The sequence below is a fragment of the Marmota marmota genome, unplaced genomic scaffold (genome assembly GCF_001458135.2).
Source record: "Marmota marmota marmota unplaced genomic scaffold, marMar, whole genome shotgun sequence".
Lineage (NCBI taxonomy): Eukaryota > Metazoa > Chordata > Mammalia > Rodentia > Sciuridae > Marmota > Marmota marmota.
Genome location: NW_026000082.1, coordinates 27,620,012 through 27,764,190, shown reverse-complemented (window position 1 = coordinate 27,764,190; position 144,179 = coordinate 27,620,012). Strand labels below are relative to the sequence as shown.

At 36.1% G+C, this 144,179-nt stretch overlaps 2 protein-coding genes, 1 long non-coding RNA gene and 3 other non-coding genes across 13 annotated transcripts in view; all 6 read left to right on the top strand.

The window, feature by feature from the left end:
• LOC107141957 (argonaute RISC component 1) overlaps positions 1-18,693 on the top strand; it is a 37,462-nt gene extending 18,769 nt beyond the window's left edge. For 2 of the 3 annotated variants that reach the window (XM_048815761.1, XM_015485274.2), the window contains exons 12-19: positions 3,537-3,721; positions 8,682-8,841; positions 9,024-9,114; positions 10,084-10,278; positions 12,175-12,309; positions 12,924-13,025; positions 13,492-13,691; positions 13,938-18,693. In XM_048815761.1, coding sequence (XP_048671718.1) covers positions 3,537-3,721; positions 8,682-8,841; positions 9,024-9,114; positions 10,084-10,278; positions 12,175-12,309; positions 12,924-13,025; positions 13,492-13,691; positions 13,938-14,046 — 1,177 coding nt within the window. In that variant the 3' untranslated portion in view covers positions 14,047-18,693. Of the gene's footprint in view, positions 1-3,536; positions 3,722-8,681; positions 8,842-9,023; positions 9,115-10,083; positions 10,279-12,174; positions 12,310-12,530; positions 12,655-12,923; positions 13,026-13,491; positions 13,692-13,937 lie in introns of those variants that run through there. The other variant, XM_048815763.1, reaches the window with a different exon arrangement.
• Positions 18,694-24,551: 5,858 nt separating this feature from the next.
• Trnaa-agc lies at positions 24,552-24,623 on the top strand. The gene has a single exon. It is a non-coding gene; the product is annotated as a tRNA-Ala (tRNA).
• An 11,554-nt stretch (positions 24,624-36,177) lies between these two features.
• Positions 36,178-127,806, top strand: Ago3 (argonaute RISC catalytic component 3). 6 transcript variants are annotated; one of them, XM_015485273.2, is made up of 19 exons: positions 36,343-36,481; positions 49,462-49,526; positions 56,492-56,612; positions 59,282-59,490; positions 60,537-60,673; positions 91,036-91,170; positions 96,048-96,135; positions 96,254-96,401; positions 96,810-96,929; positions 100,343-100,465; positions 100,799-100,932; positions 103,630-103,814; positions 109,504-109,663; positions 110,674-110,764; positions 113,969-114,163; positions 114,487-114,621; positions 118,377-118,478; positions 123,764-123,963; positions 124,556-126,147. In XM_015485273.2, the coding sequence occupies exons 2-19, from the start codon at positions 49,465-49,467 to the stop codon at positions 124,662-124,664; spliced, it is 2,454 nt and encodes an 817-aa protein (XP_015340759.1). In that variant the 5' UTR covers positions 36,343-36,481; positions 49,462-49,464; the 3' UTR covers positions 124,665-126,147. The 6 variants fall into 6 exon arrangements, with proteins under 6 accessions (XP_048671711.1, XP_015340759.1, XP_048671714.1 ...); XM_048815754.1 differs by lacking the exon at positions 49,462-49,526 and having other exon boundaries at positions 36,178-36,481; positions 124,556-127,806; XM_048815757.1 differs by lacking the exons at positions 36,343-36,481; positions 49,462-49,526; positions 56,492-56,612; positions 59,282-59,490 and adding exons at positions 62,368-62,465; positions 67,319-67,411; positions 68,702-68,784.
• LOC125610440 lies at positions 38,034-38,140 on the top strand. The gene has a single exon (XR_007340459.1). It is a non-coding gene; the product is annotated as a U6 spliceosomal RNA (small nuclear RNA).
• LOC125620435 lies at positions 63,786-69,640 on the top strand. Its single transcript, XR_007352103.1, has 2 exons — positions 63,786-64,463; positions 69,595-69,640. It is a non-coding gene; the product is annotated as an uncharacterized LOC125620435 (long non-coding RNA).
• Positions 94,910-95,036, top strand: LOC125610428. The gene has a single exon (XR_007340448.1). It is a non-coding gene; the product is annotated as a small nucleolar RNA SNORA40 (small nucleolar RNA).
• Positions 127,807-144,179: the final 16,373 nt, after the last annotated feature.

Genomic DNA, 144,179 nt, shown 5'->3' with positions numbered 1-144,179 from the left:
CATAACAAGCAGGTTCGTTAGCTCAGAGGTGAGCTGTCCTCTCCTATCCACAGAATTTGTTCTGTCAGGTCCAAGTGACCTGAATTAGGTGAATGTGACTAGTAAGGATGGCTGAGTGACTTGGAGTAGATGGCAGCTATGGGGAAAGTGAAATAGCTGAATGGCTTAAGGAAACAAGCTAGGGGAATAATGACTTCAGTGAATGAATGAATAAGTGAAGTCACTCACCCTTTCTCTACAATCCTTTGTTTTTAAACAAAAAAAACTTTTATTGAGGTATGTTTTTAAAAAATCCCACAAAACTCATACTTAAGTGTACTGTTCAGAGATTTATGCTATGGTGTGAGTGTGTGTGTGTGTGTGTGTATGTGTGTGTGTGTGTGTATGTATCAGTGAGTGACACAGAGTGAGAGAGAGAGAGATTGAGAAGAGAAGGGGAAATGTATTTATGGTACTGGGGGATTGAACCCAGGGTGTTCTACAGCTGAGCTACATCCCCAACACTTTTTTGTTTTAAATTTTATTTACTTATTTTTGTGATACTGAGAATTGAACCCAGGGGGCTCTACCACTGAACTACAACCCCAGTCCCTTGTATTTTTTTTATTTTGAGACAGGATCTCACTAAGTTGCCAAGGCTGGCCTTGAACTTGCTATCCTCCTGCTTTAGCCTCCTGAATTGCTGGGATTACAGGCATGTGCTACCACCATTATTTTTATTTTTGAGTCCTTCTTAATTTTATTTTTATTTTAAGACCAAGTCTCACTAAGTTGCTGAGACTGGCCTCAAACTTGTGCTGCTCATGCCTCAGCCTCCTGAGTTGCTGGGATTTTGTGTCACCATCCCCACCTTTTGCTATCTTGATGTGGTGGCTCTCTGGATGTGGAATGGGGTCAGTGTACTCTGGGTATGAATTAGAGTCAGTGGAGCTGGTCATTTGGGGTTGTGATGAAGATAATGGAGACATGTGCCCTTGTGGGTTCAGATGGTCTTGGAGTCTTCATAAGAATTAGTTCTAGCAGTTCCCAGTAAATCCACTGACTCTAGACCCTGCCCTTGCTCTTCTGCCCTCTCCTTACCATTTCCAGATAAACAACCACCGCTGTCATATTATGGTTTCTCTTAAATAGATTTTTTTTGGGGGGAGGGTCCCCTTTCTTGGGTTCTTTGGATTTAGCTCCATTTGGGATAAGCTGCTCTTGCACTTGGCCTAGCATTGGAGGGTTGGCCCTTAGCAGTATTAGAAGGGCTCCCAATTTTTTTCCTTTGAGCCTGATCATTTCATTGGTAGCTCTATTCTCTGTATACTTCTCTCTTACTTCCATGTTCTTTCATTGTCTAATTTTTTTTGTTTGTGTGTGTTTGTGTGTGTGTGTGGGGGGGGAGGCAGTCTATTGTTTGGATCATTTTGAGACATCAGGAATTGGTAAAACTACAATCTCAGAGTTGGAAGGAGTCAATTTCATTGGGCATTTTCCTCTCTCAGTGACCCCCTAGGTATAGGGGGTGAGAATGTGATATGTGCATCTGGATCAGTGACACCCCATTATATGTGTGATTCTGAATTAAAGGTAAAGACTTCTGAGTCTTCAGCAATGGCACTGGGTGAGATTGTCCAGGGAAAATGTGCGTACTAAGCAGAGGCTGAAAATAGAGAAAATAGAAAGTAAACAGAACAATGTCTCCAAATGTGGAGGAGGCAGTGGGATTCAGAAGCACAGAGAAAGAGCCCCCTTTTCATTTGAGAATGGGGGAAGAAATGAAGTGAAGTAGGAGAAATTGGTAATTGGAGTGGATAAGGAAGTTCTTTTTTTTTTTTTAATATTTATTTTTTAGTTTTAGGTGGACACAACATCTTTATTATATTTTTATGTGGTGCTGAGAATCGAACCCAATGCCTCATGCATGCTAGGCAAGCACGCTACCACTTGAGCCACATCCTCAGCCCGATAAGGAAGTTCTTTGAACCCTCAGGATTTTTCTTCTGGCTAAGGAGACTCTATTACTGTTGAGTCAATTTCAAAACCTTCCCCCTCCTAGATGTTTCTTAGTACTTTTTGGTCCCTAGCACTGGGTACAGTATCCCAAATGTGGTCTGCTATTTAGAGAAGATTGGGAATACCCCTTCCCTTGAAGTAGGGACTCACTATTAATGAAGTTTGGTAACTCATTGGCATTTTTGTTAGTTACAGCAAGTTGTGTGCAAGGCAGAGAAATGGAAGAAATGATGTTAGTGGACCTATGAGAGCCCTACCTCTTGTTTTCAGGAGACAATGCTTAGGTTATTTTTTTTTTTTATTCTAACATTTCTTTTGAAAAAAAAATTAAATAATAAATGTAGAGGATAATATACCTTTCATATATCCATTATCCAGAGTTTTGTCAGTTACCTTATCCTTTTTTCAAAAGTAAATATAAATAAATTTGGCATTTCTTTATATCCTTCATTCTAGTCCCATTCCTCCCTTCTGATGTGGCATCTAAACAACTATTTTTGTTCTTTATTTGTACATTATTGCATTTTTGTGATGCTGTGGATTAAACCCAAGGCCTTTCACATGCTAGGCAAGCACTCTAACACTGAGTGTGTTTGATTAATTTTTAAAAATTTGTTAGTTTTTTTTTTTTGTTTTTATTTTTTATTTGTAAATGGACACAATAAAGGTTTATTTATTTTTATGTGGTTCTGAGAATTGAACCCAGTGCCTCACACATGCCAGGCAACTGCTCTACCACTGAGCCACAACCCCAGCCTGAGTGTGTTTAAAGATTTTTTTTTTTTAAGAATTTTTAAAAATACATTTATTTATTTGTTTTTTTAGTTGTAGTTGGACACAACTCCTTTATTTGTTTGTATGTGGTGCTGAGGATCAACCTAGGGCCTCGCGCTTCCTAGGCGAGCGTGCTCCCCCTGAGCCACAATGCCAGCCCATGTTTAAAGATTTTTAAAAAATTAAATTCCCTGCTGCCTGTTTCAGTCTATCAGTTTATTTTTGTAGGTTGATTTTTTTTTTTTTAAACTATATTGCATGTGTACCCTGTCTACCAACTTTGTTTTCCTTTCCCAAGGTAAAGCCCTAAACTAAAGGAAAGAAGCTTGTTTAATTAGCTCAAGGTATCAAAGAACCAGTAGGGGAGGAGGAAGCTTGTTTTTACTGAGCATCTCTTGAGCTCCCATCACTTTGGAACCTCATTTATTTTGAGCAAAAGGCCTTACAGTTAGACATCTGCCTATTTCTTTGCATATGTAATGAAGCACAGCTTTCAGCTGCTTGAATCAGGGACAAGGTAGGAGCCCTGGGAATACCTACAGGTCCTTTCTCTGGGGCTTTCTCCACTTCCTTGGTGTTCTCTCTGTTGCACACTTGGCAAGCTCTGTCTTGTCCTATTCAACCATTAATGTATTTTTTTTCCACTATCTGCTCATGTCTCATTCATGTGCCTTAATAAGTGCTTAGCACCTAAGATGGAGACATTCATTTGAGTTTTAAAGTGGGACTTACTGGCTCCTATCACAATCGTGCTTGTGCTACAGGAACTTCACAGACCAGCTGCGGAAGATTTCCAAGGATGCAGGGATGCCCATCCAGGGTCAGCCTTGTTTCTGCAAATACGCACAAGGGGCTGACAGCGTGGAGCCCATGTTCCGGCATCTCAAGAACACCTACTCAGGGCTGCAGCTCATTATCGTCATCCTGCCAGGGAAGACGCCAGTGTATGGTACAGTTCTCTTGGGACAGTGATAATTATGATAGGACACTTCTTGGGATAGCTCCCTGGGGGATTTTTGGTGGAGTTGATGGAGAGTTTTGATTTCTGCCAAAGGTGTCCCATGTTAGTATTCCTCTTATGAGAGAAATATCAGCCTATATGAGCTATTGGGTCATCCTAGATTTTATTTACCTGCCCACAGTCCCTCCCAGTAATACTTTCTGGGGACCTTGTGTGCTGATCTTTCTGCCAGGCTCAGATGGCCAGATACACAGATGGGTCAGTTGAGATTCCTGTCCTTAGGAGTGTGTAGTTTATTAGGACATTGTGCAGCCCAAGCAAAGATATGGTGGTTCTGCTAATGTTCTGTTACCTGATAATGATGTGGACTTTTTAAGAGGTTTCTGTCTTCCCTTTTTTTTCTCTTTTAGAAAAGAAATGACTATGTATGTCTCTGTTAGCACTTTTCTCTTATTCCATTTGCTCAGCAGCTCTGTGCTCTTGCTCCCATCCGGTTCTGTTATCTTTGGTAATTCATATACCTTTCAAGCTTCAAACATTTTTAGATTTCCCCCTCCTGGAATACGTTACTACAATTGTGTGTATGTATGTGTGTGTGTGTGTGTGTGTGTGTGTGTGTTCCTGAGGATTGAATCCAGGGCCTTACGCATGCTAGGCGAGTGCTTTACCACTGAGCTACATTCTAGTTTTCTTCTTCCCTTGACTTCTGGATGTTTTCTCCTATCTCTCATTTCTTTGTCTTATCAGGAATGTCTGGTATTCTCTGGCATTCTGTCCTCTGCCTTTACATTCTGTTGATACTCCCATTCATTCCAATTGCTTAGGTTATCACCTCTTGTTTATAAGTTATAGTACTAAAATCTTGATCCAGCCCTTGAACTCTCTGCAGTTCCTATATTTCCATTTGGCCTCTTTCTTCTGCAAGTTGTTGGTCATCTATTCTAACCTTTATTCACAAGTCTTTCTTGAGTAGGTTACCAGATAAGATTTTGTGACTGTCCTACAAAAAACACCTTCAGGGGCTGGGGTTGTTGCTCAGTGGTAGAGCACTCACCTAGCAGGAGTAAGGCACTGGGTTCAATCTTTAGCACCACATAAAAATAAGATAAAGGTATTGTGTCCACCTACAACTAAAAGTATATAACAAAAACGAAAAAACACCTTCTTTGGTCCCCATTCACTACTATGTTAAGGACTTTGTGGGTCCTGAACTTAGTTTAACCTCTTCAGTTTTATCTTGCACTGCTTACTTGCTATTCATACTAGAAAGATCTGGAATTGGAACTGAATTTAAGTCCTGGATGTACCTAACTTTTCTGAGCCTCATCAATTAATGATATAAAAAGCATCTAGCAGAGTGCCTGGCACATAGTAGATAAATTTTAAATGCACGTTCCTTGTCTGTGCTTTCCACTCTCTGGTTTGGCTCTCATCATTTTGTCTTTGCCTGGCTATCTGACTACTCTTCTTGTTCTTCTCTCTTGCCCTTAAAATTCTTTCCATCCTTTGAGACCCAGTTTAAATGCTGCTTATTCCTTATTCCTGTCATTCCACCTGGAGGATGAACTTGTCTTTCTGGATTCCTCTGATTTATCAGGCCACTGATCAGTTACTACCTTGTTTAATTTTGAGTGTGGAATATATCTGATTCTGCTCTGAAACCTTCTTGCCTCTGCACATATAGAAGATACTATCTTATGTTGTTATGATACTCAATAATTTCTTATGAAGGGAAGTTGGTTGACCTTCAGGTTATTTCTCTCTTAAAGGGCCTTAAATTCATAGTCCTGAAAGAAAGATAAGGATGCTTTTTAGGAGAACTGCTTTGAATAAGTATCCCTGTGTGTGGTTCCCTCTGTTATAGGAAAATCCAGTGTTTTGGCTTACTGCTGGAATCTATCTAGTACAGCTTTCTGGGGAGGCAGTACTTGATTAGAATTTTCCCCTTGCTGGGCTCAGTAATATTACACCTCTCCCCAGCCTTGTGCCTTTATTAGGTCCTTGGGTTTCTTCCATTTACATGGAGTTCCTTGGTTATACTATCTGGACATGAGACTATCTGCCTGAAAATTAAGCCAGCAGATAAGAGAAGCAGTCAGATTCTACTAAAGACCCTTCAGGAGGCTGGGTGAAATGACACTCTCCCTGTGATGGTCAGATCAAGGTCTTGTTGGCTTTGTGGTTTCCCTGAGAGTGTAGACAGTGTCAAATTTGCTCAGTTCTGATGTGGTACTATATATATCCAGTTTTCATTATATTTTATATTTTCTCTCCATTAAATTGATACCATTTACTTTTTAAAAAATGCAGCTTCTTATTAAATTATAATAGATACATAGAAATCTGAAGTGTTTAGCTCAATGAATTTTCACTGTCGTCAGCGTAATCAGTACTTAGCAGAACATTATCACCACTCAGCTATCATTCACTGAGGGAACGACTATTCTGGTTTCTAACACCATAGATTAGTTTTGCATATTTTTAAAATTTCATGTAAATGTAATTACAGTGTATGTATTTTTTGTGTCTGGCTTCTTTCAGGCAATATTAAATTTGTGAGATTTATTTGTGTTGTGTTTAGTTGTAGTTTGTTACAGGTTTTCCATCATGTGAATATAACACATTTTACATGTATCTGTCCATTTTACTGTTAATACACGTTTGTATTGTCTTCAGTTTTTTTAAAAAATATTTTTAGTTGTAGATGGATATAAAATCTTTATTTACTTATTTATGTGGTGCTGAGAATTGAACCCAGTGCTTCACACATACTAGGCAAGTGCTCTACCACTGAGCTGCAACCCCAGCCCTAGTCTTCAGTTTTGACTACTATAAATAATGCTTGTACATGTCCTTTGAACACCTGTGCATATTTCTATTGAGTGTGTATTACCAACTAACACACCAATAGCAGTGTGTGATAGTTCTAGGAGTTTCAAATCCTTATTAAACTTGGTATTCTCTTTTTCATTTTAGCCATTCTTTGGGGTTTTTAATGATATTATTGCATTATGCTTTTAATTTGATTTTCTTGTAACATAAAATTGAATATCTTTATGTCTTGACTAGTCACTAGCCTCTTTTGTTAAGTACCTGATCAAGTCTTTAAAATACTAGTTTTTTTCCTTTGATATCATTAACTCCAAAGGACATTTCTGATCATCATTTTACCACTTTCTTAGATACATTTGACTTTTATTTTTGTTCTTTTTGGTATTGGGGATTGAACTGAGGGGAGCTTAGCCAGTTCCCCAGCCCTGTTTTGTTTTATTTTTTTTTTAAGTTTTAGACAGGGTCTCACTAAGTTGCTTAGGGTCTCACTATGTTGCTGAAGCTGATCCTGAACTTGAGATCCTCCTGCCTCAGCCTCAAGAGTTCCTGGGATTACAGACGTGGGCTGCTACACCTGGTTTGCATTTGACTTTCTTGTTCACTTGCTCCTTCTTGAAATACTGTCTTCCCTTGGTGTTCACCATGCAACACTGTCTTTTTCTTCCTTATAGCTCTTTGGATTTTTGCTCCTTGCAGACCCATCTTCCTGTTCTGCAAATACTTGGAGTTTCTCAAGATTCAGATCTAAGCCCTCTTTTCACTCTATCTTCCTTAGTGATCTCATCAAGATCATGCCTTCAATTACTGCCTGTACTTAAATATTGCAGAAATTTCTTTTGAGCTTCCAACCCGTATGTCCATTTGCCTAGTTGATAACCTTAGTGGGATGACAAAAAGCACTTCAAACTAAACATGTTTCTTAAAGAATTTGTTAGAAAAGCTAGAAACTTAAAATTTATCCATAAAAATATCTTCTTTTTCTCATGCTTCTTGTCTATAACTGAGTTCCTAAAATCAAATATCTTCTGAATCTATTTGTTTCCATCTCAACAACTCAACTTTGATTTTTTTTTTTTTAATTTTAAAAGTTGTTTTTTGTTGAGGGATGGGCAGTGTTGGAGATTGAACCCAGGGCCCAGTGCATGCTAAGCACAAGCTTTACTACTGAACTATGTCTTCAGCTCCTTGACTTTATTCTTAACCCACTCAGTCCCAAATTTTCAATTCTGAGAATATTTCAATGAAATTATCACATGCACATTAAAATAGGTTGGAAAACATAATCTAGTTCTCATATAATTTATTATTTAGTATTAATTACAATAACATTAATGAATATTATCACTAATCATTCATTTACTACTTTTCTCAAAAGAATAGAACTCTAGAAATATTTATTTCAAAGTTACCATGATACATTGTTTGCTCAATATAAGGTTTTTTTTTAAAACATTTATTTATTTACTTCAGTTGTAGGTGGACACAATACCTTTGTTTATTTTTATGTGGTGCTGAGTATCTAACCCAGTGCCTTACGCATGCTAGGCAAGTGCTCTACCTCTGAGCCACAACTTCAGCTTTCAATTTAAGTTTTTCGTTTCATAAATGGGATGATGGGACATAATGGGTTAATCTAAGCCACCCTCATCTTTTCCATAGATTAGCCTAATTACCACATTTTTTTCTGTTACAACATGGTCCCGTGCCTCTCCTTTTTAGCTAATATGGCCTTTCAATTTCTTAAATATATCATACTATCTATCTCCTAGCAGAGTACATGTTTCCTTTGCCTGAAATGCTTCCTTTCAAATCCCTCCTTTAAGCCCTTTGCTGCCTTCAGATTTCATTTTCATCATTTCTTACTCAAGAATATTTTTCTGACTAGTGTATTACCCCCTATTATGTTCTCGCATAGCTCCACGTGGTTTTCTGTTGTAGCATTTACCAGTGTTAGAATTTTCATGGTTTTTAAAATTAGTCACAAAGTAAGCATTGTAAGAGCAGTGTTTATGATATGTTTTCTGGTCACTATTATGTTCCTTAACACTTCATAACACTACCTAGCATTCAGTAAATACTTGTTAAATATGTTAATCACTTCTCTCCCTTCCTGTAGCTGAGGTGAAACGAGTTGGAGATACTCTTTTGGGAATGGCAACACAGTGTGTGCAGGTGAAGAACGTGGTCAAGACCTCACCTCAGACTCTATCCAACCTCTGCCTCAAGATCAATGTCAAACTTGGTGGCATTAACAACATCCTAGTCCCACACCAGCGGTATGAACTCTGTTGACCATTTGATCTTGTAGAGGTACCTTGCTGGGGATTAATGAACAGACAGGCCCTTGGCCAGGCAGACTGAATCAGACTTAAGAGGGAGAAGAACAAAGTGAGTGCTAGATGGTGCTAGGCAGAGAAGATCCAATTCCTCACCATTTTGTTTTCTCTTCTTTGCTCAGCTCTGCTGTCTTTCAACAGCCAGTGATATTCCTAGGAGCAGATGTTACACACCCCCCAGCAGGGGATGGGAAAAAACCTTCTATCACAGCAGTGAGTAATATGCTTCAGCTTCCTCATAAGGTTCTCCTCTTAACTCTGAGCCCTCAAGACTGTGCATGATTTCCTTCCCTCAGCCCAGGCTCTTCTTGACCCTGGGTAAGACCCTGCAGCTCACCATTCCCTTTACCCTTAAAGCTCTGCGTAATCTTTTTTTGGGGAAAGATTAGTGAGAATACAGCCTAAGGACAGAAACTGTAGCCAGTCTCCCATCACACTTACTCTGCATTTGAACTTTTCTCTTTCCACACTTGCTTTTAGGATATGGGGAAGTATATATCTTCTCTGAAATCCCTCTTAAGGGAGTTACTTAGTTCCTGGGATTGTCCTTTCCTCTGCTCCATCCCCACCCTTAATCTGTCTAGTTGATTAGATGTCTCTCCAATGCCTCTTCTGATTTTTTGGCTCCCTGTCTCTTAGGGCCTTCCAAATTGCTAGGGATCAGCAATTACTTCATACTTCTATTTCTTCAGCTTTCTTATTTCCCTAGGTAGATTTGTCTTAATTTGGTAAGGCAGACAAAACCTATAATATGCTTATTCTGATTTGCTTGTGGCCATCCCTCTTAGGCTATGGTCATTCTCCCTTTTGAAATTGACATACTTCCATCAACTACAAGATGGTCATGGTTCCTGGGTGGATTACTAATTAAATGGAGAAAAGGATAAACTTGCCCTGGATGAGTCATTGAGTTAGTAGTGCCAAATCTTCACATGTTCTTCCGCAAGGGATAGTGCCAGGCCTTGTGCACGATGCTTTATAGGTACCACACCACCATTGAAAGCAAGTATTCTTATCAGAAGGATTAAGTAAATTCTGAAAGTACAGTAGAACAGACTTTTTGAATCCAAGACCCTGCTCATTTGGTTGCACAGTTTTTTCGCTAAAAAGCCTTTCCTCAAACCCACATTCTGACAGGGAAGGTGATATATTGGTGGCTGATCCTTTCTTTTTGATTGTCAGGTAGTAGGCAGTATGGATGCCCACCCCAGCCGATACTGTGCTACTGTGCGGGTACAGCGACCACGGCAGGAGATCATTGAAGACTTGTCCTACATGGTGCGTGAGCTGCTCATCCAATTCTACAAGTCCACCCGCTTTAAGCCGACGCGCATCATCTTCTATCGAGATGGGGTCCCAGAAGGCCAGCTTCCCCAGGTAGGGCCCATGTTGAGGCCAGAGGGCTAGGTGCTTTTCTAAGCTGTTGGCTCTGGGAGATGTGCCAGTTCTTCAGGAGCTTCTCTAAATGGGGTAGGCTTATAGGCAAGGATCACAACTGAAAGGTGAGTATTAAGCATCTATAGACTTTTCTTCTTACAACAGAAAGCCCTTGATGCCTGTTTACTGGTTGGTTCATATTGGAGACTGCTTTAGATCAGTCTTTTTCATTCCTCTCCCTCCCTCCCTCAGACCAATGATTCTCAAATATATCAACGTAACCTGGAGGAACTGTTTAAACAGTTTGTGGCTCTACCCTTGCAATTTCTGTTTCAATGAGTCTAGGATGCAATCCTAGAATCTGTCAAACTGACAGGTTCCTGGATTTTGCTACTGGACTAGAGACCACACTTGAGAACCATATTGTTGACCTTTTTTCATAATGTTACTCCTATTTATTCTCACTGCCAACCCTCATATTCTATTGTTTAGACTAGTATACTGTTTTCTTAATTACCTTTGTGTGTGTGCATATGTGTTATTGAGGATCAAACCCAGGGCTTTGTACATGGTATGCAAGTGCTCTACCACTGAATTATATCCCCAGCCCTTAACTACCATTTGATAGTATTATGACTATAGTTTATTGGGCACATCTTATGCTGTGAACTGTGCTGTAGCACTTTAAGTATGTTCTATTTAATGCTTATAGTTGCCAAGGAGAAATAATAATTTTATCATTGCCATTTGACATATGAGGAAACAGGTTTGGAAATGTTAAATGAGTCTTCATTGTCACTCAAGCTGATAAGTAGTATTGGGATTCGGACACATTGTTCTTATTCTGAAGTCCATTCTCTTAAACATTGCACTCAATTTCTCCAAGTCATCCATTATTTCCTAAATGCCAGACAAACTTATCATATCACTTCTGTATTCAGAAATCTCTAGTAGCTTCACAAAGCTATGAGTTAAGATTCAACTGATTAGCAAAATTATCAGCAGTTATTAATCCATACTGCTTTTTAGGCTTTTATTTAACTTCTTAGTCTTCACAATGGCTTTGTAATTCTTATTAGTAACATTAATGGATATAGTGAAAGTGAGATTTAGAAGGGTTATATAACTTGCTGAAGGTGATACAACTATATGAAGCTTGGGTTTAAGCCTAGTTCTAGTTGTTTCCAAGGTCTTTCCTTTTCTACTGTACAGTCATGTGTGTGTAGTGTACATGTATGTGTGTTGGGGGGTTGCTGTTGGGGATTGGATCAAAGACCTTGGGCATACTAAGCTTGTGCTCTACCACTGAGTTATACTCCCAACCCCTTCCATATAGTTTTCACTTCCTATTTCTGACGTCTATGATCACAGGTAACTATTGTCTATGATTTTTACACTGTGATGACTTCATTAGCTCATTCATTTTCTTATAATCTTACATCTTTATGGGATTGGATTCATCTATTCCCCCTGCACCTATTCAGGAACTTGTATGTCTGCTTTTCTCTGGTGGTCCAAACCCTATCTACTCTTGGAGCTCACAGGGGAATTCCCAGTATCTTCTTGATCCTGAAGTTGACCTAACTTTGAACATTGGGATTTTAGTGATTGCTCTGTGAACTTTGATTTTGTGTCTTGATGTTGGGTCTCTTTATGCTTGGGAACCAGGAGGGTACTCTCTTCCTAGTCAAGGTGTTATTGAAACATATCAGGTGAACTGAGTATAAGGCTGATTTTTGGCAGGAAAAGCCTATTATCTCTTAATTGATAAGCATCTGTTTATAAAGGGAGGCTGAGCAAAAAGCCCTATTATAGATGACAGTCTTTTAATTCAGGAAAGCATATGAACTCAAGAGGAGTTGTGTATCTTTGTCTCCCTCCTCACCCTGTGCCTAGATCCTCCACTATGAGCTACTGGCCATTCGCGATGCCTGCATCAAACTGGAAAAGGACTACCAGCCTGGGATCACTTATATTGTGGTGCAGAAACGCCATCACACCCGCCTTTTTTGTGCTGACAAGAATGAGCGAGTGAGTGAGGAATTGAGGAGACCACTCATACCCTTATCCTGTCTCCCTTGTCTTGATAAGGAAGAAGCCCTTGAGATGAAATCTGGGAATTTAGTCCTTGTCCTGTGCATCTCCCTGGCTCATTCCTTCCCCCTGACTCTTGTGGTCCATCTGTACCACCTTTTTCCTTTAGTGTCCTCCTTCTCCCCTCCTTCCCTTATACTTCCTCTCCCTCCTCCTAGCTCCCTGGCCTAGACCCCATATATAGAACAACTCCCAGAGAAAGGAAAGGGAACAACCATTTATTGAACTTCTCCTATGTGCCAGATACTGTACAAGGCGTCTTCCTCACAGCAACCCTGTGAGGTAGGTACTATTATTATCTCCAGTTTAACCTCAGAAAGGTTAAAAATCTTAAAAAGCTAAGATTACACAGGTAATAAATGGCAAAATCAGGACGTGAACACAATTCTGTTTGATTTTAGAAGCCTATTATTTTAAGACCTAGTATCCTCTGGGAACAGTAATTTCTGTCTTGCTTTTGGGGTTCTGGTGGAGTCAGAGTAGAATTCAGCCAAGGCCTTTGTTAGAGCCAAGCAGGTCTTGGGATCTTGGTTGTGTTTCTCTCTACACAGATTGGGAAGAGTGGTAACATCCCAGCTGGGACCACTGTGGACACCAACATCACCCACCCATTTGAGTTTGACTTCTATCTGTGCAGCCATGCAGGCATCCAGGTAGCTGGGTTATGCCCTGGGGTTTCCACTGGGTCAAAGATTAGTTGGTGATTCCTACTGCCTCTAGAATATGTGAGTTATCAACTGAGTGGTATTCAAATCAGGATTTCTTTCTTTTTTTTTTTTTTTTATTTTCTTTTTTCTTTTTGTAGATGGATACAGTAATTTTTTAAAAAATTTTTTATTTATTTTTATGTGGTGCTGAGGATTGAACCCAGTGCCTCACACATGCTAGTCAAGCGTTCTCCCATTGAGCAACAACCGCAGCTCCAGGATTGCCTTCTTAATAAACCCTGAGTATACTTGCAAATTGCCCATAAAAGTTTGCTTTATGACACTGGTGGTTTTCTGTCTCTGTTCATGGGTGGGTCATCCAGCCTAGCCATATTCTTAGTAGTGATTCTGTCTTTATTATCAGCCAACCTCTCTGCCCAACCTAGGACCCCTCACCTTCTTATCTTCCTAGGGTACCAGCCGACCATCCCATTACTATGTCCTTTGGGATGACAACCGTTTCACAGCGGATGAGCTTCAGATATTGACATACCAGCTGTGCCACACTTATGTACGATGCACACGTTCCGTCTCTATCCCAGCACCAGCCTACTATGCCCGCCTAGTGGCTTTCCGGGCACGATACCACCTGGTGGACAAGGAGCATGACAGGTGAGGCCTGGGATCAGCCTGGCTTCCTTTTTGCTTCAGCCTGTTCAGACTCTCCTAACTTTCCTTGGGTAGAAGGAAGTGGATGCTACTCAATTTGGTGTCCTTGAGCCCATCTGCCCAGTGCCGGATTGGGGTTTTCTCTTAATGTTGGCATGGATATTGGCATACCATCACGAGGAATGGGTGAGGGAATTAGCAGTAGCTCAGTTTACCAGAAAGAACTTCTTTCATTTTTTTCCTTTTCAGTGGAGAGGGGAGCCACATATCGGGGCAGAGCAATGGGCGGGACCCCCAGGCCCTGGCCAAAGCCGTGCAGGTTCACCAGGATACTCTGCGCACCATGTACTTCGCTTGAAGGCAGAACGCTGTTACCTCACTGGATAGAAGAAAGCTTTCCAAGCCCCAGGAGCTGTGCCGCCCAAATCCAGAGGAAGCAAGGAGGAGGGAGGTGGGGTAGGGAGGAGTGTAGGAGGCCTTGTTTCTTTCTACAGAGGGGGTGTAACGGTGGGGAATAGGGCCAGCAAGACAGACCACCAGCCAGAATCTCTGATATTAACCTCATGCTCCCCACCCCTCACCTCATCTCGTCACATCTGGCCCTGACCCCACTGGACCAAGAGGGGCAGCACTGGTGCCCACCATACACACAGGTGTCTCATGTGACTCACAGTGCTAACTAAAGACTCATGCTTGACAGCTTGGTAAGGTCAGCTCTGCAGCCCTGCGGACAAAAGCTGGTAGGTTTGGGTTTGCTACTTTAGTTGGAAAAGTAAAGGGCTTGAGAAAGTGGGTGGGAGGAGGGAAGGATTTTTTTTTTTAGGAGCCTTAATCAAAAAAGGTCTAGATTTGTCTAAAAAGAAAAATGAAACCAGACCCAGATCAATATTTTAGGATACTAGATGTTTTCATGGGTTCAGAATCCAGTTTGTAGGAAGATTTTTAATGCTAATAGTTTTGGTTGCTCCTCCCCAGCTGCCACCCCCACCCACCACCCTTATTCCTCTCCACATTTTCTACCCCACCCTACGCCTCCTTCCTGACAGTCATCCAGCCCTCCTAGCAACACTTAAGGCACTATGGCACTTAGCTCTGAAGTGACACGACCCTGTCTTCCTTCCGCCTGCTGGTGGGTAACCAGTGCCTTCCCTGTAATGGTAATGCTGCAGAACTGCAACCTTTTGTACCTTTCTTTGGGGGATGGGGTGGGGGTGGGAGAGGAGGTAGGTGGGGAAGAAATATCCTGAACACAACAAGCCTCCAGCCAGAATGCCAGCTATTTTGCATTTAAAGGAATTGACTTCCACATTCATTGAGCTTTGGAAAAGATTACAACCTCAAGATGGTTAAAATCCATTGACATTTGCACTTTCAGACATGACAAGTCTCGGAGCTGCTGAGATGACTGGCCCTTGGCCTTTCCACTTTTGCCTCTTTTTTCCCCATACCTGCCACCCTGCCCTGGTCTAGAGTTACTTTCATAGCATTTCTCACTCTTGGCTTCTTTTTTTTCCCCCTGATGGTCAAGTTTCTTGTGTTTCAATATTTCTTAAATGGGGTGTCTTATAACAGAAGATCCTTAGGTTTAAAATAAGAAAAAGAAAACTAAATGTTATTTTTATACCACAACTTGAGTCTATTGCCAAAATCTGGAAATCGCTCCCATGCCTGATGAGTTTACATCCCGGAAACATTGAGCCATCAGAAGGAACTGTGTACCTGACTTGTCTTCTGGCCTGGCTAGGTAAGGGGTGGTGGTCTCCCCAAGGTGGAGCTCGGGCTCTATCCTTCCTCTGTGCAGAAAATACCTTTTTCTTGCTGCAGGCTCCCTTCTCTGCACTGTCCTGCACTCTTTCCTGCAAATGCATCTTCCCTTCCTTTGGACTGGACTGTCCTTTGACTCATCCCAGATTCTAGCATGTCCTGTGGACAGGCTGGGAATTTTGCTGCTCCCTAATGCTTCTGTTTACACAAAGGAATTTTTCCTGGTTTCCCACTAGGGCATGTGAGTGGGTGGCATGGTTTTTCCTTTTTCTTTTTCTTTCTCTTTCTTTCTTTTTTTTTTTTTTTGTCTTGAGATATGGGGTGGGGTTTGGCTCTCTTGCAAGACTGGAAACGAAGGGGGTTCTTATGCTGACCTTGAAGCAAGGTCCCCTCTTTCCTTGGCTGCTGCCCCCCCCGTCCGTCCCCCCCCCCGTGTCCTGAGGAGTTTCAACTTCAGTGGGGAAATTCCTCTTTTTGAAGAGCTTGGGCTTGGGTATCCCCCTCTGGTTATGAAGCCATGGTACCTTAGATCTAGCCCAGGCTTGGAGACCAGCTGGGAGAAGGAGGGTCTGAATCCTGGTCTGTGGAGTTAGAGCTACCCTTTTCTTTCCAAGGCAGCCCTTGTGCAGACCCAGATTTGCTATGCAAAACAATTTATCCCAGGTTCTGTTCTGGTTGGCTACATTGTTCAACAACTTCATAAAACGTAGCACAAACATTCATTATGGAGAAAGCAACAGGACTGTTGAGTAACTCCTCCTGTATTTTTTTCCTGCTGGCTACAGTATGGGGTGCCCCATGGGCACAAGCCCAGCTGAAAAACAGAATGGAGGGCTCTGGGAGGAGGCAGCTTACTGGAGAGCCTACATTCCTTACACAAGTGCCTAAAGAGAGTGATGCCAACACTCCATCTGCCCTGTCCATCGCCTTCACATACAGTCTACTTCATGTTCTGTCACCCTTTAGGGAGGGAGCTCTCCTAGGACAGTGGGCTCTGCATGTTCTCTATTTGGGTACATTTTGGGGCTGTGATAAGGGCACTATTCCTGGAGGGTCTAGTCATTCACCAGCATTTGCAAATGTCCATAGGGAACAGGTGGCAGGCCCTACTTGCAGGAGCAAGTTTGTACTCTCTCCTTCTCTATCTCTGCCTCACTCTCTCCAGTTGTGTTTTAAGCTGGGGCTTGAAAGGCATATTTGGTCCTTTGGCATTGCACATGCCTTTGAAGAAATAAAAGCAAGAGAAGCAGTTTGGGCAATGATAAGAAAATTACTTCTTGCCTAATGTAATGGAAAAATATGTTTGAGACTTGAAAAATACCCTTGACAATGTTGATTATTCTTGTTCGAAGGGTGTTACACGCACAGTAAGAAGTGGTGTTGCAAGCAAGCCAAAGCTTGGTTTAAGTAGTGCTTCTTACCAGGCTCCAAGGAAGCACTGAGAGGGCCCTGGTTAGACTCATCCTCTTAGACAGGCCTCTAACTCCCTTTGTTCCACTGTTTTGCCTGCCTTTTCCTATTCTCACTTTCCTTGGCTTCCTCTTCCTTTTTTCTGTTCACTCAGCTTGCTTCCTGGCCAGCCTGCCTGCCTGCCTGCCTATGTGATGATGAATTCTCTGCATGGCTGCAGTGATCCCACTGTTAGTTGACAAAGTTAGGCTTATCCCCTTGTCTGCAGAAGACCAAGAACCTGCTCCCCACACCCAGTGGTATTAACCCTGGGTTGGACTATCCTCAAGCTTACACTAGGGCAGAGCAGTAGGTCTGCCCAACTGGCATGAAATCAGGAGGGTTTCTGTCATTTCCATATTTATCCACTCCTTGGATCTGGTTTCTCTCATATTTTCTGGTTCTGCTTCCTTTTCTCTTTACCTGAGACTTCCCTTTGTTGAGGATATTCCAGGGTTGAGCTATTTGGGTATTCAGGGTTGGAGGGTTAGAAGATAGATACAGAGGAAGAAGGGAGTGTTTGGAAGAGAATGGAGAGAGTTTGGATTAAAGATGAGAAAGGAAAGCAGTGCTCTTTGTCCAGTCCAACACGACCCTTTGGTGTCGAGGTGCTACTGTTGCCTTCTGGGGTTAAACCTGGGGCTATTGTTGCTGGGAACACTTAGAATAAGGCTAAAGAGGGTACCTAGAAGTTTGAAACCTCCCTAAAAAGCTCCTAGTCCCCACCTGTGAGATAGCTCCTCTGTGGTGTCCTCTTTGGCTGAGAAGCAGTGTTTTTGGATAGTTTCTTTTCTTTTCTTTTTTTTTTTTTGTCCAGAATGATGTGAATAAGACTGCACACATGATAAACAGCCAAGAAGACACTGTTTTCTTACCTTGCTGATGTGGTATCTGCAAGGCTAGACCTGGCATTCTGTGTGACAAAAAAGGATGGAAGCTCCTTCCTTTTCAGGGTAGAGAAGTCATCTCAAACTAGCCAAAAGGCAGTTTTGGAAACAATGTTGGGGAAAGTAATTTTTATTTATTTACTGGGTTTGGGCAGATCCAGGATGGTAGCTGGGAAGCCTTTCTTCTTCAAGTCTGATCATGGCAGGGATATGCAGGGCACTCTTCCCTCTAGGCCTTCTAAGCAGACTGGGGAGGAGGGAATTCTCTGGTTTTCTCTTTCCCTCCACTTACTAGGACTTGCCTCCTCCCTTGGCCGGGAGAGAGGCTGGGTTGGTGCTCTCCCCTTACTCTACTCCTGACGTAGAACCTCTGGCTGCTGTTTGGGAGCCCAAGAAAGGGAGTGGAAGGAATGGGCTCAAAACAAAACAATGATGTGGGGAAGGCAGATTTCCTACTTTAAAAAGGAAAATGGGAAACTCTCCAAGAATTGTGCAAGTAAAGACAATGTGTCCAAATGCACTGAGTCCCCTGGTGTAGTAGCAATAAGGAAAAATGAAATGACTTTCCTGTACACACAGTCCAACCTGATTGGTGTGTGATGTTGCACTTAGCAGCCATGTGGTGGGCATGTGTGACTACTCTGGGTTTCACTTTAGTTTCTAAACTTTTTATCCCTCTCAAGTCCAGCATGGATGGGGAAGTGTCCCTGGAGCCCCACAGCTGTGTACTTGTTTGCGTTTGTTTCCCTTTGAGATTTGTGTTTGTGTCCTGCTTTGAGCTGTACCTTGTCCAGTCCATTGTGAAATTATCCCAGCAGCTGTATTGTACAGTTCCTTCAGAAGCAAGCAACAGCAGCAGCACAATTCTGTGTTTTATAAAGACAACAGTGGCTTCTATTTCTAAAGTGCAGTCTCTCTCTCTTTTTTTTCCCTCAACCCCCCCCCCCAAAAAAAAAAACAACTTTGGGATTAATTACATCTCTGATAGTTTTTAGGATGAACTAATAGATTGTTATGCAATCATACTTCACAGGGCCTCCAAGTATTCATTCAGTAAACATGAAAAGCACTGTGACAGCAGTATTGTGGGAGAAAAGGCGGGCACAATTCAAGAACAAGGAAAATGGGCTAGAAATGTAGCTGAGTGGCAGAGCACCTGCCTAGCAAGCACGAGGCCCTGAGATCGATTCCCAGCACTGCACAAAAATTAAAAACACAAAAATGAGTAACAGAGGACTTCCTTAAGGAGCATCAAGTTCAGTAGATGTGATTAGCTACAAAGTCCCCTGGTACAGGAGAAAGAATATTAAGGGACTAGAACAAGGCTGTGTATCAACAGAGATAGAGAAGAAAAGGCAGATTGAAGATAAGAAATAGAATTAGTCAGACTCCCTGGCTGATAAAAGGGGTAGAGGAGTAGAGGCCGGTGCACAGGTTTCTAGTAGGAACATATGAGTATGTTGTGATGTTCTAATAAAAATGGGATGTTGTGATGAAAGATAAGTAGCTTTGAATAAACTGAGTTTTGAGGCACTTGTGAAGCAATGAAGTTCAAGCTTCCAGTAAATATAGTTTTGATGCCAGGTAGAACTACAAAACACAGTTATAGATATTGGAGTCATACGTGTATAAATGGTAGTTAAAACCAAAGGCATGATGATAGCTGAGAAAAAGTTGAGAAAAACAGTGAACCACCCTAGGAAATTCCTTTTAAGGGATAGGAGAAACAGAACCTAAGGTAACAGTCAAATCAAATCACTAGTAGATGTCTCTGGGGGGGTGCGGGGACTGGTTTAACAAGGTTGGAGAAAAGAGAGAAGATGGTCCAAGAAATGATTAACAACATGAACTACAGAAAGGGAGTATTTTTTTTCTCCTTATTTTACTGCCTACTCTTTATCTTGTTTGAGATTTTAACAACAATATTACTTACTTATCATTCTCCAGTAATTCTCAAAAATGAACATTGGGGGAAAAAAGTAAGACTAGGTCTTCTATGTTATTCACCACAACCAACACCACTACCACCTCCAACTTTCTCCTATTAAGGCCTTAGGAGATACTTGTAAAAGAATAAATTTTTGTTTTTGTTTGTTTTCAAGCAGCATCTTAGATGATGTACTGGTGCACTAGATAGCACTTAACTTGCTGTGTTTATTTTCATGACTTTTCTTATCCAGAACCTATGAATTTCTAGGAGTAGAAACTACATTCTGTTAATTTTTGTCATGAGTGTCATAGCATATACCAACATTTGAGAATGGAAGTAAAATGAATTAGTAATCTGTGGTTCATGAATATGGGACTGGGGTCAAGAAGTGATACTGAGTATTGCAGGATGGAGCAGCATTTCTGAGGCAGCATTCCTGAATCTTCAGGTAAGCAGAAACTTCACCAGATTATCATCTTTTCCCACTTTTGCCCCAACTTTGGAGGTTCTGTGGCTTTGTACCTTAAGCTGGAGTACAGTTACCAAGCATGTTAGTTCTGGCATTTCTCCCTGGTACTGCTGGAGCATTGTTATATTTGTACACTGGGGGAAGGAAGTTGGTTCAGGGAAGGATTCTGGCACAAAGCCCTGTAAGAAATCATCACTGGCAGCCGGTATGTGTTTAATGGGCCTAGCATTCCTCTGGAGGCCCAGTGCTGTGACTTTTCAAATTGCAGCGCTAACCTGTGGCTGCCACCTGCCAGATTCCCTTGGGAAAGAGCCAGTAAGACCCATGCTGTTTTAGAAGAGCAAATTGGAACATGAAGTAGATTTTTCCCAGTTGAAATAAAACAAAAGGGGCTGGAGTTGTAGCTCAGTGGAATAGTGCTTGCCTAGTATGTGTGAGGCACTGGGTTCGATTCTCAGCACCACATATATAAAAATAAAGGTCCATCAACAACTAAAAAATATTTTAAAAATAAATAAAATAAATTTATGATCTTAACTGGTAGTATAGCTTAGTGGAAGAGTACTTGCCTAGAATACATGAGGCCTCTAGTGGGATCCCCAGCCCAGGTGGGGTGGGTAGGATGAACATTATGACAAAAGTTTGCTGTAAACATCAGTTTTAGAAATGAGTGATTTTGAAAGGGCTTCCGTGTTTGTCTATTAGTTACTTCTCAAAGAAACTGGGAGCCCAGGGCCTGTACTGTCTGGTCCTAGGGCCTAAGGTTTTGAGTGAAGTCTTGTCCCTGCACCCCTGGACATCCTTTTTCAGCATTGATTGAATAGCCTTACTTCTGCCCTATTAGTTGACAAGATATTATGCAGCTCCATTCTTGTCTAGCAGATGCTTTGGGGCAGAGTGAACCTGGATATTACTGGATGTTTCTTGGCTTGGCTTATGCCCCAGAATCTCATGGCAGTTAGGGCTTGGGGGCTAAAGGAAAGGATTATAGTGCAAGGAGATGTTTAAAGTTCTGAATCTGATCCATCCCCAGGCTAAGGTGTTTACTGCTTTAAATAGAAAGTATTGTTGAATTGGAAAGTTAGCTCTACCTTTTTGCTTCTAGCTTTCCATTTATTGCTCATGTCTATATGCTGAGGAAAGCTTGCTGTCTTCAAAGGTATACTCAGCATGACAGAAGAAGTCTTTCAAAGCAGCAAGGTTGTGGAGGAAGGAGCTGGGAAGATGGAGTTGCTGGGGAATAAGGCGCATTTAGAAATCCCCCACTTATGCATCACACCTGCTTTTTCCAGGACACCATAGCAAGGATTTTTAGGCCTTTGTGGTTTCCCTGCAGGAACATACTGTTCATAGACAAGTCTTCGACAACATTGTCACCACCATCTTCTTATCAATGTCTTTTTGGGCAAAGTAATGTTGAGAGCCCTTTCTAGGATGTAAGCCCTTAGGCTATCATCCCCATCTTCCAGAGGCAGGGAGATTTCCTCTTAAAACGGGGGTAGGGAGTTTGCCTAGCTGGTGTGAGGCACTGGGTTTCATCCTCAGCACCACATAAAAATAAATAAAAGTTAAGATTCTTACCAGAAGGAGGGGGGAGAAGGCGGGGGTGGGGGTGGGGGTGGGGGTGGGGTGGAAGTTCCCAACCAGTTCCCCCCTCCCCAGCAATGGGGATCAAATTTGGGTGCTTTAACCCTGAGGTATGTTTCCCAGCACTTTTCATTTTTTTTTATTTTGAGATTTCAAACTGACCTTGAACTTGTGAACCTCCTGTGTCATCCTTCCCAGTAGCTGGGATTATAGGCGTGCTCTCCTGTGTCTGTCTCTGACCAGGTTTTTGGAAAATGTCTATGAGCTGCTAATGGGAGTGAGCTGCAAAAAAAAAAACGTCTTGATTACTTAGAAGTATTTGTTTAAACAGTATCTGTTATGGAACTGCATCTTCTTAGCAATCAAATAGTTTATCAATTACCTTTAATCACATTACAAAGTTCTGATTAAATTGGTACAGATCAGGAAACCATTTCACATGACAGGAAGTCCTTATTTAAGTCCTCAAAGTTTGGTTAACAAAGTGAGTAATTAACACCATATAACCAGATTGCAGTCTTTTTGCTCTGCAACCTTTTGTGTCGATTTATCCTCATACTTGTGGTCCCAAGATGGCTACTATAATTCCAAGAAGGAACTACTAGCCAAACAGTGTCTACCAGAAGAGGGACAAACTGTCACCAGTGTCGCATTTCCAAAGCAAGAAAAATCTTTCACAGTAATGTCTAGCAGATCAGTCTCCTGTCTTTATTTACTAGAAATCGCTCATCATCTTACTCCTATTCTGTCATTGGCAAAGCAAATAAGATCATCCTTCATGAGTAGCTTAAAGTAATCAGGAGTTACCCTTTGAATCATGTGGAAGGCTAGGAAGACTAATCGTGTCTACTAGCAAGAAAGAAGGGATAAGGTTATTAGGCATCAAGGAGCATCTGCTTTTTATGTTACTCTGCCTTTTATAGATGAGGAACTTGAATCTCTTGAGTGACTTTCTCAAAGTTCATTCACATTGAGTAGAAGAGGGCCTTCAACCTTAGCTGTCTATCTTAAAGCTGTGTTTTATTGTGTGTTTGCTGAAGTACAGAGTTGCTTTCTTTCTGCCTTGCAGAAAATGCTGGTGGATGCTATCTTTATACAGTGATATTTCTTATCAAACACAGGAAGCCTAGGAGTATGAAAATGCTGAGTGGAGTAAAATAATAGTGGTAGCAAGGAAGGAGATGGGCTTGCTGGACTTGGGACCTTGACGCTTGTTAAAGTAGGCAGCTGGGCACACTCTCTCCTCAGTGCCCTGGGTAGCTGATATCTCATGCCTTTCCCTGATGACCACATTTTCTCATGTGCTTATTTGCTATCCTGATCTCTTCGTTAAAATTATTCTCATCTTTTACCCTTTAAAAAATTGGGTTGTCTTATTTAGCTGTATTCTAGATAACTTTTTGTTGTTGGATATATGTTTTGCAAATATTTTCTCCCAATCTGTGGCTTGCCTTTTCATTTTGAAGAGCTGAAGTTTTCACTTTTCATGTCTAGTTTATTAATTTAAAGCTCAGTTTATTGCCTTTTTAAAGTTTTCTGGTTTGTGCTTTTTGTATCATATTGTAAGAAATTTTTGCATTGGGTGACTGCAGAGGCACTCAACATTCAGAGGGCATTGACTTCTCTGCACCTGAGATTTTTGTATCATTTTATAGTTTTTCCTTATGAGAACACATCAGAACCATCAGAATAAGACCAGAATTTTAGCTTGCTTCCTGAGCTCTATCCTTGAAGCCCATTCATTTACTCATCCACCCAACTACAAATATTTACTAAATGCTGTTGTGTGCCAGGCACTGGCACTGTTTTAGGCACTGAGGCAATGGCAGTTAAGAAGAAACTCAAAGATCTTTCTCTGTTCCCTTATGAGCAGACTCAGTTGAGAATGACTTATCCAAAATCAGGGCATAGTGCTGGGGGAGAAACTGTTGAACTTTGCCTTTGGCAGGCTGATCCAAACCTTTTTGTCTTCCCACTTCATGATGTTATAATTCATGAGCCTTTCACATGGACTTACTCTGAAGAGGTGGGATTCTGGAAAGCAGAAGTAGCCTAGGCATCAGAGACATTGAATCAGAATCAAAATTCTGCCCCATCAATGTCCAAAAAAAGGACAAGTACCCCACTTTGAGAGTTCACCACCATGTCTTTTCTGGGAGAAGGTAAATAAGGCAGTATTCATTTAGAGATCTATATGAATCAGGAGTTAAGGGTATGATAGGCCCTTGCACAAGAGTTGGTGTTTACCCTGTTAGATTCTGCTACCAAGATTTGGATTTTGTACAGCCAAGGACTGAAAATGACTTTCAAAATGTGGTGTTTCATGTGGTGACATTTAATTTGATATTTTATAATTGGGGAGCGTATTTTCAGTCTCAGGGATAGGGATGTGAAGGAAGAAGAAAGTGAAACAATCCAAGTCAGATGTGGTTTAGAGTCCCCTCCAATTATTAAGCATTTATTATAGATAGGTGAACCTATTAAGAGCTTTAGGATTGTAACTATATAGTGAATTCTTTTGTTATTCATTAACCTTGAAGGAGGGGTTTCTCTGCTTTATGTACATTCCCTAACCTTATGACTTTGAAAGGGACATGCTGTTCTTTCAGTTTTTCAGGTGAGAAAACTGAAGCCCAAAGAATCAAGTGACTAATCCCAAATCCCACTGTGTGTGTGTGTGTGTGTGTGTGTGCGCGCGCGCATAACTAGGATGATTTTTTTCTCTTTTTCCTTTTTGAGAAATAATTTTGATTTTTTAAAATAAGCTGAAACAGGGCTGGGTTGTGGCTCAGCGGTAGAGCGCTCGCCTAGCATGCGCGAGGCCCTGAGTTCAATCCTCAGCACCACATAAAAATAAAGGTATGGTGTCCAACTACTACTAAAAAAAAAAATATATATATATATATATATATATTTTTTTTTTTTAAAAAGCTTAAACGGTACTGATACTTAGGGGCACAGGAAAAAACATTAAGCATTTTGCTCAGCCTGCAAAGGATCAGGTATCACTAGGGCAACAGATATTTTTTAAGGGTCTGTTATTTGCCTGACAATGTGCTGGACCTAGTTTATTTACAAAGCTTACATTGTACTAGGTAGGGGGATATACAATGGAGTTGTCAGTCAACTGAACAAGCTACAGACTTGGGGGAAAGGGTTACCGAGGAAATATAATAGCAGGGATGCACCCCCGTAGGATAGTGGTCCAGAAAAGGCTCTTCTGAGATGGCTTACAAGAGGCTGGACTTCGGTGTTGAGTAAGGGGAGGGTGGGGAGAAGGGGCTTTCTGGTCTTGGGAGCCAAAAGCAGAGGTTCTGAGTCTGCAAAGTGAAGCCCTTGGCCCGCTGGAGGAATTGGAAGCCGACCAGTCACGAGGAGGAGAAAGGCAAGGGACCCCTTTATGCCAGGCATTTTCACCCTGGAAAGGAGTTTGGTTTTTTCAGTGTAAGGAGCCGCTATTAAAGAGTTTGAAAAGTGGAAATCATTCCATCTGATGTTTGTATAAAGTCATGTTTCCTAATCATCTGTTTTCACCCGATACTGTGCACTACTTCCCCGTGTTGCTAAAGCAACACTATGGAACTGGAGAGACCGCTCGCTGCGGTCACTCGCCAGCCCGAGAAGCGGCCCACCCGGGGCAGGCTTGGCTCGCGGCCTCNTTTTTTACAAGTTTTATTACATGGAATTTTCTATACCCAATTTCAACCATTTCTCTTTTTCTTGCTCCAGTTTTTGCCTTCTGTATATCTTCTTAGAAACAAGTTAGTCTAGACTATGAAGAGTATTAAACTCTCCTTTTTTATTGATTTGTGTATTTACAAAACTGCCCTGTCTTTTCCTTTATTTTTCAGTACTAGATGAGGCAGGGTAGGAATGAGGATTATACCCAGGGACACTCTACCACTGAGCTACATCTCCGTCCTTTTTAGTTTTTATTTTGAGAAAGGGACTCCCCAAGGTGCCCTTAAGTTTGTGATTCTCCTGCCTCAGCCTCCCAATTCACTGGGATTACAGGCATAAGCCACCATGCCTAGTTGCCTCTTTTTTTTTTTTTTTTTTAAATCCTTCCATACTCTTTGTTTTTCGTGTACTGGAAATGTGATGATTTGGAGCTACTGGCAATTTTTACTTAACTGTCCTGTTGTCAAGCCTGAGAAACTAACATTTTACTAATTGAGGATATTTCAAAGGTTTTTCTCTTTTTATCCTTTGGATTTTCATAGTAACATATGCCCAAACATGTGGACAATAACTTAGTAAATACTTCTGAGCTAGTTGCAGTAGCACATGCCTGTAATCTCAGCTACTCTGTCAGCCGAGGCAGGAGGATTGCAAGCTCCAGCTTCAGCAATATAGCATGACCCTGTCTCAAAAGAAAACTTTTATTGAGGGGCTGGGAGTGCAGCTTAGTAATAGAGCTGTTGCCTCACTTGCCTGAGGGCCTGGGTTCAATCCCCAGTACTGCAAACAAAACAAATGAAAATTTATGACATGAAACCACCTTGTCAACTAGTACAACTAGCTAAATATGGCCAGAAAATGAGTTTTACATTTCTTTTTAGATGTTCTGTTGCTGAAATATATATCTATTTACTTGTCTTCACATTGGGGGAACTATAGTTAGATTTATTGACCACACACTTGGCTGTTTTAAATTGTAAAGTTTTTAATTGTAAAGTTCTTTCTTCAGTGCAGTTAGTGTGATTGACTTTAGTCTAATAACAAAGATATTAGTGAAACTGATATTTCAGTTTCACTTAGGATTGTCGCCATTGCAAACAAAATTTTCTTTCTTCTTGAAACTGTATATATACGTACACATATACATATATATATATATATATACATATATATATATACATATATATATATAAAATGCTATTTATATATAATACTGAATGAAGGTTTGAAAGTGAAGTAAAATGTGCAACTAAAATCTAAATCCAGAATTTTCTTCCCCCCTTCTCTCTCTCTCTCTCTCTCTCTCTCATATATATACATACTCTTAAAATTTTTTGATGTTCTCGAATAGTCTTGGGTTAGTATTGAATCTTGGCTCTCTAATTCTGTTAGGTTTTTCATTTGGTTAGAGTCTCAGAAATCATGATGGTTGTTACATGAATAAATAGAAAACTGTTAAATTTATTTGGTATATTAGAAGACTTCAAATGCTTTGTAATTATTTTTTGGTGAATCATTTCTCACTAAATATTGGTATGTTCTTCTCTGTTTTTTTTCCCAGTGGTAGATGGACACAATACCTTTATTTTATTTATTTTTATGTGGTGCTGAGGATCCAACCCAGTGCCTCACACATGCCACGTGAGCACTCTACCAATGAGCCACAACCCCATCTTCTCTTTTATGTGAAATATTTTAAATTGTTTTTAAGTTTGCCCTGTACAATCTACTGATTTAATACCATCTGAACTTTGATTTAAGGTTAAAAAATGGCATAGTTTTTAAATAATAATAATTTAGCATCTGTGCTATGACTGCTTACTTAGGGAAACTTTTGATGAAACCCTGTTTTTGGTTGTATGATTATAGCTAAACTAAGACTGTAGGTTATGTTTTATATTCATATAAAATGGGAATAGGAACAGCAGAAATATTTGTTTATTTTGCAGTACTGGAGATCAAAACCAGGGCCTCACTCAAGGAGCTATGTCCCCAGCCCAGAAATGTTCTTTTAGGTGCTACTTCTCCTGAGGACCTATTTTTTAGAACTGTACTACTCTAGTCTGTATTTTTTAGGTACTCAAACTATTGCTCAGGAAGAATTTATACTCAATAATGGAAGGAAAACATTACTTTTACCATAAATTAGTGATTTACAAATCAGTTTAACATGCTTAATAGTTTTATACAATATTGTAAAAGTGAATAGACTGTTTCTTTTTTTTTTTTTTTTTTTTTAAAGTACTTGTCTTTCAGGTTTGTTTTTTTTTTTTTAATATTTATTTTTTAATTATCAGTGGACACAACATCTTTGTTTGTACGTGGTGCTGAGGATCGAACCGGGGCCGCACGCATGCCAGGCGAGCGCACTACCGCTTGAGCCACATCCCCAGCCCCGAATAGACTGTTTCTTTCGTAAACTTTTAAATTTATTTCTGAATATAGTTGTCTTGGAATTTTTAAAAAGTCATTTGGGGTTAAGTTTCAAAGGAGCCAAAGTTACATGAATAGAAGCTAAAAGTATACCAAGAATGAGGATTACATGAGAATGATAAAAGTTGTGGAATCAGAATACCAAAACAAATAACATTATCAGGCTCTCAGTATAGTATTTAGTATTTTTGTTTGTTTTTTGCTTGTTTTGCAGGATTGAACCTGGGACCTATGCATGCTGGGCAAGCTCTCTACCACTAAGCCACATCCCTAACCCCTTAGCTTAGTGCTTAAAACAAACAATCTATCACTTTGGAAGTCTTTTTGCTTGAAGGAAAAAATGTCAAATTGCTGTTCTGTTTGGTGGGCATGAATTTTGAAAGCAGTAAAGGTTTTTCTACTGGGTTTTCCCTTAAATTTTGGCTTATGGTGCCCTAAAGTAGCCATTGTAATTTTTTTCCTTTGGTATATGTTTAGAAGTGGGACTTATAGAAATGTGCAAAATTATTTTGATTTTTATTTTAGAATTTAATTTCTGTCAGCAATGGTATGCTCTGAGGGAAAGCTGAAAAGGAGATAAGAAACATTTTTTTTCTTTCAAACAAAGACCTTAAAGAAAAGGAAAAAATAATATATAAAATTTGGTTAACATGAAGACATTTTAAAAATGTCCAGTGAGCCCGTCACCCTGCTAGAACCATTTTTAAACCAAATTCCAAATTAATCTAATATTTTCTTTTAATTAAGGAATAAAGTTATTTTGGAAAGCAGTTAGAATGAATGAAAAGATCATTCATTTCCTTCCACTCTTTTGGATAATTTTATGTAATAAGTTGGTAATTTAGAATTAATATGTATTTATTTGTATTTTTCATTGGGAATAATGCATTTGTTTGGTTCTATAAGCCTAGCCTGACAGTATGTGAAGAGGCCTGGGGCCCTACAAAGGGGATATTTCCTGGAAGAGCGCTCTATTGTATGTGGAAAAAAATCTAGGTTAGAGAAGAATTCTTGCCAAGTTGTCTTAAGCTGTTGGATTCTGGTTGAATACTGATTTCTATATTCTTAAAATTATTGAGGGTCTACCTGAAAGGTACTTAATACTGGAACCTTAAAAAATAAGTTGTGCTGGGCAAGATAGTGCACACTTGTAATCCCAGCAACTCTGGAGACTGAGGCATGAGGATCATAAATTGGAGGCCAATCTAGCCAACTTAGTGAGACCATATCTTTAAAAAAAAAAAAATATATATATATATATATTTTAGTTGTATGTGAACACAATGCCTTTATTTTAGTTTTATGTGGTGCTGAGGATCGAATCTGGTGCCTCCTGCGTGCTAGGTGAGCGCTCTAGCATTGAGCCACAACCCCAGCCCTATCTTAAATAATATAGAGACCCTATCTTAAAATAAAAAGGGCTGGGGACGTAGCTTGGTGGCAGAGTGCCCCTGAGTTCATCCCCACTACCACATGTATAACAAATAATGACTGGGAGAAAAAAAGCTAAAATGATACTTGTTTTCAGGAAGATAAAACTAAAAAGATAATTTATTTAAGAACAGTATCTTTTCCAGACCTGTTTAGTCTCATAATGTTTGGATAAACATCATTTACCAGACATTTCTACTTTTTAAATTCAGTTGTCTAGGATACTCAATAGACCTTCATTCTTGGCTCATTAACAAAACAGATGTGAGAAAGAATATTGTGTGATTTTTCCACCATAATGGTTATTCTATTAGGATATATAAACAGCCTTTCTGTATTTGGAATTTGTGGTTTTCTGCCACTATCTATGTTAATATTAATGACTTTGTTTGGCTATCCACTGCTTTAAAAAAGAAAAAAAGACTATTGAGATTCAGAAAAACTTTGTCACACAACTAATGCTTTCTCTTATAAGTGTTATAAAATGTTTTATTTTAAAAATTGTGTGCATTTGTCTAGAATATCAGTTTAATAAAATAATCTGGAAAATTTTTTTGTATTCTATCAGCCATTTATTTTATACATTATTTCCAAATTGTCAAGTTCTTGGGAAATCAGACAGTATCTATGTAATATAGACAGGAAATATTTTTAGGTATTTCATATGCAGAAAATGTTCATAATTGTAGATGTACATAATAGTATTTTTGAGTCATTATTAATACTGTTACTCTAATTGATTTCTAAATATTCTAATATTTCTCTGAATTTTAAAAATGGTTAAAGAATGGATTGCAAAATGGGTCACTTAGATAATGTCCTCTATTATTTTCAAGGGGAGAAATGCGTTTTTAAAAAATTCTTACCTATGGTGGAATGAGATGGACCAGAGAAATGGAAAGTTGTACTGCAGTTGTGTACAATGAATCAAAATGCATTCTGCTGTGGAATAATAAATTAATTAATTAAAAAAAAATTCTTACCTAGCTAGTGCACACCCACAAACCTAGAAGCTTGGAGGGCTGAGGCAGGAGGATTATAAATTCAAAGCCAGTCTCAGCAATTTAGCAAGGCCTTAAACAATTTGAGACCCTGTCTCAAAATATAAAGAACTAATAATGTGGCTCAGTAGTTAAACACCCTGGTTTCAATCCCTGGTATTCCTCTCAAAAAAGAAATAAAAATAAAAATAAATTGTTCCCATACTTCCTTTTTTGAGGGGGAGGGGGAGAGGGTACCAGGGATTAAACCCAGGAGTGCTTAACCACTGAACCACATCCCCAGCCCTTTTTATTTTTTATTTTGAGACAGGATCTCCCTAAGTTGCTTAGAGCCTTGCTAATGTGTCCAGATTAGCCTCAAACTTGTGCTCCTCCTGCCTTAGCCTCCTGAATCACTGGAATTACAGACTATGCCTACGCCATAGTACTGGGCCCCATCCTGCCTTTTGAGGAATTTAACTCTCAACAGGCTGAAAGTTCTCCAAGTGATTATTTAACTGTAGTGACTAGTAAATATAAGTATGATAATAAGTGTAATATGTTTGGACTGATTTACTGAATGAATAAATGGAATTTGAAATTAGCAGGTAGGAGCATAATAAAGTTGCTAATATTTACTAGTTGGCCTTGTGGGCTTAAAATGTATAAAATCAGAGGCATTTTATTATATCAGGTTTAAAGACTAACAATATATTTTTCTAAAACAAAAATAATTTTTCTGATTATAAAATAATGTTTATTATTTTAAAAAGCAAACAATTCACAGGGAAGCCTAAAATATTTAGTGAAGATAGTACGGTCCTGTCCTCCAGGTAAAACCATTATTAATTTTTTTCTTGTGTATCTTCCCAGACATCTATCTATCATATTATTATTATTCTCATTATTTTTTTTTTGGTTGTGGGAAGGTACCAGGGATTGAACTCAGGGGCACTCTACCACTGAGCCACATCCCCACCCCTGTTTTGTGTTTTTATTTAGAGACAGGGTCTCACTGAGTTGCTTAGCACCTTCTTTTGTTGAGGCTAGCTTTGAACTCATGATCCTCCTGCCTCAGCCTCCCTAGCAGGCGTGCGCCATGGAGCCCGGCTTTCTTATACACACACACACACACACATATATTTTATATATATTTAGTTGTAGATGGTCACAATACTTTTATTTTATTTTTTACTTTTTAAAAATATTTATTTTTTAGTTGTAGTTGGACACAATACCTTTATTTATTTTTACATGGTGCTGAGGATTGAATCCAGGGCCTCTCACTTGCTAGGCAAGTGCTCTACTACCAAGTAATGCTGAGAGGATTGAACCCAGTGCCTCAGGTGAATTCTCTACCACTGAACTCTACCCCAGCCCCTAGGCTTTATTTTTAAAATGTTTTTTCTACTCAGTCATTATCATGAAAAATTTCCCATATCCTTATTTATATCTATGTAGCAATATAATACATTTACTAATATTATTTAATTTTATTTATTATTTAATCAGTCTCATTGGTGGTATTTATATCCTTTTCCAGATTTTAATTATTATGAATAAAACTTTTGTAATTATCCTAGCACATAGGTCTTTGTATACTGGTCCAGTAGATACTTTTGGATAAATTCTTAGAAGTAGAATTGTTGAAACAGGTATTCTATGAATACTAAAAACAAAAGTTCCGAGTGAAAATCCAATTTGTTAATCGGCTATAGTTGAAAATGATTTATTCACTGCTTATTTTTCATTATTCATATTTGCTCTAAGCTGTTATTGACTTCAGACTTACAACTAATTTGTTAGGTCTGTGAACAACATAGACCATGCATATGGTTTGAAATTAAATGGTTTTGTACTTGAAATTTAGTTTGGTTAATTGACATTGCTTACTATAGTTACTGAAAGGAAAGTTTGAGGTAGAGAAAAATTCCAGATACTGCTTTGTATTTCTCTGTAATTACATTTTCAACTCTAGTGGGTAAAATAGGTATTTGTTAAATAACTGAAGTGTACTTCATTGAAAGTATAATGCTTATATTGACAGTGTTTCCTCTATTAGTAACTGAAGAGTTCTGTTCATTGCTTATTTGTGAAACAGAATATTGGTTTTTGTCAGTTTGTACAAAAAATACCAAGCAAGATGCAAATAATAGAGAAAAAATTAGCAAAAAAGTGTAATATAGTAATCCAGTGGTTTTAAATATTACTTATGTGCCAAAGATACCCGCCATTTACATGGCCAGCCTGGATCTCTGTCCTGAAGTCCACATTTATATCTGCTGGACACCTGCTTGTATAGATACCTTGAACTTAACATGTCCTGAAACTCTTCTTGATTTATTATCCAAAATTACTGCTATCTCTTGAGTCTTCTCTCAGTAAATGACACTTTTCTTTCAGTTACTAAGATCAAAAAACCTAAAGAGTGCTTTTTTCTCTTATCCCACATCTAATCTACTAGCAATTCTTGTCAGGCCTACCTTCTAAATATTTTTCTACCACCACATCACTCCTAGTTGCTGCTGCTTTAGTCCTAGTAAACATTAGCCTTTGCCCAGACTATTAAATAGCTTGCTAACTGGTGTCCTTGCTTGTACTCCTACATATAATTTTTTCATAGAACAGCTAAAATTTTAAATCAGATCGTAACACTTCTTGGCATAGAACTAAAGAACTCAGAAGACTGAAATGATGTGACTTCAAGACTTACTACAGTGGTAGAATAAGCGAGAGATTTTGGTGTTGGTGAAGAATAGATAGATTAGTGGAACACAAAGGAGTGGAACACAAAACATTTTCCATGTTTTGCTAATAACTAGCTATATTGCTTTAGGCATATCGTTTGTTTACCTTAATCTGTAAATGATTCTTCCTTTGTAGGGTTGGTTTAAAGATTAAATGAAGTCTCCCAGCAATGCAGGAGGCTGAGACAGGAAGGGATGGCAAGTTTGAGGCCAGCCTCAACAGTTTATTGAGAACCTGTCTCAAAATAAAAATAAAAAGGGTAGGGTATGTTGCTCAGTGATAGAGTACCCCTGGGTTCAATTGAATGAGATGAGATAATGTATGTAATTAAATGAGATAATAAGATAATATATATAAAGCACTTAGCACATAACTAAGAGCTAAATTTTAGCTGTTATACATTATCCAATTTGGTCCTGTCAAGACTCATAAGATAAAGGAAGGTCAGTTATTCCGTATTCCCACTCTTTCTGCCCCCCCCCCATTTTTGGTACTGGGAATTGAACACTGGGCCCTCTATCGCTGAGCTACATCCCCAGCCTTGTCTGTAGCATAGGTAGAATCTTCTGTAACACAGCAGGAAAGATTATGTTCTTGGAGATTTTTAAAAATACATGAAAGTAAATTTTAAAACAAATGATTTGGGCAGCCCTTTATGTGTTTTTATTCACATTGAATAAACATTTATTATTAACTTTTTATTCCTAATATAAATTCATCCTTTTTGTTTTATACATTGCTCCTTTTAATTTGTTACCATTTTGTTCAGATTTTTGCATATGTGTTCATGAATAAGATTGGCCCATAGTTTTACTTTTTCATGTTTTTGTCAGGTTTTAGTATCAAAGTTTTAGCATCATAAATTGAATTGCGGTATATTTACTTTTTTCCTATTCTTGGGAAGAGTTTATATAAGATAGGTGTTATTCTTTTCCTTAAATGTTTAATGTAATTATCCAAAGAAACCATCTGGATCTTCAGTCTTTTTGTATGTATAAAAATAGTTATAATTGGGTAGGGTTGTGGCTCAGTGGTAGAGCCCTTGCCTCACATATGTGAGACCCTGGGTTCGATCCTCAGCACCACATAAAAATAAATAAGTGAAATGAAGGTATTGTGTCCAACTACAACTAAAAAATAAATATTAAAAAATAGTTATAATTGTAAATTTAACTTTTTCAGATAGTTATAGGACTTTTTAATTTTTAATTTATTCTTAACAGTTATTTATTAATTGAATTTGTTTGAATTTTGATTAACAAAGCTACAATATTTTGAGCTCTAAAAATTTAATATCATGCAAAATGCATTGTTAAAGTTTTTTTTAGAAAATTTTAAAAATTTGCTGCAGTCTGGCTGGGCACAAAATCACGAGCCACTCACAGCCTTGTAGATTCAAACAGCAATTCTTTATTCCCGAACTCACACCGGCACTCTACAAACACGAAAACTCAAGGAGAACTCAAGGAGAACTCAAGGAGAACTCAACTAAACCCGGATCCGCCCTGGTCCTTGAGCAAGGTCACCTTACATGCAATGACACTGCAAATGACCTGGGTCATGCCATGTGTCATTCTTACTTAGCAATGGCCCTCAGCAAAAATTAATAATAGACATTTTTAAAAATTGGGGCAAAATACACAAAATTTACTATCTTAACATTTTCGAATGTACAATTGGATATGCTTAAATATATTTCATATCATTGGCCAACAATCTTTGGAACTCTTTTATCTTTCAAAACTGAAACTGTACCCATTATACAACTCCCCATTAGCTCCTGCCATAACCCTAGAGACCACTTTTTTTTTTTTGTTCTGAGATTATTGAACCCAGAAGCACTTTATTATTGAGATATATCCCCATTCACTTTTTTTTTTTTTCAGTTGTTGGACCTTTTATTTTATTTATTTATATGTGGTGCTGAGAATCAAACTCAGTGCCTTACCCATACAAGGCAAGCGCTCTTCCACTGAGCCACAACTCCAGCACCCCCATTTGCTTTTTTTTTTTTTAATATTTTTTTAGTTGTTTATAGAACTTTATTTTAATCGTTAATTTATATGCAATGCTGAGAATCAAACCCAGTGCCTCACGTAAGCAAGGCAAGTGCTCTACCACTGAGCTGCAACTCCAGCTCTCCCCAGTTGTGTTTTTTATTTCAAGACATGGACTTGCTGCCTCAGCCTCCTGAATAGCAGGGATTATAGGTGTGCACTACTGTGTCTGGCTCTATCAACCACACGTGTGCTTTCTTTCTTCTATGAAATTGTATTCTAAGTACTTCATATAAGGGGAATGACAGTTTTTGTCTTTTTTTTTTTTTAACTATTTCACTTAGCATTATGTCCTCAGTGTTAATCTGTGTTGTAGCATTTGTCAGAATTTCTTCCTTTTTAAGGTTGAATAATTTTTTATTGTGTATATATACCACATTTAGTTTATGATTCATGCATCTGTGGGCACTTCAGTTACTTCTACCTTTTGAGTGTTGTCAGTCATGCTCCTGTGAATGTGTATACCAATATCTTTTTCAATTCTTTCTGCTTTTAATTAATTTGAGTATATGTATACCCCAAAATAGAATTACTTGATAATATGGTAATTCTACTTTTAGGGTTTTTTTGTTTGGGGACTGGTATTGAACCCAAGGATGCTTTACTACTGAGCTGCACCTCTAGTCCTTTTTTTTTTTTTTTCCCATTTTGAGACAGGGTCTTGTACTAAAATACTGAGGCTGGTCTTGAATTTGTCATCTTCCTGCCTCAGCCTTCCATGTTGCTGGGATTACAGGCATGCACTACCACACCTGGCTTACTTTTAGTTTTTGAGGAACCACATACTCCATTTTACATTCCTAAACAGGACTTTTTGGATTTTTATATACTTTTATGTGTCATTGGATTTCTCTAGGAATTTGTTTCATCAAACTGTAAAATTTATTGGCATAGTATTTATAATGTCCTCAGAATTTGTAGTGAGTATCAATTTTTTCATTTCTAACATTGGTTACATAAGTCCTTTTCTTCCTCTTAAAAAATATCAGTATTGCCTAGAACTTACCAATTTTATTTTTTCAAATGTATTTTGTGCTTTTCTAACATTTTATTATACTTTGTTTCTAGTTTGTTAATATTTGCCTTTTTTCTTCTTATTTACTTTGCTTTTGTTCTCACACACATTTTGTAACATCCTCCAGTTGACAGGGTTATCAAATGCAGATTGTGATAGTATAACTCTTTTTTTTTTCCCCTCCTGACAGGACCTGTTGGGGCCCAGCCCCTACTCATGGTGCCCAGAAGACCTGGCTATGGCACCATGGGCAAACCCATTAAACTGCTGGCTAACTGTTTTCAAGTTGAGATTCCAAAGATTGATGTCTACCTCTATGAAGTAGATATTAAACCAGACAAATGTCCTAGGAGAGTGAACAGGTAAGAGTCATTAAGTTGTAGAGATTTTTTGCTATTTCTGTTTTGCTTTAGTAATTATTTATGTTTATCTTGAATAACTGAATAACAATGGTAATATGTAACAACAGTTTGACCAAGAACACACGGTAATTTGTTTTGAAATTGTTTGTACTTCAAAAGTGTGAAGTTGAGAAAAATCTCAACACTCCTGAGATTATTCTATTATAAATGATCTCACATATTTTCCATGTGATAGTAGAAAAGTTCTAAGTTATTTTTACATGCTTTTGAAATCAGGCTGAGTTTCCTGAGCATGTCAATTTGTTGCTGTTAGATAACATTGTGTGTTTTCTTTGTCTTCCCCACCCTACTTCACTGCTTTCATGAGTTCCCTGTAAGATGATGATGAAAATGAGGATGGTGATGGTGATGGTGATGGTATCAGTGATGGGTAGAAATGGTGATTGTAATGATTTTTTGCTTTCTGTTCTTATGTCCTCAGCCCTTGACTATTCCTTATTCTTACATAGAAATGCAGAGGGCATGTAAAGATTGTATCAGTCTGCTTTCAGTAAGCTTCCTCAGCCCTCCCCCAAATGTTTTATATATATATATATATATTTTTTTTTTTTTTTCCTGGTTGTGGTTTAGGTAATACAGGAAATGTAAAAGGAATTTATGATGTGGGCGGTGGTTACCAAGTGTATTCTAATTTTAAAAAATGACAACATATTTATGAAACAGTGACATTTAATCTGGCCTTTGATTTCTCATGCCTTTTAATAAGTATTATTAAGAGCGTTCATTTACTAAGGTATAGATGTAAAGAAATCTGAAATTTTAAAAATAAATTAATAGAATAAAAAATTAGGGCTGGATTGTAGCTCAGTGGTAGAACTCTTGCCTAGCAATGTGAGGCCCTGGGTTTGATTCTCAGCACCACATATAAAATAAAGGTCCATTGACAGCTAAAAAAAAAAAATTAATAAAATAAAATAAAAAATTAAAATTAAAATAAATTTGTAGTTTTAGTAGAGGTAATAAACACATAAGAAATACAAAAGTCTAAGCCAGGCATGGTAGCACATGCCTGTATCCCAGCGGCTTGGGAGGCTGAGGCAGGAAGATCATGAGTTCACAGCCAGCCTCAGCAATTTATCAAGGCATTAAGCAACTAGTGAGTCCCTGTCTCTAAATAAAATATTAAAAAAGGCTGGGGTGCTGGGATTGTGGCTCAGTGGTAGAACGCTCCCTCCACCACTTAATTAAACCCAGAATTAGGTACTGGGTTTAATCCTCAGTACCACATAAGAAGTGAATGAATGAAATAGAGATATTATGTCCATCTACAACTAAGAATATTTCAAAAGGAGCAGGGCTGGAGATGAAGCTTAGTGGTTAAAACATGCCCCTGGTTTCAATCTCTAGTACTAGGATGGGAAAAAAAAGGGGGGGAACTATGAACGTCTAGCTGGGTATAGTGTATACCTGTAATCCCAGCCACTCAGAAACCGGTGGAAGAGGATTGCAAGTTCATGATTTAGGGAAACCTGTCTTAAAATAAAATAAAAAGGTGCTCACTTTGGCAGCACATATACAAAAATTGGAAGGATACAGAGAAGATTAACATGGCCCCTGCACAAGGATGACATGCAAATTCATGAAGGGTTCCTTATTTTTGGCATTTATCCTAAAGAATTAAAGTCATCATCACTGTAGTGATACATGCAGACCCATGTTCATAGCAGTACAGTAGTCAAACTATGGAACCAGCCTAGGTATCCATTAATGGATGAGTGGATAAAGAAAATGTGATATATATATATATATATATATATATATATATACACACACACACACACACACACACACACACACATACATACACATACATATACATACACACACACACAGTGGAGTTTTATTCAGTCAAAAAGAAAAATGAAACTATGTCATTTGCAGGAAAAAGACACCATTATATTAAGTGAAATATGCCAAATTCAGAACGTTAATGGTCGTATGTTTTCTCTCATGTGAAAGCTAGAGAGGAAAAAAGGGGAAGAAAGGAGTGAGGGAGGGCTTATCTCATGAAAGGGACCACAAGGTGGGAGGTGGGGAGGGAGGGGGAAAGTGCTAGGGAATGATATTGGCCAAATAATATTATTATATTTTGTGCAGATATGAATATGTAACAATAAATCCCATCATTATATGCAACATAATGTATCAAGAAAAAAATGGAAAGAGAAATATTTTTCAAATATGAATAAAAATTTTCAGTAAGGAAAAAATAATAATAAATTAAAAAGGGTTCAGGATGTAACTAAGTGATGGAGTGCCCCTGAGTTCAATACCTTGTACTACCAAATTAAAAAAAAAATAAAAATCCCTTTTTTCTTGTTTCTTAAAACTGCATTGCATTTTCTTTGGTAGTAATGGGGATTGGATTTAGGGATGCTCTCTCAGCCCCCCGACCTTTTTTTGGCAGTACTGAGGGTAAAACCCAGGGGTGCTTCACTATTAAGCTACCTCCCCAGCCCTTTTAATTTTGAGACAGTCTCTCTAAATTGCCTAGGCTGTCCTTGATCTTGCAGTCCTCCTGCCTCAACCCCTTGAGTTGCTGGGATTATAGGTATGTGCTACCACACCTGACTTAATGTGTAAATTTGAGTGAAGAGTAATCCTGACCCTTGTGGTAGATGTTTGCATTTTAAAAAAGCATTTATTAATCCAAGTAAATCTCTTAACTGATAGAATGTCTAGGGCAGAACTTCCTAGTGCCTCTTCAACTTGTCTGGACCGAAAGAATCACCTCTGACATTAAATATATATATTTATATTAATATATATATATATATATATATAGAGAGAGAGAGAGAGAAATAATTATATAGAAGAGAATTATTATAGGTTGTTGAATAGAAGAATTACATGATGAAAATGTTAGGAAAACATTTACTCGAAGACAAAATGTATTAGAAATGAGGGAATGGTGGGGGATTGAGGCTTAGGGCTCATCAGTTAAGGTGTTCTTAGTATTCCTGGTGCAAAGGCAACAATATTAGGATAAAGAACAGAACTATTTATTATTTTTGTTCCTTCTACATCATGTTTTTGTTTTGTGAGTATTAGAGAAGCTTTTTATTATATATGTGTGTATGAAGTTGCATAGCATAGAGTTTCACATATAAATGCTCAATGTATTGGTTAAGTTTGGGAGAAATATATAATAAATTGGCATGGTACATTCTGACTTAACATATGATCCTGTTGACATTGTTAATTATATTTTTGTTTCTAGTTTGGTTTGCTTTGCTGTATTACTTGCCAATATGCGTGATTTGATCTGTAATTTTGATGTTTCAAAATTTTTATCATGTATCTTTTATCTGAGAGTTTTTGTTGCTAATTATTTGAGTTTTTTTTTTTAATTGTAGATGGACACAATACTTTCATTTTATTTATCTATTTATTTTTATGTTGTGCTGGGGATCAAACCCAGTGCCCCACACATGCCAGACAAGTGCGCTACCACTGAGCAGCTACCACTGAGCCACAACCCCAGCCCCTAATTATTTGAGTTTTGATAGAAACTATAGACTTCTTTGGGACTCTAAAAATAGCATAAGTAGGCTTTAAGCAGTGGTCCCTTACTTGATATACTTGGTGTTTTGTTTCAGGACCCCCCCACTGATACCCAAATCTTCAGATGTTCATGTCCCTTATATAAGATAATGTAGTGTCAGTGTCAAATAACCTTCACATATCCTCCCATGTACTTTAAATCACTAGATTACTTAAATGACTATAGTGGACATAACTGTATAAAATACTTGTTAGACTACATTGTTTAAGGGAAATGACAAGGAAAAAAGTCTGTACTTTTTCAAACACAAGTGCTTTTTTTTCAAATATTTTCAATCTGAGGCTGGTTGAGTTTGCAGAAGCGGAACTGATAGATTTGGGAGGGCCAAATGTGCTTTGTTGATATTTCTTGATTCAGTGTCAACATCTCCATTTATTTTCTTCAAAAGACCTGCTTTTGTCTTAAGTTATCCTGGTATTATTACATGACTAGTCAGTTAACACTGGTGTTGGTTCACACTTATAATCCCTGCAACTCCAGAGGATGAGCCAGGAAGGATCACATGTTCAAGGCAATTTAGCTAGACCCTGCCTCAAAATACTAAACTAGAAAGGACTGGGGATGTCCCTTAGCAGGTAGAGCACTTTGGGTCAATATGTAACCCCCCCGAAAAAAAACAACCAAACAAAAATTGTTGGTAGCTTTCTGAAACTGTTAATTCAGTTGCAACAGTTCAACAACTGAAATTCTAGAAATTAGAAGGAACGGTATACAACTTTGCAGTTCCTTTTCATTAGCAAAACAGTTAAGGGTCAAAATGCAGCAGTTTATTACATCTAATTTAACTTTACCAAAATGGTTAAAACTACAACAAATTGTTTTATTTTTAGTGTAAAATTTTTTTATTCTAATTTGTTGTATATCTCTGGTTGTATACAAAGTATATTCACACCATTCATGTCTTCATACATGTACTTAGGGTAATGATGTCCATCTCGTTCCATTGTCTTTCCTACCCCCATCCCGGCTCCCTTACCTTCCCAACCCTTTGCCCTATCTAGAGATCATCTAATCCTCCCATGCTCCCCGTCCCAACCCTGCTATGAATCAGCCTCCTTCTAACAGAGAAAACATTTGGCATTTTTGTTTTGGGATTGGCTAACTTCATTTAGCATTATATTCTCCAATTCCATTCATTTACCTGCAAATGCCATGATTCTATTCTCTTTTATTGTGGAGCAATATTTCATTGTTTATATATATCAAATTTTCTTTATTTATCTACTGAAGGGGATCTAGGTTGGTTCCACAGTTTAGCTATTGTGGTGTAGTGTAAGATGTTTTTATTGTTGCCTTCCATAATGTCATATTGATTCTTTTCTAAGTGACTTAAGTTTTTAAATACTTAAACTAATGCATATGAGATTTATCTTGTCCATATGCCACATGAACAAATATTTGGCACTGAGGCATTAATCATAATAATAGAATGAGGTATTGTGGCCAAACAAATTTCCACCTTAGTCAGAGGAGTTTTCTTGGACAAAATATCCAGGAAGTGCTTGTGAATCATTTTGTGAGTCAACCTTTCTACAAATTTATTCTTAGCTTTTCTTTCTGTTGTTTCCACCCCCCCCCACCTTTCTGCAAGAAATTGGATTTTCTCCTTCTTTCTTTTCCCTATTAAGTGCTTTTGATTGAAAATAATTATTTGGTAAAATAACAAGTTTTTTCAATGAAAGAATAGAGTTTTTCGTTTGTTTGAAAACAAAGAATAGGTTTGTTAAGCAGATTTCAAATGCTGCTAGTTTGGGGGGGTATGTTGTTATTTTAACAGGTGATAGTCACAATAACTAAAAGCCAGCTATTTTTAGAAATACTATGGTATACATTCTCTAACTTGAGATTTTATGCTAGTTTTTCCAACTACTAAATATGCATGGGGATAAGCTCTGATTAGGTACGTATTTAAAATCACTAGATGGTGGAATTACAAACATTTTCAAAAGTTGTATAGGCAACATGATTATAACTGTAAGATGTATTTTAAACATTAATAAAAATTTGAAGGACTCTTGAAATGGTAGTAGGTTGTCATTGAATTTCTTGGTTCAGTTTTACAAATTGAATATTTATGGTCATTGTACTATTATTGATATTACTCTTGTGATATGATTAAAAACAATGGCAAATATTTGTGCATATTGCACATGGAGGTAATATAATACCACCCATTGAATTTTAGCAGGAAAAAATAAATCTACTGATACCATTTTGACGTTTAAATAGAAATTTCAGATCAGCAGAAGGAACTCTAATGTTATTAAGAATATTGTTAGCATAGTGTTAGAGTTGGATAGTATGCTAACAGAAAGACAATATTTTTAATAACTTTCTTGATGTATAATTCACATACTTTAAAGTTCACCCAAGTATACAACTCAGTGGTTTTTAGTGTATTCACAGAGATGATGTACACTGCCATCTAATTGTAGAACATACCATCCTCCCCAAAAGAAAATCTTTCCTCATTTGTAGTCACTCACCCTTGCCTCCATCCTCACGTCCCTGCCAACCACTATTCTACTCTCTGTCTCAGTAGATTTGTCTCTTGTAGACATCTAATGTACATGGAGTCATACAATATGTGTGTTTTTTTGTGATGAGCTTCTTTGTCTTTGTATAATGTTTTCGGGTTTTACTCATGTTATAGCATGTGCCAGTATTATACTTCATTTATTTTTACTGCTGAGTGATATTCCACTAATTGATACATTATGCTTATTCACTCATCAGTCAATGTTTTAGGTTGTTTCCATTTTTTGACTGCTATGAATAAAGTTGTTATAAACATTCATGTGCAGGATTCTGTGTGGGACATATATTTTCAATTCTCTTGGTTATGTACTTAAGAGTGAAATTGTGATGATTCTGTGTTTACTCTTGGAGATACGTTCAGACTCTTTTCTAAAGTGGCTGTACCATTTTATTTTATTTTTCAATTTATGTATTTTGCACTGGGGATTGAACCCAGGAAAGCTTTACTATCTAGCTACATCCTCAATCCTTCTTAAATTTTTACTTTGAGATAGGGTCTTGCTAAGTTGCTGAGACTGAACTTGCACTTGGCAATTCTCCTGTCTCAGCCTCTTGAGTTGCTGTGATTATAGGCATGCACCATTGTGCCTGGTCACTATACCATTTAATATTACTACTAATAGTGAACAAGGATTCCATTTTCTCCACATTCTCACCAATATTTGTTATTATCTCTTTTTATTTTATTAATATTTTTTAGTTGTTCATTGCCCTATATTTTATTTATTTACATATGATGCTGAGGATCGAACCCAGTGCCTCACACATGCCAGGCAAGCACTCTACCACTAAGCTGCAACTCCAGCCCTCTTTTTTTTATTTTCGTCATCCTAATGAGTATGAAGTAGTATCTCCTTGTCATTTTGATAACAGAATTTTCCCAGTGGCTAATGATATTGCACATCTTTTCATATATTTACTGACTATTTGCATATTTTCTTTGGAGAAATATCTTTTTAGGTCTCTTGCCCATTTTTTAAATTGGGTCATTTGACTTTAGAGTGTAGGTTGTAGGATTTCATTATACATGCTAGATGAAAACTTTCTTATCAGATATATGATTCACAAATTGTTCTCCCTTTCTACATGTTGTCTTTTTGCTTTCTTGATTTTCAATTTTGTTATTTTGTGTCACTTGTGCCTTTGTGGTCATATCTATAGATGGATGTACTTCTGATTAAAGTGATTTAGAGGACATATCTCTGAAAATACCACACTGAAAATCAGGTTGTTTAGTTTTTAGTGTTAAATATCTTGGGGAAACTATACTATGCAAAATATATCAGCTACTAAAACAGTTTTATTTTTTTATTAGTCGCTTGGAAGGTAGGAAAGCTAACAGATGGTAATTATTTCACATTTCAAAATTATTTTAAAGTAGTATCTAAATACCCTAGAAATTTTGGCTTATATTCCTATGGTATATTTGGAATTTGAAGGTACTTTTATAAATAAACATGTCTAAACAGCAGGGACTGGCTAATAGGTATTATTAATAATACTCATTTTTATAGATTTAAATTATAATAACAGCTATATTGCATTGAATGTACTTGATTTTTTACTTTTAGACTGTTCCAGTTTTTTTTTTCCCTTAGGTTAAAGTAAATCAATTTAAGCCAGTTCTCTTAATTTTCCATATGAATATCCATACCAAGGTAAAATGCTATTGGTACTAAATTTAAAGGATATATAGACCTATTAGAATTATAATTCTAAACCCTGGAGTAATGAATCATTTTTGGACCTTCTGTATGATTTAATTAACTGTTAATTTATTGTGCCCTGTTTTATGTATTGACACTGTGGTAGGTTCTGGAGCTAACAAGATAGATACAACATGACTCCTAAAGATTTTGTAATCTGTATGGAGTGACTAGTTAATTCTATGAGATGCACATTATGCACTGTGATGTGCTCCCTTTACCTAACAAGGAGGATGGGACATATGCCATGGTGTTTGAGGAGAATAGTTAAACAGTAGTGGACAAGAAGAAAGAAGAATCCATATAGCAAGAGCTTGAGCAAAGGCTTGAAATGTTTGTGCAACAGAAATAGGCCAACATAAATAGAATAGCTAGAGATGAGTCTGAAAAGTTAGCCAGAGAGTAGGTTAAGAGGGATATTTAGTCTATGCTAAAGCTTATAAATCCAGAAACGGGAGAGCTCTTGGAGGCTTCTAAGCATAAGTGGTGGCAATGTGGAGAATGAAGAGAAAGACTGGAAGCTAGAGAACATTTGGAAAGCTATTGTAGTCTACAGCAATGGTCTTCAAACCATTGATCACATATTTTTAATAAGTGAAATTTATTTGACCTTGTACTCATCTGTAAATAGATAAATATACATGTACACATTTTTAAATTATGTAGACATGTACTACTATTTTAATATATAACTATAGAAAAATTAAAAGTGAGAAATTTTGAAATAAATTATTAAAACTATATTTAAATAATTTGAAATTTTCAGGTTAATGGTAGCATGCATGTGCTAATTGGTGGCACCACTGTAACTCTCTCTCTTTTTTTTAAATGATATTGGAAATAGAACCCAAGTCCTTGCATATTACTAGCAAGTGCTCTACCACTGAATGATATCCTACCCTGGCTGTTAACTCTTGTATGTTGCAGAAGTCTTATTTTCTCAAGATTCCTGGTGTATTATGTGTGACATATGACCATCTGACATGGACTAAGTGAGAACACTCATGACAATCCATATTCATGAATATTTGCAAACCTTAATTTCCCTTTTTCTTTCTTTCCTCCCTCGCTTCCTTTCTAACTAAATTAAATCTATTAAACCCAAAGGCATTCTACCACTGAGCTATTGTCGGGGTTTTTAGCCCCCCATCTCCTCCTGACTATCAGGAGAAGTGGGGAAAGCACACCCTGACCAGGATGAGCCAAGAAAGGTAAAGGTCGACTGGCGGCCTGCTCCCCCAGCGGAAGAGTCCTAGACTTATCCTGGAGGTGGTCTGTTTTTTCCTTCACCACCGACAGCACTGCCTCCTGGCTGATCACCAGGCGCCATCCCAACCACACATGCGGCTCCAAGACTGGAAAGCGGGCAGCAAGTCATGTCCTATAAGCTATATCTTTGAGACAGTCTATTTTTAAAATTTTCTTCTTTTTTAGATATACATGACAATAGAGTGTATTTTGACATCTTATACATACATGAAGTATAACTTATTCTAATTAAGATCCCATTCTTGTGGTTGTACATGATTGGAGTTTCACTGGTAGTGTATTCATGTATTAACATAGGAAGGTTAGATCTAATTCATTCTACTGCCTTTTCTATCCCCATCCTCCCTACCCTTCCCTTCATTCCCCTTTGTCTAATCCACCATCCCCCCACCTTCTGGGTTAGCATCCACACATCAGAGAGAACATTTGACCTTTTGGAGTTTTTTTTTTTTTGGGGGGGTGGTATACTAGGGATTGAATTTAGGGGCACTCAACCACTGAACCACACCCCCAGCCCTATTTTGTATTTTATTTAGAGACAGGGTCTCACTGAGTTGCTTAGCATCTCGAAGTTGCTGAGGCTGGCTTTGAACTTGCGATCCTCCTGCCTCAGCCTCCCGAGCTATTGGGATTACAGGCGTGTGCCACCGCACTCCGCTGACTTTGTTTTTTTTTGGGATTGGCTTATTTCACTTAGCATGATAGTCTCCAGATCCATCCATTTACCAGCAAGAGTCATAAAGTCACTCTTTTTATGAGTAAGATTCAAATGTGTATATATACCACATTTTCTTTATCCATTCATCTGGCAAAGGGCATCTAGATTGGTTCCATAACTTAGCTATTGTGAATTGAGCTGCTATAAACATTGATGTAGCTGCATCATTGTAGTGTGCTGATTTTAAGTCCTTTGTGTATATACCAAGGAGTGGAATAACTGGATCAAATGGTACTTCCATTCCAAGTTTCTGAGGAATCTCCATACTGCTTTCCAGCGTGGTTACATCAATTTTCAGTCCCATCAGCAACATATAAGTGCACCCTTTTCCCCACATCCTCTCCAATATTTACTATTGCTTGTATTCTTTTTTTTAAAAAAATATTTTTTAATTGTAGATGGATAAAAAATCTTTATTTCGTTTTTATGTGGTGCTGAGCATCGAACCCAGTGCCTCATTTGTGCGAGGAGAACACGCTATCACTGGACCACAACCCCAGTCCATATTGCTTGTATTCTTGATAATTGCCATTCTGATTGGAGTGAGATGGAATCTCAGTGTAGTTTTAATTTGCATTTCTCTAATTGCTATTTGTTGACTGATCATATATCTTCTATCAAGCACCTGTTTGGTTCCTTTGCCAATTTATTGACTGGGTTATTTGTGGTTTTGGTGTTAAGTTTTTTGAGTTCTTTGTATATACTAGAGATTAATGCTCTATCTGAGGTGCAGGTGGTAAAGATTTTCTCCTGAAGCTCTTGATTGTTTCCTTTGCTATGAAGATGCTTTTTAGTTTGATACCATCCCATTTATTGATTCTGCATTTTTACTTCTTATGCGTTAAGAGTCTTGCTGAGGAAATCATTTCCTAAGATGACATGATGGAAAATTGGGCCTACATTTTCTTCTTGTAGGGACAGGATCTCTGGTCTAATGCCTAGGTCCTTGATCTACTTTGAGTTTTTTCAGGGTGAGAGGGGTTAAATTTCATTCTGCTACATATGGATTTCCAGTTTTCCCAGCATCATTTGTTGAAGAGGCTGTCTTTTCTTCAGTGTATGTTTATAGTGCTTTTTTGTCTTTTATGAGATAACTGTATTTATGTGGGTGAGACAGGGTCTTGCCAAGTTGCTCAGAATGGCCTGGAACTTATGATCTTTCTGCCTTAACTTCCCATGGAGCAGGGATTCCCACCATGCTGGGCTACAAATCTTTATTTCTAATTGTTAGATGAAAATTAAACAAATATTTCATGGGGTACGTCTGGTACGTACTTTAAATTTTTCTGGATTGGCAGTAATGAGTTCTAAGATAGTGGCAACAGTGGGGTAAAAGGATGGCATAGATGCTTTTTTAGGGCGGTGCTGGGGATGCAATCCAGGATTGTACACACATTAGGCAAATGCTCTACTACTGACCATATTCCTAGCCCTAGCTGCAATATTTAGAAAAAGAAAGAATGATTTAAGTCCATGGAGAAAGGGAAGAAATACGAATGGCTTCGTAATTCCTAGCTTGTGCAGTGGTGATAGCTTTAACAGAAATACAGATTGTGAAAGGAACAGGTTTTTTAATATTTTGCTTTGGATATTTAGAGGTTGAATTGCACAATGAACATTAAAATGGAGCAGTTCACTTGGAACTAAGTGCCAAGAGCTCAGAAGACAAGTCAAAGTGGAGATTGAGATTTGAGGCTTGTCAGCATGAGGTGATAGTTAAAAGCTAGGGAAATGTGTAAAGTCGAGATAAGAAGACTGAGAATAGATTTCTGGTGATACCTTTCTCTTTGGAAGACATAAAGTGGAAAGGTAGGAGACTAGGGACAGGATAGAAGCTATTTCAAAGAAGGCAAAACACAGATGGTCATTTTCAGGGAATAATATTTGATCACAATGGCAAATGCCAAAGAAGCCAAGAATATTAAGGCTGAAAAGAGGCCATTAGTGTTGGCTATTAAGACATCCATGGCCTGAAGGAGAAGTATTCTAGAGGAGAGTTGTTGGTGTAAACCAAAATAAATTAAAATTTTTTTCTCAATCTGAAGTAATCTATTAGTACGTGTGAGTACAGTACTAAAATGTTTACCACACTAGTGGGTTATTATTAAAAAATTCAAATGAGCAATGACTACAAATATTTGTCTTAAAATGCTCCAGTTTGGGGGCTGGGATTCTGGCTCCGAGGAGAGCGTTCGCCTCACATTCGTGAAATGCTGGGTTCAATCCTCAGCACCACATAAAAATTTAAAAAATAAAGATATTGTGTCCACCTATAACTAAAAAAAATAAAAATTAAAAAAATGCTCCAGTTTGCCATAGATTTTATTGCAAAGTTAAACATTTGATCTGGGGCTGAAGGTATAGCTCAGTGGTAAGGCTCATGCTTAACATGTGCAAGACTCTGGGTTCACTCTCCAGCAACACCCCCCGACACTTCCCACAAAACAGAAGTGATCTAAAGTATAGCCCCTTTCTTCTCTGTACTGCATCTCTTAAACTTCATTTTTTTAAAAAATATGTATTTTTTTCTAGTTTCTGGACACAGGACCTTTATTTTATTTATTTTATTTTTATGTGGTACAGAGGATTGAACCCAGTGATTCAAATTTGCTAGGCAAGTGCTCCACCATTGAGCTACAACTCCGATCCCTTAAACATTATCTTGATAACAAAATTGTTCATTAGTTACCTTCTATGCTACTTACAACAGTTTTGAACATAAATTATAGATTGGAATGATACAAGGAGAGACTGCCAGCAGTTTTATAAACCTCCGGATGATTTTAGCATTTGTTATAGCTTAGCAAAAGTCCGTGCTATAGTGACAGATTAACTTATTGCTGGGATGCTAAATTAATATAAATAGACCTATAGGGGAAATACTCTTTCATGTCCTCTTCAATAGACCAGAATAATATTTCCCATTTTAACTTTGGGGAACAGAGAATTAAAAGATATCTAAAAATGAGATGAAGGTGGATCTCTGAGCTTATAGTAAAAACAGAAAAATAATTTCTTCTTTTCCTTTTTACGTTGAAATTTCCCTTTCCTACCATTTTGCTGCTGTATGAGTCAGGTGGTAAATTGGAACTTACTGAAATCACTATTAAATTTTACTTTACAGTCTATGCACGAGAGCATGATGGAGTCAAAAGACTTGGTACCAGAATGTAGGAAGTGGTGGTTGAGGTAAGAGTGGGAAGGTCGGCTGTAGCTCTTTATAAGACCTAACATACTCAGATAAGTTCCATTTTTGGAGTAATTAGCAGATGAATCCTTAAGGATCCTTAATGTCTAAAAGAATGCATTATATTATATTCTGCAAGAATTCTTCCTTCCATAGATTAAAGCTGTTAAAAAAAAGAGACTAAAGAGTGATTAAAAGTTCTCATCCCCGTTTACTTAAATTTTCTTTTCCAAATTGCTTTCCTAAATTACTGTTTTAGAAACAAAACTATTTTAGGACTGGGGGTATAGCTCAATGTTAGAGTGCCTGCCTAATATTAATTAAGCCCTGGGTTAAACCCCAGTACTGGAAATGAAATAAAACAGAAGTTAAAATATTTTAGCCAGGTACAGTTATGCACACTTTTTTTGTTCTACCTTGCCTATGTTAATAATAAAAATTATTATTATTATTAAAAGACTAGTCTTTCATAACTACAGTGTACAGAAAACTCATTTAACAGTTTCTGTTAATTATTAGAATTAATTCTTAGTGTTAATTTATTACAACTGATGCTAATACATGTGGTGTACCCATTTGTTACTGGGAAAACTTTTTTTTTTTCCAGGTCTGAGGACCAAGTTTAGGGCCTTGCACATTCTAGGCAAGCTCTCTGCCAGAGAGCAGCCCCCCTTGTTACTGGGAAAACTTTGATATAATTCTTGAAGTATATTTGTGAGATAATCATGCTTAAATTTTTATGAAAAAGTAGTATCATAGATATTCGCTTCTTACCACATCCCGTCTCGGAAATTAGTTCACTAATATCCCCTTTGTTTCCTGAGACTAGTGTCCCATTTTTATTTTATTTATTTATTGGTACTAGGAATTTTAACTCAGGGAGGCTCTACCATGCAGTCATATTCCCAGCCCCTTTTGAATTTTTATTTTGATACAGGTCTCACTAAGTTGCTTAGAGCCTTGCTAAATTGCTGAGGCTGGCCTTAACATTGTGATCTTCCTGCTTCCTGTGTTCCTGGGATTATAGACATGCACCACTGCCCGGAGCATTTTTATATATAAAGAAATTCAAGTCCAATTGAGTAACTCATATCAATTGAGTGGCAAAGTGGGACTAAAAACTGATGTCTGTTTATTGCTTCTCTGGTACTTACATTACCACATATTTTAAAGTTTTCTCAAGTGGGCAGTTTCCCAATTCAAACTTTCTTCACAATCAATAGTAATTCTGCTGTTGTAGTTTACTGGGCAGCTGGATACATGACTATTGTAGAGAGGGTTTTCCTCTTGTTCCCTATGCCTGCCTGATGAACATTTCAATAACAGTATCTTTTAAGTTTAGGATTAAGAATTTTAAATTCCTGGTTTTGTCATTTTATTGACTTGCCTACTAAAATTTCACTAAAATTCTAAATATGTCAGTTAATTATATCACACTAATAGGGAGTTAAAAGTGGAGATACATAGTAATGGTTGGTCCTCATGAAAACTGATTGATTCCCTTTGTAGCATAGGTTTTGCCAGTTACTAACTTTTACCTATTTAGTTTTTTTTTTTTTTTGATACTGGAGAGTAAATCTAGGGCTGCACATGTTCTATCACTGAACTATACCCTAATTTCTGTGGGAACTTAAAAGTTGTTTAGTGTTAAAATTGCCAAGTATGTGCTGGGGTTATGGCTCAGTGCTAGAGCGCCCACCTAGCAAGTGTGGAGCCCTGGGTTCAATCCTTGGCACCACATAAAAATAAATAAATAAAGGTATTGTGTCCAACTACAACTAAAAAATATTTTTTAAAAATTGCCAAGTATACTATAGAATTTAGGCTCTGTAGTAAATTATCAAATGTCAATGTAATTATTCATAGAAGAGTTTCTATATCTGATCTTGTAATGAAACCTATCATGTTTCATTATTTGGTATTCTTATAATTAAATTTTGCTATCAGAGAAGATTATGAAAATTATTGTGATCTTTATATATCTTCCCCAACAATTGATTATATAGATGGTTTTTGAATGGTTCTAGCAAGGACGAACTAAGGTATTTCATAAGGTAATATAATCTACTTTTGAATAACTATGATGGTTAGAAAACTGGAAATTTTTGTTCCAAAATTTAGCTTCCTAAATTTTTTCAACAACTTCCTAACCCTGTCCTCTCATACAAAATAGATTTCTGCCTAGTTTTGCATCTCCTATTTCATTGAAATAGCCAAACTTCATAATTTTGTCTTTCCTATTCCAGACTAAAAGTTCCTAATTTGATTTATTTTTAATCATATCATATGATCTTCTATCAGGATTGCCACCTTCTAGCTATGTTTGAATGTTTAGGGTTTAAAAAATTTCCCAGATTGAACTGAGTACTCCAAAATATAAAATGATTATGTAATATTTGTCTTATTATCTGGGTACTTTAAATATATGCAACCTGGTTTCTTTAAGTTTGAGGAGGCCACATTACACTATTCGCTCATTTTGGACTTGTAGTCATCTAAATCCTCTTTTCTCAAGAGCATTAGGTAAATTAGATCTAATTTGTTCTTATTGCAATCGAAGTTTTCAAACATAAAAGTGTTTCGATAGTATAGTTGCTCTTACTGTGTTTCTTCATTTAGTTCATTGATGTAGCTTGTCAGAACCTTATAACACACTAATTTATGTTTTTAGCATGTTATTCATGTCTCTCAAGGAAGTCATTTGGGGGTATCTTAGCCAACAGATATTTGATTATTTGCTTTATGTAGGGCACTAGATATGTTTTCATTCAGTATTGACAGTTTTCAAGGGTAGAAAATTATTGCAAAATAAATATATTCATGAAAGTTTAAGTTAACTTAGAACAAATAAAGGAACTTGCTCTGCCCAACCAGACAACATGATAAAGCACCCTAGTAAAAGGGAAAACTTATGGTATTGGCACAAGAACAGACAAATAGACCACTGGAACAATACAGCCACTCACATGAAAATTTAGTAAGATAAAAATGCCATCACAGCCTGGCACTGTGGTGGCTGGGGAGGCTGAGGCAGGAGGATCGCAAGTTCAAAACCAGCCTCAACAACTTAGTGAGGCGCTTAGCCAACTCAGTGAGACCCTATCTCTAAACAAAATATAAAATGGGCTGGGAATGTGATGTGGCTCAGTGGATGAGCACTCCTGTGTTCAGTCCTTAGTACCAAAAAAATATTGGTGAAGTATTAACTGTTTAGTAGATGGTATGGGAAAACTGGCTCACTCTATGGAGAAAAGTAAAATTGGCTAATTACTCTTTATAAAGAAGAACCTCACATGGATTAATGGCAAAATAGTATAGATAAAACTATAAAGTTAATAAAACATAAGTTATCTTGTAACTTAATACAGGTTTAGCATCCCTAGTCTAAAAATCCAGAATGTGTCCAAATTTGGAGCTTTTTAAGTACCAACATGATGCCACAAATAGAAAATGCCAAACCAAGGAACTTAGTTGTATGCACAAAATTATTAATAGTAATATGTGAATTACCTTCAGTCTATGTGTATAAGGTATACATGAAATGTAAATGAATTTTATGTTTAGCTTTGGATCCCACCTCCAATATATCTTGTTATGTATTTGTAAAGATTCCAAAATCTGAAATCTGAAGTACTTATGGTTCTAGGCATTTCAGATAAGTGGTGTTCAGCCTTTAGGAAAGCAGTTCTTTAATCAGTAGTACCTCAATATCATGAAACCATAAGATGAAAAAAATGATTAATATGATGATACAGAATTACAGGTTCCAGTTCACAGATACATGGATATTGTTAATGGATAGTTTAAATTATGGGTGAAGATATATTTACAAATAACTAAAACTGTCTATGAATTAATATTTAAAATATAAATAGAACTCCTTCAATCCAACAAGACAGAAACCCCAACAGAAACATAGGCAAAGGAAACAGATAATTTGTACAAGACACATGAAGGATGCTGCAATTCATCAGTAATAAGAAAAATCTAAATTAAAACAATGTTTTAATTGATGTCCATTAGGCTAGAACACATGTTAGAAATCAAAGCTGGATAATGCCAAATCTTGGCTGGGACACAGGAAATGGTAACATCAAAGGTGTGTATATTAGTGTAGCGATCTGGAGAGCAGTTTAACACTTCATCATTTATTTGATAAACTTCATTTTGACCCACAGTCTGTTTTCTGAATATGCAAATAGAGATTAGTTCTCTGTTCTCACACAGGTTCATGAGGTATATGTAAGAAAGTAATGCATTGCAGCATTGTTTGGGTGCCTGCAGTTAAAGGTACTCTGAGTCTACTTGCTAGAGGAGTGGATAGATCATATGTGTATTACTTCACATCAATCAAAAACGGTGAATTAAGTGACATTTAAATTGTTTACAACTGTTTTTCACTGATAAAGCTTTTGATTTTGCGGGGAGTGGTGTTGCTGGGGATCAAACCCAGGGCATTGGGTATGCTAGACAACCTCCTTACCACAGAGCTACATCATCAGTCCAAATAATAAATAATTTTTTAAAAAAGAATGAACAAAACATGCTGCAGCAACATTAATGGATTTTTAAAATCTATTGCTGAAGGTAAAGATTAGAATACATACAAACAGGGCAGTGTTCATCAAGCACATTAGAAGGAGTAACTTGTTAGGAAGAAGAATGGGAATAGGAAATGGAGATTGAAGGAAAGAAATCAATTAATTGTAAAAGGGATCTTGTTAGACATGGTGGTGCATACTTGTAATCCCAGCTCCTCTGGAGGCTGAGGCAGGAGGATTGCAAATTCAGAGCCAGCCTGCGTAACTTTGCTTCACCCTGTCTCAAAATTTAAAAACTTAAAAGGGTTGGGGATATAGTTCAGTGGGGGAGTGAGTACCCCTGGTTTCAATTCCCGTTCCTTAAACAAAAAAGGGGGGTTCTTATATAAATGATTTTAATGTGCCACAAACTGAGAAATATGATTAATCGGCCTCTTGTACATAGGATGTAGGACTTTTTAGTCAGTGATGTGTAAATTGGGTTGGAGAAGAAAAAGCTAAACACATAAAAACCAAGAAACTTAAAATAATCCAAGTACTAGGACCCAAGTTCTTAATTGGGAATGGAAGATAAAGGACTGGTATAAGAAATATTGCAAGAGGTGAAATCATCAACTAATTGGGTAAACAGATGAGCCAGGTTTTGAATGTGGGTAACTAGGAAGATGGAGGCATCATTAAGTAAACAGTATAACAAAACATAACCAAATTTAACTTGTGGGAGATATGTTAGATTTAGCTTTAGATATATTCCACTGAAAGTTCTGGCAGCTCATTCAAGTATATTATCCACCGTTAGGACATTTATTTAGGACATACTATGTGCTCGGCATCAAAGCAAGGTATTTTTTAACCCCTGAAATGTTTTAGCCCTACCGTTTCAGTTTCCTCTACCATTTTGATCCTTAGATGGTTTGACTGAGTTGCCAGGAGTTGATAAGCTTACAACTTTTAATGGTGAGTAAAAAAAAAAAAATGTCAAAATAGTGAAGACATCCTGGCAAATTACATCTGTATAATTTCACCTGAAAAAACTGGACTTAGTTATAATGGCCACAGAAGAAAACAAAATGGAAGAAAATCATTGAAATTTGTTTTGAATCTAAAACCAGTCAAGTCTGTTGTCAGACTTACCCTAGAAAGACTTGATCTTGATTTAAATAGTTTCAGTAAAACAAAATTAGAAAAGGAGGGAAATAGAAATTTCAGTAAACAAAATTGAAAAGGAGGGGAATAGAAATTTTGTGTGGGGAGAAAATTGTTCTTGATATTAAGTCGGATTGATTTTTCTTTTCCTGGAAAATGCTGATTTCTGTCTCTTCTCCCTTGCTTGGGTTAGATTTGAATCTTCGTTTGTGTTTTGCCATGCTAGTGGTAGAACCCTGTGCCTTGTGCATGGTGAGGCAAGTACTCTACTACCAAGTCACACCCCCAGCTCTTTAATTTTATTTATTTTATTTTATTTTTTTTAAAGAGAGAGGGAGAGAGAGAGAGAGAATTTTAATATTTATTTTTTAGTTATCGGCGGACACAACATCTTTGTTTGTATGTGGTGCTGAGGATCGAACCCGGGCCGCTTGAGCCACATCCCCAGCCCCCTTTAATTTTATTTTAAATCATATTCTGCAAGTGTACTTTCACTGTAATATATGTAGATTATGTACATAAAATAAGTCACCCTGTGACCCTGTCATTTCCCTTGCCAGAGGTAACCACTGAATGAATATCTTTGGTACTTATCTTCCTAGATATATTTTCACTGCTCTTATGAATATGTATATACAAAAATAAATATTGATTTATGGATATTTGGTATCATTCTCAGTGGTCTGTAATTTTTTAAAAAAATGTAAGCCTTGAATATCTTTCTATGTCAGTATATTGATTCAAAATTGCTGTGTAAAAATAGAGGTTTCATAGTATCCTTACTGATCGGATATTATTGTAAGCATGGGGGAGGAATACAAATGTGGTTGTGTGTTTTTTTGTTGTTGTTGTTTTGTTTTGACCTTCAAAATTCTTGAGTGTTCTAATAAAAGTATGTACAAGGTGCTATTTTAATCCAGTAGAAAGAGCATTTTACTCTTTAGAAAGAGAGGTAAACATGTCAGGGAGTACTTACAGATGATGAAAGAGAATTTGAGTTAGTTTCTAAGGAGAATATTTTGCAGTTCAGCTGTTTCCTGGAATGATTAAGTAGTTTACTGGATTCATTCTTTTCTGTCTTTGAGAAATGCATGTCATCCTTTGCCAGCAATCAATCTTTTTGCTATCCTAAGCCATGGTTCTGAAGGTAAAATTTTTATCATATATGAATGACTTTTAGAATTGCGACAGCTTTAAACAGTGCCAGCAATTATTTCAGTTAATATTTTTGTATTCCATCATGCAGAGGATTTATGTGAATGTATTTTTCCCTTCTTTAGGGAAGTAGTTGACTCAATGGTTCAGCATTTTAAAGTAACTATATTTGGAGACCGTAGACCAGTTTATGATGGAAAAAGAAGCCTTTACACAGCCAATCCACTTCCTGTGGCAACTACTGGGGTAAGACATACATTACTTTATTGTAATGCTATACTTAGCTGTCTGTCTGTCTGTCTCTCCCTCTCTTCCCCCCACCCCATGGACAGAAGAATACCTTTATTTTATTTATTTTTGTGTAGCACTGATGATCGAACCCAGTGCGTCACATGTGCTAGTTAGGCAAGTATTGTACCACTGAGCCATATCCCCAGTCCTTTTTTTTTTTTTAAACTGTTGAGCTACAACCCCAGTTCTGTCTCCTTTTGCTTTTATTACTACCTTAAAATTAGAATTCACATAAATGTAAATTTGTATATCTTTTTTAACTTTTCATGTTGAAGTAATATCAGCTTTACAAAAAAGTTTTGCTTAAGGCCTGCTAAATTGCTGATGCTGGCTTTAAACTCTTGATCCTCTTGCCTCAGCCTCCCAAGCCACTGGGATTAAGTGGATTCACACTGTTATATAATCATCACCACCATCCATCTGCAAAACCCTCTTTATCTTGCTAAACTGAAAGTTTGTCTATTAAACCATAACTTTTCATTGCCCCTGGAAATCACCATTCTCCTATCTCTATAAATTTGACTACTCTTACTTCATGTAAGTGGAAACATGCAGTATTTGCCATTTTGAAACTTGCTTATTTCAATTAGCATGTTGTTCTCAAGGTTTATTCATGTTATAGTATATGTTGGAATTTCCTTCCTTTTCAAGGCTGAATAATATCCTATTATACATATATAACACATTTTACTCATGCTTTTTATCTGTTATAAATACTTTTTGGCTATTGAAAATAATCCTCCCCTGAACATGGGTATATATATGTCACTTTGAAATTCTGCTTTTAATTTTTTTGGGCATATAACCACAAGTAAAATTGCTAGATTATATGGTAATTATTATTTCAAAAAAAATTTAAATATCAACCTCACTGTGGTTTTGATTTGTGTCCTTTGCCCATTTTTTTAACTTGGGTTGTTTTTTACTAAAATTATAGGAGTTTATAGGAATTATAGGAGTACTGGGTATTGAACCCAGGGCCACTCTACCACTGAGCTACATTCCCAGTCCTTCTATTTTTTATTTTTCGTTGCTTTTTTTTTTTCTTTTGGCAATTCTGGGGATTGAACACAGGGCCTTGTACTTGTTAGGCAAGTATTATACCACTGAGCCATATCCCCAGTCCTTATTTTTTTTCCCCTAATTTTGAGGCAGTGTCTCACTAAGTTGCTGAGCTGGCCTCAAACTGGCAATTCTTCTGCCTCAGCTTCCTGAGTTGCTGGGATCACAGGTATGTTCTACATACCCTAATACAGAAATTCGTGTTGGGGGGGGTGGGTACTGGGAATTGAATTTAGGGGCATTCGGACACTGAGCCACATACCCACCCCTATTTTGTATTTTATTTAGAGATATTTTATTTAGAGATGCATTGGTTAGTGCCTCACTTTTGCTGAGGCTGGCTTTCAACTCATGATCCTCCTGTCTCAGCCTCCCAAGCCGCTGGGATTACAGGCGTGTGCCACTGCAGCCAGCTTGAGGAATTCTTTATATGTTCTGGATATTAATTCCTTATCAGATGTTTGATTTACAAATATTTTCTCACATTCTATGGGCTGCCTTTTTACCCTATTGATTGTATCCTTTGATGCTCAGAAGTTTTAAATTTTGATATAGGAGTTACTGTTAAGGATACTATTTCTTTTACACTTTTTAGCAGTTGATGATTCTTGCTTGAAAGGATATTGCTTAATAATAACAGTGGTTTTCTAACCTGTCATTTCATAAACATTTATTAGTGTAAGAAAGAACATTTTCTTCTACTCTATTGATTGATCTATCCTTTGTCCCAAATCTGGCCAGTAGAAAACCCCCTTCATCCAATTTATTTGTTTCTAGCTCATGTTTCCTATGTTTCCTTTTGAAAAAGTAAGCAGATATGTGAATATTTTCTCATTTCTCCCTTCTCATACCAAATATATCATATTTTTGTGATTTTTTTTTGTACTTTGGTTAATGTTATAGCTTAGAAATTATTCCGTGGCAGTTACAAGAGATTTTTTTTTAAAACAGCTTTATTTTATTTATTTATTTTTATGTGGTTATGTGGTGCTGAGGATTGAACCCATGGCCTCACACGTGCTAGGCAAGCGCCCTGTCGCTGAGCCACAACCCAGCCCAAGAGATCTTCATTCTTTCATTTTTAGTTTCTGAGGCTGACCTTGAACTTGTAATCTTTCTGCCTCAGCTTCCTTAATGGCTGGGATTCCAGGCTGTGCCACTGTACCTAGCTTCATTCATTCTTTTATAGCTGCCTTTATAAATGTGAGTACATTTAAGTAGTTTTCAGTATTTTGCAATATTGAATTAATGCTGGCATGAATCTCTGTTATTTAAGTTTTAGTATATTGATTTGATTTGAGATTGATTTTTTTATGTTAGCCTGTTTTTTTTTTTTAAGTTGCCAGTGGATCTTTTATTTATTTATTTATTTATTTATTTATTTATTTATTTATTTATATGTGGTGCTGAGGATTGAACCCAGGGCCTCACACATGTCAGTCAAGTGCTCTACCAGTGAGCCCCAACACCAACCCTGTTTTTTTTTAAAGATATTTTTATAAGTTAAATAATTATAATTATCTTTTAAAATATTTACCACTTGACTTTTATCCCATGAACAGGTGGATTTAGATGTTACTTTACCTGGGGAAGGTGGAAAAGATCGACCTTTCAAGGTGTCAATCAAATTTGTTTCTCGGGTGAGTTGGCACCTACTCCATGAAGTACTGACAGGACGGACCTTGCCTGAGCCACTGGAATTAGACAAGCCAATCAGCACTAACCCTGTTCATGCCGTTGATGTGGTGCTACGACATCTGCCCTCCATGAAGTGGGTGCTTCTGGCTTTTTTCCTCTTTAGATTTTAAATGTGAAGTTTTTCCTCCTAAGAGTTGTACAGACCTTCCTTAGATAACTCTCATATGTTGTACATTTTTAGTATTTCATTTGAATAAGAATACCATGCATAATACCATGCATAAAATATCATGCATAAAAATTTGACAAAAGTGTTACAGAAAATTCTCTGACTTTTGCAAATAAATATACAATCATTCACTTAGATCGTAAATTGTTTTATAGAAAAATGTCCAACCCTCCCTCTATAAGTCTTGGATAAATGATATATTTTCAGACATATTCCTATTGTTAAGTCACTTTGTTTTAAAAGTAATTCCACCATTTAAAGAATAGAATCAGATTGTATTGAGATTCCTACTATTTTAATCACGTATGTGGACATATGCATATATTGGTCATATATGTCTTTTTATAGAAATAGTGTGTCTTGAAACACATAGGCATAGCTTTTTGATCAATTATTATTTTTACTCTACATTTTAAGTTTGGAACTGTTGAGTTTTTTTTTTTTTTTTCTTTTTCTGTGGGGGAAAAGGGGGTCCCGGGGATTGAACTCCAGGGCACTCAACCACTGAGCCACATCCCCAGCCCTATTTTGTATTTTATTTAGAGACAGGGTCTCACTGAGTTGCTTAGTGCTTCACATTTGCTGAGGCTGGCTTTGAACTCGACATCCTCCTGCCTCAGTGGAACTGTTTACTTTTTTAACCTGTTTTTAAGAAAGTATTTTAAATAAAATGTGTTACATAAACTAGTGATTATGAAAATGGAGAATTTCAGTGAAGGATGCAGATGGATTTGGCTACTTTTTGCTTTCACAAACTTGCAAAATGTTTGTTTTCACAAACTTGGAAAACGTTTGCTTTCATAAACTTGAAAAATGTTTAGTTTAATATAGTCATAATTTTAAGCATCATTATGATAAATTAATTGTGTGTGCTTTAGTTTCCCCTGTTCTGCAGATTTAAATACTTGCATGGAAAGGAAAGTATTGAACACACCATTTTAATTTTTTAGATATACGCCTGTGGGGCGTTCCTTTTTCTCAGCTCCAGAAGGATATGACCACCCTCTGGGAGGGGGCAGGGAAGTATGGTTTGGATTCCATCAATCTGTTCGACCTGCCATGTGGAAAATGATGCTTAATATCGATGGTAAGGGAACTAAAACCATATTCTGAATTGGATAGTTGATTTCTATATGGCATGTGTGTATAAATTTTATGTATATAATTACATGTACTGGTGTCTTGAAGTAATATTCAGGCATGTATTATGACAAACTGGGAAAACTTTTTATTTTGTTGCATTTTATTTCAAATGTTTTTATGCAGAACTTGACCTGGAATGCTACTTAACATTAAGCAAATGCATGAAAACAAGCATAAAAGCCCTGATACGATCATCTGACAAGTCTTCTCTTAAAACTAATTCACCTTTGTCCTCTTAACTCTTTGATAACATTTTATTATAAAATACATATATTAAAGAAAATCTGTTGGTTTTGGTGACCCTAGGTGTGGTACATAATGTGTTTCTAATTGCATTCTCATTTTTAAGGTGTTCTCTTACAAATCTTTTCTTTTCATTTGAGGGGGTACTGGGGATAGAACCCACAGACAGTGTTCCACTGAGCTACATCCCCAGTCCTTTTTTAACTTTTTATTTTGAGATAGGATCTTACTAAGTTGCCCAGGCTGGCCTTGAACTCATCCTCCTGAGTTTACTGGGATTACAGATGTGTACTTCTATGCCCAACTCTTAGAAACATTTTCAAGTTTATATAAAAGTCAAGTGAACATCATGATAAACTGCTATATATATGTAACTATTATTCAGATTGTCAGGATTTTTCTATTTTTGCTTATCTATCTCCATTTCTTCCTATACTGTGAAGTTTTAAATCAGATTCTGAACAGCATATTATTTTGCCTACACTAAATACCTCTGCAAATTTGAATATTATATAGCAAAAAATGTTATTTTCATATATGAAAAATAATCATTGTTTTGTACTCTCTAATATCATGTCTTAGATCAAATTTCCCTAATTGTCTCAAATACATCTTTTTCTAGTTAGTCGATCTTTTTTCTTTTTCTTTTTCTAATTTGATACTGGGGATTGAACCCAGCATCATTTAACCACTGAGCCACATCTCCAGCCCTTTTTATAATTTATTTATAGACAGGGCCTTGCTAAGTTGCTGAGATTGGCTTTGAACTTTCAATCCTCCTGCCTCATCCTCCCAAGCTGCTGCGATTACAGGTGTGTGGCATGGTGCCCGGCTTAGTTAGTTGATTCTAATCAGAATTCAAACAAGATCCACACATCACTTTTGCTTATTATGCATTTTTTATAGTCCCATTTCCTTCTCTTTTGTGTTTGGGTTTTTTTCTTTTTCTTTTTTAATGTCATGGACTTGTTGCAGAAACTTGATCACTTGTCCTGTAGACTATCCCCAAATCTGAGTTTGTCTTTTTGTTTTCTTGAGTAATTAATTACCTTGTTCCTCTATCCCCCATATTTCCTGAAAATAAAAGACATGAAAGTTTAATTCAATTTTGGTTCATAATATTTCAAAAATGCTTCATAATATGTCATGCTTGAAGACCTACAGTACTAGTGATCCTAATTTAGTGATGCTAAGATTAATCACATTAATCAGTAGGTTCAGAGATCTAGCCACTGTAAATTTCCCAAAGAGCCTCTCAGTTACTTTTTATTCATTGATGGTAGTTCCCCAAATCATTTATTTCACTAGATATTATTAACTGTTAATTTTTCTAATTTTGTTATTCTTATGTGGAAAAGTATGGTGTCCTATTGATAATTGATTTGTGTTTATTAGCTTTGTGGCACAGCAGAATCTTCCAGGCTCATCTTGTGTTTCCTGCCCAGTCCCTGGACTTAGCCATTCCTCCAAGGATTCTTGATCTTTCCAGATGGGTAGAGTTTCCTAATTTATTTCAGTATTGTCTGCCATTATAAAAATAATGAGAAAGGAAATGTTTAACCAGTCTCCTTTAGATGTATAATAGGACTGTTTTTAATCATTTGCCATTTCAGAACATCTTTTCATATATATTTAGATGTATCTTAAGATAAATTTCTAGTGGTAAGATTGAAGGGTCAAGGGTAAATGTATTTGTAATTTCAATTGTTATTGCCAGATTGCCCTCCAGAGGTTGTAAATATTTTGCATCAGTGAGTGAGAGTACCTGCTTTCTTATACTTTGCCACTAGATAAATTTTGTCAAATTTGTAAGAAATAATTTCCTTTTGTACTTTTCATTTGTATTTGATCACCTTTTCACTTATATAAGGCCACTTGTGTTTCTTTTCTTCGCTTTTCTTTTTTTTTTTTAGTGCTGGTAATTGAACCCAGGGCTTTGTTCATGCTAGGTAAATGCTGTAACGCTGATCTTATGTTTCTTTTTATTTATCTAGTTTTATGTGGTGCTGAGGATCAAACCCAGGGTCTGTCATGTGCTAGGCTAGCGCTCTACCACTGAGCCACAGCCCCAGCCCTTATATTTCTTTTTTAATGAACTGATTATTGGTCTTTTACCCTTCTTTTCTGTTGGACTTTTTCTTCTCATTTACTGAGAGTGCTTTATAAATCAAGCAGATTAACTCTTTGTAATACAAGTTGCATATATTGTAGCTAGCTTGTCTTTGGTGTGGTGGTGGGTTTTTTTTTTTTATTATTTTAGTTATACATGGGCACAATATCTTTATTTTTTGTTTATTTATTTTTATGTGGTGCTGAGGATCGAACCCAGGGTCTCACATGTGAGAGGTGAGTGCTCTACCGCTGAGCCACAACCCCAGCCCCATGGTGGAGTTTTTTGTTGTTGTTTTTTCCCTTTTGGTACACATGTGCACACCAATACTTACTGATCAATCATGTCTCTTAAAATAGTTCTTCCCCTAGTCCTGGAGAGTGAATTCACGGCCTCAAACATGCTGGGCTAGTACTCTACCATTGAGCTATATCCATAGTCCATTTTTATGACTTTGAATATCTGATAGAGCCGGTCTCATTTTCTCTTTTCAGGGTTTTCAAGACCATTTTTACCTATTTTACCACACAGCCTTTATAAATATGTTGTATAAGCTGGGCACAGTGGTGCATTCCTGTAATCCAAGTGGCTTGGGAGGCTGAGACAAGAGAATTGTGAGTTCAAAGTGAGCCTCAGCAATGGCAAGGCGCTAAGCAACTCAGTGAGACCAAATAAAATACAAAAATAGGGCTGGGGATGTGGCTCAGTGGTTGAGTGCCCCCTGAGTTTAATCCCCAGTACCAATCAATCAATCAATCAATGCCTTGTATAGATGAGGAAAGCACAGTTGTTATTTTTATTGAGATTTCATTATTTTATTAATTAAGTTAGTCTAAATTGGCATCTTTAAGATGTTGAGTCCTTGTGTTCAAGAACATATATCTTTCTATTTCCTTCAGGAGAGTTTTAAAGATTTCCTCAGTTAAATTTTGTACATTTCTTATTATCTCTCGATATTTTTTGTCTTTATTGCTATTAAATAGGTTTATAGATTGTAACTTATGATTTATATACATGAAGTCTTATTAATTTCTGTGTACTTTTTAATCTTCATCTTATTGAATTCCATTGTATAGTATTTTTTTCCAAGTGATTTTCTTTGAATTTCTAGATTATAGTTATTATCTGCAACTAGTGATAGGTTTATCTCTTCTTTCAGGAATTTATACCTCTGATATTTTTCTTATCAGATTATATTGAGGAATTTAAGCAAGACATATCTTTTTAGGCAGTTGTGTGTGTGTGTGTGTGTGTGTGTGTGTGTGTTTTAACCTTACTTTGCAGTGGTGGGAATCAAAACCAGCAGTGGCTGGGCAAATGCTCTACCACTAAGCTGTGTCCCAATCCATAGATTTATATTGATGACAACAGAATAGTTTTGGTTTATGGTATCTTAAAGCTTTAAAGCTGCTGCTTCTTCTTTTTTTTTTTTTTTTTTTTTTTTATTTAATGGACAAAGGAAGCCAGATAAATAAAAAGGTCTTGATTTTGTCAAATTGTTTTATGTCATTTTTTTCTAATTGTATATGTTTTTTAATCTCTATATGGTATATTTTCTGTGCTTTTTAGATGATAGTTCTAATACTAGAAGTTTCCCCCCACCTTACGGTTACCTTTGTGCCCTTATGGGATACTTACCTTCTTTTCTTTTTTTAAAATAGTCTTTTGTTTCCCTTAACGAATAACATTATTTCTCTTTATTAACTAGTTTTAGGCTAGTTATTAGCTTGTTTATTTACCCCTTGGGATTTAATTCTTTAATTTTGCTTAAATTTATAGTATTTGGTTTTCAACTTTGAATCCTGTTACACATAAGGTACAGTTGTTGAATTTATTCTACTTTATTTTCTACTTCTATCAGTCATTTATTTTGTATATATTATCTCATTCTTAGAGTACATAATAGTTGCATTCCATTCTGTCATCAGTACATATATTTGTTTTCATCTTAAATCTACAATTAATGTATTGGTGCTCACTATCAGTCCTTTTGCTGAAATTTTTCCTGTTGTTCAGTGGTTTCAGTTTGTCCTCAAGTTGTTTCTTTAAGAAGGTTTCATATGGATAAATGCTGAGATTTTGCAGGGTCAGTAGCCTTATTTATGAAAGACTGTTTGGCTAAATACAAAATTACTGACTCACACTTTCTTTCCTTGAGTGTCTTTTGGAAAATTATCCACTGTCTTCTGACATTGAATGCCCAGTTAGAGAAGAATGATGCTGGTGTACTTTTTTTTTCTTAGAAGAGTTCAGCTTTAAGTAATCCCAGTAACTCAGGAGGCTGAGGCAGGAGGATCTCAAGTTCAAAGCCAGTCTCGGCAACTTTGCAAGGCCCTAAGCAATTTCATGAGACCCTGTCTCAAAATAAAAAATAAAAAGGGCTAGGGATATAACCCAGTGGTTAAGCTCCCCTGTGTTCAGTTCCTAGTACCAAAGAAAAGGGATCTGTTTGTTTGTTTTGTTTTGTTTTATTTTCCCTTTTTAAGACAGTGTCTTGCTGAGTTGCACCCAGGGATGGTCTTGAACTCATGATCTTCCTGCCTTAGTGGATTTCAGGCACATGCCGCAGAGCTTGACTTTAGGGATTTGTTTTTTGTCTGGTTGCTAAAAGTATTTTTTCCGACTCTTTTATTAGATATTTTTTACTTAGTTGGCCATGTGGAGTCAATTTTATTTAGAATATGAGATTCCCTTTGAAAATATAGGTAGGTACAAGTCATATCTTTTTTAAAAAAATAAATATCAGCTTATTTTCACTTTAAAAATTTCCATCCAATGTGTATACTTTACCAAGTGTTTGTGGCAGTTTAATTTCTATTTTTGAATTAAAAAAACTTTTTCTTCCATTTCTTTGCTGAGTTTTGCTGTGCATTTTAACTGCATTATGCATTTTTGAACACATGTTAAAAAGTAGGGTTGTATTTTCATCTATTTTGTGATATCGTCTGTTGATTTTTTGTTGTTGTTGTTAAAGATGTTACACTGCCCTTTCCCCCACACACACAATTTTTACCTGGTATCTTTGTGTAGATACATACTGGGTTTTTGTTGTTCATATTTGATCAAGATGCATTCTTTCAAACTACCTATTAAGAGGGAAATTACAGGTATGCCAAGAACATTAGTTGCATCTTAGGTGCAAGATAGTTTTCCTGGTTTCTCTGCTCAAAACTTCTGTCCTCTTTTGTGCCAGTGGATTCATTCTTCAAAGTATAGCCACATCTTCTGGGCCTCTCTAACTTAAGTGATTTAAATAGTGTGAACTATCAGCCTTGAGTTCCCACAGGTTCTTATAGCTTCTACTACCAAAAGATATGACTTCTGCCTTCTAAATTTCTTGCTTTGTATGTTAACAATTCGAGAATTTGGGAAATTATATACAAGTTTTTATACAACTTTCCTGTAAGTTTGAAAGAAAAATGCATGCCTCACTTTTAGAAGAGTAGTTTTTTCTGAGACTGAAACTTTTCCCTCCACTTACTCTCATGACACTTTCTATATCTCCTTCTCTAGTTGCTTCTGAGATTTCCCTGATCCAGTCTCAATTATAAATGTTGCAATTCTGACTTAAGAGAGGAACCTTTTTTGGGGGGAGTGAAAATTTGCTATTCCCCCACTATTTTATACTTTTTGTCATTCTCCCATGCTCAGATGTGGCTTCTTGCATAGGTTCTAGTAGTCCCGGGTACTTTGGGCCATGTTTACTTATGATTTGGTATTTTCTGCTTTTTATTATCTTCTAGTTTTACTGAAGATATATGGGTTTGTTTTGTTTTGTTCTTTTTCTTAACTTTCTCTTTGTTGCTCTACACAGGTCCTAGGAGAAAGATGGGGAAATTTGGAAATTGCTATTATGTTCCTACTGGAACATGAAGTCTAGCTTTGGAAATTTTTAAAGAATAATTTCTAAATAATCTATCAAAGAAATCACAAAAGAAATTTGAATTTCAAATTGAGTGATTAACAGTACACATCAGAACTGGCATAATTGACTAAAGCAATGCTTAGAGAGAATTTAGAACTTTAAATGCCTATTACAAAAAAAGAAAAGCATCAGTGACCTGAGTATTCATCTCAACAGTTAGAAAAATAACAGAAAATTAAATTCAAACAGAATAGAAGAAAATAAAAGCTAAAAATAGAAACCAATGAGGGGGGTAAAACTTATTTCCTTTAAGTCGGGAGACTTCAAAGATTCTTAAGAAGGATAGTGACATGATCATATTTGTTTTCCAGAAAGAGACCTCTGGCAGCAGTGTGGAGAATAGATAGAGGAGAAAAAAACTAATCTGAGAAGCCAGTTAGGAGGCTTTTCAATCACTAGTTCAGGTAAGAGATGGTGATGGTCTGATGTGGGATGGAGAGGAAGGAGAAAATTCCAAGGATTAAGCTAAAAGCAAAACAAAAAATAGATTTAAGAACCATGTCCAGAAAAAAATCTTTGGGTATAATTACTGGTACATGGAAATAATGAGAAACAAGGATTAGAAATTTTACTAGGTTTTTGAAGGAATTCCCTTTGCAAGTAGACTACAAACTTGGTATACTAATCAAGATTCGACTGGAGAAGCAGAACCAGTAGTAGATTTGTAGAGATTTGGTTTCTGTAGTTGTAGGGGCCAGTAAAACCAGTCTGAAGTCTTAGGGCAGGCTGTCAGGAAAGACAGGCTAGAAATCTTGGACACAGTCTGAAGCTATTTTCTATAGGTGATTTTTGTTCTCTATTTTGGGGAAGCCCCAACCCTGCTTTTAATTCATTTCAACTAATTGAATCAGGCCCATCCACATTATCCAGAATAATCTCCCTTACTTAAGTCAATTGATGATGGACTTTAATTACATCTACAAAGTAGGCTTCATACAACACATTAGTATTTTATTGAATAAATGGCAAATAGTAGCCTAGCCAAATGTGACACATTAAAAAAAAAAGCAACAATACTTGGCCTAAAAATTTCTGTGATTATTTAATCCTTGAAACAACCTTTGAATGCAGTGACTGTGCTCTATCATAAACTGATTTCCAAGAAGGGGATACCCTCTAACACACATTCAGATTAATGACTCTAAAGGCATGAATGCCAGTGCTGTCCACTGAATATGGGAGGTAGATCTGCTGGTGCTGGTTAGTTGGCAGTATACACCATATGTAGATAGATTGCATGTTAACATGTTAATAGCATAATAATTCTATGGAACATATGGATAGAGACATGTAGTATGTAGTTATAAATTTAGGTCAGAAAATCTGTAGTGGTAGGAGCTAAAATTAAGAAAATATCTTGAGTCCTCTGAATCTAAATTTATATTTAAAACAGAAGTGGGAAAAGTCTCTAGGGATAGTGATTTGATTAAATCTAAACAGGAAAGAGAAGGGTGAGACCATGGGGGATAGCAATATTTAAGGAGTGAATTAGAACCACTAAACAAGTAATGATTATTACAGAGTGTATGAGAGCCAAAAATAGTACTAAGAAGCCAAGAAATAGAATATGTTCAAAAATAGATGATTTAAAGTTAAACAATGAGAGCTTTTTCAGTAAAGTCAAGAGCAAGACAAGGATATCATTACTATGATTTAGTTACTGTCATGTTTTCTAATTTCTGTTCTTCTTACAGGTTTCAATCTACATGTTACTTCCTTGAGAAGCGTTGTTTGACAGACACCCTTCTCCCCCCATCCAGCCATCCCCCAAGTCTGAGTTAGGTATTTCTCTTATGTATTCCCATAGCACAGTATACTTCCCCTGTACTGGCATGTGTCACCCTGAATTGAAAGTGTTTATTTTTCTGTGTCTCCAGTTAGAATGAGAGCCCCTTTAACTAGGCACTGTCCATCTTATTCCCCAGTGTACCTTCCATGCCTAGTGTAACTCTTGGTCACATTCAGAAAAAAAAAGAATAAATAAATCCATGAGCATGAAGGAGGAGCATTCCAATGAGTCTGAAAAGTCAGAAGTATTTGTAGAAGTAAGTGATGTCTTAGCTGAGATTTAACAGTGTTATGAGATCAAGAATTTGGAATGAAAAGCAGATGTCCAGGAATAAATGTTAAAAGACAAGAGAAAAATCTAAATAAATGAAATCGATTGAGCCTTTTGAGAAATCCTAAAATGTTAGTTCTCCCAAAATTAAATGCAATTTTAATTAAAATCCCAATAGGATATGAGGTTTGATTGAATTGATATTAAAATTTATAAGAAAGAGTAATATGGGGCTGGGATTATAGCTCAGTGGTAGAGCACTTGCCTAGCATTGTGAGGCACTGGGTTCGATTCTCAGCAACATATACAAATAAATAAAAATAAAGTCCTATCAACAACTAAAAATAAAAATAAATAAATTAAATAAATAAATAAATACACACACACGCACACACACATATATATAAACAAGTATAAATATTTTTTTAAAAGAATAAATGACCAAGAATAGCCAGTACTATTTTAAAGAAAAACAAAGGATTGCCCTACTTGTTAGAAAATTCTAACAGTATGTCACAGTGATTTAAGTGTAGGGACAGACAGGTTAATAAAGCAAAAAAGTACCTAGAAGCAATGCAGATGTGTGTGTTTGTGAAATTTTTGTAAGTGGTGTTTTACATAAATGGGAAAGAGCAAAATATTCATTAAATTGTGTTTATATAATTGTTAACCATTTTAAAAAATAGTTGGATCTATCTCACACTTTATATAAAATTTATTTCTAGGGATCCTAAATATGAAAAGCAAAACTTTGGAATTATTTGGAATAAAAATAAGAGAATAGTTCTAACACTGAGCAAGTTACAAAGTGTAAAACATAAACTTGACTATGTCAAAATTTAAACTTCTGTAATACAAATGATAACATGAACAACTTTAAAATACCAAAATATTTGTAGCTCATTTAATTAAGAGCTTTATAAAATATAAGGACAGATGAAATAGAAAAATGGATAGTTATCAAAAGAGGAAACCTAGTTGGACAAGGTAATGCATAGTTGTAATTCTAGCAACTCAGGATGATTGCAAGTTCAAGGACAGCCTGGGCAATTTATTGAGAGCCTGTCTTGAAACAAAAAAAGAGGAAACCCAAATGGCCAATAAACACATAGAAAAAAAATTCATTGATAAATAGGAAATTACAAATGAAATCAACAAAGTATCATTTCACACCCATCAGATTTATAAAATTAAAAAGTCTTATAAAATACCAAATGTTAGTGGTGGTAATGTAAAAGGAATATTCACACACTGTTGGTAGAAGTGTGATTTGGTACAACTACTTGGGAGAACAGTTTTCATTATCTAGAAAATACAAAGTAAGCTGGTAATCCCAGAGGCTTGGGAGGCTGAGGCAGGAGGATGGCAAGTTCAAAGCCAGCCTCAGCAAAAAGCAAGTCGCTAAACAACTCAGGGAGACCCTGTCTCTAAATAAAATACAAAATAGAGCTGGGGATGTGGCTTAGTGGTTGAGTGTCCCTGAGTTCAATCCCCAGTACGGCCTCCCCCGCCCCCCAAAAAAAGAAAATACAAAGTAAAAATGAAATTGAACTTACTTTAAACCAAGAGATATCTTGCACATGTGACTGACACATTACATGTAATAGCAGAAATTTGAAACAGCCTAAATTCCTGCCAACAGTAGGATGAATAAATAGTATATATAAATTGTTACTCTGATGTATTACATAACAGTCAAGGGAATGAACAGATCTGGATGTATTAGTATAGATCTTCAAAACAACATTGGAAGGGCAGGTAAATAGCAAAAGGATGTGTTATTTATATAAATTTAAAACCAAACAAAAGTATATAGTGGTTATATACAAATTCAGAAAAATTATAAAAACAGATGAGACAAATACATACCAACTTTAGGATTGTGGTTCCCTTTAGAAAGAAAGAAAGAAGAAAAATGGAATAGTCTGCCTGTAGGAAGAATTCACCCAAGGCTGCATGTTTTAAGAAAAATATGAGTATGTTTATTTATGTGAATGAAATGTAACTTGTGCTTTTGTGAAGCAAAGAAAATCTTAACCTTTTTTTAAAAAAAAGATTATAATATCATAATGAAATGAAAATAACACTTAAACATGTTAATGGTTTTGTCCCCCCACCAGCTTTATTGAAGTGGGATTGACAAAAATTTTATTTTTAAGGCACACATGATTTTTGATAATACATATGCATGTGAACCACAGTCCAGTTCATTAACATATCCATCACCTCACAAGTTATGTGTGTGTGTGTGTGTGTGTGCGCGTGCCCATTTGTGTGTGTGAGACAGAAGATTTGAAACTTTCTCTGTAAATTTCAGGTGTACAACACATTATTACCTTTATTCACCATACTGTTTCTAGAACATACTTTTATATTGAAAGTGTGAATCTTTTGACCAACATTTCCCCATTTCTTTCTCCGCCCATCCCATTAGAATGGTAACCATTCCAGTAGTAGTTACCATTAGAATGATAACTACCATTCTAATCTCTGTTTCTATGAGTTTGGCATTTTCAGATTCCATGCAGTATATGTCTTTCTGTGTCTGGCTTATTTTACTTAACAAGTCCTCCAGGTTCATCCATGTTGTCACAAGTGATAGGACTTCATTCTTTTCATTCTTTTTCAAAGCTGAATAATACTTGCTTACACATACACACACACACACACACACACACATATTTTCTTTATTCATTGATCTTTCATGGGCACTTAGGTTATTTCTTATCTTGGCCTTTGTGAATAATGCTGCAGCGAACATGAGAGTACAAATCTCTCTTCAGTATGGCGATTTTATTTCCTTTGGATACAAACCCAGTAAGATTGCTGGATCATATGGTAGTTCTATTATATTTAATTTTTTGAGTAATTTCCATTGTTCTCCATAATGGCTATACCAAAGGTTTATTTATTAACTGCCAATAAAATGTAATGCTGCTATGGAACATGAAAAGTATTGCAGTCACCCCCTTACTTGCCAAATTTCCTCCTTTTTTTTTTTTTGGTAATATTGGGAACTGGAGCACTCTACCATTGAGCTATATATCAACTCTTTTTTTTTTTTTTTTTTCCATTTTTCATTTTGAGGCAAGGTCTCTCTAAGTTGTCTAGGCTGTTATTGAACTTAAATTCTCCTGTCTCAGCCTTCAGAGTTACCGGGATTACAGGCTACATGCTCAGCTTAAATTTTGTTTCTCTCACATGAGTACACTCTTTTATTTTTTCTATGTAATTTTGATTTGTAATCCTTGCGGCTGGTGTGCTACACTATATAAAATAGCGCTTATTCTACTTGAAATTACCTGAAGAAAACTGGGATTGAATACTACAAAGGAGAATACCTTGTGCAGTAGAAACATAACAGAAGATCCATTCTGGTCTCATTGTTTAAGGAATATTCCCAAGGCAATGACAGGAACCACATGAAATTGACGGAGATAAACATAGACAATTACTCTTTAAGAAAGAAAGCATTGGGGCTGGGATTGTGGCTCAGTGGTAGAATGCTCACCTAGCACTTGTGAGGCACTGGGTTTGATCCTCAGCACCACATAAAAATAAATAGATAGATAGATAAAGGTATTGTGTTCAACTACAACTAAAAACTGAATACTAAAAATAATTTTTTAAAAAGAAAGCATTTTAGTTCTTTCTAATTGTATGATAAACTTGTCTTGAAAATAATTGTCAATGATATTTAATGACTTCTCATCTATGTAATTAAACTGTTTTACTAATCTAAAATTTAAAAATTTCTTTTTCTCGCTTTTCAGTATCAAATTGGGAGATATCTTATAATTGATGATTTAATCACAGTTTAATTTTATTTTTAATGTTTTGTTTTTATTTTTAATGTTTAAAGAAAATTTTTGGTACCTGGGACTGAAGCCAAGAGTGCTTACCCATTGAGCCACACCCAACCCTTTTTAGTTTTTGTGATAGGATCTGGCTATGTTTCCTAGGACCTTGCTAAGTTGCTGAGGCTGGTCTTGAATTGCAGTCTTCCTACCTTGGCCTCTCAAGGCATTGAAATTACTATGTGCACCACCATATCTGACTATCGGGTTTCTTTTTAAAGATACATAATAGCATTAATGGCATCTTAGATTTTAATGAAATGCAGAATTTTTATTTATTTAGCCTTCCTTGAGCCCAAAATCATTTGCAATTTGGATTTTATTATTAAAATTCATAAATTTGAAGAGCATCATAGTAAATCTAAATCTGATGTTGTTAGTTGTATATCCCTTAAAATGTTTTTTTTTTTTTTTCATTTTTGAAATTTTTATTTTTTGATTCATTTTGAACCTGGGGCTTTGCACATGCTAAGAACATACTCTACTACTAAATTACACGCCCCCCCAACCCTCTCTCTTAAAATATTTTTTCTTTACCACTTTTTGTGTGCCAGATAGAATGCTAAGCATTTTAAAATTATCTCATATAAACTCCACCACAGAGCCAGGTGAGGTGAAACACTCCTGTAGTCCCAGCCACTTGTGAAGCTGAGATGAGAGGATCATTGGAATCCACAAGTTTAAGACCAGCCTGGGCAACATAGCAAGACTTCATCTCAAAAGAACAGAACAAAACAAAACAAAAACTCCACCACAGTTATATGAGTTAGTTGATTCCCCAGCTGAAGTTTCGAAACAGTCATTTTATTTGCCCAAGAACATATACTTTTCATTTAAATGGTAGAGATCAACTCTTCTGACTCCAAAGTTTGTACCTTTAACATTCACAAGTTTTGTAGTCCCTTAAGAAACAAGGTTATTGGCAGGCAAAACTCTCTTTTTAAATTTCAGTTAAATTTTTTTTTTCTTTTAGAGCTGGAGGGTAGATCTGTGATAAGAGTACTTTCTAGCACACATAAAACCCTGTATTTGATCCACAGCACCACACAGTTTTTATTTTGCCTTTTTATTTTTTAAAAAATATTGCTAGTTGTAGATGGACACAATACCTTTATTTTATTTTATTTTATTTTATTTTATTTTATTTTATGCTTAGGATCAAACCCAGTACCTCACACATGCTAGGTGAGTGCTCTACCACTGAGCCATAGTCTCAGTCCTGCCTTCTTATTCTTTTTAGTAAAAAGTAGCTTGCTCTAAAGCATTCAAGGTAAAAAGTAGTCAGCATGGGGCTGGGGTTGTGGCTTAGCAGTAGAGCACTTGCCTAGCTCGTGTGAAGCCCTAGGTTCAATCCTTAGCACCACATAAAAATAAATAAATAAAATAAAGGTATTGTGTTTAACTATAACTAAAAAAATTTTTTAAAGAGGTCAGCATTTATAAATGTAGAATTTAATCCTTGTAATTTGATTTTGCTTACACTTCAGAAGTTTACATTGCATATGCTTCCTTAGCATGGCAGACAGATTTATCGTAATCACAATAGTAGTGTTGCTTCCTTCATTTATTTGTCTTGAGTTCAGGTTTAAGATTGCTGGGCATAGTGGCACATACCTATAACCCCAGCTAATGGGAGTCTGAGCTATAAAGATTCCAAGTTTGAGGCCACACTGTCTCAATTTTTAAAAATAAATACATAAAAAGGGCTGGGCATCTACAACTAAAAGAAATAAATAGGTTGTGGCTCAGTGGTAGAGTGCTCACCTAGCACATGTGAGGTGCTAGTTTTGATCCTCAGTACTACATAAAAATGAAGATGATGTATCCAACAACAAGTAAAAAGAAAAAAAATTTTTTAAAAGGACTGGGATGTAGAGCATACCTGGTTTCAATTTCTAGTATCCTATACCCATTAAAAAAAAAAAAAAAGAACAAGAGCTAAGATTAAGAAATAATTTTATAATACTCAAATTAGTACTTTCAGAAGTAAATCAAAACAGAACATTTCTTTGGGGTATAATGCAAGTTTTTCAGCTGATTCAGGTAGCAGAACAGGAATTTTTATCAAGGTGAGGTCAAGTAAGGCCAACTAAAGATATCTAGGTCAGATTTAACCAGGCAGTCTGTCCTCATGTAGCAGGAATCTTAGTGGTGCCCTTTGTCAGATTTTTTTTTCTTGATTCTTAATACAACCTTGATTCAAATCTGTTTCTTGATTTATACTGTTTGAATCTGGTTGGATGTGCCCTTCATATTTGGTGCACTGCCCTCTTTAGATCACACTTTTCATTATCTTGGAAATTCTTTGGTGAATTATTTTTGTGTTGCTCCTATGTTAATCTCATATCCTTTTTGTGTGTGTGTGTGTGTGTGTGTGTGTGTGTGTGTGTGCGTGATGCTGGGAATTGAACCCAGGTTCTTGTGTATGCAAGGCAAGCACTCTACCAACTGAGTTATATCCCCAGCCCCCATCTCACATCCTTTCCTTCCTCTTCCCAGGAGTTTCATAAAAAAAAGTACATTTTTTTTTTGACATCTTACTTGTTAGAAACTGTACTTTATCAACAAACCTCAGGAGACTGAGACAGGAGGATGGCGTGAGCCAGGAGAACACAGCAACCCTACCTCAGAAATAAATGGTAGTTTCTTTCTTGGAAATAGTTTTTCTTTAGAAGTTTGAAAGCATTGCTCCATAAAAAAAAAAAATAATAACAGTTAGTTTGTATTCTTTTTGCAGTACTGGGGATTGCTTGAACCCAGGGTCTTTCACATTATATCCCCAGCCCTACTCCTTTTTTTTTTTTTTTNTTGCTCCTATGTTAATCTCATATCCTTTTTGTGTGTGTGTGTGTGTGTGTGTGTGTGTGTGTGTGTGTGTGTTACTGGGGATTGAACCCAGGGACAGACACTCTATCACTGAGCCACTTCCCAGCCCTATTTTGTATTTTATTTAGAGCCAGGGTCTCACTGAGTTGCTTAGTGCCTTGCTGTTGCTGAGGCTGGCTTTGAACTTGTGATTCTCCTGCCTCAGCCTCCTGAGCTGCTGGGATTACAGGCGTGTGCTACCACACCCGGCCCTGCTTCATTTTTTTTTTCTTTTTTAATGTTTTTTTAGTCGTAGATGAACATAATACCTTTATTTATTTTTATGTGGTGCTGAGGATCGAACCCCACTCCTTGCACGTGCTAGGTGAGTTCTCTACCACTGAACCACAACCCCAGCCCCCTGCTTCACTTTTAAAAATAACTATATTGAGGTTTAATTTATATAGTATAGAATTCACCCATTTTAAGTGTATATCTTTATATGTCTTTATTCCCCAATTTTCCTTTACTTTCTAAAAATTTCCTCAACTTCATCTTCCAATTTTTCTTTTTCATTAATTTTATTATATTTTTTTATTTCTAACTGTTCATTTTTTATTTCATGAATATTATTTTTGAATATCATGCTGTTTCTGTTTTACAGATGCCATATCCTTTCTTAGCTTTCTGAACATACTAGCTAATTTTGGATTTATTCCTGGTATGTACTTATGCTTTCCCCAAATTCCTCTTTGTTTGTTTTGTTCTCAGTCTTTCATTCTGGAAGATGTTCCCAGATGTCTAGTATCCTTGATTATCTACTCATGATTCAGTGGGAGTCTAAAACCGTGGCTGGAAAAACAGAATACAGGGAGCAGACTTTTTTTTTTTTTAATTAACTTATTTTACAGTCAAATGCATTTTGACACATAGTACACAAATGGAGCACAACTTCTCATTCCTCTGGCCGTACATGGTTCAGAATCTCTCCAGTAGTGTAATCATACATGTATACAGGCTAATAATGGCTGTCTCTTTCTACTGTCCTTCCCATCCCCAGAGCCCCACTCCACCCCTCATTCCTCTCTATACAAACCAAAGTTCCTTCATTCTTCCCTATCCCCCCACCCCATTATAGATCAGCATCCTCTTATCAGAGAAAATATTCAGCTTTTGGTTTTTTGAGATTGGCTTATTTCACTTAGCATGATATTCTCTAATTCCATCCATTTTCCTGCAAATACCATAATTTTATTCTTCTTTAAGGCTGGTAATATTTCAGTGTGTATATGTACTATATTTTCTTTATCCATTCATCTGTTGAAGGGCATCTAGGTTGGTTCCATACTTTAGCTATTGTGAATTGAGGTGCTATAAACATTGATGTGGCTACATCACTGTAGTATGTTGATTTTAAGTCCTTTGGGTATAAACCAAGGAATAGGATAGCTGGATCAAATGGTGGTTCCATTCCAAGTTTTCTAAGGTATTTCCATACTGCTTGCACCAATTTGCAGTCTCACCAACAATGTATGAGTGTTCCTTTTTCCCCACATCCTCACCAACGCTTATTATTGCTTGTATTCTTGAAAATTACCATTCTGACTGGAATGAGATGAAATCTTAGAGTAGTTTTGATTTGCATTTCTCTAATTTCTAGAGGTAATGAACATTTTTTCATGTTTGTTGATTGATTGTATTTCTTCTTCTATAAAGTGTCTGTTCAGGCTGGGGGCTGTGGCTCAGCTGTAAAGTGCTTACCTAGCACGTGCGAGGCCTGGGTTTGATCCTCAGCACCACATATAAATAAATAAAATACAGGTATTGTGTCCAACTGTAACTAAAAAATAAATATTTTTAAAAATAGATAAAGTGTTCAGTTCCTTAGCCCATTTATTGATTGGGTTATTTGTTTTTCTGTTAAGTTTTTTGAGTTCTTTATATATCCTAAAGATTAGTGCTCCGTCTGAGGTGTGTGTAGTAAAGATTTTTTTTTCCCATTCTGTAGGCTCTCTCATCACGTTATTGATTATATCCTTTGCTGAGAAGAAGCTTTTTAGTTTGAATCCATCCCATTTATTGATTCTTGATTTTATTCTTGTGCTTTAGGAGTCTTGTTCAGGAAGTCAGATCAAAAGCCAAAATGATGAAGATTTGGGCCTACTTTTTCTTCCGTTAGGTGTGCAGGATCTCTGTTCTAGTGTCTAAGTCTTTGATCCACTTTTGAGTTGACTTTTTGCAGGGTGAGAGAGATTCAGTTTCATTCAGGAGAGATTTGTTGACTCTGAGCTTCATCATGAGGTGATTTCAGTGGATTGAGGTTGGAGAATCTTTAAATTTCTTCTCTTGGCAGGTCAAGTTACCCAAAGATGAGTCTTCCAAACTCCAGTCTGGTTACCTACATTCTGGAAGTCAAGATGGGGATTCTGGCTGAGGAAATCCTTCATTCAGCATTTAATGTTTATAGTCATTTAATCCTTTGTTTATAGTACAGTCTTGTCCTTCAACTATGCCTGGCATCTTTCTTCCTAAGAGTCTTTGTTTTGCATCTGTAAACTGATGCAAAAAGGAAGAAGGGGCAGCTGTTCAGGATCTAGATAGAGGATCTAGGACTTCACCTTCTCAAACTGATTTCCTCTTTATTTTTCTGCATCATCCACATCCTTTTATCACCAGTTTCAGAGTTACCTTGTACAGCCTCTTCTGCATTTTGAGGACTTGGTAGTGTAAATGCAGTTGGTTCTTAACCTTTACCAAAACAGCTGGCTGTGATTTCATTTTCTTGGGTCTACTATATCAGTTACAACTTGCCTACTCACTTTTCATCTTCCAAAATGTTGATGTAGTTTCTCTTCTGTTCTCTCCTTCTAGGTTTGTGTCTTTTTTTTTTTTTTTTTCTTACCATATTTATAGTGGAGTTTGAAAAGAGAATGAAATGAGATACTCCTGCTGCCTTAACCCAGGCTCCGTGTTTAAGGACAGGGACTTTGATTCATCTCTTTGATTTCCAAACCATAAAGGAGATACTTAATAAATGTTTGAGTGGATTATTAAGTCCTATTTTACATCTATATTATCTATCACTGCTTATCAAACTGATACAAAACTAAATGACTCAGACAACAATAAATATTATCATATACTTTCTATCAGGAATTAAGGGATGGCTTAACTGGTTGGTTCAGGTTCAGGGACTCTCATGAAGCTGCAATCAGTGTTAAGACTTTACTGGAACTGGGGAATCCAGTTCAAGATGACTCACTCAATTGATGATGACTTATTTCTGAAGACCTCATGAGTTCCTTGCCATGTGGACCTCTCCTTAAGTCTGGGTAAGTGTCCTCACAGCACTATAACTGGCTTACTCTAGAGTGAGTAATCCATGAGAAAGCAAGACAGAAGCTCTAAAACATTAATACCTAGCATGGAAAGTTACATTCTATCATTTCCATAACATCCTATTGGTTACACAGATCATTTATATTCAATGTAGGAAAGATTACACAAAGCTTTGAATCCCATAAATCAGGACTCACTGGGGACCACCTCGCACACAGGCTATAACAGTTTACATGAACTAGAAAAAGAAGAGCAAATTAAACCCAAAGTAAGTAGAAGGTAAAATATAATAAAGATAAGAGAAAAAATTGAAAAAATTAAATAGAGAATTAAGGAAGCCAACTTTTGGTTCTTTAAAAATTTTAATAAAATTAGCGGGGCACAGTGCTATACACCTGTGATCCCAGACAAGTTTCAGGCCAGCTTGGGCAACTTAGAAAGACCCTGTCTCGAAATTTTATAAGGCCTGCAGAGGGGAATGGGAGGTGTTAGGGATGTAACTCAGTGGTAGAATACCCAGGATTCGATCCCATGTACCAAGGGGAAAATTTGATAAAATTAATAAACTAATCATAGGACTAATCAAGAAAAATAGCAAAAATATTACCAGTATCAGAAATGAAAAGGAGTACTACTAAAGAGCTTTTAGAATTTAATGTTGTGTTAAAAGGGAATGTCATGAACAACTTTATGCCAATTCGGTAACTTAGTTAAAACAAATTCCTTGACAGACACAGCTTTACCAAAATTGGAATAACCCTGTATCAAATAAGTTGAATTTATAATCACTTCTCACAAGAAAAACACCAGTCTTAAATAATTTCACTGGTGAATTTTACCTAATATTAAGGAAAAAATAATTCTAGTCTTTCATATATTCTTTCAGAAAAACAGAAGAAGAAAAAAGGCTTTGTAACTCAATTTTTGAGGCTACTATACCTAATACACCTGACAAAGGTAACATATACTCTCAACACAACAAACTACAATAAAAGAAAACTTATAAAAGCATTTAGAAAAACATGTAGGCATCATCATACATTTATGATGAAAAGATCGAACACTTTTGCCCTAAGATCAAGAACAAAGCAAGGATGCTTAGGTCCCAGCCAATGGTAAATCAAAAAAAAAAAAAAAAAAAANCTCCTTGGTTCAATCCCCAGTACAAAAAAAAAAAAAAAAAAAAAATAGAAGAAGAAAAGAAATAAAACTGTTTCAGGAAACAATAGTCTACACTAAAAATTTTAAGTAATCTATCAAAAAAAAATCCCTACTCTAATTAATAGATGAATTTATCAAGATTACAGGATACTAGTTGCAGTTATAAAACAACAGTGAATACTAGCAATATAACAGCATTCAACAATTGGAAAAATGAAAACATTTTACCATTCGTAACATCAAAAGAACATGCAATATTTTGGAATAAATTGAAAGCTGCAACAGATTATTAAGAAAGTTAACAAAGTGGCCTGGTGTGGTGGCGCACACCTGTAATCCCAGCGGCTCAGGAGGCTGATACAGTAGGATCGTGAGTTCAAAGCAGCTTCAGCAACCATGAGGCGCAAAGCAACTCAATAAGATCCTGTCTCTAAATAAAATACAAAACAGAGCTGTGGATGTGACTCAGTGGTTGAGTGCCCCCTTAGTTCAATTCCCTGGTACCAGAAAAAAAAATTATAAAAATAGGTACAGGAGTGGACCTACTCAGGATTGATTGATTTTTGCCAAACAGCCAATATAATTCAACAGGTAAAAGGGTAGTCTTTTCAATAAATAATATAGGAATAACTGAATTATTTGTATATTTTAAAAATTAACACTGACTTTATAACTAAAAATTTAATTCAAAGTGTATTTATTATAGGCCAAAACAAAAAACTAATACTGGGAAATATTTAAGAAAAAAACAGGGGCTGGGTTTGTGAGCTCAGTGGTAGAGCTCTTGCCTAGCATGCACGAGGCCCTGGGTTCGATCCCCAGCACTACATAAAAAAATTAAACAAAAGTATTGTGTCCATGTACAACTAAAAATATTTTTTAAAAGAAAAAGGAAAAATATTCACAACCATGGAATAAGCAAAGATTTCTTAATAAATGGGAAACCATCTAAGTTAAACTCTTTTAAGAACACTCTTAAGAAAATGAAAAGGCAAGCTGTAGCTGGAAGAACACTTGCAAAACATACCTGAATAAAAGCCTTGTGTCTGAGATGTATGAAAAGCTTAACTCATAAGACAACAGATCAAAATGTAGTCAAAAGCATATACTTGGGGCTGGACTATACCTGGCAGTATTATAGTGTGTGCATAGCATGCACAAGGCCTGGGTTTGATCACCAGCACCAAAAAAAAAAAAAAAAAAAGAAAACAACTTCACAAAAGATGTATGGCTGGGGTTGTAGCTCAGTGGCAGAGCGTTTGCCTAGCACAAATGAGGCACTGGGTTTGATCCTTAGCACTACATAAAAATAAACAAATACAATAAAGGTATGCTGTTCATCTACAACTACAAAAAAAGGTTTTCTAAAAAGATGTGAATAAATCCTTGAAAAGATTCTAAACATCATTGGTTATCCAGGATATACAAATAAGTACCACAACAATATACTTCATAACCTGTAAATTGGCTAAATTTAAAAGACTGACAATACCAAGTTTTAACACAGATGTGGAACATATACTAATGGGGATATAAAATAGTACAACTACTTTAAAAAATAGTTTGGCAGTTTTTTAAAGTTAAATGTTCTCGGGATGGATGCAGTGGTGCATACCTGTAACCCAGCAAATCAGGATGCTGAGGCAGGAGGATCTCAGATTCAAAGCCAGCCTGGGCAACTTGGACCCTGTCTCGGGGTCTAAGAGTTAGGGATATAACTCAGTGGTAGAACACTCCTGGTTTCAATCCCCAGCACTGCAAAAAAAAATTAAAATTAAAAAAATAAAGTTAAAGCTGGGCATGTGCCTATAAACCCAGTGACTTGGGAGGCTGAGACAGGAGGGTTTCAAGTTTGAAGTCAACCTCAGCAATTTAGGGAGGCCCTAAGCAACTTAGAAAGACCCTGTTTCAAAACAAAAAGGGCTGGGGATGAGGTTCAGTGCCACTGGATTACATCCCTAGTACCAAAATAAATGCCTGAGGTCCTAAGCTGTGTCCTCAGCATCTTAAAAAAAAAAAAAAAGTAAACATTCTCTTGCCATATGGCTTCTATATCTTTGCCCAAGAAAAACAAAATTATATGCCTGTGCAAAGATTTGTTAGTTTGTTCATCTATGTTTGTTCATTCATAATAACTTGAAACTGGAAACAACCCAAATGGCCAATGAGAAGTAAATGGAAGCTGGGCATGTGGTGCACACTGGTAATCCTAATAGCTCAGGAGGCTGAGACAGGAGGATTACCAGTTCAAAGCCAGCCTCAGCAAAATCAAGGCACTAAGCAACTCAGTGAGATCCTGTCTCTAAATAAAATACAAAAAAATAGGACTGTGGATGTGGCTCAGTGGTTGAGTGCCCCTGAGTTCAATCTCCAGTACCCACCCCCCAAAAAAAAGTAGTGAATGGAGGAAAGAAATTGTGATCTATTTGTTCTAATGAAGTACTACCCAGTGATTAAAGCAAATGTAATTCATAAAACAGTATGAATAAATCTCAATTAAGATGTACAACAGAAGCCAAATGCAAAATAACCTGTAGAGTATATGGAATTCTTTATTTTAATTTATTCATTTATATGTGGTGCTGAGAATTGAACCCAGTGCCTCACACATGCCCGACCAGCATTCTACCACTGAGCTCCAACCACAGCCACCATTTATATGGAATTCTGAACCAATTGTTTATGAAAGAAATCAGATGAGTTGTTGCATGAGACAGATAGGAAAGACCTTTTTACAAAGGGGAGTGTTCTCTGGGGGTGATGGAAACGTTCTTTCTTAATTGGAGAGGAGGTAACAGCATAGATGTATATATTTATTGAGATCATTGAAGTTTGCACTTTATGGTATATAAGTTTATTGTATATAAGGTATATTTCAAAATTTTTTTTTCAAAAATGAGATATCACTAACCTATCAAAATAGTTAAAATTCAAGTCTGACAGTGCTAACAGTTGAAGAGAATTTGGCACAGCAGTGACTATTACAAACTGTGACAGGGTCAGTTGTTAACACCACTGTGAAAATTAGTCATTGTCTAAGAAATTTAGACACACATCCCTCTTACCCCAGCAGTTTACTCCTGGGTATAGCCTATTGTAGAGGAATTTGTGTATAACATACAAAGATGTTCTATCATCGTTCATAGTAGCCAAAGAAAGTTACCAACACAAATGTCTACCAGCAGAGTGGATAAATTGTATATTTCTTCAATAGAGTTATGCACCAGTGAAAATGAAGAAACTAATTACATTGAATTAATATGGCAAACTTAGAAACAATCTTAAGTGAAAGTCTCAAAAAGGTCACATGCATTATGTTTCCATAAAATTCAAAAACAAGGAAAACTAAAATAGTATTTAGGGATATGTATTTATTTTATAAATCCATAAAGATTGGAAATCACTACTGTAGAAGACAGAATTTCGATTACCTTTAGCGGAGAGAAAGGTTAGGGAAGGGATTAGAGAAGAGATTTCTGGGATACTGGTAATAGTTCTTAATCTAAATGGTGGTTACATGGATATTTACTTTATAAAATTTGCTAAGAGACACATTTATGTTTTAGGCCCTTAGGTAAATAGGTGGTATTTTACATTAAAAAAAATAGAGCAGGGCTGGGAATAAAGCTTAGTTGGTAGAGTACTTGCCTAGCATGCACAAGGCGTGGGTTCAATCCCTAGTACCAAAATAGATAGATAGGTAGGTAGATAGATAGATAGATATATAGATAAAGCAATCTTTAACCTATCAATGAATAAATATTCCTGAGCATCCATATATTTTGCTAGATGATATAGGAAATATAGAGATGTTTAACATATGCGCTGCTGAGAATTGAACCCAGTGCCTCACACATACTAGGCAAGCACTCTACTACTGAGCCACAACCCTAGCCCCCTACTACTATTCATTTTAAACATGGCAAATATTTATTATTTCTTTTTTCACATGTTATCTCCTGTTGTATCTTAAGAGAGAAAATTTTAGTTTTGACATTGTGAAAAGTAATCCTAATCTCATTTTGATGGAACATTTTTTTATACAGCCTCTTCAAGGAGTTAGCTTATATTGCCAGTATGGTTCTGCCTGGAATTAAGATGTCAGTGGACTGGTGAACCTATGACATGAGTAAAGAGTTCTTCAAAAATGAGAAAAGGAGCTGGGGTTGTGGCTCAGTGGAAGAGCACTTACCTAGCACATGTAAGACACTGGGTTTGATCCTCAACACCATATAAAAATAAATAAATAAAAATATTATATTTATATACAACTAAAAAAACATTTTAAAAAAATGAGAAAAGAGCCAGCACAGTAGTGCACACTAATAATCCCAGCTATTTGGGAGGCTGAGGGAGGAGGATCACAAGTTCAAGGCCACCCTGGGAAAACTTTTTTTTTTTTTTTAATAGAAAGCAGCTCTATAAACTTGCTATCATTTCTGGCACAAGTAGGTACCTTGCATTGATTCATCCCAATGCTCTGAGAAATAGGGTTTTTTTTTTTTCCTTTTTGTACCCTCCACAACAGATGAATAAAGTCTAATAAGTATTGATAAGTCTTTTTGATTTCCAAATCTATCCTTTTTCATTATTCTAACACTGATACCCATCAAAATAGAAACTTAGTTAAAAAATAAACAAAGGCTAGAGATATACCTCAGTGATGTAGAGCATGTGCTTAATATGTATGAGGCCCTGGGTTTAATCCCCAGCACCAAAATGAATAAATAAATATAAAGAAAGAACAAACATGCAATAGTTGATAAATGAAAAATAAATAGGTTTCCAACAGAACAAAGTTTTCGTGATTATTTATGAGTAAATTCAAGAAAAGACACATGACTTTTAGATTATAAAACCTTAATAAAATGAAAATGTCCTTAAATTTGGAGAAACTCTACATTCATGAATTAAACAACTATGAAAGTAGCATTCTGGATATCTAGTCCATTTTGGTGAATTTTCTTTCCCAGGTTTTTTATTTTATTTATCTCAAGACTGGCAATCTAATAATTTCTCATTTTCCCCCAACTCCTCTCAATATTTGTACTTTCTCAACTTTTATTTATCTAATGCCTTCTCACTAACTTATACTACATACATATAAATTTATAATACAATTTATTTATGGTGTTGATGGATATTTGAATTTATTCTTTTTACTCTCACCATGCTATATAATAACTTTTTTTTTTTTTTTGGCACTGGGAATTGAACCCAGAAATGCTTTACCACTGAACTATACCCCAGCCCTTTTTATGTTTTATTTTGAAATAGGTTCTCCCCATGTTACTGAGTCTGGCCTCAAACTTTTGATCTTCCTGCCTCAGTTTCCTGAGTTGCTTGGACTACAGGCATGCCCTACTGTGCCCAGCTTTATGCCTCTTTTGTAGATTGAAATTTCTCGAGCGTATATATATACCAATAGAATGGAATTTCTAGAGTGAAAATTTATTCACATTTTCCAATTTTTATATATTATCATTAGCTCTCCTAAGTGTTTGTAGCAGTTTATATTCTACAGTCTAAGAGTTTTCATTCTTCAATTGACTTTTCAGCTTATATTACCAGCCTTGAAATTTTTTATAAATCTTTATTGGTATGAAATCAGTCTTGCTAATTTGCTTGACACTTTTTACTCACCTTGGTTGGTAGCTTGTTGTTGTTCTTATCTGCATTTCCTTAATTGCAAATCAGATAATTAGTGATACTTTATGGGTTTTGCCAGTTAGATTTTTCCCTTCTATGAAATGTCTAGTAATATCCTTTGCCATTTTTATTCTTGTGTTTTGATTTATAGGAACTCTTTATGTAGTCTAGATTGTAATAATTTGTTATACATATTCTCTACTAATCTCTTTGTTTTTCTAAGTTTTGTTTATTGGTGTCTTTTTTCTTACAGTTTTCATGGTTTGTCATTTTGGGGTTTTATTTGTTTGTTTGTCTTGTATTGTTTTGGTACTGGGGAATGAACCAAGGGATCCTATATACCACTGAGCTACATCCCCAGCCCTTTTATTTATTTTAGGTCAGTATCTCACTAAATTGACCAGACGGGCCTTGAACTTAAAAATCCTTCTGCTTCAGCCTTCTAAATTGCTGGGATTAAATAGACACGTCAACATGCCTAGCTTGTTTCTTAATCTTGTTTAAGAAATTATTCTTTACTTCCAAGATCATAAAGTTTTTTTGTTGTTGTTTTTTGGGGTTTTTTGTTTTGTTTTGTTTATTTTTGTTGTTGTTGTTTTTGTTTTTTTGTACCAGGGATTGAACCCAGGGGCACTTAACCACTGAGCCACATCCCCAGCCCTATTTTGTATTTTATTTAGAGACAGGGTCTCACTGAGTTGCTTAGCACCTTTCCATTGCTGAGGTTGGCTTTGAACTCCTGATCCTCCTGTCTCAGCCTCCTGAGCTGGATTATAGGCATGCGCCACTGCACCTGGCAAGATCATAAAGCTACATTTTCAACAAATATTTGTTTTCCTCTTCATATTTAGTTCTTTGAATGTATGTTTGGTTTTGCATATAGTATGTGGTAGGCTTTTAAGTCTCTTCTGCTAGTCTCTGTGTGTATCCTCACAATTTCTTGATTGGAAGAATTATAACAAATCTTGATGAATGGTGGGCAGAAGGGGTTGCATCCTATTGCATATGTTCAGTCCTATTAGAATTAAATTCCTATGAATTTGCCCATCAATTTGGAGATAATTTACATGAATAAGCTATATTACTCTATTTATTTAGATCATCTATAAAATCTTCCAAAAATAAGATACCTTCTACAGGTCTTACACATCTTTTGCTTTAGACTTTATTCCAAAAACACCTTTTAAAATTTTTTGTTGTGATTATAAGTAGTATCTTTTTAAAACTGCATGTTAAATTAGTTGCTAAGGTATATAAATATAATTTAACTTTGTATGTTAATCATAAATAGAGCAACATTTCTGAACTATCGGTAATTCTGTAATTTATCTGTAGACTTGTGTTTTTCTATATAGGCAGTCATATTATGAAGTATAATGGTTTTGTTTTTCCCTTTCCAAAACCTTTGTACCTTTTATTTCTCTTAATTTGCTTTACTGTGCTATCCAAGATTTTCTATTAAATGAAGTTGAGTTTACCATAAAGTTTTGGTAGATAAGTTTGATCAGATTAAGGGAAGTTCCCTTCTGGTCTTAGTATAGTAAGAATATTTGCTCCAGTGCTGGATTTTATCAAATGCTTTCTTAGGAACATTATCATCAACATTTTCTTTAATATGTTAATATGGTATAATGAATATATTTTTAAAAATCTAAACAGATTTTTAATTTTCAGTAAAAATTAACTAATGTGGGGAAGCAAAAGAAGGAATATAATGCATATATGTGTAGCTTTATTAAATGTTAAAATTCAACCAAGCAGAACAGAAACAGACCTTTGTTTATTGAAATTCACTCCTAATTCAAAAGTGTATTCACTAATTTCAGTCCATCCTTTTATAAAGAGCAATTGCTGAGTCTTACCTGAAATTTATAATCCTCCTGCCTCTGTCTCCCAAATTGCTGGGATTACAGGTGTGAGCCACCGTGCCTGGCTCAGATACTCTGCAGGCTGAGGCAGGAGGATCATAAATTTGAGGCCAGCTTCTGCAACTTAATGAGACCCAAAAAGGCTGAGGATGTAGCTCGGTGGTAGAGTGTCCCTAAGTTCAATCCTCAGTACCAAAAAAACAACAACAAAATACTGACATAAAAAGGTCTCTAAGACATATTATTGTAAACTTTTTAATGAAATAATGAGCTTAGAGAATTTATCACCTGATATCACCTAAAAATTGTATTTACATTTTTATCTTTATAAGTGTATATCAAAAGGAGAAAATGTATACATATCTAATAAATTAGATTCTTACAGGAAGAAGGTTCAGTCTGGGGAGAGTCTTAACTATGTACATCTCTATATTGATTAAAGTTTTTATGATGAAACCATATATTTCTGTGGTAAAGAAAGGAAAAATAGCCAGGTGTGGTGGCACACACCTGTAATCCCAGTGGCTCTGGAGGCTGAGGCAGGAGGATTGCAAGTTCAAAGCCACCCTCAACAAAAGCAAGTTATTAAGCAACTCAGTGTGACCCTGTCTCTAAATAGAGTACAAAATAGGACTGAGAAATGTGGCTCAGTGGTCAAGTATTCCTGAGTTCAATACCCAGTACCAAAAAAAGAAGAAAAAGAAAAGGAAAAATAATATGTGCATACTATAAAAAAATAATATTTAAAGATAAAAATTTCTTGATAAAATTAAAAAATAACCACAACCTCACCAACCTACAAATAGCCTGAGAAAATTACTGTTTTATAAATATGCTTCCAAAGGTAAGGGACATTTTATAGAAGACATTTAATCTTAAACTAGGGAGAGGAAGAAAAGAGCACTACATAAAAAGTACTCACTTATCTCAACAAACCATGGGGATGTTATTTTATTTTTTATTTTTTGGTTATAGATGAATACAATACCTTTATTTTATTTATTTTTATGTGGATTGAACCCAATGCCTCACACATGCTAGGTAAACGCTATACCACTGGGCCACACTGCAGCCCTGGGCATATTTGTTTGTTTGTTTGTTTGTTTTTTACAGTACTGGGGATTGAATCCAGGGCCTTGTGCATGCTAGGCAAGCGCTCTGCCATGGAGCTACATCCCCAGCTCTTTTGAGCATGTTTGTATTTGTTTTGTTTTATTTTGTTTTTGTTTTTGGAGACAGGATCCCACTAAGGTGCTAAAACTGGCCTCAAAATTGCAATCCTCCTGCCTCGGTCTCATGAATAGCTGGGATTACAGACATGCACTGCCACACCCAGCATGGGCATGTTTTTTTTTAATGTGTGTGTGTGTGTGTGTGTTATAGTTGGACATAAAACCTTTATTTTTAAAAAATACATACATATATTTTAAAGTGTATTCACTGATTTCAGTCCATCCTTTTAAGTCCATCCTTTTAAGTATAATTTATATAAATGACTGTTTTTTTAGTTGTAGATGGACATAGTATCTTTATTTATTTATTTTTATGTGGTGCTGAGAATCAGACCACTGTCTCACATGTGCTAGGCAAGCACTCTACTGCTGAGCCACAACCCCAGCCCTATGAGCGTGTTTTTTGAGTAATATGTATCATGGTAGCATGTAGCTTATTGTCTCTTTCAGTTTTACTTTTCATTGTATTCCTAGTGCCTTTATAGCATCATAAAAATCATCAGTATTTAAGAAATGAGTGATGGTGGTCTAACCATTGGTGAAGCTGTTCTAGTTTCAAAACCCAAGGTTAAGAAATCATGTTGGTTGAATGTTGTAATAATATCAGGCAGATACCCCTTTGTGTCTATAGCTTGAATTTAAGGCCACTGTCTTCTTTAATCATTATAAAATGGGAAATTCACTAGAATAAACAGTGTAGGATGGCATAGAAATTTTTTGTCTAAGAAATACCATGATAGAGCTGAGGTGGTGACTGAATGATAGAGTGCTTGCCTAGCATATGCAAAGCACTGGGTTTGATTCTCAGCACCACATAAAAAAGAAAAGAAAGAAAGAAAGCATGGTATGGTAGCACACACTTGTAATCAATTGTAACTCAGGAGGTTGGGGCAGTAATAATATCACAAATTTAAGACCAGCCTGGGCAACTTAGCGAGTCTGTTTCAAAATTAAAAGGACTAAAGGTAATAACTCAGTGGCAGAGCACCCCTGGATTCACTCAGTACTACCAGAAAAAAAGAAAGAATAAACTACCTTGTTTATGCCAAAGAACATAAAGACCTTTGTTCAATACAGATTTTGCCTCAATATAGACTTTGTCTCATGCCTTACACACTTCTCTGTACATGAATTAAAGAATGGAATGATTCAGTGATCTATGATGAAATAATAGTTTATAAAAGCTATAGTATATGGCCTTTTTGTTCTCGTGCCATAGAGGTCAAACTGAAGCTGCTTATTTGCAGAAATTTTTATATGTAAAATAGTTTACCTTTTATTTCTATTAACTTGCTTTACTATGCTAGCCAGGACTTCCTATTAAGTGAAATTGAATTTACATAAATGACTTTGTTCAGATTCAGGAAGCTTTATATCTGGTAAAATTCACCAAAGAGATAAAAGGTGAATTTATTAGCATTTAGAACAACTTAACTATAAAATACATGGATAGATCAACCTTTTATTGAAATGTTTTTATAATTAAAATCTATGTAACATCAGTAAAAATAATGATCAGTTATAAACTATTATGTGTATGTATATATAAAGTTTACACTTAGTTCAACCAACAGCATGTTTGTTTGTTTGTTTGTTTTGTACTAGGTATTGAACTCAGGGGCACTTGGCCACTGAGCCACATCCACAGCCCTGTTTTGTATTTTATTTAGAGACAGGTTCTCACTGAGTTGCTTAGCACCTCACTTTTGCTGAGACTGGCTTTGAACTCACTATGGATCCTCCTCCTGCCTTAGCCTCCTGAGACAGTGGGATTACAGACGTGAACCACTATGCCCAGCTAACATCATGTTTTTTGAATAGGAAATAACGTGATAATATGTAGCTCATATGTTTCATCATATCTCTAGTGCCTTTATAGCATGTAATAACCGTATATCTACATATTTATATACACATTCATATACACACAAATATATGTGCAAAAGTGATCATTTTTAACTCTGCAGATAGTTAATTAGCCTAGAGCTTAAGGTAAAGTTTCTGAATTTTTTAGGGAAACATTAATTTGTACTATTTGTGTTTTTTTTTTTCCCTTAGTTTCTGCCACTGCCTTCTACAAAGCACAACCTGTAATTCAGTTCATGTGTGAAGTTCTTGATATTCACAATATTGATGAACAACCAAGACCTCTGACTGATTCTCACCGGGTAAAATTCACCAAAGAGATAAAAGGTGAATTCATTAGCACTTAGAACAACTTGACTATAAAATGTATGGTTATGCCAGCCTTTATTGAAATGTTTTTTTATAATTAAAATCTATTTACATAACAGCAGTAAAAATATACATAAATTATACAATGTTGAATTAAGTTTATCTTAGGTAGTGTTTGAATGAAAAATATTCCAAGTAATGCAACTAGTATAGATACCAGCTAATTTGTTAATACTTAGCCTTACTATCTGAAAGGGATAATACTGTCTCATGAGAAAGTGCTTCTATAATATTGCTAAAATCATTATTTGAACATATTCTAATATATTGACTTCCTTATTTTTTTAATAATTTTAATTTCATTCCTTTGAAAATTTATGAATAAGGGGCTAGCCTATTTCATGTGTTGTTCTACAGTTGTAACTTAGCTATTTAATGTACATTACAGAGCTAACTGTTGCTTGCCTATTTTACTGAGTAGCTAAAATTTATACAGTGGCGTTATATTGTATATACATTTAACTTACATAAATTTATCTCTATTTGATCTCACAAGAAGAAAAAAAATATATAACTTTAATGATAATCTAAGATTTATATATAAATCTTAGATTATCATTAAAGTTATATATTTGCTCTTCATATGTGTACCGTTCTAAATATGTTTAGATATGTGTATACATTTTGTGTTCAAACCCATATATGCTGTACTTTATCAGAAATTTAAGGGGTTTTTAAGAATAATTTTGATTATGTACAATTCTTGCCTTGCTCATAACTTTAGAACCAAATCCTTATGTAAGATATGACTCCACTGTATTTAGTTTATTATTTAGACATGAAGAAAAATTATTTTATAATCAGAATGAGTAGCATAAATTCTATTTATATTAAATGTGCATCTTAAATAGCCAGAAATAATGATATTGTTTTTAAGATTGTACCTATTTGTTGCAGATAATTTTCAGCTTGTGGTTTGAATGAAGCATTCAAGTTTATTCACTGAACATCTTTCAGTTCCCCAAATCAATTAGAGTAGCTGAATACATCCTGCTTGCTCCAGTAATCATTCATTCTTTGCCATTCAGTAACCAGGAAAAAGATAGTCATTGCAATAAAACATTAAAAGGAAAATTCTTCCTGCTTTGAAAATAAGCATCCATTTTTCTCAAATTATTTAAGTGCTGAAATAAGAAACTGTTAAATATAACTGTTTTGTAACCATACCATTGTCCTTTCATAATCTGTATTAACTGCAGTTAGCCTTGTCAGGAGGTTAGTGCATTACCTGCCATTATATATGTGATCATCTAAATGCCATGGTTTCCAGTGGAGTTGCTGCTTAGTTACCACCTCTGATATCATGAAGTCACTTACATTATTTTGCGGTAACTATGCAATCAACTCATATCACCACTCTATCACAGAAAATACAAGATCTGTACAGAACAAGGATTCAACTGCTGCCCGGAGAGCATGGACTCGATCTTAACTTCAACTGCTCAGGGGCCCAAAGAAATGACTGAAAAAATGACTAGAAAGCATTATAAAGTTGATGTTATAGTGAAGGTAAAGCCAAGTTTATAGGTTAAATATTTATTAAAGCCAAAAGAATTTTTTTTGTTGGATGGAGGGTTTGGGGGGGGGCCTGGGCAGAGAATTATCTAGTCCATTTTTTTAAATTGCACCTTTTTGCTAGCCCTCTGGATTTTGTTCTAATTCTTAGGTACCTATGATCCTAGATCTGGGGTAAAAACAGTCTGGGCTGAATCTGACTGACAAACCAATGATTTTTTTTTCTCCAAAATGAAGAAGGCTTTTTTTTTTTATAAGGCTCTTTTAAGTATATGACGTATTGTTACCCTACTAAGTCAAGAGTCAAGAGTTTTATGTTCTCTGCTATTTGGATTTAATTTTTAGTTGGCATGAGGATTTGATGGTAGCTGTTAAATATTGATACAAACTGTACTATAATGAATATTTTTAGCATATTCATTTTATTCCTGTTGAATTTCTCCCCAAATGTTTGATAATAACTTAGGGGGTTTTTTTGTTTGTTTGTTTGGTTTTTGCCCAATAATTCATAGTAAACAGTAGAAATATTGAGAAAAATGTATGGTAAAACTGCCATATGTATTTGAAAGTACCATTTTACTTTTGGTAAAAGCTTTTATGGTAGGTATGTAGAATGTTATTAATATTTTTTTTAATTCAGGGGAAAGACAAAAACAAATTGCTATGCAGTGAAAATAACTGAAATTTGTTTTAAACTTTTCTGGTGTTTTTCCCCTAAATATATTGTTATATCTTGCTTAGTTTGTTGTATTGATATTTCCTTCTCATAAGGCTTTCCCTTGTATTTTGTAGTCTCCTTTATAACATAATGCCTAGGAAATTCTGTAACTGATCAGAACTTTTAGTTTTGTAAAGGTAGCTATAATGAAAAAGTACTTCTCACAGATACATTTAGGAGTATTTTTCAAGAAAAATCCATACCAATCTGGTACAGGAACACTGTGTCCATTTAACATATTAATTTGTGTTCCTGTCAGAAGAAAATATTACTTAATATGAGTGAACTTTATATTTGGTGCTATAGTTAGTAAGAAAATAAATTATATTGTAGCAGGGTTTCTCAAACTTGTCTCTATTGACATTGTGGGCTGGATAATTCTTTTTTGGGATGGGAGGTGGTGTTCTGTACATTGTAAGATATTTAGGAGTATCCCAAATATCAAACTACTCACTAGTTGCCAATAGCACTTCCAGTTTATACTAGTCAAAAATGTCTCCTTTAGCTGGGCATGGTAGCATATACCTGTAATCAGGAGGCTGAGGCAGGAGGATCAAAGTCAGACTCAGCAACTTGGCAAAGGACCTAAAAACGTTAGTGAGACCCTGGCTCAAAATAAAAGATAAGAAGGGCTGGGATGTAGCTCAGTGGTAAGTACCCCTGGGTTAAATCCCAAAATATCCCCCCTAAATTTTTTTTACGTCTCCCTAGGGAATGAATGTGACTCAGTAGTAGAATGCTTGCCAAGTTGCATCTTTTGGTCCCCATCGCACCCTGCCCCCCCAAAAAAAGTCTCCAGACATTGCCAAATGTTCTTTGGGGATGGGGGGCAAAATCGCCTTCAGTTAAGAACCACTGCACTATAGGAACTACAAATATAAAAGAGAAATAATACAAAAAGGAATAACCAAGAATTCTGTCTGGAATCTAAAAATTGTCCTCCATCTACCCCTTTTTAGATTTTGTCCCTGGAATCTAAGCCAAACTTTAGAAATGGAGTTGCTTATCTGTAACCAATGGCCACTACATGTCTTGTTTGTTAACTTTCCTCTTTTTTTTTTTTTTTTTAAAGAGAGAGGGGGAGAGAGAGAGGGGGAGAGAGAGAGAGAGAGAATTTTTAATATTTATTTTTTAGTTTTTGGCGGACACAACATCTTTGTTTGTATGTGGTGCTGAGGATCGAACCCGGGCCGCACGCATGCCAGGCGAGCGCGCCACCGCTTGAGCCACATCCCCAGCCCCTAACTTTCCTCTTGATGGCTCCAGAACTTGACTGGCCAATATGGTAGCCACTAGTGAGGTATATCTATTTAAATTTAAATTAATTATAATTAAATAAAATTAAAATTGCAGTTTTTCAGGCAACACAAGCCACATTTTATGTGGTTAGTAACACGTTACTAATGATTACCATATTAAGCACAGATGTAAAATATTGCATCATCTCAGAAAATTCTAATTGACAGCACTAGTTAAGAACATTCATCTCAAAGAAACAAAGACTTATAGACAGATGCAAAAAATAAATCTTCTTTTGAGACTCAGAACTCGTTGTTCAGTATGAGTTTTGATAGATGCAGGAAGAAATATTAAGATACGTAAAAAATAAAATTTGGGGCTGCGGTTGTAGCTCAGTGGTAGAGCTCTTGCCTAGCATGCGTGAGGCACTGGATTCAATCCTCAGCACTACATAAAAATAAATAAATAAAATAAAGATATTGTGTTCATCTACAACTAAAAAATTTTTTTTTAAATTCACCGCAAAGACTTTCAGCTGATGAGTTTAAAGCCCATTTCTTTACTTTCTAGAGTTGGCCTTGGATCCTTGAATACCCCCCAACCCCCACCCAGTTGTAGGTAGACTGCAGGGATCCAGGAATGCCTAAAATCATTGCTAAATTTTGTGTATGTACATTTTTCTGAAAGTTTATTGCTTTCATCAGATACTCTAAGGGGTCATTGATTCTATAAGAAGGTAGGAATCACCTGGTTTCAGAATTATTTTTGTTGCATTTGATTGCTACTAGTCAAATATGGTAAAAGTACTGTGTCACTATATTATACTTCAATAAAATGATCGTTACATTTCTTTTTAAAGGGCCTGGCATTTTTTCTTTCTTGCTTTATACATCTTTAAAGGGCTTCTTTCTTGAGCTTTAGGAAATCTGATCTTCAATCAGTATGTTAAGATTGGGCAATTTAAATATCACATACTTTGAAGGTTATAAACTATCTTGAGAATTACTGCACCTCCTCTTTCATTCCTCCTTCTCTTTCCTAGCATAATTATCCGAATTTATTATAAATGGGGCTTTTATTAATGGAGAACTTTGTCCCTTGATCTTTGGGCTTTGAAATTTTTATGATTCTATTTATTATGAGTGGAGCTTGATAGGGTAGAGAAAAGGTTTGAAATTAGGTCTACCATGGTAGTATCCATTATTAGCAATGTTATATATAAAATTATGTTAATATCACATTGTATATATATCACAGATTTTGTTTGCTCAGAATTAAGTTTTTATAGTAGTGAACAGGCTTTATAAATGTAAATATTTTACAGTGACAATTCTGTAACCTGCATTTTTCTTGTTGGGAACAGGTCTGAAGGTTGAAGTGACTCATTGTGGAACAATGAGACGGAAATACCGTGTTTGTAATGTAACAAGAAGGCCTGCCAGTCATCAAACGTAAGAAAAGCAGTGGTGATAAGAGGCAGCTCACTCTAGGTAGTAGGTTGGAAGTTTTGCTGGCTTGTAGTGGGATAAGAGTCTCATATCTCCTTTTTTTCCCTCCCCTCCCCACCAGCTTTCCCTTACAGCTAGAAAATGGCCAAACTGTGGAGAGAACAGTAGCTCAGTATTTCAGAGAAAAGTACACTCTTCAGTTGAAGTACCCACACCTTCCCTGTCTGCAAGTGGGGCAGGAGCAGAAACATACCTACCTGCCGCTGGAAGTAATGTCTCTTTGCTGCTCATGAATATCTTCTTCTTCATCATTCTTTTGGGGTCTTTTATGTCCTGTAACTTACCTCATACTCTGCTATCTATTTTGGAACTTAAACTCTTCTTAAATTTTATTTTAGGTTTTTATTAAATGAAAGAATATAGAAAAGGGAACTATAATTCTACCACTCTAGTCTAACCAATACTTCTTTCAATCTTTTTATCCTGTGTACATTTTACCAAATTATAATAATATTGTAAAGTAGTTTTGTTTGCTACTTTTTTATTTAACATGATATTAAAAATAAGCAATTTAATTATGAAGATTTAAAATTTTTATTTTACATGTAATTGGCACTGAGAACTAACAAAAAGATATTTATACATCTATCTAATATAATACTTTTTTCTATTTGTAGGTCTGTAATATTGTGGCAGGACAACGATGTATTAAGAAACTAACAGACAATCAGACTTCAACTATGATCAAGGCAACAGCAAGATCTGCACCAGATAGACAAGAGGAAATTAGCAGATTGGTTAGTTCTTAACCCTAGAAAATGGGAATTTAAAACATGTTAGGATTAGCTTCTAAAAAAGCATACTCTTACCAGCCCATATCTTATTGCCATCAGAATTAAAAGGTATCATGAAATAACCTAGGAGTATGTTTTGGGTGGTGGTAAACTTTAGTAGGTCCTTCTTATTTAACCCTAGACTCTTTAACTAGATGCAGGAAACAAGTTCTGCCAAAACTAATATTTTAATTTAATGAACTGGAAACCACCTAAAAGAGTGGGGGAAAGAAATACTTAACACTCATTCTAGGATTGTTTCACTTCCAGTATCAGACTGGCAACTATACAGTCTAATAAAAGCTTCAAGCATGTGGTATCTCCACATGTCTCATTGTGGAGGAGGAGAGAGGAGTTACCACTACCATTTGATAAAACTGATGGTACCACAATGTATGTGTGTATGTGTTTGTGTGTATCAAGCTATCATTTTATACACAATAAAAACATGACCTGTTAGGGGCTGGGGTTGTTCTTGTTGGGAACAGGTCTGAAGGTAGAGTGCTCGCCTTAGCACATGTGAGTCACTGGGTTCAACACTCACTCAGCACCACATAAAAATAAATAAATAAAATAAAGGTATATTAAAAAATGCCCTATTATCTGTCCTTATTTGCAGGAGGGGATAGCTGGGGTTGAACCCAGGATCTTCCACATGCTAGGCACAAGCTCTGCCACTGAACTACATCCTCAGCCCTCTTCCAGGCTTTTTTATTTTATTCACTAAGTTGCCCAGGCTTGCTTCAAACTTAAAAGTCCTCCTGCTCAAGTCTCCTAAGTAGCTGAAATTATAGGTATGCATGACAATGCCCAGTTTATCTGTGTGTGTGTGTCCAGTTGTTAGGCCTTGGGATTGAACACAGGGCCTCACACATGCTAGGCAAGTACTTTACCACTAAGCTACATCCCTGGCCCTGTCTATTTTTTAAAAAAATAAATAAAGCTAATAGAATAGGCAAAATTTAAAATAAAAGGCCAGCTGGACCTTAACTCACTCTACCCTTAAGTACCATTTAAACTGTTTAGGCAAAGAAAAAAATCTGGAAATACGAATATTCCTCAGAACAACTCAGTAACATTTTCAAAAACAATGTTAAAGATTATTAGAAAAGTGATTCAGAACTGGCTCTTTTATTTTGTAAGCCAATTTTAAAAAAGACCATTTTTTTCCTTATAATTTTGTAAAGAGTGCATAAAAGTTATTATGTGACATTTAATTAGGAAAATGCATGCTGGTTCTCATCCTAGAATTTTCTCTAATTCTATAATAAGATTTTAAAAGCTTTCTTAAAACCATTAAGAGACATTTCTATAAAGTCTCAATAACTAGCAATTCTAAATTATTTATTACAGCTTAACTGTTCAGAAAGACAATATTGTGTAGTGCTTAACAGAACAGACTTTGGCTAGGCACGGTGGCACATGCCTGTAATCCCAGCACCTTGGGAGGCTGAGGCAGGAGGATCACAAGTCCAAAGCCAGCCTCAGCAAAAGTGAGGCACTAAGCAACTCAGTGAGACCCTGTCTCTAAATAAAATACAAATAGAGCTGGGGATGTGGCTCAGTGCCGAATACCTCTGAGATTAATCCCCAGTATCCAAAAAGAAAAAAAGAGAGAGAGAGAGAAAACTTTGGAGCCTAACAGCCATGTGTTTGAAGTTTTGCTTTTTCCACTTACTTAAATTTTTATTTTACTTACTATTATATTATGATTTTATCATCTAGTCGTTTAACTTTACTCACTTATTTAACTTTACTAAGCTATAGTTTTAATCCTCTGTAAAATACAGATTATAAAAGACCTACTTTAAAGCCATAAGATAATTGTGAAAATTAATTATTAAGAACTTAGCTATCGGGCTGGGCATGTGGCTCAAGCGGTAGTGCGCTCTCCTGGCACGCATATGACCCGGGTTCAATCCTCAGCACCACATACAAACAAAGATGTTGTGTCCACCGAAAACTAAAAAATAAATATTAAAAAATTCTCTCCCTCTTAAAAAAAAAAAAAGAACTTAGCTATAAACAAGTTATAGTAAGTCTTGGTAAATAGTAGTTGTTATTTTTTTATGACCTCACTGTGGAGATAAACCAACACACAACAGAAATAAATGGCAGTTAGGTTTGAAGAAAAAGATACATTATTGACTATTTTAGAAAATTACTTTTCCTTCTTTTTTAAAATATTTTTATACCTTTATTTTAGTTATTTTATTATTATTTTTTTAGTTTTTAGGTGGACACAATATCTTTATTTTTTATTTTTATGTGGTGCTGTGGATTGAACCCAGTGCCTCATGCATGCTAGGTGTGCACTCTACTACATCCCCAGCCACATCCCCAGCCCTAGTTATTTTATTTTTATGTGGTGCGGAGGATTGAACCCAGCGCCTTGCATGTGCTAGGTGAGCGCTCTACTGCTGAGCCACAACCCCAGCCTGCTTTTCCTTCTTATTATATGGAAATTCTGTTCACATGTTTAGATTATATAGTTCTTTAATAGATTTCTACTTGAAGTTGAACACCATCTTTTTTTTGTAACTTTGACCTTCACTCTGAGAACAAGTGAATATGTTTTGAAAAACACCTAATATAGTATGCTGTAAGCATGAATTATGGTGAAATCTAATACTGAATTCTCTCTTTGTATATAAAGATATATTGTGAAAAATTTATAACCTATAACTCATTCTGGCTTTCTTACCTGTCTCCAATGTACTCCATTAAATAAACTTTATGATATAGAACTGTTTATCTGAAAATTCTGAAGTAAACTTATATAAATCATAAAGTAGTTTTTAAAAGTCTTAAAATTTTAAATATTTCTATCAAACTTTATAGGAAATAAATTTTAGTAATATGTGTCTGGGTTCCCTGTAATCAGAGGATCTTAACTAAAGGTGAAGTATTTCTCCCTCTCAAAACATATTAGGTTCAATCATTAAAAATTTTTAGGGATCAGGGGCTAGGGTTGTGGCTCAGTGGTGGAGTGCTCACCTAGCATGCACGAGGCACTGGGTTCGATCCTCAGCACCACATAAATGTAAAATAAAGATATTGTGTCTACCTAAAACTTAAGAATAAATATTTTTTTTAATTTCATGGATCAATAATAGTTAAAATCTTATTATTCAATCTAATATATACATTTAAATTTTGTATGAATTACCAAGGACTTCACAGACTTCCTACAATCCATTCATGACCATAATCCCCAAGCTAAGATTCTCCATTCTCCAGTTAGGGCACCATTGATGAGACCTATTGCAAAACATAGATGACAAAGAGAAAGAAAAAGAAAAAAAAAGGGCTTTAATGAGTAAAATACAGGATCTAGGGGAATTTTGAGAGTAACTACAAACTTTTCCTGTTGTTAGGTAAGAAGTGCAAATTATGAAACAGATCCATTTGTTCAGGAGTTTCAATTTAAAGTTCGAGATGAAATGGCCCATGTAACCGGACGTGTACTTCCAGCACCTATGCTCCAGTATGGAGGACGGGTAAAGCCTCTTGGTTTTTTAATGAAATATAGGTACTTTGTAAGAATGGAGAGAAGGGTATCATAGCTAAGTCTGGAATTTTAGAAAGTTTTTCGTTATTCCAACAATATATTTTTTTTAATTTCAAAGTAAATGTCCTTGCTTGAATTTAGTGGAATTTGGGGGGTTTTTTAATATTAAAATTATAAACAATATTGATTTAAAATAGCCAGTTTCTTATAAAATATCAGATTTATATTAATTCAGCAATTTGAAATACTTATTTTTGACTCATCAGAATACACCATAAAGTTTTTGTTCTTTTTTGCCAAGTTATTTCTCTTTCTCCTATAGAATCGGACAGTGGCAACACCAAGCCACGGAGTATGGGATATGCGAGGAAAACAGTTCCACACAGGAGTTGAAATCAAAATGTGGGCTATAGCTTGTTTTGCCACACAGAGGCAGTGCAGAGAAGAAATTTTAAAGTAAGGAATGTCATTACTTTGGTTTCAGGGCCTATTTGTATTTGGATTTTAAATTACTCGTGTCTTGTTCTAACAAATGTTCCTTCAACATGGACTTTTTTTCATTCTTCTTTGGTGGTAGTGGAGATTGAACCCAAGGCTTCACACATATCACTGAACTTTTTTAAATGTTTCTTCTTGATACTTTGAAGATTCCTAAATGTGTTAGTCTTAGTAAGTCTTTGATTCATGCTTGTGGACATCCTAAAAGACTAGATTATATGGTATAGTAGCAGCATCATTGTCTTTTAATGGCAGATAGAATAGGTTCAGTTCCCAGCTTTGCCACTTTATTACCATGAATAATTTATTTAATCTGTCTCTGGAGGATTGCAAGTTCAAATCCAGCCTCAGCAACTTAGTGAGGCCCTGAGCAACTGAGTGACACCCTGTCTCAAAATTTGGAAAATAATAATAAAATGGGCTGGGGATGTGGTTCATTTGTTAAGTGCCCCTGGGTTCATTCCCTGTCACCAAAAACTAACTAACAAAACAAATGAGGTTCATTGCTCCTCCCATCATTACTCATTTATGTTAAATACAGAATTTTCTTTAAATATGATATTGTCGGGGCTGGGGATGTGGCTCAAGCGGTAGCACGCTTGCCTGGCATGCGTGCAGTCCGGGTTCGATCCTCAGCACCACATACAAACAAAGATGTTGTGTCCGCCGATAACTAAAAAATAAAATATTAAAATTCTCTCTCTCTCTCTCTCTCTCTCTCTCTCTCTCTCTTTAAAAAAAAATATTAAAAGTTCTCTCTCTCTCTCTCTCTTTTAAAAAAAAAAAAAGAAAGAAAGACCAAGGTATCTTCTCAAGGAATCAGGATTTTCCTTTAAAATAAATAAATAAATAAGATATTGTCCTTTTTTTATGTAGGTGAAAATACATTAAAATGCCTTCTTTGTTTGTTTTTAAATTTCCTTCTCATGTTTTTCATCTCCTCTCAGGGCAAAAATCTTTCCTGCTCTCTTGGTCTGATAGGTCATACTGTGGAAGTTCTGGACTATATTGTAATTATGGTTCTACTATTTAGCTAACATTTAACCTTTGCCAAACACTTATTTCCCTGAAACTGTTTTCTAATCTATGAAATAAAAATAATACCTGACCTGTGTCTCTCAATGGATTTTGTCAAGATCACATTAGAAAACATGTATTAGCTGAAATTTTCAAACTTTTACCAATGGTCTTGGGTAATGTGCTAAGTATTTTACATGTATTATCTCAATTAGTCTTCTTGCCAATCCTATAATGTAAGTAATTGTTTTACAAATATAAAGGGGTAAATGTGTCTGAAATTTCATAACTAGTAAGTAGCAGAACTACAATTGAAATTCTCCATGCTGACTCTAGAGCTGAGCTCTTAACCAGTACACTCTGTTCCTAATGCCCCTTGTAAACTACTAAATACCATATAATGGTATAGTATGCTTTTAGTTTATAAAATACAAGAGTCCCCATTTACGCATTGTTTCACTTTCTATGGTTTCAGTTTCCTACCATCAAATGTAGTCCAAATATATTAGATAGAAAATTTCAGAAATTAGTAGTTCAGCACATAAGTTTTAAAGATATACTTTTTTTCTGAGTAGTATAATAAAATCTTGCACTGTTCTGCACCTTTCTGTCATACCTCACCTGGGATATGAAACATCCCTTTGTCCAGTGAACCCTGCTGTACATGGTTAGTTACTTAGTAGCCATCTAGGTTATCAGATTGACTGCTCTGGTACTGTAGTTCTTGTGTTTAGGTAACCATATTTTATGCTATAGTATTTAAAATCATGTATTATCTTGAACTCATTAGGGATTGGATTCAAGGACTCTACCAATGAGCTACGTCCCCAGCTCTGTTTATTTTTATTTTGCGACAGGATCTCACTAAGTTACCAAAACTGGCCTTCAACTTGTGATTCCCCCTGCCTTAGCCTCCTGAGTGGCTGTGATTAGAGACATGTGCCACTGTGCCCACCAAATAACCTTGTTTTTCATAATAATGCCCCCAAAGTGTAAGAATACTGATGCCGGCAATTTGGATATGCCAAAGAAAAGCTATAGCCAGGTGTAGTGGCACATGCCTATAATTTCAGCTACTCAGGAGGCTAAGGCAGGAGGATCAAAAGTTTGAGGCCAGCCTCAGCAATTTAGCAAGACCCTATCTCAAAGTAAAAAATAAAATGTGGTATTGATGTAGCTCAGAAGTAAAGTGCCCCTGGGTTCTATCCCCAGTACAAAAAAAAAAAACTAAGTGATCCCTTTAAGTGAAAAAGTGAAATTTATCAATAAGGAGAGAAAAAAATCATATGCAGTAAAATTTTTTTTTCGTAAATGTTAAGAAAGAAAAAAACTGCAGAAATTACATCCTCAGTGCATAAGTGCTTAGTTAAGATAAAAAGGCATTAAATTATAAGGTCTGTACTATCCATAGAATCATATATTCACTGGAGGCCTTGGAACATATTCCCTGAGAATAGAGGAAGATTTCTATACGTTATTGACCTGATGTTGCCCTTAACATCAGTAATCCGATGATTATGTGTATATGGAACACACAAATCTTCACTTCATCCTCCATTCATTTTCTATACTTTTCATTACTATTTCGTAGGTATTAATGACTAGACAAGTTTTATATTTAATGGTTTCTTCTTCCAGGGGTTTCACAGACCAACTGCGTAAGATTTCCAAGGATGCAGGGATGCCCATCCAGGGCCAGCCATGCTTCTGCAAATACGCACAGGGCGCAGACAGCGTAGAGCCCATGTTCCGGCACCTCAAGAATACATACTCTGGGTTACAGCTCATTATTGTCATCCTGCCAGGAAAGACACCAGTGTATGGTAAGGATATATTAAAACTGCATTTTCAGGTGGTAGAGTGTTGCCTGGCATGCATAAGATCCTGGATTTGACCCAAAGTACCATAAAAGAAAAAAATCTGCATTTTTCTTCAGGTACTTGATATTCATTTTAGGCTTATGTATCCTGTAGCTTTCAAATACTAAAACATATTTTATGGTACAGTAAGTCGTGCATGTTACTTTTAAATCAGTAAACTAAATTGTTCAAGAAGAGACCTGAGAAAATAATTTTGTAGCTAAGCAGGACATGGTGACACACACCTATAGGCCCAGCTGCTTGGGAGGTTGAGGCAAGAGGATCACTTGAACTCATGAATTCAAGACCAGACTGATCAACATACCAAGAACCTGTCTTAGAGGAAGATAGAAAGGGAGGGAGGGAATAAGGAAGCAAGGAAGGAAAAAAGGAAGAATAGTATATGTTCTCATACAGTTTTTTTCTCTCAGTACTGAGGATTGAACCCAGGGGCACTTTGCCACTAAGCTACATTCCCAGTCCTTTTTATTTTTAATTTTGAGACTGGTCTTGATAAATTGCCCAGACTGACCTCAAACTTGCAGTCCTTCTGCCTCCGCCTCCCAAGTCACTGGGATTACAGGTGTGTGTCACCATACAGGATTTCTCATACACTATGACTGGGAAGCAAAGTATTTCCATAGCTCCTAATTTGTCTTCTTGCCTGTGGGGGTGGTTTACAAGCTAAGCAGGACATAGTGACAACACCTGTAGGCCCAGCTGCTTAGGAGGTTGAGGCAAGAGGATCACTTGAACTCATGAATTCAAGACCAGACTGATCAACATACCAAGAACCTGTCTTAGAGGAAGAGAACAGATTCCTGCTTGGTAGAATAGATTCCTGCTTGGTGGTGTGAGCCTCCTGAGAAGATAAAAAGTCTGAAATATTCAGTAAGGAACAAAACACAAAGTCAGAAATTAGATTTAAAAGGGCAGTGTCTGATGGGTCTTCCAGCCCTGATAGGAACTGGAACTGAACAACTGAAAAAGACCCCAATCCTTTATTTAAGGGGAAATAGATCAAAGGTGGCAGGGATCTTGAAGTAAACAGGTTGTTTGGTGCTTGAAAGGTTACACCCATCTCTCAGTGGCTATGTTTGATCCTAGGGTTGTGAGCTAAAGCAGGGTACCAGCGTGATCTGGGCTTTCTTTCCTAGAAAAGCAGCTTCCCTGCCTTAATGGCTCAAATAATATCCATAATTTATACACAGCTTCCAACACTTGCTTACATTCCATGTAGTCTCTTCCTGAGCAGATAATATAGAGAATTCCTATATACCACCCTGTTCCCTGCAGTTTTTCCTACACAGATATTATTAACTTCTTCCCTTAAAGGGAACATTAAATAAACCAACAGTTTTACATTATGATTCACTTTTTGTATTGTATAATTCTTTGGGTTCTGACAAATGCATTATAATCACAGTATCATACAGAATAGAGTCACTGTGCTAAAAATCCTGTTCATCCTGCCTCTGCCCTGAATTCCTGAAGCTGCTGATCTTTTTGTATCTCTACAGTTTTATTTTTTCTATAATATGATGCAGTTGAAGTATGGAGCCTTTTCAGATTTGTTTCTTTCACTTAGCAGTATGCATTTAGGTTTCCTCCATCTCTTAGGACTTGATAGCTCATTCTTTTGTTGAATTAATACTTCTTTATGGGGGCTGGGGTTGTGGCTCAGTGGTAGAATGCTTGCCTCGTATGTGTGAGGCAGTGGGTTTGATTCTTAGCACTGCAAATAAAGAAATGAATAAAATAAAAAGTCCACCAACAACTAAAAAAATAATTAAAAAAAAAAGTCTTTAGGGCTGAGGCTGTGGCTCAGTGGTAGAGTGCTTGCCTAGCATGTGTGAGGCACTGGGTTCGATTCTCAGCACCACATATAAGTAAATGAATAAAATAAAGGTCTAAACATCTAAAAAAATATTTTTTAAAAAAAGTCTTTATATGGATGTACCACTGTTTATCCACTCACCTATTGAAAGACATCTTGATTGATTCCTGATCAATAAAAGATAAAGAAAAGAAAGTATAAACAGAATGGAAATGTCCATAAAACAAAAGTTGGATAACAACCACTTGGTATGCATCTCATGCCTCTGAGTACAGTGTAATTAGTCTGATTGTTTAGGTATTTCTGTCATTCAATCAAAAGGTAGAGATGAGGGCTGGAGTTGTAACTCAGTGATAGAGCACTTGCCTGTCAAGTGTGAGGCACTGGGTTCAATCCTAGCCCACATAAAAACAAATAAAGGCATTGAACCCATGTACAACTAAAAAAAAATTAAAAAAAAAAAAAAAAGGTGGCGGTGACCAAAATTCATACTCTAAGCAGCAGCTGGAATTGTTTGTAAGTCCTATTTTCTATGTGGTCTCCCAATCCATTTTGAGATGCTTTTTTAATGTTGCTTTCATTGTAATTTTCCTTTTATTTTCAGACCCTCACAGGGACTCTGTATATCGTCTTCTTTCTACTGTGTTATTTTTCATACCTCACTTTCCAACCTTTACCAAGAAAATGAATGTACATTCTTCCTGTTTTGTTGTTGTTGTTGTTGTAAATGAACACAATACCTTTATTTTGTTTAGTTTTTTTTTCCTATGTGGTGCTGGGGATTGAAGCCAGTGCCTCATGCATGCTAGTCAAGCACTCTACCACTAAACAACACCCCAACCCCACATTCTTCCTTCAAATTTCAGTTTAGAAGTTTCTTCTGAGGGGAGAATTTGCCTGACCTTCACAAATCAAATTCTTTCTCTTTTATCGTCAGCACCTTGTACCTCTCCTTAATATTATTTTCACAATTGTATTGTTAAATTTGAGCAGTTATTTAATTAAAAGCGTGTTTATATAACTAGACTATGAATTCTTTGGGGGCAGGAACAATGTCTGCATTGATTCATATACAGATCTTTGTACAGTACCAGTATTAGGTGCTCATTAAAAATTTGTTGGATGAATAATACTGTTTGAAAGGTAATTTGCTCCTATTATAAAAATGTTTTATAAAAATAACAAACACATATACATATATGTGTGTAGGAAGATAATAGAAATTTATCCTGAAGAAAATTATTTATTTGTTTGTTTATTTGTACTGAGGATTGAACCCAGGGGTGCTTAACCACTGAGCCACATCCTCAGCCTTTTTTTATATTGTATTTAGAGACAGGGTCTTGCTGAGTTGCTAAGGGCCTTGCTAAGTTTCTGAGGCTAGCTTTGAATTGCGATCCTCCTGCCTTAGTCTCCAGAGCTGCTGGGGTTACAGGCCTGAGCCACTGCACCGCACCTAGCTCCTCAAGAAATTTATAATAAAGTAAAGATGAAGAAGTTACATATTTTGTTTGAAATAGTGAAAATCTGGAACAACCTAATATATTAGTATAAGTCTGATTAGATCCATTGTGGCATTGGAAAACAGAATAACTGCTACTATATTAATAATAAGAGCAATCTATATATGGAGATTGAAAACCATATTCTTAAGTGAAAATGACAGATTGTAAGACAATGTGTAGTATGTTCTCAGTTTTAATTTTAAAATGTTTTCCACATTACGGTACTGGGTGTGGTGATACTATTACAGGGCTGGAGCCTTCCAGGAAATAGGTAATGCAGTGGACCCCTGTTCAAACCCTGATTCTTGCGATCAAGTCAGGAAGATTTTAGACACATCACTGAGAGTGACAACATGAGTTTATTAGAAAGGATAGGAAAGGAGAAATGGGGAACTTCTTATCGGAGAAAGTGGGTCCTCTCAGAGAAGAGAGCAACAACACTTCTCCCTGCCTTCAGTTTTATTGGAGGTTTCAGGGCAGTTTCAGAGAGTCCCTCCCAGGTCCACCTCTTGACTTTTTTTTTTTTTTTAAGTTGTTGATGGATTTTATTTTATTTATTGATATGCGGTGCTCAGAATCGAACCCAGTGTCTCACACATGCTAGGCAAGTGCTCTACCACTGAGCCACAACCCCAGCCCTACCTCTTGATTTTGACAGCAGGATGACATCACACTTTCAGATCCCCACTGCCATGAAACTCTAAGTCACTTTGGCTCTTGCTGACCACCTCTAATTGGAACCTGTTCTTATAGATTTTATGGTTAGGGAAAATTATCTTTAGCTCCCTGATGTTTAGGATCTGGTCCGTGTAAGGGTCACAGAAATAACCCCCCTTCAGAGTAACTTGTGTTCTTCTTATCCACATTTCCAGCATGCTTTTCTCCTGTAGATAATAGGTATTTTGCTGAGGAATGTAACATATTCTGTGGACTTACACCAGGAAGGGCTACAGGTAAATTGCTTTTTAAAAGTGAAAGTTGTGGGGGTCAGCACAGTAGGCCTATGTTATAGACTTATTCATTTGACCTCATGTTCCCACAACTCAGATCTCTCTGTGTGCTCCATCTGCACATGGTTACTCAGAAGGCTGAGTCAGGAGGATCCCAAATTCAAGGACATCCTGGGCAGTTTAGCAAGATTCTAACTCAAAAATTTTAAAAGGCTGGGGATGTAACTCAGTGGTAAAGCACTTACCTAGCATGTTTGAGGCTCTGGGTTCAATTCCCTAATACTGAGGAGGAAAAAAAAAAAAAAAGTTATGTAAACTGAAATCCTTAGGGTAAAGATTTAGACTTAGATTTCCTTTATGGAAGAGGCAAAGAACAGGAATCTTTTATTATTTACACTGTAATGCCTCAGCACTTTCAAACTAAAGGCTGGAGATTAAAATTGATAGACATAAACATACTTTGACTATAAGTACATTAGTATAAATGAGAAAATTACTGGAAAAGAGTACAATAAAAGATAAAGGATTATGTGTTTTTTGTTTTATAGTTTTTTTTTTAGTTATTGTAGTGATACTATTTTTATGATGAAGGGAGGAAAATTATTTTCCTCAACCTCTTAAGAAGTTCATAGTTGAAACAGACTACTCTAACAAAAGGAAGATTAATGGAGAAAACCATGCAAGTTTATTAAAATATATAGTGCGTATCACATGGGATAAAATTAGTTCACGGTAGTGTTTATGGAGTTTGGCTTAAATAGAATATCTAACAAAGAACATTAATTTTAGAGAACTGACAAAAATAAATAAATTAAAAAGGAAAGCAGTCCCAGGCTTCCAGAAGTGGGAAACTGTGGGGAAAGACGTATATGGAAAACACAAGTGGAGTAAACTCCCCTCACATATTCCTCAGGCACTGTCTTTTGAGATTCCAAGGGTTGTAAATAAAAATTTACATCCTGTCTTTAGGCAAGAAAAGTGAGGGCGGATAAACCAATGGTATTTGTAAATCTCTGACTTGCTATCAGAGAGGGAAGGCAGGGAGCTCCTCTGCATCTTAATTGTATCCACCTCAACAATTTTTTGTATTTGGAAGAGATATGGGTTTTTTTTTCCCAATCTAAAAACATACTTTTTTTTACACAAAGAAGAAAACAATCAGAAAAATTACCACTAAATACTTAACCTAATCTTCAAGATAGTGTACTTCACGTTTTATTAGCATTGTTTTAGTTTTGGTGTAATTTGGAGTATCCTGTAGTACAAGGATGTATTGCAGGGGGGAATGCATAATAACTTTATTTTTCAGTAAGTGGATTTAAGTCCTTGTTCTAACTTGAGGTATTTTATTTATTCCATAGCGGAGGTGAAACGTGTAGGAGATACACTTTTGGGTATGGCTACACAGTGTGTTCAAGTGAAGAATGTAATAAAAACATCTCCTCAAACTCTCTCAAATTTGTGCCTAAAGATTAATGTTAAACTCGGCGGGATAAATAATATTCTTGTACCTCATCAAAGGTAAGCTAATCACTTATAAAAATTCTCATTATTTTTCCTGTCTTTATTTTTCTATATATGGCCACATATAATTACTGTAAGCTCTGACTTAGAGATAACCTTGATGATTTCTACCATGGGATATGTAGACATTTTGGCAAAAAAATTAAAATAGTTTGAATTGGCCCACTCTGGCCCCTATTTTCATTTAGTATGCAAACTACCTCTTGCCTTGTCAGAAAATATTGAGAACTTTATTTCTCACTGGAGAGCCTAGCTTAAAAAGAGCTTTTCCTTTATTTAATAATCATCTTCATCCTGATTTCATGAGGTTAACTGTCTTGACTTATATACATACGTAAGCATTAGAACAAGTTTGGTCCATGTGTATTTGGAAAATAAAAAAAGCTCCTTTTTTCCCTGCCACCCTCTACCACCTTATCCCTATTAAATATGAAACGAGATTCATAAATAAGAGGGATGTGTTGAGTTTTTTCAACAAGTTTAATAACTAAAAAACAGTCTTTTGAATTTTAAAGGATATAATTTTAAAATAAAAGGAAAGGCTCACTACTTTGTGACTATTATATGTTACTCAAATTTATACATTTGGCAAGAGGATGGGGAGTAGTCAACTCCCATAATCTTTCCCATATAAAGTCTAATGATTCTTTTTCTCCTTGATGTATAAGCAGATTTTTTAAATTTGAGAAAAATTGGTGGATTAATATTTATAATTACTCTGATTACAGAGAACATTCGCATCAATTGCCCTTTGCAGCCACCAGCACTTACTGCTTAAGACAAAAATTGTTCTCACAAAAATGCTAGGCAGCTCTGTTGTGACAGTTTCTACTTTATTGACTAGGGATTCTTGAATTAAGAGGATAAAGCACTTGGTAGTCGAGGCCTATGAAGCTGTCTATTCAGGACTTCCTCTGTGCTGACAGTGGCTTGCAGTTATGTTGCAATCATGTGAAACAGATAAATGGATGATGAATTATCTAACCCCTTTAAAAAATGTGTTTAAGACCTTCTGTGTTCCAGCAACCAGTGATCTTTTTGGGAGCAGATGTCACTCATCCACCTGCTGGTGATGGGAAAAAACCTTCTATTGCTGCTGTGAGTATCATTAGGCAGGTCTTTCCCTCCCTCCCTCACCTCCCCCTCCTCTCTCTTTGGTCCAGGATTGAATCTAAGGATACTTAACCACTGAGCAACATCCCCAACCATTTTTATTTTTTATTTTGAGTCAAGGTCTCACTAGGTTGCTTACAGCCTCATTAATTTGCTGAGGATGGCTTTAAACCTATGATACTACTTAGGCAGGTTTCTTTTATCTAAAGTTTAGACCAATATCAACATTTTAGTTTCAGCTTTTTGAGTTTTAATGATATTTTCTTTGTAGCTAACTTTCATAAATGTTCCTTCAGGTTTTTTTTTAATTTTTTTAGATGTTGATGGACCTTTACTTTATTCTTTTATTTATATGCAATTCTGAGAATTGAACCCAGTGCCTAATACATGCTAGGCAAGTGCTCTACCACTGAGCCACAACCCCAGCCCCTCCTTGACTTTTTGAGCATGGAGTTTTTGTTTGTTTGTTTTGTTTTTGTTTTGTTTTGTTTTGTTGGTGGTACTGAGGATTGAACCCAGGGCCTTTTGCATGGGAGGCAAGTTCTCTACCAGCTGAGCTATATCCCCAGCCCACTTCCTTGAGTTTTTGAAAAGAATGATTATTCTGGTTTGAAAACTACAAGTTCTATATATATATTAAGTCAAGTTTGTTAATTATGTTACTCAGCCCGGTATGGTGGCACACACCTATAATCTCAGTGGTTTGGGAGCCTGAGGCAGGAGGATTATTAGTTCCAAACCAACCTCATTACCTTAGAGAGGCCCTAAGTAACTCAACAAGACACTATCTCAAAAAATAAAAAGGGCTAAGGATGTGGCTCAGTGGTTAAGTGCCCTTGGATTCAATCCCTGGTACCCACTCAAGAAAAATTATCCTGTTTTAATTTGTCTGTGTGATCTCTCTGTGATTGTGCATTTTCAGTTACTTCTATGGTTCAAAGAGTTTGTTTATATATTTCAGTATTGTCTTTGTTAGGGATAAGGATGAAGGGAATGAAATGGTTTAAGTTTTATTTTTGAAGCATGAATTTGATATAGACTATCCTGGAAGAAAGAATAGGGAGGCCCAGTAACTAGCTTGAGGCTATGATCTGAATAACGTTTTAAGTTCATACTTTGATGTCTCCTTTGCTTCAAACACGTAACAATATGAAACAGGACATAGAAGGGGACAATTGAGATAGCCAGTTTGAAAACCAAGATTAACATCTCTGAAGACCTAATACACAACACAATTGCAGCCCAAGAAGACTGACTACAGATTCAGGATGTCAGATCTAGGAGTTTGCAGTAAAAGAACTCCTCATTTTTTCTAATTTGTTCTTTTTAGATATACATGATAGTAGAGTGTATTTTGACATATTATACATACATGGAGTATAACTTCCCAATCTCACGATTGTACATGATGTGGAGTTCACTGGTCTTGTATTCATATATGAACGTAGGAAATTTATGTTTGATTGATTTCTACTGTCTTTGCTTTCCCATACCCTCTCCTTTCCCTTCATTCCCTTTTGTCTTATCCAGTTAACTTCTATTCTTCCCTCCTACCCACCCCTTATTGTGTGTTAGTATCTGCATATCAGAGAGAATATCCAGCCTTTGGTTTTTTGGGATTGGCTTATTTCACTTAGCATGATATATTCTTATATACTGGCAAATGCCATAACTTCATTCTTATTTATGACTGATTAATATTTCACTGTGAAAAAGAACACATCTTCTTTATTCATTTATCTATTGACGGGCATCTAGATTAGTTTCATAGCTTAGCTATTGTGATTGAGCTGCTGTGAACATTGATGTGACCACATCACTATAATATGCTAATTTTAAGTCCTTTGGGTATACACCAAGGAGTGGAATAACTGGGTCAAATGGTGGTTCCATTCCAAGTTTTTTGAGGACTCTCCTACTGCTTTCCAGAGTGGTTACACCAGTTGCAGTCCCATCAGCAATGTATGAGCATACCTTTTTCTCCACATCCTCACCAACATTTATTGTTACTTGTATTTTTTTTTTTTTTTTGTAGCAGAGATAGAACCCAGGGGAACTTAACCACTGAGCCACTGACCGGCCCTTTTTGTGTTTTATTTAGAAACAGGGTCTCGCTAAGTTGCTGAGGGCTAAGTTGTCTCGCTAAGTTGCTGGCTTTGAACTCGCAATCCTTCTGTCTCAGCTTCCTGAGCACAGTGACATACACACTCAGCTGTTACTTGTATTCTTGATGATTGCCATTCTGACTGGAGTGAGATGGAATTTCAGTGTAGTTTTAATTTGCATTTCTCTAATTGCTAGAGGTGTTGAACATTTTTTCATATATCTCTTGGCTGATATTTCTTCTTCTGTGAAGCGCCTATTCAGTTCCTTTGCCCATTTATTGATTGAGTTATTTGGGTTTTTTTTAGTGTTAAGTTTTTTTAGAAACTCATGATTTTAAAATTTATGGATCCTAACAGTTCTAAGATAATGCTAAAATATTAAGTCTGACTTCTAGGGCTGGGGTTGTAGCTTAATGGTGGGGCGCTTGTATAAGGTGCTGGGTTTGATCCTCAGCACCACATAAAAATAAATAAAATAAAGGTATTGTGTCTATCTACAACTAAAAATATTTTTTTAAAAAAAGTCTGACTTCTATAATGGGTTGTTAAAGTAGAAGAGATACAAAAAGAAGTCAGTGGTTTGAATTGGTCCCCCTTTTTACTTATTTTCTTTTTCTTACTCTCTTATGCATGTCTTTTTGTCCTTTTCTTTCTTGGCTAATCTTTACCAAAAACAGTTAGAATCTAATTGTTAGACCAGGCATAGTTGTGCACACCTGTCTTCCTAGTAACTTGGGAGGCTGGGGTAGGAGAATTGCAAGTTCAAGGCCAACCTCAGCAATTTAGGAAGAACCAGTTACAAAATAAAAGTCTAGTGGTGTGGCTCAATGGCACAAACCCTCTGTGTTTAATCCCCAGTACTACAAAATAAATAAACAATCTAATTGTTAAATACAAAGTGCAGCCTACTTATAGGAAAACAGGTTTTGACATTGTAGTAGGTCTTTTATTAACCAAGAATTATCTATTTGTATTATTCTTAAAGAAAATAGTGATGCATAGTAAGGTTATAGTAAAATGTAAATGAAATCCACATAGTTTTCATTATTTTAATTTCTATTTTTCTTTACTTTTTCCAACCTAGGTTGTAGGTAGTATGGATGCCCACCCAAGCAGATACTGTGCCACAGTAAGAGTTCAGAGACCCAGGCAGGAGATCATCCAGGACTTGGCATCCATGGTCCGAGAACTTCTCATTCAATTTTATAAGTCAACTCGGTTCAAACCTACTCGTATCATCTTTTATCGGGATGGTGTTTCAGAGGGACAGTTTAGACAGGTTGGTTGTCTGGGATCTCCTCAAACTATGGTGTAATCAAATGCTATACTTACCATATGGTATCTGGTTCTGAAGTTGAAATCTTTCAACTGAGAGTTCCTAAATTCAAAATTTGATTCTTCATAGACTTTCCTTTTTAATATGTTCACTACGGATGTGTAATCTTTGATTATTCTGCTAATAATTAAAATGGATAATTAAAATGGAATAGGAAGTATCTTAGCTATAAGGTGATAAAATTAAGAAATCCTCAATCTAAATCTTTATTTTACTTTGAAGAATGTAAAAAAGAACAGTTGACTCTTTCCATCACATTTCTCTAGGTGTTATATTATGAGCTACTAGCAATTCGAGAAGCCTGCATCAGTTTGGAGAAAGACTATCAACCTGGAATAACCTATATCGTAGTACAGAAGAGACATCACACTCGACTATTTTGTGCTGATAGGACAGAAAGGGTAATCTTATTTAATTTTATATTTTTTAATGTGGTACTGAGGATCTAACCCAGTACCTCACACATGCTAGGCAAATGCTCTAGCACTGAGCTACAACCTCAGCCCCACAAAGGGTAATCTGTCATAATGTTGTTATAAGCCAAACTTATCTAACAGAGTTCACAAAGCACTTATTTAGGGCCTTCTGCCAGTAGTGGGGTTCAGCCATTAAATTTTGAATAAAGAAATATCAAAATAGGTTAATTATTACTTAACTTTCTAGAATTTCTAGTAACTCCAAATGTTTGAAATATCATTTTACTTTGTTGTTATGAAGAAACTTTTAGAAAAAATAGGTATATTTATTTATCTGTTAATTTTGCAGTACTAGGGATTGAACCTAGGACCTTGCATATGCTAGGTAGAGCATTCTGCCCACATCCACAGCACTCATCCCCAGCCTTTTTATTTTTGAGACAGGGTATGCTTAAATTGCACATGCTGGTATTGAACTTGAAATTCTCATGCTTCAACCTCCTGAATATCTGGGATTATAGGCATGTACCATCTTCTTTTCTTTTTCTTTTGGTGCTGGGGATCAAACCAGGGCCACTTGCATGCTAGGCAAGTGCTCTGTCATTGAGCTATACATCCCAAGCCCCCTCTTTTTAAAATAACCTGTAAAAGTTAGCTTTTTTAAGAAGTAAAAATTAATATTAACTAACTTTTGAACAATGTTTCCTTTAAAGTTCACAGGATAATCTTGTGTATTTTATAAAGTGTGATATGTATTTTTATAATTAGAAGGAAAGGAAAGTGTACACACCCAGGGAAATGTGTCTTCTTATCTATATGCAATGTAGGCAAATAGCAATCTTGCTGCCCTCATCCCATCTTCTCCCATCCTCAAACATTGGAGCAAGAGAAATCTGAGGGGGCAAATATCATGTACCTTTGGAAAAGGAACTCAATAGAAAAAACTAAGAGAAGTATCTTGTCTTGTGTATGTATAACAATTGTGTATTTTGGAAAAGTGCTCAACACTTTTATGCCTATTTTCTTTCCCAAAAGGTTGAATAATATTAATTTTTATCTTTTATTGGTTGTTGAGAAGATTAAATAAAATGCACTTAGAACAGCATTTGGCATATACTGAGTACTCAGTGAAGTGTTAGCTAGCTGTACAGTGGTAGTGATGGTGGTAGTAAGAGAGAAGAAGAAATAATAATAGCTATAACAGTCATTGTTTTAAGCTTTTTCATTCATTCTGATTGGTTGATTGATTGATTATAGTGCTGGGGATCAAACCCAGGGCCTTGCACATGTTAGGCAACTATCCTACCACTGAGCTATATCCCTAGCCTAAATATTTTTTATAAATTTAACTGATTTAATCCTAACAAACACTAGAAGATAATAACTATCATCCCTCATCTTGTATAAGAGAAAACTATAACACATAGAAAGAAGTTAAATAATTTCCCATAGTTATAAAGCCAGTAATTGGTAGAGGTCGCACTTAAATCAAGGCAATCTGGTTATAGAGTACTCTTTTTTTTTTTGGTGGGGGGGCGGGTACCAGGGATTGAACTCAGGGGCACTCAACCACTGAACCACATCCCCAACCCTATTTTGTATTTATTTAGAGACAGGGTCTCACTGAGTTGCTTAGCGCCTCACTTTTGCTGAGGCTGGCTTTGAACTTATAATCCTCCTGCCTTAGCTGCTGGTATTACAGGTATGCACCACTGTTCTGGCTCCAGAATACTCTTAACCACTGTACTATATACCACGTCTCTAATAGCAGTAGTAATAGTTTTATTAGGGCCTCCAAATTGTTAAAGACCTTTGTTAAGTATATTTCTATACCTAGAAATTTAAATTAAATTGAATGTTTATGAATATCTGATGTTTCGTCATGCCATTCATTTATTTGCTTTTCTTTGCTCTAAATAATACTACTAGTAACAGCTGAGAGTTAATTACAGTTTAGGAAATAGGTACAGAAAAGTAAAATACCATGCCCTAGATCATCTAGAAACTGATAGAACAATGATATAAACCAGACATTCTGCTTTCTCTCTAAATAGAATACCACTTTTTATATATTATGTGTAGCTAATTTATTAGATTTAATTTTGGGTTTTGTTGTTTTTTAGGTTTGGGTTGTTATGGTTGTTTTCTTCCCAGTACTGGGGATTGAACCCAAGGGTGTTCTACCATTGAGCTACATTACCAGCCCTTTTTTATAAATGTTGAGATAGAGTCTCACTAAGTTGCTGAGGCTGGCCTTGAGCAACCATCCTCCTGCCTCAGCCTCCCAAGTAGCTGGGATTATAGGAATGTCCTATCCCAGCCAGCTAATTTTTTTTCAGTATTAGGCATAACTGAGTAGATTAAAACTGTTTTCTTTCTTTTATGCTTGATAAAGACTAACTGGTTGATCATACAGCAGTAATTCAAACCACCACCTGATAACAGTCCTTCACATTTGCAGAAATAATATCTGAGTCAGTAGAGTAGTTTCTGATTTCCTAGCCATGTAATCCTAGACTTATAGTTCATGATTTTAAATGTGTTGAAGATAAGGAGATTTAAGTGGATATAATATGCATTTAAAATGTTTTATTAAGAGCTTTTCATTATCGGGAATTTTGAAAAATTTTAGTCACATCAAAACCACTTAGAGAAAATGATGGTATCCCTTCTGTAAGAAAATTTAGTATGTAAGAAAACTGATAGTATGAAATTTTGAAAATTGGGCCTTTGCAGTTTTTACATGTTTTAATCCCAATTCGGCTCTTTATTATATGCTCTTGGGCATTATTTTATATCCCTGAACCTTAGTTTCTCCAAATGGTAAAACACTTAACTTGCATCAGGTTTTAGAAATAATGTATTTAAAGTACCTAAAAATGGGCTGGAGATGTGGCTCAAGCGGTAACGTGCTCGCCTGGCATGCGCGGGGCGCTGGGTTCGATCCTCAGCACCACATAAAAATAAAAAAAAATAAAAGATGTTGTGTTCACCGAAAACTGAAAAATAAATTTAAATAAATAAAATAAATAAAGTACCTGATAAATACATGGTTAACAATTGGTGACTATTGTTGATGTTATTGTTAGTATGTTTTCCTCTAAATATTTAGTGTTCTCCAAGGAAAATGCTTACTTAAATTACGTGCTTAAGAGTACCCATTGTATTGTAGGGGGCTGGAGATGTGGCTCAAGTGGTAGCGTGCTCGCCTAGCATGCGTGAGGCGCTGGGTTCGATTTTCAGCACCACATAAAAACAAAATAAAGATATTGTGTCCACTAAAACTAAAAAATAAATACTTTTTTTTAAAAAAGAGTACCCACTGTGTACAGGTACCATAAATTGGAGCACTAAAAGTTAACTTAAATTTTTTTTAAAATGTCTTCCATCCCTGTTGGAATCAACTCCAAGGTAAGTAGTAATAGACTATGTAACTCTCTGTTGTTTATCAGCACTTACTTTTAATAACATTTAAGAATAGAAACTGAGGGGAATATAGCTTAGTGGTAGAATGTGCACCTAGCATGCACAAGGCACTGGGTTCCATCCCCAGTCCTGGAGAAAAAAACAACTAGGAACCACATATAAGGTCTGCCCTATGACTGCTTAAATAATATTTCAAGCTGAAAGTAGTGAAACATGAAATCAGCATATGTACACATATACCCATTTTTAAAGGTGCTTTTAAATACATTTTTTACCTTTGTCTTGTGTGTTTGCACTTTGACAAAAAAATCTAGGTCGGAAGAAGTGGCAATATCCCAGCTGGAACAACAGTTGATACAGACATTACACACCCGTATGAGTTTGATTTTTACCTCTGTAGCCATGCTGGAATACAGGTAAGCCTACATATATCTTGGGTAAAATGATCTAATTCAAAACTTCAATTCTTATATGTATTTCTTATTTCTTATATCTTAGCAAAAAGAGAAAGAAATACTCTGTATTTGAATTTGTTTCCACATGAAATTAGATGGAACTTTCAGTAAATAAATTTCTTCCTTTCCCTTATTTTGAGACTTACTTTTGTGAAAATACCAGAAGATAATTATTTTGATAGAGTGAACTTCCCTAAAGTAGGCTCTTAATTTAACCTAAAAACTTAAAACAAATTTTAAAGTACCTGATTGTTCCAATGACATATGCCTCTTTTTGATGATCATATTTCATAGAAAAAATTCTCTGGTAGATATTGAGCATGTAAGAAAGTTTAATGGTAGATACTTTAAGTTTCATGTAGATCATTTTAAATCTTTTTTTCTCTTCAGAAAATCTTTTCATTAATTTGTTCACTTTTTTTAGTAGAACATAATCTTTAATTAACTGCTTCTCAAAATTAACAGCAGAGAGTAAACCCACATTACCAGGATATTTGAGCAAACATAGCCCAAAACTATTTCAGTTTCTTCCCATTTATTAAATGGAAATTTCAAGACGTGGGGCTACAATTGTAGCTCAGCGGTAGAGCACTTGCATAGCATGTGTGAGGCACTGGATTCAATCCTCAGCACCACAGAAGAATGAATGAATAAATAAATAAATAAAGGTATTTGTTTTAAAATGAGAGTTTGTTGGGGAGGTGGGGCTTTGCTTTCAGATAGTAAGAATGATTTTTAAAAAAGAAACAAAGAAAAGGAGAAAGAAATTTTAAGATGTACCTTACTGTGCAGCTGCATCTCACAGCCTTATATGTCCTATATATTAACCTATTTCAGACTCCAGGCTTTAAATTATTGTCCTACTCATTTACCTGTGTTCTTTTTTTTCTTTTTTTTTTTTTTTTTTATGGTACTTGAATTAAATCCTGGGCCTCATGCATACCAGGCAAGCACTCTACCACTGAGGAATAGCCCCAGCCCTTTTTAAAATTTTATTTGGACACAGGGTCTTGCTATGTACTTAGCCCTGGAAGACTTTACACTAGTGAGCCTCCTGCTCAACTTCCGAAGTAACTGGGATTACAGATGTGTGCCACTAAGCTCAGTTTATCCGTGTTCTTATATCTCCTCCTCTTTATGTAATCTTGTATACTTTCAGGCTGAGTGGTAACAGTCAATAAGCAAAAAATTAATACCTTCTAGGGATAAAACTTTTGTCTCTAGAATACGTATTTTAGCCTAATGTTTGACTTTATATTAACTACTTTATTTCTTTTTTTTTTTTTCTTTTTTGATACTGGAGATTAAACTCAGGAGCACTCAACCACTGAGCCACATGTCCAGGCCTATTTTTGTATTTTATTTAGGCCCTTATCCTTAGCTCCCCTGTTTAGTTTCATTTCCTATTATTACTTTCATGTACAGTTTCAAAGTGATCCTAAATGCCCTCATCTTCTCCATCAGATTAATTACATCGTAGATAACAGGCTTCTTATACCAGTGATCTGTATGCATTGAAGGTGAAATCTCATCTCAGGGCAACATGAAGACTCGATTCCTGATGTATTCTTCTCTGTTCACATCTATACCCTCAGTCTCTATCACTGTTTCCTCTTATCTTCCTTCTTTCTATTTTTTCTTCTCCTCTAACTAACTGGTTTCTTCTCTCTTTTATACACATATACACATACATAACATAATTGCAGCCATTCTGAAATGCTTCTAGCTAGTTCTCATAACCATGTCTTGCCAATGCTCTTCCCTAACTTATTCCTACTTGTGCTGTAAGACTTATCTAAATATTTCATCAACTCCTCTCAGAAGCCTTCGTGACTGCTTCTCCCAGACAGTGCCTCCTCTGCACTGTTTCAGTACCCTAGCCTCCCTCTTTGTCAGACTTATTAAATAACATTGTAACCATGTTTTTGTTACCTACACCCCTGCAGTCTATAAAGTCCCAAAGGCAGAGGCTTTTCAAGCAATAGATATTTATTGCATATATCCTGAGTTAGGTGTTGATACTGGGTATAATGAGTGAACAAATAAACCCAATTCCTTCCTCTTTTAGTTTAGGGGGATGTATTAATTGGTGAATCTCACAAATATGAATTTACAAATTGGAATAAATGCAAAACAGAAAAATGAAGAATAGGAAGAAAGATTTTAGTGGGGACGTGATTTAGTTTGAGAAATGACATAAGGTTTCCCTAGGAATGACATTTAAGGTAAAATCATGAGGAATGAATGAGTTACCCAAGCCAAGAACAGGAGGAAGAATTCCCATCAGAGGCACATATACAGGGCCTTTTGGTGGAACACAGTTATCTGTTGAAGGAAGCAAAAGGACACTAATACTATTGTTGCGTGTGAGTAGGTCAGAGGTAGGCTGGGCTGGACTGTATAGGCTCTGTTGGACAAAAATAAGGTGTTATGATTTAGACATGAGGTATCCCCCAAAAGCTCATGTGTGACAATTCAAGAAAGTTTAGAGGCAATATGATTGGGTTATGGGAGCCTTAATCTAATCTGTGCATTGATCCACTGATGAATTAACTGGGCAATAACTGTTGTCCCTGGTGAGCAGAGCTCTCTCTGCTTCCTGGTGGCCATGTTCTGAGCTGCTTTCCTCCACCCTGCCCTTCTGGCATGGTGTTCTGCCTCACTTTGGACCCAGAGCAATGGAGTCGGTCATCTGAGACCTCTGAAACTGTGAGCCCCAAATAAACTTCCTCCTCTACGTTGTTCTTGTCAGGTCTTTTGGTCATAGTGACAAAAAAGCAACTACAACATAAGGATTTGGATTCTATTCCCCAATTGCATTAAAAACAGAAAATTAGCATAGTTAGGTTTTTAAAATTATTGTTGTTGTTATTTTTTAATTACTCTTACTGAAGTACTAGTAGTATTGGGAACATTAGTTAGAAGTCAGTGACCATAATCCATGCAAAAGATGATGGTGTTTGGGACTAGAATGGGGATGGGAGAGAACTGAATGACTTCCATGTACTGTAGCTAGAGCTTTGCCCTTCCTTTTCCATATACCTAAAATGCTCTTCTCCCGATCTCACAAGCCCTCCTTAATCATTCAAAGCTCACTTTTATGTTTCCTCAGAGACAGTATTCCCTGATCACCTAGTCTAAAGTTCCTTCAGATAGTCTTTCATACCAGCCTACATTTTATTCTCTTTATAGACCAATTTCTGATGGTTTAATTTATGATTATATGTCTCTCATCACTTTAATGTGTGTCTCATTCATTACTGTGTGCTCACTACCTGCTATAGGATGTGGCAGTGTTCAGTAAATATTGAATATATGAATATATGATATATATTATAAGCATATCATTTGAAGGAAGTAGGATTTGTTAATTTTTTAAATTTTATCCCCCCAAAAAATCTTGCATATTGTGTAACAAATGGTACTCACATATTTTTGTTGAAATGTGGTCTAGCTTTTCTCTTTTGCCCCATGGCCAACACCATTTCCATATTTTATACCTTCATCGTCTCACACCAGAACTAATACAACAGCATTCTGTCTGCTCACTGTGCTTTCAGCCTCTTCTTATTTCTAATCTTTCCTCCATATTATTGCTATTGTTATTTTAAAAAGAAAAACAAGCCCATCTCATTATACCTAAAAACTCTCCTAACTGCAGTACTTTCCCTGCCACTCATTGGTGAAATTCCAAATTTCTTAGCTTGTCATTCAGCTGGATTCTAAATTTGAAACTTCATCTTTTTTCCCTTATCCCCTGTGCTCTGCTCATACCAGTCTATTAGCTATTCTATAAATATGCCATGAAATGTTATGCCCCTTGTACTTTTTTTCCCCTCCAGTATTGGGGATTGAAGCCAGTGGTGCTCCAACACTTTTTTTTTTTTTTTTATTTCGAGACAGAGTCTCACTAAATTGCTGAGACTGGCCTTGAATTCGAAATCCTACTGCCTCAGCCTCCTGAGTAGCTATGATTATAGACATGTACCACCATACCCAGCTTTTTTTAAGGCTGTTTATTCTTCGATGTCTCATCTCCCTAACTGCTTAAAAAAAGCTGGGGGTGGGGGACGGGGAGTGTCAAATCTCACACATTCCCACCTAGTGAAGCATCCCCATGTTTACCCCTATATTTACTTTCTTTGGTATTCCTATAAAGGACTACATATGACCAGTAGTACTATAACCATTTATTAGTTGTTTTATAATTGTTTATACTCTATCTCCTACTCTAATAAGTAATGTTTTCCAAAAGAAAAGAAATTGTTTACTTTGTTGACTTGTTTTTCTTTGAATACATAGTAACTGGAACACAGGAGCTCAACTAAATGGTTTGTGTGTGTGTGTGAATGTTAAAATGTACCTAAACTTAGCCAGGCACCAGTGGCACATACCTGTAATCCCAGCTGCAAGGGAGGCTGAGGCCAGAGGATCATGAGTTCAAAGCCAGCCTCAGCAACTTATTAGCAAGGCACTAAGCAACTCAGTAAGACCCTGTCTCTAAATAAAATAGGAAAAAGTGCTGGGGATGTGCCTCAATGGTTGAGTGCCCATGAGTTCAATCCTCAGTAACAAAAAAAAAAAAAAAAAAAAAAAAAGGACCTAAACTTAGATTTACCATTTTGGCCATTTGTAAGCCTGCAGTTCTCTGGCATTATGTATATTCACATTGTTGGATAACCATCATCATCATCATTTATCTGCAGAAAGTTTTCACTTTCTCTGTCACATTACACTCACTAAATCCCTCATTTTTTCCTCCCCCTAGCTTTCAGCAAATACATTCTACTCTCTCTGTTAATTTTACTAATTTAGGTACCACATATAAATGAATCATACAATATTTCTGTTTTTATGACTGGTTTATTTCATTGAACATGTCTTCAAGTCTATCCATGTTGTATTATGTGTTGAATTTTCTTCCTTTTTCAAGTTAAATAATGTTATGTTGTATCTATGTAATACATTTTATTTACCCATTCCTCCACTGATGGACACTTGAGTAGCTTCCCCTTTTTGGTTATTGTGCATAATGTACTATGAACATAGATATACAAACATCCATTTGAGTCCTTGCTTTCACTCCTTTTCAGTATATATCCAAAATCAACTAAAATTTTTAGTTGATTATTAAATTATAATACATTTTACTAATTAATGTGCCAATCATTATTATATAACATAGTCTCTGCTGAAGATTTATTTAAAAGGTTAGAAATCAAAATATGCCCTTGTCTTCTTCAAAGGGTACCAGCCGTCCTTCACACTACCATGTTTTATGGGATGATAACTGCTTTACTGCAGATGAACTTCAGCTGCTAACTTACCAGCTCTGCCACACTTACGTACGCTGTACACGATCTGTTTCTATACCTGCACCAGCGTATTATGCTCACCTGGTAGCATTCAGAGCCAGATATCATCTTGTGGACAAAGAACATGACAGGTAACATAAAACCATAGTAAATATACATTCTAACCCAAATCCAAATTTGGTCTGATTTACTTAGGAAATGTCTTTAAGTGCTTCCATGTATAAGTATCTCTGTTTATAATAAGGTACTGCCATTTAGAATTGAAGTTCCATAAGCCATCAGAGAAGAGTCAGTGAGCCATGTGAAAAGTGATAATCCAATTGATTGCCCAAGATAAGATTTTATATTGAAATATGCTATCTACACAGTGATTTAGTTGATTTACCGTGTTAATCCATTATTATTAGTAATAATAAAAGTGATATGTATATATAAAGGTGGTAGTGAGGGGAGAATAAAAGGGAAAGAAAGTGATACACATACACAGAGAGAGAGAGAGAGAGAAAATGAAATGATGTCTAGGATTTGCTTTTAACTAATTCTGGGGAAATAAGAGAAGTAAAGCAAAATTATGCTTGAGCTTAATTACTGAAACTAGGTGATGGACACAGCATTTATTATTTTTTACAGATAGTCTTTAGTTTTTAGTATTTCTGAAATTTTTCTAAAAAGTAATATATCAGAATAGGTTTGTTTTTATGTTCATTGCCACTTCTCTTATAGTGCTGAAGGAAGCCACGTTTCAGGACAGAGCAATGGGCGAGATCCACAAGCTCTTGCCAAGGCTGTACAGATTCACCAAGATACCTTACGCACAATGTACTTTGCTTAAGTCCAAGGAAGAACTGAAAGATGCGTCGACACAACGTATGTTTTGAGTGAGTTGATTGAGTAGGGACACCTCCAACCATACAGAAGCCAGTGCTGTGTGGATGTCTGCTTCTTATGTTGATAGAAGGAAATTGTTTACTTCATCGAGGAACGCAGCACCATTATGCAATATGAAACCAGCCAGCTGCTTTTTGTGCGGTCTCCTGTAGGAAGTATCGCAATTGTTTTGTTTTCACTTCTTATAGTCTAACCCTTTTAATGCCTTTACCTCAAGTTGCTTGGCAGCACAACTATCTTTGCAAAAAAAAAGTAAAGAAAAAGTAAATGATGGTTTAAAAACACATACCTATACGAATAATCAAAGTGATTGTTCACAACTATGTGTGCAAAAAAATTAATGTGTGTTCATATATTCTTGTAAAAGGAGTCTGTGTATTTTTAAAATATATACATGTATACTTCATATGCATATATATCTGAATCTAGATAATAGATATATATGTGTCTATGTATATATTTTGTAGTTCATTCCAATGGGGAGCTTTCTTTCCCTTTTATTCTCCCCTCACTACCACCTTTATTTTCCTCTCTACCTTCCTTGCCTTCGTCTACATTTTTTTCATTAATGCTATCAGTGACATTCAGATGTTCATATGTATGATTCATTTGAATGTGAAGCATGGCAAACTATAGATTTCTATTTTATTTTGCACACCTTATACCTGTCTTCTATCTCATACACAGTTCTGAGTCCTCAACTCTTGATACTGCGTTTTGTATGAGCGTGTGTCTCTCCCTCCTGCTCTGAACTTATATTTGCCATTTGTGCAATGTGTACATAAGCAGTAGCAACCCAAATGATTCCTTTTCTTTAGTGAGTTTGTTGAAGCTGCTATAAATATAAAACCTTGTCAGAAGTTGTCACTTTTTCTCTCTGATATGCGTTATGTAATTCTAAAACCTTCTGTTTCTATGAGTTACACATGAAAATCCCTTAAATCTTTTATAAATGGTAAATATTTTGAAAGATTGGAACTCTGTAGGGTTGAGGCCTCTGAAATTGTGTGTGGGGGGGGACAGAGAGAGAAAGAGAGAGAGAAGGGATTGTTGTGGAGGGGTGCATTTTGTTTTTTGCTAGTTTACTTGCTGCCTCTCATACCTTAATGTGATTTTCATATATATATATTTTTATATATATGTATGTGTGTATATATAAACATATATGTATGTGTTTTGAAGTACAGCTTCCTTTTCTTTTATATTTATTAGAATAGTGCTTTAATAATTATAGAACTGTATTGGCAACATCTTTTATAGAAATATAATCATGCTTATTTTAAGAACCGACAACATGTTTTTGCTATTTTTAGTGCAATAAGCAGTTTTAAAGGACAGTTGTGTCTGTTTGACATCTTTACAATGGATAGTAGGGAAAACAGGCACCTCCATTATTTTAAAAGGGCAAAGTAATCCAGCCTTAATTGCAGAAGGAAAGTTTCGTAATTTTCAATTTTAATGCATGTCTTTTAAAATTTATAATGAAAACGAAGGAAGTAAAATTATTTAAATGAGTCTGACCTTGAATATCAGAAATAAAGTTGAACTTTGATTTAGTGAAGAGCTTAAGATTTAAAAGATTTTTAAATTATTTGAAAATAGATCATGTTTGTTGAAGAATCATATGGGCAAAGTACCCATTTTATTTACTAAAATGAATCAGGAATATACAGAATGGTATTTTTAAAAGATTTTTCTGCTGATTTATCACTAATGTAACTTTCTTTTCAAAATTAAGGTGATGGTGACAAAGGAATTTAAGACATTGATCATTTTAAATGAGTTAAAATACTGAAATGTGAGGAAAACTTTTTACGGAACTTTTGTTTTATTGATTTCACTTTAAAATACTTAAAAAGTACTATTAATCTTTCAAAACCAAGTTTATCAGTACCATTGGAGTCAGGGGAGCTTTGCACTTTGTAACTCATAAAAATTGCATTTGAGGGGTTTTTGTTTTGTTTTGTTTTTTAACACTGGTTCAAAGTATAAGTATTACAGATCGTTTCCAGTGGGCATTGGTGTTAGCCTTTCAGAATTCCATCTGCACATGAAAACTAATGGATTTAGACCTTTAGTTTTTCTCACACCTGTAATCCACTATTATTGCCTATTTACTGTATTTTGAGCCTAAAATCTGAGCCCATGTCCTCCAACAGGTATGAAGTCTTTTGTCCCTTTGCCAGAAAACTAAAAAAGTACTGTATTTTGTATGATTATTATTTTGAAGTATCTGAAATGCAATTTACAACACTGTTTCAAAGCACTTTACATAAGATAATATTTGTATAGTATATACATTTTGTTTCTTCAAGCCTTCTCTCATCTTCTCCCCAAAAATTCTTTTAAAACGTGTTTGGGTTTTTTGTTTGTTTAATTTTTGTTTTGTCTTGGTTTGTTTCTTGAGACAGGGTCTCACTGTGTGGCCCAGACTGGTTTCAAACTCAGAGGCTCACGTAATCCTCCCACCTGAGCCTTCCCAGTAGCTGGGACTACAGGTATGCACCACACCTGGCTGTTTTTTTATATTGAAGTTTCATGAATATAGTCAAGAACATAGGAAAGAAAAGAAAATAGTATATCCTAAATGTAAAAACTTGGTTTATGCTTGCTTAATATAAATAAAACCATCTTCCTTTGTCTGTGGCATCTGTACATATTCATGTGAGAGACTTTAGGGAGCAACTGTGGATACCATGTCCCTGTTTACTACTTTACCTAATTTTCAGTCACTTAGGCTCACATTGGCTAAAGTGAAGCCCTTAATTTAAATCTATTTGGAAGGACTTTTTTAAGAGGAGAAATATTTTTTCTAAAATATAAAGTTTTACCTTTTGAGTGATTTCTTTTTTAGAGTGCTCTTAAATTATTCAGCATTGCTGGTTTAAGATTCTTAACTTGGAAGAATATGTCTAGTAAATTTCTATTTTGCTTACTAATAAGTTGGTATACCAAACTTAATTATAAGAAACCTGTGCTTTGAATTTTAAGATAAAAGACTAAGTGGCAGTCACCTCTTGAAAATTGTTCTAGTTATTTTTGCACTCTGGATAGAATTCCTAATCTTTTCTGTTTAAAAAAAACAACAAAAAAAAAAACATGAAACTCACAGTGACGTTTCTACCCTTGCACTTATTCTTTAACTATATGATGAATGCTAAATTTTGATCTGCTGTTTTCTGTGTTGTATCTCATGAGAGTGACTTTAAAATGTCAGTCACGGAAACTGATATAATGATTTTATGTGAAGAATTATGAGTTTGGACTGAGTGTATAGCTCAGTGGTACAGTACTTGCTAAGCATGTGCAAGGCCCTAGGCTCAATCCCAGCACCACAAACAAAAAACAGAATAATTAGAAATTTAATATATATTCTTGATGGTAAAGTTGTCTATGTAAAGTGCCCTATGTATGTTATTATATTACAGTATCACATTACTGGCATTGAGGACCACACATTTATAATACTGTAGCTGCTATATTTATTCCAGTCAACATTTACTGCACTAAACAATAAGGAGATGAGCAGGATTCAAGGCTACTATTAGACCCTTTTTGTTGTTTTTCTAAGATTTGAGGACATGAGATATCAAGGTAACACAGGGTGCTGCCATTTTAGTTTCAATTTATTATTAGAATATCCCTGTTTTAGACACATAGATTTTTACTTTTATACTTTGAAAAAGGGTACCTCAGCCTCCTCAGTACTGGTTTTTGGCACATTTTCACAGAAATACAGATGCCCTTTTTAATAGTTACCTTTTAATAAGTTTCTTAGAAAAACTATATTACAAGTTCCATGAAAATATTCTTATTTATAACCTATTAATTTATTTCTCTGCTTAGAAGAGAGTGTAGACTGGATTCTAGTGGGCATGGACTGGGTGTTTGGGAAGGCCCCTCAACAAAGATTCATCTCTATCCAGTCTTCTAGACCAATGGAAGTTTTCCAAACTAGATCCTTTGTGATCCACTGTGACCTAATGTTGACTTGTATCTTCTCTGATGGATTTCAGGATGACAGACATGACTGATTGGGAATCATGACAAGACTTATCATATGCTTAGGGAAATAAAAGCTGAGCTGCTACTTTGTAGAAAGGGCTGGTAGAGGATCCCAGCATCAGAGAAAGTGAGCAAGCACTCTGTGCCAATAGTAAATCTGAATTCCAGAATAGACATCAAGAAATGGGTGGATCTTTTCAGAGGCTCATGACTTTGTGGAGAGCAGTGATTTTTATGAAATTCAATAGCCGTTTGGACATGGCTAGAACATTTTATAGTCTTCCTATCGGAAACTTGATAATATAACTGACAACTCTGCATAATTTTCATTGTGTCATTAAATCTGAGTTAAATGTTTACCTAAATCATCCTCTTAGACTTTCTCCTATTGAAGAAAAAAAAGACTGCCCTTAACAGTACCTTGCCACTTAAATTATATGAGCTCATCAAGCTGCAAAGAGAAATCATTAGTCCAGCATCTTTATTTCAGCTTTTTTTTTTTTCAGGGGGGAGGGAGTACTGGGGATTAAACTCAGGGGCACTTGACCACTGAGCCACATCCCCAGCCCTATTTTGTATTTTATTTAGAGACAGGGTCTCACTGAGTTGCTTACTTAGCGCCTCACCATTGCTGAGGTTGGCTTTGAACTTTTGATCCTCCTGTCTCAGCCTCCCGAGCTGCTGGGATTACAGGGGTGCACCACCATGCTATTTCAGCTTTTTTATCCATACAGATTGTTAGTTCTTTTTGAGAATTTGTGGATATCTTAAAGCTTCAATAGTAATAGTTGGGGGACTTTATATCAAGTGAGGTCGTATCACCCTGATTTAGGGTGTGTCTTTGTTTTGCTATTTCCCTCTCTTTTGATCTTATAAAGCGCCTTTGTGAGCTATAGAAATCAAAAAATAGGCCAAGCATAGATTGTAAAAATCATTACAGAATTCACATAATTTTCCAAAAAAAATTAAAGGGGATTTTTAAAATTTCTGTTTATACTGGGAACATTCTTGTTCAGTGACAATATTAGAAATGGTACTGTGATTAATGAATGACAAGTTAAGTCCCAGAAGGGGGATAGGGCTGGGGAGAGTGAAAGAGATAGATCTCACAAAGGGAAAAATATTTTTACTTTTTTCCTACTTTTAAAAATGGTACATTTAATTTTATAATTTACAGTATTTCATTTTTAATAGTCAAGGCTTATTCTACTATTATCTGCTGCTAGCTTAAAATTTTTTCCTTTACCCATCAAACACAGTGCTCTAAATTTTTACACTGTTGATTAAATCTCCAAGATCTTTTTGTTAACAATTTTTATTTGAATTAAAGATAGAAAAATAATAAATTTAATATGGAGGGTTGAAATTTACCCATGACAAACCCTACTGAAGTATTAGGTAACAAATATGACAAATTTAGGGTCTTCTCAAATCATCTGTCCAATCACTGGGCTCCCTTCCTTTTTGAAACCAATGTCTGAGGTAACCAAAATCTAATGTAGCTATGTTATATTCTCAGTAAAGCAAAGATATTCTTCAGTAGACTTTGAATTGAATTTTTAAATCATTTTTTAAAACAAGGCGGTTCTTAGAAAGTGCCTTTTCAGAAGATGGTGCTGTAGAATTTTATTTTTCAGTTCTCATGACACTAAAAATTTGGAAGACAAATTATTTTAGAACTTCAAGAGTATGACAGTTTCATATAAATAATGTTATTCATTGTCCTAAATCTGGTCAGGGGAACAAGGAATACTATTATGCAGTAAAATATCTAGGTAAATGCTCACCAAATTTATCATGTAAATTTGAAAATAAAAATTTTAACAGATTAACCCTTTTAATTCTCACCTGTGTTTAAGGTAACCTATAATGCATATAAAACAGCAAATCTACTTAACTTCTTACCAAGACGATGAGTATTGTAGCAAGTATCCTAAGGAAAAGAACCCTGCCAGGAATTATATGTCATAGGCTACCTTTCCATTTTTTTCAGCATAGATTGCTGGCTGTAACCTTTTCTAATTATCATTATTAAGGAAGAATGCTTATACAGGGAGAGCTAAGTCATCATTGAGATCAGTTTAAGAAAGCAAGCAAAATGATTATGTCTCTAGGGAAATTTTCTTTTTTTTTTTTTTTTTTTGACACTGAAGTAGGTGTTTGTTTTGTTTTTTGGCTTTGTTTTGGTTTGGGTTTTTTGTTTTGTTTTTGTTGTTTTTGTTTTTTCGTGTGTGTGTATGTGGGGTTTTGGGGGTTTGTTGTTGTTGTTGTTGTTGGTTTGTTTGTGGTACTGGGGATTGAACTCAGGACCTTGAACATGCTAGGCAAGTGCTTTGCCACTGAGCTACATCCCAGCTCTGCACTAAAAATTCTTTCTCTCCACCCCACTGCACCTAAGGTGGGGGAACCATGAAAAATGACTACAGTACATTTAAAAGGACATGATGATAAGTTATTTAAAAATAGAACATGGGACTGGGGATATAGATCAGTGGTAGAACTCATTTGTAGAATGCATATTGAGTATGCTTGAGTCCCTGGGTACATTCCCCCGGGCACTGTAAAAAGAAAAAAGGAAAAAAATACACACACACACACACACACACACACACTGTATGTGTATTCACACATGTGCAAATTGGGGCTTTGGAGGAGATAAGCAAAAGAAAGGAAGATAGAAGGACCATTTATACTTACTAGAAATCTGGTAATCTAACAGAAACCAATTTTTCCCTGTATTAAGAAGCAGTAAACAGCAGTAAATGATTACTTAACAAGTTCTGGTGAATTTGGTGAGCATTCCTCCATAAAATAAGCAGACTAAAAATAAATATAAATACACACCTCAGTAACTTTATATGCTGCATTATGTAATGACAGTAAAATAACACTGACCATTTGGAGTGTATTGTGTCTTTGCAAATATACATGCACATTAAACTTTTTCATTTTTATAATGTCTTAATAGCAATTATGAGTTTATTTTTTTAAGATTAATTTTTCTATTGTGATGATTATATTTATTGGCAATTTGTGCAACCTTTACATTTTGCTTCAATGTTGGTTTAAGGTATTTTATTTTTATAGATATTTCTAGCTTTCCTCTTTCTTTGTAATATTAGCAAAAATTAAGATGGTGTGTTAATATACCAAACAAACTACTAATTTAGAGTTTGGATTTTTACCAATAAAACCATTAACATTATTTTATAACTTAGACTATTTAACGTTATTTATATAGTGGGCATTAAAGACAGTCTTTAGGTAGATTTCTATGTGTGGAGGGGAAGTGGGGCTTTTAGATCTTATTTCTTTTTTCTTAGTAGTAAACTAACACTAACATGTTGGATTTATTTACCTGTTTGCAGTTTTTGGAAAAGTTGTTGAATAATTCATTGTTTAATTTCTTTTTTTAACTTTAGGTACATTGTTCAGCATTAAGATTATGATATCATTTTTATAGGTCAGGAAAATAAATAGCAGATGATCCTGAAGTCATTAATAATTGACTTTGAAATGGGATTTTTCCCTCCATAATTATATGGAAGATTTATTACTCCTTTCTTTTCCTAGCATACTTTCTTTTCCTGCTTGGTACCGAGAATTTAACCCAGGAGTGCTTTACCACTGAACTACATCCCCAGCTTCTTTTTTTTTTTTATTTTGAGATAGCCTTGATAAGTTATTAAGGGCCTTGCTATATTGCTGAGGATGGCCTAGAATTTGGAATCCCCTTGTCTGGGCCTCCCCAGTCACTAGGATTATTGGTAGGAGCCTGGCTCCTAGCATACTTGTTTTTTTGTTGTTGCGGGAGGGGATTCCGGGGATTGAACTTCGGGGCACTAGACCACTGAGCCACATCCCTAGCCCTATTTTGTATTTTTTATTAGAGACAGAGTCTCATTGAGTTGAGTAGCGCCTCGCTAAATTGCTGGGGCTGGCTTTGAACTTGCGATCCTCCTGCCTCCACTCCAGAGCCACTGGGATTACAGGCGTGCACCACTGTGCCCTGCTTCCTAGCATACTTTTAAAGTTGATTCAAACAGTTGTGGTGCCACATGACTATAATCCCAGCAACTGGGGAGGCTGAGGTAAGAGGACACAAGTTGGAGGCAATTTAGGGAGATTCTGTCTCAAAATTTTTAAAAAGGCTGGATATGTCAGTCATCAGTCAGTGGTAAAGCACCCCTGGGTTCAATCTCCAGTCCCTCTCAAAAAAAGTTGATTCAACTCCTGAGTACCAGTTTACATAGCCAGAGAGTGTCACGGATATAACCTGATTCTGTAGAGTATTTCAGCTAATTAAAGTTTTTACTAGTAATGTATGAATGTGAATTAATCAGAAAGCAATGAAAAAATGATTACAGAATATTAATTTCAAGCATATATAGTTACTCCAGATTCCTAGTGAATAAATCAACATTATTTCTATTGGCATATAAATTTTTTTAATAAAGTGCATGAGAAGAGTATATTCCCTTAAGAAGGTAAAATATTTTCATTGTATTTTTGCACTATGAGTTTGCTTGGTAAGGAATTTTTTTTCCTGTAAGAAAAAACATGCATGAGGCCCTGGTTCCATCCCTAGCACCACCAAAAAAATTGTTTAAAAGATAACTTTTATCTCAACCTCTTAAGTTTTAAATTCCAAACTATTGGGACTCAATGTATGACACTGTGCTGTACTGTATTCTATTCTTCCACTGAGAGAGGGAGGGAAATGGGAAAGTTTCCTGGAATTATAAAGGGGAAAATTTTATTTTTATATTATATAAAATGTTACAGCTTAAGATGAGTCAGCATATCATTTCCTTTATCTTTTTCCCAGTTACATAATTTATAATATACTACTCTGAGTTATTTCCTTCACCCCCACATCAAGTACTCATTGAAGATTAGGACTCATTATAGGAATTTGTTACTAGTAAGTAAAAACTAAATATGTTTCAAGCAGACATATATTTTTCTGCAAGCATAAGTCGTTCTTTTAAGGATATTGATTGCACTTATAATTTCAATAGTTTTATTTATTACATTTCACATTGTCTTAGGTTGACAGGCGCATAATTTTGGTGGACGAATTACCTCTATTCCTGTATTTTCCCTTTTCCTTCCTCAAGTTCATGGGAACCTGGCACACAGAGCTTATTTTAACTGGTTGGCTTCATAAATCCACATACCTGGCATCAGTACTGTATAAACAGAGGGAAGTATTGTAAGGCTTGTTTATATTTGAATCTCGCCTCTTCAGAAAGAAGTATTTGTGCAGTAAGTAAGAGGCGATCCAAAAAAAAGAACTGCCATGAAAAGTCTCATGAGTAGAAAACAGATGGGAAAGTTGGTCATTAGAACTTTGCATTTGTTGTATTCTTTCCAGAAATTGACTGTGTGGACATCTGTAACTTTATGTTTGACATTTAAGAGGCTGCAGCAAAAACTAGAGAGGGAAATTAGTTTGATGTTTAGTGTATAAAACTTTCATCTTCACTTCATGACTTTCGATTGGAAGAACAAACAATCCCTGAATTTAGCTCTTTAATAGTCTTTTCAAACCAAAGAAGGAAAGACTCTTTCTGTAAAAATGTTGCATATGTGATTCTACCTTTCTCTATTATAAGAATCTGTGACAAAAAAATCTGTGAAGACAGGGGCCTTTGTAAAGAAACAGACTAGTGGGGTTGTGTGAGTATGTAGTGAGGAGGAATAAGGAGGTTTCTTTGCTGGAATTCTTGGACAGAAACCTTATAGTTGTTTAATATTTGCCTCACACCCACATATTAATAGAGCGACTCTTGCTATGTGGACCAATAAAAGAGACCTAAGAAGAGCGCTTCTGAACTCTACCTGTGTTAAGTGGTGTCCTAGACCCAGAGCTGCATCTGGTATGGGCAAGTTAGATAAGTCTTAGAAGGTGCTTCTGAATTATTGTGAAGGATTAAATGAAATACTTATCCTCAGGTAGAACAATGGCATCACTCTCGATGTAGTTCCCACTCTCCTTCTTTCTTTAGAAAACAGCAGTCTGGGCCTTTCCAGACAAGGAAGTCTCACCTAGATAAAAAGTGTTTCTGGCAAAGGGTCTGGGGAAATAGTGGTAGGATGTAATGAAGAAGGAATTTGGGGCCACACACAGTGGTGCACGCCTGTAATCTCAGTAGCTTGGGAGACTGAGGTAGGAGGATCACGAGTTCAAAGGCAGCCTCTGCAAAAGCGAGGCACTAAGCATCTCAGTGAGACCCTGTTTCTAAATAAAATACAAAATAGGGCTGGGGATGTGGCTCAGTGGTTGAGCATCCCTGAGTTCAATTCTTGGTACTCCAAAAAAAGAAGGAATTTTGGGGTCAACAGTCCCATCAGGCTAATGGATACAGTTTGGTCCCAGGGAGTTAACAAGAGTAAACTTTGGTTTTAGTAGCAACAAACTTGATTTCCAGTGGTAATTAATTGCAAATATCTCCCTGTTTCACAGACTGGGAATGATCTCATGTTATCGATGATGACCCTGCAAATGTGCATGTGTTCTTTTTCAAATTTAAAAAACAGAAATATAGGGGACTGGAAGTACAGCTTAATGGTAAAGCATGTGCTTATTAGCATGTCAGAGGACCTGGGTTCTATCCCAGGATCCAAAAACTAAAAAACACAAAAATACAAAACCAGGAACAGCAGGCACTAACTGTATTCCACTAGTTTATCCTGCCAAGATTCTCTAAAGTTTTCCAGGAGCTTTCTCATGTTTTAGCCCAGGCTGCAACACCTTCTTTCTCTTTAGGGGGAAAAAAAAGAAGAGAAGAAAAAGGATTTAGAGGTAGTTTATGTGGAATTCTTCTATAGGTCTTTAAAATACTCTGGGAAGGGGGATCACACGCCAGGAGTTATAATTTCATAGAATGTTTTAGCATTTTTGTTTGTTTCCCGGCACTGGGGATTGAACCCAGGAGTGCTCTACCTCTGAGCTAATTCCTAGTGCTTTGATTTTTTTATTTTGAGACAGGGTCTCACAAGGTTGCCCAGGCTGGCCTTGAACTTGGGATCCTTAGCCTCAGCCTCCTGAGTCACTGGGATTGCAGGTGTGTTGGTTTATTTAAGTACCACCATTCTTAGTTGTGATACTATCAGTGTTTTTAATGTCATTTATGAATCATAAAGTTCTTTGTCTCTCCCCTCATATACACTCACATAGACATACACAGTTAAACATAAAAGGGGCAAAATGTAAAACAAAGACATAATAAGAATCATTAACATGTAACCATAGTTAATGTAGATAAAAAGAAATTCTAACTCAGTTAAAATTTTTTAAAAAAGATTGAAAGTATTAATGCTGCAGGTATTGTCTCTAGCCATATGTTTTTTTGCTAGTTATAGTGATAATATGAGAGAATTTATCCATAATATTTTATAGCAAAGTGATAAAATTATTCTCAATTCTTTTTCAGAACTTGAGGTTGAACCCAGGGGTACTCTTATCACTGAGCTACATCCCTAGCCCTTTTTATTTTTATTTTGACACAGGGTCTTACCAAATTGTCAAAACTGGCCTTGAACCTTCCTGTCTCAGCCTCCCAAGTAGCTGGGATGTCAGGTCTATGCCACTGTGGCAGGCTAGTTTATGCTTTTAATAAATCTTTCCCCAATTCAAACTTTTAAAAGTTCATGACTTTTATTCTGATATATTACTTCTTAAATGTACATGAATTATATTGAATGAATCACTATTTAGCCTATTCATTCCTCTTAATTTGCATATTTTGACTTCAGTTGTAGAGGTACTCAACCCATTTCTTAGTCATGCCTGAGCTGTAAAGGAGAATGCCTGAAGTATTTTCAAAAGCAGAAACATTTAAAAGGTGATAGTTTTGTGCTGGGGGTATAGCTCAGTGGTATAATTGCTTGCGTAGCACATATGAAGCCAGGGGTTTAATCTCCGGCACCACAAAAATTAAAAAGTAAATAAAAATAGAATATCACAGTTAGGAAAAAAAGCTATGGGGATCTTATGCCTTTGCTTAGAATTTTATCATAGTTCTACCACTGACGTGCTGTGTCCTTTGGCAAGCAATTTCCTTAATCTCATGTGCCTATTTCCCCTGGTAAATGATAGTGATAATACCTGCCCTCACCTACCTCACTAAATTGTTGTGAGTATAAGATAATGTTCGTGAAAATGTTTGGGATCTCCAGAAGAATAGCTTCTCCGAAATTCATAATGATAGAATAGTGTACAAAGGTTACAAAGGGTTCCTTTCCAGTTTGCCTCTGCGAAAGTGTCTTTAACATGGATCATTTTATGAAACATATAAGAGAAACATAGGCCTTATCATAGTGTGGTGTTCCCTTATAAATGTGTCCTGTTCTGTTTCTTCTCTGCCAGATACCCAGAACACAGACTGAATTTTTCTTTGTAATCATCCTTGGCAAAAGCATAGCTTTTCAAAAACCAAACTCCTTATAGTGGTGCTATGGCAGCTGCAATTGCATTTTGAGTTAGAGATGTGGTGAGACCATCAGAGACTCAAATATTGATTTGGCCTGTTGTCTTCAGGCACTTTTGCTACACGGTGACCTCACGGGCTGTTGTAGGACCAGATGGTTATCCTTTTGTTTCTTGGCAGATTTTCAGTACCTTTCTTTGGAATAGAGGGTCTGTTTTAAGAAAGAAAGTGTGCTAACATTATTTTTTGCTTTGCAGAATTGAACTTTGCTTTACTCTAAAAATTCCAATCATCACATATCTGTGAAAGTTAAAAATATATATATAGTGAACCATTTTTTCTTTCTGTTAATTTAATTCTTATCACCTATTGGTGATATCAGGTTTCTGATCCAGTTATCCATGGATCATGGGCAGGGCCTTACATTTCAACAGGTTATGCTTTTCTTTGTGGGGAGTGGGATCCTGTTTCTAGGAAATTACAAAGGGCACATCACTGCAGATGTAAGTAATTCCTTCTTGCAAGGGACAAGATTTTTTTTTTTTTTTTTAAGAAAAAAGGATGCATTTTTGGTACACAGGGTAAGGACACATTTAGCATTTAGGCTTATCTCTGTAGATACAGCCTTCCCTTGCTGCAGGCAGTTGGACTTTTGTAACTCATTGCTAACAAGGTGATATCTGTGATTAGTTTTATAGGACAATGGGAGTTTCAAGTACTGGAGATGAAGAGTTGGGGAGTTTTATGCTTGAAAAATGAACAAAAGTACATCTTCTGCAGTGAGATAGCTAATGTTGATAGATCAGGAATACTATTCAACAGCTTTTGCTGTATTGAGTAGCTTCAATGTCTCTCTTCAGTATGGATGCATAAAAATATTACTGTATGTTCTGAATAAAGATCATTTGTATGGACAGTGTATGGATGCATTTGTAGGTTGTGAAAAAGCAGTGGTGTGTGTATGTGTGTATATGTAAATATTTTGTTTAGAACACTATTACTTAAATTTATATGGAAATAATAACATGTTGTTTCTTTAGTGCTTGGGAAACTAAAAATGCAATAGGACCATTCATTATAATCTGCTCACTCTAGAGAGCATTTTTATTATACACCATGCACACACAAACGCACACCCAAAAGCATTACCAACTGCTCTCACTTTAGATAACTGCTGCTTTTTTAAAAAACCTTAAATAATGGAGGATGATAGCATTCTTTTTAAAGAGGCTTTTCTGAAGAGTAAAATGTAAATATAGGACATGTGGGGAGGGTGGAGCCACTTGCAGATGGACAAGTAGCCTTTTAAATTTTCCTTTTTAATCATCTTGACCGTGTGTGCCTATTTGTATTGCAGATGTGAACTACTATTTCGGGGGGTCTATAATAGTATGTTTTGAAACTGAATTACTACATAAACTCAGAATAACCTCTTTCTCCATCCACCTTTTTCACACTAAATATTCTTGCCAAATATTTCTACTGATATGAAGGCAAAATGATGGGACTCTCAAGCCTCCTTCCTCATCTTCCCTACCTGTTGCAGCTCTGTCTTATACCTGGCCTAGCCTTATAATTTTCGTTGGCTTTTCATAAGTAAGAACAATTAATTATAATATTTAAAGACTGCATAATTTCAAAATGTTTGTAAGCTGCCTTTTTAGTTGTATGGTTATACAGCACCATCAGTTAAGACCAGGAAGTGAGTCTGCATCTGTAACGTGCTGTGGGGCCAGATGAGGTATGGAATGATACTAAACTTGTCTACATTTTAAGAGGAATTGGAACTTTTTAGAAGTGGATGGGAAAGCAAGTCTACAATATATACGTAATCACTGTATGATAAGGAAAACCAAATGCTGAATCCTATCACTGTGTACTTGGGGGCCAGGCTATGGATTTGGCTGTCATTTTTACCCTTGAAGATTATATGTAATTATGATAAGAAGACAAATAAAGTTTTTAAACAAAAAGTGTTTGTTTTCAGTATTTAAGATTTGGTAGTAAATTTTCTACTTTCAGTTAAACTATCTTCCAAAAAAAATTACTACAAAAAAAATCTTATGGGTGAGACTTGGAGGGTTGAGGAAGCTAATTTTTAAAAAGTTCAGTCACTTGTAATAATTTGTTAAATAAATAGTCGTGATTCCTTCTGAGCCAAACTGTCACTAAAATGTCCCGTGACAGAACAACTCCTCTTTTTTCTGACATTCTGCATAATGGAAGAATTCTGTGTTGTATTTGTTTTTAATCCTTGACTCATAAAAAAAATAATGATTTTAGTGTTGCTTAGCTTGAGTTTAAAGTGTAACTTCCACTAACAACTGCAATAAAAAGAAAAGCTTTGCTCCAAACTTGGTATTGTGTGGTCATCATTACAGCTGTTCAGACCTGGGTAAGGGGAATCTGTGTGAGACAATGGAAAGAATTAGGCTTTAAAAGAGTCCTGAAGTCCTGCATTCAAACCTTGACTATATGACATTCTGGGCAAGTTTCTTGATGCTTCTAAATCTCCATTTCTTCCAGTATGAAATAATATAATAGAGCTGTTGGGCATTAAATGAGATACTGCGTGGAAAGTATTTAACAGTGCTGGATATATGGGTAGAGCTCAAGTTGTGAAGAGATTCCCCACCAAACTAGGATCAATTCAAGTCATGCAGGTGGTAGGAAACATGGGATCTTGGATCCTGTGGTCATGGACTGGGCCCCAGCCAGACCATCCCGAGGGACATCCAGGAGCTACAGGAAATAGGAACCTAGCAGGAAGCTGAGAAGGAGGCAACTTCCAGCCACAGCAGCTTCTGTGATGACCTCCAGTTCAGGACAGTACTCTGCAATGGGCAGGAAAGAACTCTGAGGAGATCCCAATTACACAAGTGTCCTACAACACACAGTTCCAGGTAGTGGAACTAACCACCTTGCCCATGCTTCCTGCGGCACCTAGGGGCTGCAGAATGCCAAGGGGACAGGCATTGCAGCAAGGACTACAGGCAGTCGGAGCCACAAAAGCCTCTGGGAAGGGTGTGACTGACATCCAAGAGAAGGTGAAAGGTTTGGACCCTGGTCTGCCATCTAGAGACTGACCATGGGGACCTAGAAGTGATCTCAATCAGACAACATACCGCACATCTGGCACCCCAGGAAGAATACATCAAACCAGACCTTGTCTGGCCTCCTGCTATGAGGTAGGGCAGAAGACATAAGATAGGTAGAAAAGAGACATACAAGACCAAAGAGGGGCCAAGAAAGTCCACTTTCCCATGGATTAAAAGTCCAGATTTAAGGCAACAAACAACACTTTTAAATCAATTATTATTATTGTTTGCATGCACAAATATGTAACAACAAATGCCACCATTATGTACAAAAATAATGCACCAATAAAAAAATATGAAAAGAAAAAAATAAACTCACCAACTCAAACTTATCAATGTTCAGATTTTACTTATATTTTTTGCAGTTTACAAAATGCTGATTTCCATTAAAATTTATAAATGTTTAAAAAAATGTTTTAAGTCAATTATTACACTTTATAAATACACCAATGTAGTACTCTGAGTACTACATTGAGTTTAAAGTGTAACTTCCACTAACAACTTCAATAAAAAGAAAAGCTTTTTCTTTTTATTTCACATAAAGCACATAAAGCAGAATACTTTAAAAACAAAGTGGACTCAGGGTGTACCTCAGTGATACAGCACTTGCCTAGCATGAGGCCATTTGATCCCCAGCATCACAAAAAAAGAAACGAGAAAAGCCAAGTGCATGGCACACACCTATAATCCCAGCAACAAGTGGGGAGGCTGAAGCAGGAGGATCACAACTTCGAGGCCAGCCTCGCCAACTCAGCCTCACCCTGTCTCAAAGTAAAAATGAAAAGTGATGGGTATATAGCTCAGTAGTAGAGTGCCCCTGGGTTCAGTCTTTAATACACACACACACAGAGAGAACAAAAGAAACTGTCAGGAGGTAAAATAATTTAAGAACATTGGACTGGAGATGTAGCTCAGCACATGCTTGAGGCCCAGGATTCAGTCCCCAGCATGGCAAAAAAAAATAGATAGGTGGACTGGGGTTGTAGCTCAGTGGTAGAACACTTGCCTAGCATAGGTGAGGCACTGGGTTTGATCCTCAGCACCACATTAAAAAATAATAATACTAAAGGTTAAATAATAATAATTTTTTTGTAGTTGTGTTTGGACAGAATGCTTTTATTTGTTTATTTTTATGCGTGCTGAGAATCGAACCCAGTACCTCACACATGCTAGGCAAGCACTCTGCCACTGAGCTACAACCCCAGCCCAGGTTAAATTCTTGACGAGGAAAAAGAAAATGGAAAAAGGAATCAAGGAACTGGGAGAAGCCTCACAGATTCAGAAGTGGATACACAGCACCATGTTATATGCAAGAAAACACCAAGATTTGGGAAGCCAGCTCTCAATCTGCATGACTGTAGAATTCCAATAAGATCAGTTCTCTGCATTTTTTTATGCTCTACCACTGAGCTACATTCCCCTTTTTTTACTTTGAGACAGTGTCTTGCAGAGTTGTCAAGGCTGGCCTCAAGTTTGTGATCTTCCTGCTTCAGCCTCCCAAATCACTGGAATTATAGGCGTGTGCCACCCCTCCTCGCTTCCTTCTCTTCGTGTTATAATTGGAGTTATTGGATTAAAATCAGAAGTCTCAAGTTGCAGCCTAATTCCAGTCTGCAAATAATCCTTGTCGTGTTCAAAATATTATTAGTTGCCAATATTTAAAAAACCAGAAGTTCTTATATAAAAATCCAGATTGTGTCTTCTGTTGAAAAATGAACTCTGACAACTCCACAGTGATCCATCAGTATTCCTTCACAGCTGCCATCCAGGAATCTCTGTTTGACTTGGTAGTGGCAAGGTGTGGACATGCTCCCTGCTGGGGGTTGCTACCTTCAAAGCAGTCGAGGCCAGATATGAGAAACTTGTGCCTTCCAAGCCAGGCATGGTGCACCACCTGCAGGCCCAGCTACACTGGAGGCTGAGACAGAAAGATCCCTTGAGCCCAGGAGTTCAAGACCAGCCTGAACAACCTAGTGAGATCTTCCCGCAAAACTAACAAAAACAAAGTGCTGGTAAGGACAGAACATATTGCTGTGCTCAGCCTGATACAATGTCGGGTTCTCAACTGAAACAGACATTTCACTCTAAACACTCCTCAGAACTCAACAGCTTGTAAGAGGAAAAGATGCCCAGAGCGCTACACTTAAGCATCAGAAATGAAGAGGTAATGGGCTGGAGTTGTAGCTCAGTGGTAGAGCACTTGTCTTGCAAGTATGAGGCACTGAGTTCAGTCCTAGCACCACATAAAAACAAAAGGCAGTGAGTCAATCTACAACTAGGAAAAAAAAAACAAGAAATGAAAAGGTAAAACTCAAGGGTGTTCTGGTTACTTGCTCGGAGACAGGATGGCAAGAGGCATATATGTTGAAGTACTTTGCATGGTTTCCTTGTTTCAGCTGTCAGATTATTTGACAAATTCCTCTTGGCTGCTGATACTTGCATATGTTGCCGATTCTTTTAGGAAATTAATTAATCTGGCAATGCCAGGAAAGGGCGTGATCAATTTTACAATGTTGGGTAAAACATCCTAGGGCCAGCGGTGTAGCTCAGTGGTAGAGTGCTTGCCTATCCTGTGCAAGACCCTGGGTTCAGTCCCCAGCCCTGCAAAACCCAAAATAAACAAATGAAAAATCCCATCATAAAAGTTGCTTCTACAGTTCTGTGGTCTGTAAAGGACTTTGCAATGACTTTACAGAATAGCACTTTTCTTGTGCTTTTCTCTATTAAAATATTTCCCTTTAGGAATGATGTTTAGGTTGAACATTTCTTTATAATTATGAACAAAACAGACATCTGTGGTTTAGGATTATGAACCCTAATGTGATGTCTGATTTTCATCGGCAACACATTTTACTTTTGTTTTTTATTTTTTCAGTTGTAGATGGATACAATACCTTCATTTTATTTATTTATTTCTATGCAGTGCTGAGGATCAAACCCAGTGCCCCATACATGCTAGGCTGCAAGCGCTCCACCAGTGAGATACAGACTCAGTCCCATTAAGATACTTTTTATTAAACAATTTTAGAAATAGCCTAATTCAAAAGTACTTGAAATGGCTAAATGTATAATATTACTCTACTACCATATATCTTGCTAAACAGGATTTGGATATTTGCTGCAAAAAACAAAAATAAAAACAGAATATAGGAATAGTTTTGAGGGAGGATAGAATAAATAAGAACAGGTAGGAAGGAGCCTAAAAGGGATGGGAAAAAGAAACTGTAAATTTATAGTTCATTTTACAGTACTAGGGATTAACCCAGGGCTTGTACTTGCTAGGCAGGTACCCTGCCACCAGGTTATAGCCTCAGCCCAGAAAACTCTAATTTTAAATCTAGAACTTCTATTGAACACTCACCTTTAATCCCCAAGCCTGTTTTCCTCCAACCCTGAAGTCTTAAGGGGAAAAAAAAAAAAAAAGAAAAACCTTGAAAGTATTGAGTCTAGATGATTAATGCCTGCATACATTGCTTACAAAACGTATTTTTTTAGACTAAATAAAGCAAAGGGAAATTGTGTTGGAGACTTACATATGATATGGATCTATTTCAAACATTTAGCTAGAGATCCTGAAAAATCCAGACACCGAGATCCATCCTTTGTTCCATGATTGAGAGTTTACAAAGTTCCTTTAAAAAAAAAAAAAAAGCCCAGACCCCAAAATCATATATCACATGCTGCACTCCTCCCTTTGAGTATGTATCCTGCTCTATTGCTGGCCTTCCTGAATAAATCTCGATTTCCTAAATAAATCTGGGTACCTCTTTTCTTGTGTGTGGGAGGGTGGTATGGGAATTGAACTCAGGGGCACTGGACCACTAAGCCACATCCTCAGTCCTATTTTATATTTTATTTAGAAACAGGGTCTCACTTAGTTGCTTATTGCCTCACTTTTGCTGAGGCTGACTTTGAACTCAC

Bases quoted from the DNA above. Each gene is read 5' to 3' on its own strand.
- Ago3 (XM_048815754.1), top strand. From the start codon at position 36,336: ATGGTGCCCAGAAGACCTGGCTATGGCACCATGGGCAAACCCATTAAA. The intron at 109,664-110,673 runs GTAAGCTAATCA...AATGTGTTTAAG, and splicing joins ATTCTTGTACCTCATCAAAG to ACCTTCTGTGTTCCAGCAAC. The intron at 123,964-124,555 runs GTAACATAAAAC...CTTCTCTTATAG, and splicing joins GTGGACAAAGAACATGACAG to TGCTGAAGGAAGCCACGTTT.